This window comes from Eretmochelys imbricata, chromosome 6 (assembly GCF_965152235.1).
Source record: "Eretmochelys imbricata isolate rEreImb1 chromosome 6, rEreImb1.hap1, whole genome shotgun sequence".
Classification (NCBI taxonomy): Eukaryota; Metazoa; Chordata; order Testudines; family Cheloniidae; genus Eretmochelys; species Eretmochelys imbricata.
Window position 1 is genome coordinate 102,752,301 of NC_135577.1, and position 132,251 is coordinate 102,884,551.

The 132,251-nt window shown below is 44.2% G+C and overlaps 2 protein-coding genes across 3 annotated transcripts in view; both read right to left on the reverse strand.

The window, feature by feature from the left end:
* Nucleotides 1-13,187, reverse strand: part of TC2N (tandem C2 domains, nuclear) — a 22,680-nt gene extending 9,493 nt beyond the window's left edge. For both annotated transcript variants that reach the window (XM_077820403.1, XM_077820402.1), the window contains exons 1-7: nucleotides 13,121-13,187; nucleotides 12,266-12,496; nucleotides 8,193-8,360; nucleotides 4,588-4,679; nucleotides 3,285-3,360; nucleotides 1,499-1,599; nucleotides 116-232 (exon numbers count right to left, since the gene is read on the reverse strand). In XM_077820403.1, coding sequence (XP_077676529.1) covers nucleotides 116-232; nucleotides 1,499-1,599; nucleotides 3,285-3,360; nucleotides 4,588-4,679; nucleotides 8,193-8,360; nucleotides 12,266-12,496; nucleotides 13,121-13,187 — 852 coding nt within the window. The remainder of the gene's footprint in view (nucleotides 1-115; nucleotides 233-1,498; nucleotides 1,600-3,284; nucleotides 3,361-4,587; nucleotides 4,680-8,192; nucleotides 8,361-12,265; nucleotides 12,497-13,120) is intronic.
* A 48,503-nt stretch (nucleotides 13,188-61,690) lies between these two features.
* On the reverse strand, nucleotides 61,691-121,453 carry FBLN5 (fibulin 5). Its single transcript, XM_077820405.1, has 11 exons — nucleotides 121,428-121,453; nucleotides 119,186-119,240; nucleotides 116,250-116,301; nucleotides 114,885-115,115; nucleotides 84,534-84,656; nucleotides 78,123-78,239; nucleotides 76,632-76,751; nucleotides 74,016-74,138; nucleotides 67,354-67,480; nucleotides 64,917-65,112; nucleotides 61,691-61,852 (listed from the first exon to the last, which is right to left on the reverse strand). Exons 1-11 carry the CDS (start codon nucleotides 121,451-121,453, stop codon nucleotides 61,691-61,693), a joined length of 1,332 nt encoding a protein of 443 aa, XP_077676531.1.
* Nucleotides 121,454-132,251: the final 10,798 nt, after the last annotated feature.

The window sequence follows — 132,251 nt, forward strand, 5'->3', positions numbered from 1 at the left end:
AACAATTCTTATGGAAAACATGGTGCAAAGAAAATGAATGAAGTAGAAACAGGATCAAAATAATTTACATTTGCTGGGAAAAAAAAAATATTGATGTTTTTCTGCCACCACTTACATTGGAACCTTCTTTGGCTGAAGATTTGAACTGCACTGGCTTAGGCAGCATCAGAATTCCTTTGACAGAAATATAAGGATTTTCTCCACAACTAGAAGGCCAGCTCAGATCTTTGCACTACAGCATTGAAAACAAAGTCACTTTAGACAGCAAAAGCCCCTTGCTTTAGGCTAACACAGAAGCACACATTCTTGTTTACTGTATGGCGTAAGGAAAAAGCTTCAGGATATATTTTTAAGGTAAATCAGAGCAAGTGTGATGTCCATGTTGCTTTAGAGTTTAATTTTTGAAGTATTTGATAATCAATTTCTGCAGCAAGGTAGAATAGCTATCCAGGAAACTTTAGTGAATTAATGATATGACATTACAATAGTAATCAGTCAGGAAAATGCCCTTAAGGCAGTGTGTATTGTTCCATGCAAAGTTGCAGGGTCCCTGGCTATTCAAAATTCCACTACCATAACATCATTCACAGTTCATGGAATTGTATAAACACTTGCTGCACATGCAAATAGAAAAGCCACAAGAAGTTACATCCCATAATATACCGGTGTTGTAGTTTTGCCACTGAAGTATTGGCAGAATTAAACATTGCTTCACTGCATCTTATTTCAAGAGCAAAGCAATCACATAGGGCCTGATTCTGCCACTCTTGCACAGTACCTTACTCCACAAGCAGTCATACTATCCAGAATGACAAACCATGGCTAAGGCTACGTTTTAGATACAGGGATTTTTAGTAAAAGTCATGGGACAGGTCATGGGCAGTAAACAAAAATTCATGGCCCATGATCTGTCCATGACTTGTTATATACCTCTGACTAAATCTTGGGGGGTGGGGGCAGGGATGCCATGGGTGCTCGGGATGGGGGCAGCCCATAGCCCGGGACCCCCTGCTGGTGCTGGGGTGGGGTAGACAGGCTCTCTACCCGGCTCCTTGCAGCTCCTCAGAAGCGGCAACGTGTCCCTCCCTCAGCTCCTAGCTCTGTGCCCTGCTCCCACCCCAAGCGCTGGCTCAGCAGCTCCCATTGGCTGGGAAATGGAGTCACACCAGCCACTGCAGAAGTCACGGATGTCTGGGAAAGTCATGGAATCTGACTTCCATGACCTCCGTGACAAACTCACGGCCTTTACCATGGCAGAAAGAAATTCATTAGTGATTAAAACAGTAAGAATCCAGGAGGAGATGACATCTTGAAAGAAGCAAGGAAAGGTGTATCACATTTAGGCCAAACTGAGGGTATATTTTGATATTTCAGTTCTGAGATAGTTTTACAGAAGCAAAAGAGTCCAATCTAGCTGGGAGAACGGATGCCACAGATTACTAAGTACAATAAAGTCTCCATTTGAGTCAGTTATACAAGCCCAGCAATATTCTCTTACATGCAAGATTGTGATCCAGATCTGTTCTGCAGAAGGAATATAACACAGTTTCACATTCATTCTTCCAAAGTCTCGTTCGTCACCTGATAAAGTAATGGTATCTGGGGAAAAAGCCAACCAATCTTTTTAAAAGCCTTGCAGTATCTTCCAGCCCATTCTGAAAAGCAGGGATGCTGTTCAGTTTTGTGACCCGCATATTTTAAAACTCTCAAACTGAGTTTGAAATATCTCAGCACAGATTTTAAGGCCAGGAGGGACCAACAGATCTTCAATTTGACCCCTTGTATATTACAGGGCATTAAATGTCACCCATTTGCCCTGTATTCAGCCTAATAATGTATATTTGATTAAAACATATCCTCCAGAAATGCAACTAGTATTGATTTGAAGCCATCAAGAGACAGAGACTCCACCACTTATCTTGGTAGTCTGTTCCAGTGGTTAATCATCTTCACTGTTAATTCTGTGCCTTATTTCTAATTTGAATTGGTCTGGCTTCTGCTTTCAGCCATTTGTTCTTGTTATGCCTTTTTCTGCTCGACTAAAGAGACATTTACTAGCTGGTATTTTCTCCCCATGAATGTACTTTATACATAAAGGCTAAGATTTTGTCTCACATATTTTTAGTGAAAAAGTCATGGACAGGTCACGGGTAATAAAGACAAATTCATGGGAGCCCATGACCTGTTGGTGACTTTTACTAAAAATATCTGCGAAAAAATGGGGAGGGAGAAGGTTCCTGCACCCATCGCTACTGAGGCTCCCCACTGCCTGTGGTGGCCAGGGAGCTGCAGGGGAGTCACCCCAGCTGACAGCTCCAGCCCTACCACCCCAAGACTGCAGTCATGGAGGTCTCTGGAAGTAACGGATTCTGTGACTTCCGCAACCTCTGTGACAAAATTGCAGCCTTACTTATACACTGTAATTAAGTCACCTCTCAATCTTTTACATAAACTAAACAAATTGGGCTCTAAGTATCTTACTACAAAGGCATTTTCTCCAATCCTCAAATCATTTCTGTGGCTCTTTTCTGCACCCTCTCCAGGTTTTCACCATCCTTTTTAAAAATGTTTACACCAGAACTGTATAGAGTATTCCACTATCAGTTTCAACAATAATAGTGGTATTGGATTGCGAGTTTCTCCATTAGAAGAGGAGGAGAAAGGACCAGAGCTATTACCATGATACTTCCCTTTCCCCCTACCCTCAACAGAGTTGACTAATATCCTAATTAACCGGCGAGATAACTCAGGGTGGGATTTTCCAGAGCACTAAAACTTGTGCTCCTATCGGTAGATCTATACTGTAGATCACAGGGTGCGACTACAGCTTGAGCTGACATACCCGAGTTAGCTTTAATCTAGCTAGCTCAGATCCTGGAGCAGTGAAGCTGTGGCAACACATGCTTCAGCAGGGGCTGTACAAGCACGCCTGGACCTCTGGGTGATTACTCACAGGGCTAGCCCATGCTGAAGCTTGTGCTGCCACAGCTTTGCCAATTTAGCTAGCTTTAATCACACACAGTGCAATTACAGCATCTCCATACCTTGGATCACTAAGGTGCTCTTAAAAATCCCATGTTCAATCTCTTTCAATAGGAAAGTTGCAGATGGAGGACTGAGTAAAGTAGGCATCTTACACTTCAAGTTACAAACTACCCACCAATTGTTTTGCTCCTCGATACCACTCCATAAAAATCACTGTCTGCAGTAATACAGTAATATTTTAGATATCACTGTGTAAAGGAAACTATTCCATTGCTGGTTACAAAACAAACAATTATTACCCAGGCTCCTGTTACTGCCTTGCGAATCCTTCTTCGAGGAGGTACTACTGGGTACACTGGAGACTGAATCATATCTCTGCAAAGAAAATGCCTCTTTAGTGGTGAGTGTGACAAAGAGCCCAGCAAGTTCTGATCATAAAAGATGGGACACACTGATAACTGGGAGGATGTAAATTGAAGTTCTCTCATTCGTTACTAACCCCTTGAAGCTGGTAGTGCGGAATTCCTTGGAGGTGGGATTTAAACATAAAATGCATTCACAGTTGGCATTGATTTTTTTCCCCTACTGATGCATGAAGGTTTTTTCCCCATTCGCATAAATGGGAATTAGTAAGATCTTTATTTCCTGCTGCACCAATGGAAAACTAACTCCTTACATCACCCCACTGTCCAGTTTTATACTTGTGCAAGACAGGGAACCACAGCTGCTTATACCTAGAATCATAGAATATCAGGGTTGGAAGGGACCTCAGGAGGTAATCTAGTCCAACCCCCTGCTCAAAGCAGGACCAATCCCCAACTAAATCATCCCAGCCTGACCTTAAAAACCTCTAAGGAAGGAGAATCCACCACCTCCCTATGTAACGCATTCCAGTGCTTCACCACCCTCCTAGCGAAAAAGTTTTTCGTAATATCCAACCTAAATCTCCCCTACTGCAACTTGAGACCATTGCTTCTTGTTCTGTCATCTGCCACCACTGAGAACAGCCTAGATTTATCTCTTTGGAACCCCATTTAAGGTAGTTGAAAGCCGCTCTCAAATCCCCCCTCATTCTTCTCTTCTGCAGAAGAAATAATTCCAGTTCCCTCAGCTTCTCCTCAAATCATGTGCTCCAGCCCCCTAATCATTTTTGTTGCCCTCCGCTGGACTCTTTCCAATTTTTCCACATTCTTCTTGTAGCATGGGGCCCAAAACTGGACACAGTACTCCAGATGAGGCCTCACCAATGCCGAATAGAGGGGAATGATCATATCCCTCGATCTGCTGGCAATGCTCCTACTTATACAGCCCAAAATGCTGTTTGCCTTCTTGGCAACAAGGGCACGCCGTTGACTCATATCCAGCTTCTCGTCTGATAACCAACTGACTCAAGTTTCCCCAACTATACTGTGGGGAGAGAAGGGAGGGATTAGGAAAAAACCTAGTGAAATTATTTACTATTTTGAACTTTTTCCTCAAGCTCTTCTACTGCACATCAAAATGGCCCTTAAAATGTTTACTCTTGAACTGTGATGGTATCAGGCACAGGTACACAAAAGAAAATGAGTGCTGCGTATAGCCTAAGTTATTAAAAGAACTCACCTGGATGACACGATGGGGTGGATTTGTGAGATCAAACAGGGAATGGCTTAAACCAGGTGATCCAGGAAGTGTGCTACTCCTTAAATCACAAACTGAAACAGAAAGGGACAAACATATTCACTTTGAACAGCAGGAATAACATTAACATTTTTATTGGCAGGAAAAGAAAAGAGGAGAAAGTAGTTCTTAGTAAATGCCAGATTCAAAGCCAAGTTAATCAGATGTTTGTCCATCCCTAAACTTGCTTCTTTCACCCAGTCTTGAGCCAAACAATTACGGGTTTGAAAACACTCGTAACAATTTAGGTGCATGTGGATGTTCTGCATAGTAGAGCGCGCACACTCCAGAGCCAATCCCAAATCACTGCAATTTTTAATATATTAACTACAGGGTTACACATTGTAACTGCAAAGGGCATGAAAAATAACTTTCATAGTGATATTAATTACAGCATAAAATACACTTTGCTACAAAACAAAGTCTAGGTTAGTGACAGCTCATGCCTGGAGCGGGAAAAAAAAACGTGTCTGTGGCTTTTGCTGAACAAGTTAATATAACCCTTAAGAGATAGTTCATTAAAAGTGCCTAGGGGGTGGGAGGAATCATGAAAAATTGCAATGATGTTTCCATTTTGAAAAGTTAAGACCCAGCTCCCTTTCATTTTTAAAGATCAGCATTTTTACCAAAAAGGGGTACTGAAAATGGAGTTTTGACTGAAAGAGTCAGTGATTTATGAATTTTGTTTTGGGGAGGAAAAAAGAGCCCATTGCTGGATGAGAAAGCTTTTCATTTGAAAAAACGATGCCCAGCTCTATTTATAACTTAAGAATAAATCACTAAGAAAGAGACATAAGGAAATGAGAATTTCCAGAAGTTTTTTCAGCTTTTATTTTACTATTAAATTCAAGAAGCCATTAGGTGCTCTGCAAATCCAGTCAGGCTACATGCACAAGTGTCATAGTTCACACTGTAAGCAATAAGGAAGTGCAAGAGTTAAGGTTTCAGCAGCAAAGTTGACTCTGCTGCATTGCACACATCCTGCAAATTTTAAAAGATCACACAGCAATATACAGAACTACATATATAACCAGAAAAAGGGAAATGATAGATGCCTTAGAAATACCTATGTGCCAAATACCAAACTGACTTCCCCTTCTGCCTCCTTATTTCTTCATGCACTTCTCTCTTCTCCTTAATGGCAGGAAGTAGCATTGCTTATGGAATGCCTTAGCAAAGAGATGGGTCTTATCTTTAGATCTGGTCACGGTTGGGGTTCAGGCTGACCTCATTAGTTAAGGTTTTCCACAACAAGGGTCTCATCACCAAGAATGCTTTGTCTTCTGCACCCAGGAGTCTTATCTTATCCTTGGCTGTGCTTGCTGCAGTGTCCCTGTAGATCATAATTGTGTTGCTGGGTCACAGATGGGAAACTGGTCTCAACTGTCCAGTTCCTAGTGCGTTTTGTAGATTAGAACTAGGACTATAAAGTCAGTCTGGAGGCCATACTGGCACAGAGAACCAGTGACGTAATTTATCATCAACCTTTCTCGCTAAATGGGCAGACTGCTTCATAGTGCAGTTTTCATGTTGCATCTACATTTAACTTCAGGTAGATCAAGTTGCAATAGTTTAACTGGGAGGTGACAAAAAAGAAGTGTATTATATCACAATAGCAAGGTCCTCATTTGAGAGGAAGAGCAGAGTCTCCTGGCTAGCTGGAGATGGTTGAAGACAGTACTCATCACTGTTGGCATCCTTTTTTGTCCAGAAGCCATGCAGAGAGGCTGTGCACCAGCCAAATACCCCAACATTGATAACAGAAAATACACCTTAACATGCGTGAGTTACTGTCACTGTTTTTCAGAAGCTTTTCAACTCCATCCCAATATCAGTGTTCAAGAGGCCTGCAAATACCTCTAACTCCACCAGGTTGACTAATCTCCGATTTTAAACCTACTAGAAGGCCACTTGTCACGCTGCACTGGTTTCCTTACTGCTTGGTCTGTATTTTCCAATATTTCAAGAGATTTCCATTATTCACAGTTCAAAAGGAGGAAGCAATGAAAATCTGGATGTTGTCGATTTCAGTTGCCTCCTCACTACCTCCGAATGGAAATAATCAGTTTTGCTTAGTATGAGCTGTCATGACAGAGTAATGCTCTTCCTGAGAGGGAGAAAGAGAAGCAAAAAGGAAAAAAATAGTTCTGACTTGGCTTGAAGGAGGGAGGGGAAAGCAATAACAGTATTCGGATACATTTTAGTGAAGATCTGTCAGTCTGGGATCACTTCCAAATTATCTTTCTTTGTTTCAAAGAGAGAGACAGGACTTCTGGTCTGTTTATAAAATTTTACACAGAAATACTGTGTTACAGAAACAAGCAAGCCCTTGAAACACAGTTTTGATGTAATGGAAGCAAATGAGCTGAGGCAAGCCCATAACTTGATTCAATAAAAAGTGAAAATATAATTTACTGAAATATAATCCATATGCAAAACCGAGAGGGAAACTATTGGGAAACTGTTATCCAGCTGTTTACTCTTCTAGCTAAAGAAAAGGATTACAAATCAGTTGGACGTTTTGAAGATGGCATATTTACAGTATATTTCTTGGACAGATGGTTGACATCTTTCAGATGAATAGACTGACAAAAGAGTGGCTTTTTCCAAAACCAAAAATGTTCACAAACAATTGGTAACCACAATTTAAAATTTCGTGAAATTTCATTTTATAAAAAACAAAATTTTGATTAACCCATTTTTTAAAACTGTTTATTTTGAACCCTATGAAGTGAAAAATTTCAAAAATAATTTTTCCCTTCTACACTTTTTAAATAAGCTCTAGTTTTAAGTTCACAAGCATGCAACACAGTGGCACTTCTAGGTGCTGCAGCACAGCAGGCTTAGGAGAGTGCCAGCTAGATTTTGAAAGAGGTGGCAGAAACCTTGCAAGGGAAAAATGTATATAAAGTCATTAATACTGCAGTTCTCCTGTTACATCTACATATAACTTCAGGTAGATTGTGTTGAAATAGTTTAATTGGGAGGCGACAAAGTGTGATATCACAATAGCAAGGTCCTCATTTGAGAAGAAGAGCAGAGAGTCTCCTGGTTAGCTGGAAATGGTTAAAGACAGTACTCATCACTGTTGGCATCTTTTTATTGGGACAACTTCTGTTAGTGAAAAAAGATAAGTTTTCAGGCTTACATAGAGCTCTTCTTCAGCTCTGTGTAAGCTCAAAAGCTTGTCTCTTTCACCAACAGAAGTTGCTCCAATAATAAATAGTCTCAACTCTTTCACTTAAGTGTCTCGTGAACAATAGTACTTGCTCTCAGGTTTATTAATATTAAAAATCAAGTGTCAAATATTTTCTTAGTGTGTACCAAAGATTGTATATGAGGTGTTTTAGGCCATGAAGAGGCAAGAAGCAGAGTAGTTGGGAACAAGAAGGAGGAACCAGTACTGGATGACCAGCTAGTTCTGGGACCAACAGATCACGGTTTGAGAATTGCTGTATTCAGACATACCTTCCATATTCCCAATGTGCGCGCTCTCCTGCATTTAAACCTTCTGGTCAGAAAGGAGAGAGAACAGGATGAGTTCTTACCCGATCCGTATAATCTCACATCTGATTTTTCTGGGAAGCGCCTAGTCATATCCGGTGAAATATGCTGCTGCCTATAGAATGGATTATACACCACATCACCATGGGGTCCTTGCTGGTATATATTGGAAATTTCTGCTTTCCTGTCACCAACAAAAGCTCTGGCAGATCCTGTGAAACACAACATAAACCACATGTAAGAGTCTTAGCAGTTAATGAACATATTGCCATGGTTCATGAAGCAAGCAACATGTCTTTCAGGCAAAGGATACTTTGCTACCTGCTTAGGAAAAACTAACAGGTTATGTCAGATTTCAGCACTCTTAGGAATTACTGGCACAAATTTGAAACTGTACATTGAGAAGTCATGCACACACACCCCTTGGAGTTCCTTAATATAAACCTAACCTGATTTATACATAGATAGTTCCAAAGACTGAGAGCAAGTCAAACATTCAAAGGAAACTGGGTCATGTGTGCAGAGAACCTGTGCTTCCACGTTGGTTCTAACCCAGTGGGGTGTCCCACTTTGCTATAGTAGCCCCAGAACCTTCAGGAGGGTCTAGGAAGGAGAGAGAATATAGCCTGTGGCTTTGTATACTCTTTGCTTAATTTCCATAGGATACCTATCAGTACAGAGAAGTAAAACGGACTTGCCCAAGATCACTCGCTTGTTGGCTGAATCAGGAATAGACCATAGAATGCCTGTCTCCCAGCTGCAAGCTGAGTCCATTAGACCTACTTTTCTTTCCTCTCCTTCTAATGAGTTCAGGCAACATATTAAGGTCTTGGTAAACAGAACAGTAAAAAAAGATTGACATCATTTCATTTTATTTATCAAAGCCCCCCATCCATTCCTCTAGGTGGTGGTGTCAGAATGAATAAAAAACAGAGAATAAACTAAAAGAATCATATGTAACAAAGAGATGATCATTCAGGAATTCAAGTGTGATGGAAGCAGTAACACAAGAAAGTTAAGTTAGTTCAGAGCATTCAGCCATTTAGATGAATATTAACATATGCGGTCAGAAACTGATATTTCCTTTCGCTAGCTTAGCTTCTCATGTAAGACCATGAGAAACAAACTGTTGCAAGCCTTGCAAAGAAAATTTGCCAAAGCATAATAGAAAATGGTGTTGCATTAAAAGCAGAGTTTGGACTGTTATGGCTGTTTACCAAGAGTCTGAAAATCAGGTAGAATCAGAGAATATCAAGGTTGGAAGGGTCCTCAGGAGGTCATCTAGTCCAACCCCCTGCTCAAAGCAGGGTTAATCCTCAACTAAATCAAATGGTACTCTAATGGTTCTCTTTAACATGCTAGTGCTTTAGTTAGTATTACATTATAGTGAAGAAGGAATTGTAGCACATTTCTCTAAATTCAATAAATCTTCCAAAAAAAGTAGTTTGCCTTTAACACAAATAGCTTTCACAACTCTTAAAAGCTATTTGTCCTTTCCAAATATAAATATACAGTTTTACTGCTAAAAATTAACATAATCGTTTCAGAAAGACACAGCTTCTTATTTGCTGTAAGAATTATACTTAAGCTTAAATTAAATGCTTACTCATGAGGCATATTTGTGAAGAGACACTTTTCTTATCATGAGCTCTCCAGAAAACAATGATCCAAGACTCCAATGAACAAAAGTACCGCTTAATAAACCACTTTTTAAAACCGGGCAGAACAGCAAGCGGGTGGCAAGCAGGAAGTCACATGATAGTAGCATGATGTATAGTAAAAAGTCTAAATGTCTATACTTTTGCAAAAGCACTATGCTTACAAAATAAGGAATTTAGGACAACCCCATGCAGTATCTTTGGGGACCACTGTATTAAATTTATGAATGGTTTATGTAGGATTGTGTTCTACTCCAATGGTGAGCAAACTTTCCCTTATCGTTAACAGAATCTGTCCATGGCACGCCTCCATTACCGCACAGCCAAGGCTTCCTCAGCAGCCAGGCTGCACTCCTAGGGCAGGACCAATATCTGCCCCTTCTCCCTCGGGTTTCCAGAGTGGGGGCGGGGGGGGGGGGAAGGTGCATGTGACGGTCTCTGGGGGTGGAGCCAGCGCTGGGCACGGAGGCTGACAGGAGCAGAAATCGGTGCAGCCCACGGATCCACAGGCTAGGTGGCCCCCTGCAGTCAGTCAGGGTGGAGATGGCACTCCCTCCCTGTCTCTGGTGGGGGATGGTTCAGGCCCTGCCACATGGGTCTGGCACGAGCTGCTTGGTGCCGCCACTGGCCCCCCCGGATGTTCCTTCATGCCCCACAGTTTGCGCACCACTGTTCTACTTCATGGGGGAGGGTTAGCACAGCTCCTCCAAGTTCCCGGGGCGAGGGCGTGATTAAGGTAAGTTGCCAAGACTGAACAGTACCAGAGAGGTACTCCCCGACATGTGGTTTACATATATTCACTCAAACTGGGTTCTCCAGCAACTAGGAGATAAGAATTGTGCTTTTGGTATAAAAAGCTGAATTTTAACAGACTTTCTGATCCAGCAAATGGATGTGAGCTTTCTTCCAATTCTGATGAAAGGTTGGAAGGCCATTCACCTACTGAACTCTCCACATGGAAGATGGGTGATTCCTGGCACGTTTAGTAGGTATATAGGACATTTTATGGTTTTCTCTGTGCGCTTTTGTCATTAAAATAAATGTGCTTGCTTTGGAGAGCTGTGTGGTAACTTGTAAATGCTGGCACACACTGATCATTGCTTGGAGAGAAAGCCACTGAGTCACTACTGCTGCCGGTGAGAGTCTCAGCACCCCATTCCTTACATGGGAAGTTTGGCTGGTGTGGATGTCTTCAGCCTTTTCTGGTCTCCAAGACCTTACAGAACTGCCTTTTCACACTGCTTTTTTGCAGGTAACTCGTTTTCCTCCAGGTGTCCTTCTCTACTCTGAGTGAAACTTGAGACTTGGGGGCTTTGTTGATTGATGTCAACTTTGAACATTTCTCATCTTGCAGAATGAGTGGGTTCCATACTGTGAAAGTCTTCCTCAAAGCAGCTCTTGTGGAGGGCAAGAGAGCAGTGACTGAGGAAAAAGACAGGAGACTGGGCTTCTGGAGAAATTCTTAATCTCAGAATCTGCCATGAATATTTACAGAAGGGGCATTCAGCATCTTTGGTTTCCCCAAGATGTAACAATGGCTGAACAGCAGTTTCTGGGACCTATATATTAACTATTACCTAATTTCTAGATGCATGGATTTTTACTAAGAATATGAAAAAAGCCAAAATAAAACACCAAATCCTCATTTTGCTATAGTGCCAGGATAAAATTAGTTTAAACATTAGAAACAGAGTGTCTAAAACCAGAATTCCTGGACCAACCTTCAAATTTTGGTTAGGCAGGGAGGTTGGGAAGCATTGGAATCCAAACCAGCATCTGGAGCAGAGGTGGACAAACTATGGCCCATGGGCAACATCCAGCCCACGGGAGTGTCCTGCCCGGCCCCTGAGCTCCCGGTCCTGGAGGCTAGCCCCTGGCCCCTCCCCAGCTGTCCCCCCTTCCCCACAGCCTCAGCTTGCCATGACGTCAGCACTCTGGCCTGCTGCTCCTCCTGGGTGGCGTGGCTGGCTCTGGCGGCGGGGAGTGGGGGGTAGATAAGGAGCAGGGGGTCCCGGGGGACAGTCAGGGGACAAGGAGCAGGGCGGTTGGATAGGTGTGGGAGTGGATAGGGGTCGGGGCAATCAGGGGACTGGGAGCAGAGGGGGTTGGATAGGGGGTGCAGTCCCGGGGGCAGTTAGGGGTGAGGGATCCCAGGAGGGGGCGATCAGGGGACAAGGAGCAGGTGGGGTTGGATATGTTGGGGGCTCAGAGGGGGGGCAGGAAGGGGGCAGATAGGGGCCAGGCTATTCAGGGAGGCACAGCCTTCCCTACCCGGCCCTCCATACAGTTTCACAACCCCGATGTGGCCCTCGGGCCAAAAAGTTTGCCCACCCCGATCTAGAGACTGGTCCGATTTACATCGCTTGGGCAAAGACCTAATTAAAGTATCTAATGAAATGCTGCCATTTTTCTGCTGGGTTTTTTTGGCGCTATTTCACCATTATGATTTTTAAATTTACCTTGAATTCCCCCAACGTGTGACGAACTGCCAAGGTTCTTGGGTTGTATGTAAGCTAGTTTAAGCTGAGGGAGCACAAATGGGACCTCCCTGCCATCCGATGGCAGTTTCGCAAGGAGATAATCCTCGGAACAGCCAACTTGACGCTTCACTGACACAGAAGACAATGGAGGTTTCTCCACAATGCTTTGCCTGTTTTTGGCTGCAGCTTCAGATTCCTTCTCCATGGAAACTGTTAAAAAAAATAAAGTGCATTCAGTCTGAAGAGATTTTTGTGTTTAACAGGATCAAGGATTCACAGGGTTTCCTTACGGTCATTGCATATAGGAGCAGCACTGGAAAGTTTACTGATTCTGGAAGCATTTGTACTGGCCCAAAATGTGTTGCCACCCAGACTTTATTGTAATAAGCACCTTGCTTTCACTTCAGCTCTTACAAGACTTCACCACACAGTGTATCATGATCCAGCAGGAAAAGTGATTAATACACTATACCAATTGAAAGCTGTGATTACAAGCTTGCAGAAAGTAAAGCACTGCATTCTAGCCTGTTATTTGAGAGGTAAGACCTTTACATGACCCTTGGTGTAACAATGGTTTTGGTTTTTGCTAGTATTCCAGGGCCAAATACAACATGCTGCAGACTTCGTACAACTGTCTTTTTTCCGTCCCTGATTAATAATGTTAATCAGCATATGCTAATGTTCAAATCGAGGCTATAGTTTGGATGCTGTAAAATAATTCAAGTTAATCCAAAAGAAGTGGATGATTTAGCATTTTATCCCCAGGAAGTATTAATGAAGCTTCAATTTCAAAACTATTAACAGGCATGTTTATTATTATGGTGTGGAACTCACAGTCATTCTTTTCCTTCTCCATGTAGAAACACCCTTTGCAGCAGTTCTTTAGGCATTCTTTTGCCATAGCTTCTAATATTTCAAACTTAAGTGAAACACAAACAAGGCTCCAGTGCAGAAGTCAACCCTGAAAACATACACAACATGAGAGTAGCAGAAATTAAAATGCAACACCATTATTTTATAAATACTGTCACATCACATCCCGAAGCCAACACCATTGACTTAAATGGGAGCAAGAGCAGCACCATTAGGTTTATCTTATTTTAACTAGTTTCTCTTATACATAAAGCATGGAGGTGGAGAAAAATATCATAAGATTTGGTGTTTCTAAGGCTGGGACACTGACGATAAACAAAATGGTTCTTTTCAAGAGTGCTAATTCTCTCCTCACACTCATATCAGCCACTAAGCTCCACAGAGTTTATTAGCATTAGTCAAGTCAGTTACAAGATGTTTCTTTTTATTCAACTTCCTTTGTTCACATAGTCCTTTCATTGTCTAATATTTTCACACAACTTTACATTACTCAGTGTAAATTCCATGCTTTACATATTAACATGCGATATTTATGCATGATACCAAAATTAGTTTTTCCATGGAACTACTGCTTTCTCAGGTTGTTTATGTATTGAATGGAAGACCCATTTCATATACAACTGTGTCCTTCACACATACAGAAGAGTGGAAATTGCTGACAGCTTCTAGGAAACTAAGTGGAGAGGAATAAAAGCAAACCTATAACAGTCGGTTAACATTAAAAGTACTTTATGACAGTAATAAATGGCCTCTTATTTAAATGTCCTTTTACTTATATGCTTATAATCTCTTTTCAGAGAGACAAACAGCTGCACTGCCTCCTGTCGAACAGTCTAGCTGCCTTATTATTTACACACATCTCAAATGTGAGGTACTTTACAGAACATAGTGAAGAGACAATCCCCTCCCTTTGGAGCTACAAGATGAGGCCAAACAGAACGTGGAGACAAGCAGAAGGGGTGGGAAAGACAACAAAGAGAAAAGATGGGAGTTAACCAACCATAAGTCTGCTTTTTGTACTTCTTAGTCACAGGAAATTATGCTGAACGTTTTCATGCTCCAGTATAGACTACTCCCATGTGTTCTTTGAACAGTTTGGTCTTTTTCTGTATGCAAAGAGAGACAGCTAGGGAGCACCACACACTTTAATCAAATGGTTTTATTGCTAAATGTTAATTCTATTAACAAATACTGTTTCTATTGGATACCACCAAATATTCCAATAAATTCCTTTTGGAGCCATTGTAAATTTGTACACATTTCATCTAAGTAAAAAACACAAGCGTTTTGCCATATGTGACTTTTCTTTCAACTGTACCTATCAGTGGGAAATAAGCAATCAGTAGGTACATAATTATACTAATGGCAAGTATAGAATATATTCCGCAAACACAAGGCCCCTCTTTGGTATGGAATAGTTATAATGCACTGTACCTTGTGTTTTAATTTGTTAGCCATGATCATGCATAACCCACATGTGGCTTCACTTAGAAGGCTGTGAATTACATGAGTTCAAGATGGCAATATAAGTGAAAAGTAAATGGAAATGTCTTCTCTCTAGATAAAGGTTTGTCATTATTATAATTGCTGCATAAAAGTTCCAGAATGGTCTATTGCAATGGATATTGCTTCACCAGCTCTCTCTCTCTCTCTCTCAACTGGGAGCTGTGGTGGTGAACTGACTAAAGGGAAATACGTGTCACACATAGCCCTCTTGCTTTTAGTTTCAGGTGTTTGAAACCCTAGTAAGTCACAAAAGCGAATGTTCCACCAGCATGGCAAGAGCCTATGGTAATTTTCATTTACTTTAACTTCTCTGAAGGGTTGTGGTTATTTTCAGGAAAGAAGCTGGGGACCACAACTTCATCTAATATGGTTTCTTATCTATTTCCCTTCATGCTCAAGATCTCACTGTGGGCCAAGGAGATAAAACACCAGTAGTCCAGTGATTATATAGTCAAATATGGTAACTATTATTGGCTCAGAAGCAGCCTGAATATGGGACATGTTTTGCTGAAAGAATGCTACCCAGGAAACTGGAGAACATTCTGCTCTTTTGGAAAAGTTGTTATGGGATCTCTAACTTTCAGCAATAGGCAGGACCTTGGTTTAATATCCCATTCTAAAGAGGACACTTCTCATTGAGGAAGTGATATATACTGTAGGAAGTGGCCTCAGAATCATTAATGAGCTCATTTTATCATGTGGGGATTTGAATCTACAATCTCCAGAGGTGAGAACACTACCAATGGATTACACCAATAGATTTTCTGCACATCAGTTAAAAATATGTACAGTATAAGAATTTAACTGCTTGTCTGGTTGATGAAGGGAAGCAAGATGCTATATAATGTCAAATCTACTGGACTGCCCCTACCCCTCAGGCCCATATTACCTCTTGGCTAAGCATTGTGGAATTAGAGGTTTACTTTACTGATTTTCCTTCCCAGTTTTTATTAGTACAGAACTGGAGCCTATATGCTTTTCTCTTTTTCACAGTGTTTAAACGGGGCTTGTAACAGCTGCTAAGTTTGCTCTAACATCTGTAACAATGGTACCTAAGAGTTGATGAGAGTTTGCTTGGGCATAACATTCTCTATCTCAGAATGACCAGGTTGAATTTATCGCCACCACTAGCACAGAGACCACAAATCTTTTGGAACTTCCCAGGCTTCCAAGGGCAGGAAAACTAATTTTCCACATATGTACCAGAAATGGTTCAGTACATGGGCCATCTTGATTATCACTACAAAAGTTTTTTCCCCCTCCTGCTGACAATAGCTCATGTTAATTAATTAGCCTCTTAGAGTTGGTAGGGCAACTTCCACCTTTTCGTGTGTGTGTGTGTGTGTGTGTGTGTGTGTCTTCTTACTATATGTTCCATTCTATGCATCTGATGAAGCAGGCTGTAGCCCACGAAAGCTTATGCTCAAATAAATTTGTTAGTCTCTAAGATGCCACAAGTCCTCCTGTTCTTTTAGTTCAGTACATGACAGCTAGAACAGATCTAGTAACTCATACTCCTAACATACTGAACAGGACTCACTGTGATACAGAAATAGTTACGCCCCATTTTCTACCTCAATGACAAATTACCTCCTTTTCATCACCGTGCTGAGTCCTTTGCTTGGGAAGAAGGACGTAAGCATTGTTTTAATGGACTTTATAATAACAGTAGTAGTATCTTATTTCTGCATCCTAGGCAGATTTTTGTTTTTAAATAATAAAAGCAGGCCACTTTCTGTTAAAATTAAAACAAACTGTACTTTATCATTTGATTAATGAAAACAAGAGGTCAAGTCCAGTGTGGGACCAGCCATACATTTCTATACTGTTAAGTATGTACAAGAGTAATTCATCATCTACTGTACAGAAACAAACATGCTCAGATAATGCTATTTACACATTAATGTTTTACTGGCATAGAAATATCAATGGCAAGCTGCAGAGTATATAGACACGTACGTAGCAGTGTCTACGTCACAGCATTAGTTTAATTAGACTTTTTTAAAAAGAAAGTTTCCAGAGCAAATGGGTAACTAAAAGCCATGTTTGGGCTAGCATTTTTTGTGTTAAAGAACATAATGGTTTCAAAGCAGGTGGCATGTTTTGGATGCAGTTTTGAAGCCTCTGCTTGTGCCACAAGCACATTACAGAAGCATGTTGAAGGCTTGCTGTGGGACTGATCATCTAAAACATGGGTTTTACTTACGTTGCTTAGCATGTCTGATATGGTTCCTACATGATAAAGTGGATGCTCTAAAAACTACTTTTTAAAGCTAACCATGAACAAAATACCCTGAATATAGTGAAAGGCTTTAGTCTCAAATTCAGATGTTACAGCCCCTTGTTTCCACTTTAGAAACTGAGTAGCAGTTAAATTATTCAGAATAATTTATCTACCAGTCCCCAGTGCACTTAGCTTCTCACTCCTACATTTTCAAGGAGCCATATAGGATTAGCCACACAACTGCTACTGATTTTATGCATCTAGTAGTAGTGAAGTTATGTAGGATAGAGATTTGTTTAACAGGTTCCAGCATTGCCAACTCCCACAATTTTATCAGGACTCTAGCAATTCTGGCATGTTTTTAACTTATCTCATGAAAACCTGATCAAAAGCTGCCAACTCATGGATCTTCTCTTATTCAAAATTGCAAGTATCTTATGTTACTGCCCATGGGGCTGAGGACAGCAAGATGGCAGACACTTCCCTACAGTCTGTGTGCACATGGAAGCGAGGCTGCCCGAGAAAGTTGGTTGAGACCTCCCACTGTTTCCAGTGAGATTGAAGCCATGTCCACAGGCAAAATGGCTGCCACTGCAGGGTTCACAGGGCTAGACAAGACACCGGGGCTGTGAGCAGTGGAGACTCTGAAAGGAAAATGGGGAGAATGGAGGGAGCTGATCATGGAATTGCAGGGGAATGGTGGGAGCAGAGAATAGTGAAGGCAATCTGATGGGAGCTCTCCCAGCCTGGTGGTAGACAATGTTGCTAACTCATGAATTGATTGCAAGTCACAGTATTTTGGCACCTGCAGGAAGAGTTATCATTATGGTGTGAGTAGCTCTTTCTATCTCACAATTTTCAGGGCTGGGCATGCGGGCAGAGCTATGTGTGTGAATCCTGGGGCTGAGGGCACAGACCTGTCCTGCCACTGAGCCCTACTTTCAGGTATGGTCCTAGAACAGAGAGAGGGGCCTGGCGCAGTAGAACGGGGGAAGGGTGGTGCTGGTGGATCCTGGATGGAGAAGTCCCAGACAGTAATAAGAAATGGATGTCTGTTCCCCTCTCATAGGGTTGAGGGCAGGAGTCACCATCTGAGCAGCTAGGGAGAGGTGTATATTTGTGTTTGTACTAAAGGTTAACTTTTCAACCTGAAATTGTCTCACACGCAGGGGCAGAGGAATAGAGAGAAGTCAAAAGACTAAAAAACAAAACAAAAAAAAAAAAAAACACACATGGATTTGTTTGTTTCAATTTTAGAGGGTTCCGATTCATGATTTGGTTCTCTTAAGATTGGCAATACTGAAGTTCTGTTGTATACATGGATTATTTAAAAAAATCCTGTAGGGGACTCGTATAGGACCGTCCTTATAGGTTCCAATAGTTATCAAGTACTGCATGATTTAGGTGCTGGCTCTAGGAAGGAAGGATGGATTCTGTAAACCAGAACCCTTTGCTCAGACATCTAGTTACGAATTTTCAGTTCAGTGCCTCACTACTGTACTCACATATGAATGAGGGCCAATCTATATTCAGCCTCAATTAAAACAAATACTTATAAAATAGCAAAACTCTATGTTAAGCACACGAGAGATTGATGTCCCACTGCACCGAAGAAAATCTGTGTCAGCCTCAGGAATCCTGTGCTTCTTTATCTTCCAGTCACTGAGCTTGGGGCCCCATTTTGATCTATACATACATACATAGTCCATGCTGTGAAGAGCTTACAGTGTAAAAATAGACAAGACAAAGAGTTATTATCCCCAATTTACAGATGAAGAACAGAGAAATTAAGTGACTTGCCCAAGGTCACACAGGAAGACTGTAGAAGAGCAGAAACTGAACCCAGCTCTGAGTGCCAGTCCAGTGCTTTATCCACAAAGTCCAATCTTTCCTCGCACCACATCTCAATATGAATTTGGCTCTAGTAAGCCCCGATCATCCAACGGTTGGATAATCAAATATAGCTCAGTGATAGTCCTCTAACAAAAACATAAGTGAAAGGGAAAGTCCAATTATTCCCCTAATAACATGGAAGACAAGATGAAAGAATATAGTTTAAAAAAAACGCCCACACACAATCCAGAGAATTAAATCACTGCTATTTTAATGTATTTAGACCAGAGAAGATTACCTTAATGATTTTCAGGTTTCTCAGACAGAAATTTTGAATGAGTTAAATCAGATAAACTGGATATCAAAGACTTTACTGCCAGATGCTTTCAGAATAATTGCAAGACATGAGACAAATGTTTGGACAGAGATGCAAATCTTTTCAACAACTCATTAAATAAACTAAACAGGATCGGAAATAGCTGAACATAGTATAAATATTCAAGGCTGGAAGTGGTCTCAAAGAAATGTCAGATGTGTTATTGTCCCATGATGCAAATATATGGTTTAAAAAAATTAGAGCTAGAATAGCTTGTTTATTTAATACCGCCACTGCTTCTTTGGAGGTGGACAGGTGTTTTTAAATGAAGATAAAAGTTAAGCATTCTGATACTTGACAGATCTGCCATACTGCAGTTTGCCAAAGGATTACATTTAGAAGACATGCCAAAACAGTTATGAGATTTATTTCTAGCCTGAAATACATACAACTCATTCCCAGACCTCCGTTCCACAAGTACATTACAGCACCACTGCAAATAGCAACGTGTCCTGACAAAATAGGGAGTATTCAGCAAAATAACTAGGAAGAGGAATGGCCAGTACCGATTAGCCTTTGGGGGCTAATGCTCAGCTGACATAGGTAGTCATAGCTCCACTGACTTCATCGGCGCTGGGAGCCTTTACACCAGCTGACCATCAGCCCCTTGAACAGTGCCACTTTGGACTTCACCACTTCCGCACCAGGTACTGATCACTCAAGCCTGTTTTTTCCTGTTGGCTGGATCTCAATCCTAGGAGACCCTGTCCACTTTAAGCCTTGTAAATCCTGCAGAGAGCATAGCTGTAACACCACACATCACTGGAGGTCTAACAAAACACACTACAGCAAAAGCTGCTTCCACTGCAGGCTGGAAAGGCTCTCTCAGACACTCAGTGCATGTCTTAACAGGACCAACTGGTTGCAGCCAAATGTCGGGTGGGTTATTGGGAGTAGTTGCGTAAGTGATGCTGGGCTGGGGAGACTGTGATTTGAAAGGGGAGGCTCCTAGATTAAAATATCGAGAAACTGGAGGAACAGCGCAAATGGTTTTGAGAAGTTTGCCTTCAGACAAAGGTATTTTGTGACAGTAGCAGCAAGGTAAGCACACACATTCATTGTTCACCACATCTAAGCACCAAAGTGAGTGTGTGGTTAAAAAACAAAGTCTTGCTTTTTCAGTTCTGTAGCTAGGTCTGGCTGGTTCAGACCATACAGGTAGAATATGCGGTCACTTAGGGAAGCTCTAAACTTGACTTTTAATTGTGTACAAACAATTGTTAATAGGCCAGACAAATATTTGTTCCTAGCTGAGTTTAACCCTAGGCAGCAGCAGGTTGTTTGAGTAGGAATAGACACTTGTGTCCTGTCTAAGTTACCATTACTCAATTCTAGTGAATGCAAGTTAAACAACTAAAAATTTAAGTGTATAGACTACTGAATTCTGCTGGTAGAAGTTACTGGGTATGTAACTACAGCCTGGTAGGGAGGGATGCTGGCAGGTTTGCCTGGAGTAGCAGAACCCCTACAGCCAGTAATGCTTATAGCAAGCTAGCGGTTAAGTATCTACTCACCAAGGACCCTATTCTTCCCTACATAGATATAACTTAAGAGCGTGGAAATCTTGGGAGTTTGCATACAGAGTCTCTTTCCAATTCTTATGTCTTTTGGGAAAATGCAGGGAGGGCATTTGTACCCATCCCCAGAAGGAGATAGGAGATGTAGCCCCTCAAACCAATGGATCTTGGAAGAGACACCAAAAGGGTTACAGTAGAAATAGAAAAGTTCCAGAGAAGGGCAATGAAAATTATTACGGGCAGAAAGCCTCTTCCTCAGATGGAAGTCTATGTGACAAAGTATTACATAATGAACAGACAGAGTAAATCTGGCTTTGCTATTAAGCCTCTCATAATACAAGAAACAAGATGACACCCCATAAAAGAAAAAATTTCCAATATATATACATACACACACAAAGCTATGATGGAGTCTCACAAAACAGTACTGAGGCAAAGAGCATAGCAGGGCTTAAAAAATTCCCATTTAAATATGAGTAATAAAAATATAATTACACAGGGTAAGATAAAATGGCATGCTGCAAACAAACCACTAACTGCCTGGGGCTAGGAAGAAATGTCCCACTTGCTTAGGTTATTGTGTAATGGTCCAGTGTGGGGGCTTTATACCTTCATGTAAAGCATTTGGTACTGGCAATGGTCAGAGACAGGATACAGAACTAGATGGAATATTGGTCTGCAGCAGCATGGCAATTTCTATGTTCCTCAATGCCTCTCTTGTATCGAGGATACCCGGACATTGGAAATGAATGCCCTTGACTGTGAGATGTAGATCTGATCTACTAGATCAGATTCACTGCTGGGGCTCTACTATCCCACTGCAGGATATGAGTAACATTGCCTGAAGTCAGCAGGAGTTACTTACATCCTGCAATGAGGAAAACTGGGGCCCCTGGCTACCTCAGCCTTTGATCTTCTGGAAGTGCTGCTTTGGTGCTTGCTGAGCAGCTGCCGTAGGGGGACCAGACAGTAAATATGAAAAAAATCGGGACGGGGTGGTGGTGGGGGGGGGTGGGGGTAATAGGAGCCTATATAAGAAAAAGATGCAAAAATCGGGACTGTCCCTATAAAAATCGGGACATCTGGTCACCCGAAGCTGCCAGGACATAGACAGTTACATATTTGTATCTGAAACTTAAGTGCCAGCCACTGTGATGAGTCAACCAGAGCCATCTCACAACCTCAGGGTCAGAGGAGGAAGGAGGCTGAACCATAGAAACAGAGGGAACATTCTGATTTGATTTAGTTTTCAAGACTGGCAGGGGCAAGAAGAAATTGATGCAGGGCTGGAGGGTCCATATTACTCCCAGTGCTTTTTCTTTTGAGCCTGACAAGTGTCAGGCTCCTTCTGGGGCCTGACCGCAAAGAAGATATTTTCTCCTTCTGTGCATGCAAGCAGTTGGATTTCCCAGGTTGTGCAGCAGGACATAGCTTTGATAGTCTTCAGCATTCCCACCATTCTGTTTCTCTTCTTAATCAGCATACATCCCACCCGTCATGTTTCCACTGGCGAGTCCTCTGCTTGAAACTTGCAAAAGAAAAACAAAACAAAAAAAAAACCAACACTTTCCTCCGAGCACTAGACTTTCCTCTCCAGAACGCTTCCCAATCATAATAGAATCATGGATTTTAATGCCAAAGGGACCACTCCAATCATCTAGTCTGACCCTCTATATAATACAAGTCAGAGAATTTCATCCAGTTATTCCTGCATCAAGTGCAGTATATGACTGAACTGGGGCAAATCTTTCAGCAAGATGGAGTTTTTATATCAAGACTGGACAACAGAATCAACCATTGGAACATAGAATCAAAGGATGTGGTAAATTATCTTCACTGTTGAACATTTTCAGTTTCAAATTTTTCCCCATCTTTAAACTTCCAGCCATTGGATCTTTTATGTCTTTGCCCACTAGATTAACAGAAATCTTATCTATCAGATATCTTCTCCCCACATAGGCACTTATAGACCAAATAACCTCCTAGCCTTCTCTCTGATAAATAGATTGAGCTCCTTAGGTCTCCCACGTAAGTTTAAACCTACAATTGGGTGAATAAACTGATTTTTTTGGTTTGCTAGCAGTGCCCTATTTAAAAAAATATATATATTTGGTTCAACCCAAAACAAATCCAAAAATTGCAATAAAAAAGGTGAATCGAACACTCACCTGGGCTGTAGAAGACCTGTGTTCAACCTTCTGCCTGATGTGGAGAAGGGATTACTCGCCACTTTGTAGGAGAGTACGCTAGCCATAGGGCTAGGGGATATTCTGGCAGAGAGCTCCCTCCAACTCTCCCATTGACGCTGTTCCACGGTGTGTAAATAAAGAGTCATTGGAGCATTTACTTGAACGTGGGTTTCCCCACATCCTAGGTGACCGTCCTAACCACCAGGCTAGAGAGTCATTTTTACACTCATTCCCTAGCCCAGTGACCCCATTGCCATTATGAATGATCTCTAATCTCCCCCATCCCTCCATTACCAGCCTCATACAGAGCCTTCAGATTGGGCTGACTGCTATGCTCACCAGGGGAGGACAGCCACAGCTAAAATTAAACTTTAAAAAGTATTCATGACCAACAGGTTTGTCCTGCATTTTGTTGCTAGCATTCAGGATGTGTCTAGGAAGTACTGCTATTATTACCAACTTTAGCAGGTTGCCAGCCAAGGTGGAGGAAGAGTATCAGCTCAGGAAGCAGTCTTTAGCTGGGGTATAATACATAAGTAAGCTCTGTGTTGCTATTCTGCCACAGAGCTAGTAATAGGCAACTAAAAATCACAGGCCAGATACAGATACTACAGTTCCCTGTACTGCAGAAACGATTTCAGGTTTTCTAGCATCCCATTTCTTAACAGTCCAACCCAGAGGCCCCATTTAAAATGTCCACATCATTCCAGATGGATAATGTCACACAACAGTTCGTTCAGCAATGCAACAAAAGCAGAAATGTTCTTAAAGAAAGTTTTCTGTGCAATCCTTGAATGGGAGACTCTTGATGACCCTACTCTGAGCAAATCTGTAGTGCAGTGGTTCTCAACCTTTCCAGACACCTGTTACCCCTTCTAGGAGTCAGATTTGTCTTGCATACCTCCAAGTTTCACCTCACTTAAAAACTACTTCCTTACAAAATCAGACATAAAAATACAAAAGCTTCACAGACCACTTGCTCAAAAATTGCTTGCTTTCTCCTTTTTACCATATTATAAAATAAATCAATTGGAATATAAATATTGTACTTACATTTCAGTGTATAGTACATAGAGCAGTATAAACAAGTAATTGTATGAAATTTTAGTTTGTACTGACTTCGCTAATGCTTTTTATGTAGCCTGTTGTAAAAGTAGGCAAATATCTAGATGAGTTGATGTACCCCCTGGAAGACCTTTGCGTACTCCCGTGGGTACACGCACCCGTTTGAGAACCACTGGTCTAAGGCACTACATACAAGAAGATGTTACATTGGATTAATTCACTGTTCCTAGAGTGAACAAATTAACTATACTGAACTGAACTTCCACTGCTTTGTTATGCTGGTTTAAAGTACTTCCCTTATGAATCACTGTGTATGTAATGCCGACAGACCCCAGTTGTCAGTGGGCAGGATTGAACCGGGGACCGCTGGAGCTTAGTGCATGAGCCTCTACTGCATGAGCTAAAAGCCAACTGCCTGTTAGCTAAGGTTATAGAACAGACTCATTTTCTCTCTCTTTAAGTGATCTCACTGCCACTAGATGGGACAGAACACCACACCCAGAAGGTGTGTCGGTTACGTGTACACAGCTATATGCTTGTTCAAACTAACTATGAAGTATTCTGGGCAGATATCCCATGGTACAACGTTCTGCCACTCAGCTGCGTACAGTGATAGTCTCGCAGTGCATTGTGGGATGCCTACTAGAACTTACAGGAATTCTGGGACGTAGTGTCAAACAGGAATTCTGGGACGTAATGTCAAACAAACTCCCATCATTCCTCTCCTGGTATCTGTATTTTGCCAGTGCCATTTTCACATTGCTGTCAGGCAGCATGGAAGATGTGCACTGTGATCAGGATGATGCATGTGTATTGTCAGACAGCCATGTGATACTGATGTAGGGAGCTGTTACTCAAACTTTTTCAGCAGAGTTATTAACAAAACCAAACAAACAAACAAACAAAAAAAAACACATTTACAAGTTTCATAGGTAACAGATAACATTGCTTGAGTTTAAAAAAATAACCAAGAACATAGCTCAAACACAAAACCAATGGAGCTGTGGCATGCTCAAAGTGTAGTGTGCTCACACGCTCCTGTGAACTATTTTCTCCGGGGGCAGTGGTGGATTGCAGTGGGAAAAGCCTGAAATTTAGTTGCTTGAAAGGGTGATCCCAGTGTGGTATGTTCCCCATAGTTTGCAGGACAGTACTAGGATCAGGCGCTGTGCTTGATCTTTGTAACAGAAGGCGCTGCATTGCAGCTACTGCCTCTGCACTGGCTGCATCACATCATTTTCCAGGGCCACACTCCCCCTTTTGAGCCTCTGAGTGTACTCCAAGAAGTGATTCCCTCCACATTTCTGGCCTTCCCAGCCCTCTGTTGGGCTGCAGTCATTCATCCTTTGACCACTGCCTCTTGCCTTCTTCTCCTGCTGAGGTTTGTCCTGCTCTCAGCAGGTGATAAGTCCCCTGTATGTGCAAGCTGGGGCATTGCAGGTGCTGAGGGAAGTCAGAAAAAGCCCAAGTATTTATCTTCCCAATCCTAGTTGCTGTGCCAACACTGATAAAGGGCTGCTTTCCCCACCATTTTGGGAAGCCATTCCCATCTCCTCTTCCCATGCTGGGGTTTGCTTTGGGACGATATGATGTTTTCCAAGTTTCCTCCGCCTTGTACAGCGCTGTAAAAAAAACATTGGGTGGGTGGAGGCAGGGTAGTAGTTATATGTGCACCTCTGCAGGCTGTCATATGTCCCTCTGAGACAAACTCCCCAGGAGACACAGAAGGGTCTTATTCAAAAAGGCAATGGGCAAACCAGGAAGCTGCCCTGCTATTGGCTAGGAGGGTGATGCTCCAGTTGCAGCAGGACTGGAAGGAGGGAAAAAAACACTAGCTATATACAGGTGTCCCAGAAGAGGTACATTGCCTTCGGTCTTAGGAATGTATATAGCCCCTATCACAATAGTATCAAATGCCTCAACACCCCTGTGGAGATAGAGGATTACTCTTATTCCCATTTCGCAGATGGGGAACTGAGACACAGAGAAGCTAAGTGACTAGGCCAAGGTCGCATGGGAAGTCTGTGGTGGGGCAGGGAACTCAAATTAGTGTGTCTCAAATCCTTAGGGCCCTAACTATTGGACCATCCAATCTCTCTATCCTTCCATGTAATTTGTGTGCACCAAGAGAGCACTGTCCACGTCTTAAATTCTCTTTATGACGCTCTCCCCTCAGCATAAGATGCACTGCAAAATAAATAAAACTGCAGTAATTCTTCTGAACCCAAGAGTTCCAGATAGCCAGGAATGAATGCCTTGTGGCTTAAAAATGTATTCTGAAATATCTTTGAAGGCTGGTTGGGGGAAATTTCTCAAAATCTCAAGTTAACTAAAAGCTGAGTTAAACAGCATTTATAGAACTTTGAGTCAAGCTACTTTTTCTACTGCCATTTCTCTGACTGTATCTGCCATGCAAAGCATTTGATTTTTAATCACCACAGTGCTGACATCTTGAGTGGTGAGAGGGGGTCCACAACAGCAAGCAGCTCAGGAAGGGGGCTTGCAGGTGGCAAAAGCGTGGCCAGTGGTTGTGGGATTTGATAGTGTTGATTCTCTGGTGTAGATGCCATTTTGAGCATAGTTGGGGTGGGGGTTAAAATGCAAAGCGGCTGGAGAGAGCCTCCTAGCTCCATCGAACATGGTGGAGGACAGCTGGTACCCAGAAAAGATTGTTTTGTAATACAGCCCATAATATTGACTGCTACAGCTCCTCTTTTCAGAATTTTCAGGCTGGCTGCTGGTAGAGCTATGTTCCACTGCATGGGGTTCCTGTGTAACCTCTGAATCTGCTGGGTCATACAGTTCTTGCCTGCCCAGAAAAAAAAAAAAAAAAAAACCAAACCAAAACAAAACCCCTCCTACTTGGATCCCCTGGATTTTAGGGCAGTCAAAAGCACCTTCTGTGGATTTTGGTTGCTTTCTGGAAAGTGTTCCATCGCATCATTTTTGTGTGGTGGCAGTGGCATCCCTTCAAAAAATGCAGTCCAGGTACGAACGTTATGGGCAGGAGTGGGAGCATTACTAGAGGTCCTGTTCTGGTCCTTTGCCTTGAGCCAGTGCTCCTGGGCTTTGAGTCAGCACTGGCCCCACCTCCAGGAACATCCCCTCATCTTCATTTGCTCAGAAAGCAGCTGGCAGATGTCTGCATTCTGGTGACTTCTCCAGATGGGACGGAGCATGCAGCTCTCCAAAGTTGGCAGTTAATTCCAAGAGCTTTGCAAAGGTCTACATGGAAGCAGAGGCGGGGGAGCACAGCTGCTATATGAGTGGATGTGTGAACTCACCACTATCTGGTATCCATAAGGGGCACACCTAGCTAAGTGCTAAGGTAACCCATACACCTCCTGGGTGTGGTGTTCTCAGTGCCACAAGATGGGACAGATGAGAGAGAGAAAAAGGAGAGAAATAAAATGAGTCTGCTCTACAGCCTTAGCTAACAGCCAGGTGGCTCTCAGCTTATGTAGTAGAGGCTCATGCACTAAGCTCCAGAGGTCCCCCCATTCGATCCTGCCTGCCGATGACTGGGGTCTGGTGGCATTACACTAACATTTAAACAGAGAGATGACACCCAATTAAGAAGACCCTGGAGCAGTGGAAGGTACATGGGCAGGCTGATTCAGGTGTGATGCAGGGCAGTGTGGGATAGCATTGGGAAGACTGACAGCAGTGGAATAGTTAGGAAAGGGACCACATGTACCTTAAAGTGAATAAACTCAATGCGAACGTAGTTACTCCTATTCCAAGAGGGATTATTTGCTGCAGCCTAAGACGCCAAAGAATTTTTTTTTTTTTTTTTAAAGAAGAGTTGTGTTGGACACAAGGCACTGTGAAGCAAACAAACTACAGCTACTCTGATGTAACATCCATGTGCAGACAAGCCCCAAAGGAAGCTGGTTTGTTGATAACAGAAATATGGCTCACTGTGGTTCCAATACTCATTTCACTGGCTCCTGTGCTGAGGGGGGGATAGAGGTATGGCTGAATTACCATAGAGGCCTGCGAATGGGGCTTTGCCTTCAGCAGAATAGCCAACACCTCCCGACTGCCGTGCTTGGCCAACAGTAACTTGTTCAGATGTCTCCACCCTTCCAAAGAAGATCTACATACACGTCTCCCTCCAGGCACTCTGCAGGATGAACACTTGTGTAATCTAGCTTCAGCAACTGCATCATCAGGCAGAGAGCTCAGATACTGAGGAAGGCAGACAAAACACCTCACCAGCCCACCCCAGAAGTGAAAGTAAGCCAGTACGGCATACCGGTAAGAGCTGGTGCGCTGTACCGGGACCAGCTTTCCCAGACGGCAATTTAAAGCCCTGGGGTAGCAGCAGTGGGGCTGCAGTGGGGATTTAAAGGGCTCAGGGCTCTGGCAGCCACCACCACAGCGGAGCCCCAGGCCCTTTAAAGCTCTGCCAGAGCTCAGAGCCCTGGGGTAGCGGTGGCAGCCGGGAGCCCCCAGGGCTCCTCAGTGATTTAAAGGGCCTGGGGCTCCACTACAGTAGCAGCAGCTGGAGCCCTGAGCCCTTTAAATTGCCGCCGAGCCCCGGGGTTCCTAGCCGCCTCTGCAGCTGGTAGCTCAGGGATGATTTAAAGGGCCCCAGGCTCCCAGCCGCCACTACCGCAGCTGAAGCCCTGGCCCTTTAAAATCAAGATTTAAAGGGCCCAGGGATTTAAGGCCCTGCCTCTTCTGGTTAAGGCCACACCCCCTGCTCAGGACTCTGGCATACCGGTAAATCCTCTAACTTACTTTCACCCCTGGCCCACCCCAAACCAATACATCTGTGCACAGAGCCCAGGAACAGACCACCAACATAGAAGTAAGGCACAAAGTAAAACTGCAATTGCTGCTGGCTACTTCCCTGAAGAAAAATAAAGTTGAGCAGGTGTGCGTTTGAACCTTTGCAGCTGTAGGAACAATTGCCTCTGCTCTAAAGACACCCCTTGGAGAAAGGGGAAGTAAACTTTGGCAGGAGAACACAATGGGCAGTTGTTTCTGTGACATGGCCCCAAATGACAACTCTGCTTTGACCCACACACCCCTTCCCTGCACCTCAATAATCACAAGAAAGGAGACAACCTTCCCCTGATGCTGGGCCAGTGTGCTTTGGAAAGACAAAAATTAATTGAAAAAAAGTGAAAGAGCATCTTAAACTAAGACATTTTTAAAAAGCTCCTTGGAGAAAAATATTGCAGCAACAGGAGTCTCCAATGAGTTGAGCAGCTGTTTGCTGATGTCCAAATCACTTTTTTTTAGTTAGCATTCTAGTCTTGCACCTGCAGTTCTTAAATGCAGTCATCATCCAAGTCCTAGTAAGCAGATGATTAATATAGCTTAAAAAGGGCCAAAAGCATAATATCCATAAATCTCAGCCAATTCTTCACATGCAAGATTAGCTCAAATATAAAGGAAAGGACATTATAAAGTGGTCCCATGATAAAGCTTAAAACCTATTTTTTTAAATGTACTGAAATGCACACACCCCGGCCATGGCCTGTAATAGCTGTTAGAGGTACTATATCCATGTGCCTAACACAGCATTAGGTAAGTACCACTGCAATTATTGTATTGATAACAATGTTCCTGAGAGCTGGAGATATGTTCACTGATTCGGACAAGAAAGGACAGTAAAATAAGTTGTGGAGGTGGTTAATGCAAATGAGTGAAGCCATTATGTTGGATTGCATGATCATTTGGATTCAGATGGGGGCTGGCAATGAAAGAAGACTCTAAGCCCTGGTCTACACTAGGACTTTAGGTCGAATTTAGCAGCGTTAAATCGATGTAAACCTGCACCCGTCCACACGATGAAGCCCTTTATTTCGACTTAAAGGGCTCTTAAAATCGATTTCCTTACTCCACCCCTGACAAGTGGATTAGCGTTTAAATCGGCCTTGCCGGCTCGAATTTGGGGTACTGTGGACACAATTCGACTGTATTGGCCTCCGGGAGCTATCCCAGAGTGCTCCATTGTGACCGCTCTGGACAGCGCTCTCAACTCAGATGCACTGGCCAGGTAGACAGGAAAAGAACCGCGAACTTTTGAATCTCATTTCCTGTTTGGCCAGTGTGGCAAGCTGCAGGTGACCATGCAGAGCTCATCAGCAGAGGTGACCATGATGGAGTCCCAGAATCGCAAAAGAGCTCCAGCATGGACCGAACGGGAGGTACGGGATGTGATCGCTGTTTGGGGAGAGGAATCCGTGCTATCAGAACTCCGTTCCAGTTTTCGAAATGCCAAAACCTTTGTCAAAATCTCCCAGGGCATGAAGGACAGAGGCCATAACAGGGACCCGAAGCAGTGCCGCGTGAAACTTAAGGAGCTGAGGCAAGCCTACCAGAAAACCAGAGAGGCGAACGGCCGCTCCGGGTCAGAGCCCCAAACATGCCGCTTTTATGATGAGCTGCATGCCATTTTAGGGGGTTCAGCCACCACTACCCCAGCCATGTTGTTATTTGACTCCTTCAATGGAGATGGAGGCAACACTGAAGCAGGTTGAGGAGGAGGAGAAGATTGAAGATGATGATGATAGCTCACAGCAAGCAAGCGGAGAAACCGGTTTTCTCGACAGCCAGGAACTGTTTCTCACCCTGGACCTGGAGCCAGTACCCCCTGAACCCACCCAAGGCTGCTTCCTGGACCCAGCAGGCGGAGAAGGGACCTCTGGTGAGTGTACCTTTTAAAATACTATACATGGTTTAAAATTAAGCATGTGAAAGGATTACTTTGCCCTGGCATTCGCGGCTCTCCTGGATGTACTCCCAAAGCCTTTGCAAAAGGTTTCTGGGGAGGGCAGCCTTATTGCGTCCTTCATGGTAGGACACTTTACCACTCCAGGCCAGTAACACGTACTCGGGAATCATTGTACAACAAAGCATTGCAGTGTATGTTTGCTGGCATTCAAACAACATCCGTTCTTTATCTCTCTGTGTTATCTCAGGAGAGTGAGATATAATTCATGGTCACCTGGTTGAAATAGAGTGCCTTTCTTCAGGGGACACTCAGAGGAGCCCGTTCCTGCTGGGCTGTTTGCCTGTGTTTAAATAGAAATGTTCCCCGCTGTTAGTCACGGGGAGGGGGGAGGGTTGAGGGGGTAGCCACGCGGTGGGGGGAGGCAAAATGCGACCTTGTAACGAAAGCACATGTGCTATGTATGTAATGTTAACAGCAAGGTTTACCCTGAAAGAGTGTAGCCACTGTTTTATAAAAATGTGTCTTTTTAAATACCTCTGTCCCTTTTTTTTTCCTCCACCAGCTGCATGTGTTTCAATGATCACAGGATCTTCTCCTTCCCAGAGGCTAGTGAAGATCAGAAAGAAAAAAAAAAAAAACGCATTCGAGATGAAATGTTCTCCGAGCTCATGCTGTCCTCCCGCACTGACAAAGCGCAGACGAATGCGTGGAGGCAAATAATGTCAGAGTGCAGGAAAGCACAAAATGACCAGGAGGAGAGGTGGTGGGCTGAAGAGAGGGCTGAAGCTCAAATGTGGCGGCAGCGTGATGAGGAGGCGGCAGGATTCAATGCTGAGGCTGCTGGAGGACCAAACCAGTATGCTCCAGTGTATGGTTGAGCTGCAGCAAAGGCAGCTGGAGCACAGACTGCCACTACAGCCCCTGTGTAACCAGCCGCCCTCCTCCGCAAGTTCCATAGCCTCCACACCCAGACACCCAAGAACGCGGTGGGGGGGCCACCGGCCAACCAGCCACTCTGCCACAGAGGATTGCCCCAAAAAAAAAGAAGGCTGGCATTCAATAAATTTTAAAGTTGTAAACTTTTAAAGTGCTGCGTGGCATTTTCCTTCCCTCCTCCACCACCCCTCCTGGGCTACCTTGGTAGTCATCCCCCTATTTGTGTGATGAATGAATAAAGAAATGCATGAATGTGAAGCAACAATGACTTTATTGCCTCTGCAAGCGGTGATCGAAGGGAGGAGGGGAGGGTGGTTAGCTTACAGGGAAGTAGAGTGAACCAAGGGGCGGGGGTGTTCATCAAGGAGAAACAAACAGAACTTTCACACCATAGCCTGGCCAGTCATGAAACTGGTTTTCAAAGCTTCTCTGATGCGTACCGCGCCCTCCTGTGCTCTTCTAACCGCCCTGGTGTCTGGCTGCGCATAACCAGCAGCCAGACGATTTGCCTCAACCTCCCACCCCGCCATAAAAGTCTCCCCCTTACTCTCACAGATATTGTGGAGCACACAGCAAGCAGTAATAACAGTGGGAATATTGGTTTCGCTGAGGTCTAAGCAAGTCAGTAAACTGCGCCAGCGCGCCTTTAAACGTCCAAATGCACATTCTACCACCATTCTGCACTTGCTCAGCCTACAGTTGAACAGCTCCTGACTACTGTCCAGGCTGCCTGTGTACGGCTTCATGAGCTATGGCATTAAGGGGTAGGCTGGGTCCCCAAGGATACATATAGGCATTTCAACATCCCCAACAGTTATTTTCTGGTCTGGGAATAAAGTCCCTTCCTGCAGCTTTTGAAACAGACCAGAGTTCCTGAAGATGCGAGCGTCATGTACCTTTCCCGGCCATCCCACGTTGATGTTGGTGAAACGTCCCTTGTGATCCACCAGAGCTTGCAGCACTATTGAAAAGTACCCCTTGCGGTTTATGTACTTGGCGGCTTGGTGCTCTGGTGCCAAGATAGGGATATAGGTTCCATCTATGGCCCCACCACAGTTAGGGAATCCCATTACAGCAAAGCCATCCACTATGACCTGCACATTTCCCAGGGTCACTACCCTTGATATCAGCAGATCTTTGATTGCGTGGGCTACTTGCATCACAGCAGCCCCAACAGTAGATTTGCCCACTCCAAATTGATTCCCGACTGACCGGTAGCTGTCTGGCGTTGCAAGCTTCCACAGGGCTATCGCCACTCACTTCTCAACTGTGAGGGCTGCTCTCATCTTGGTATTCATGCGCTTCAGGGCAGGGGAAAGCAAGTCACAAAGTTCCATGAAAGTGCCCTTACGCATGCAAAAGTTTCATAGCCACTGGGAATTGTCCCAGACCTGCAACACTATGCGGTCCCACCAGTCTGTGCTTGTTTCCCGAGCCCAGAATTGGCGTTCCACAGCATGAACCTGCCCCATTAGCACCATGATGCATGCATTGGCAGGGCCCATGCTTTCAGAGAAATCTGTGTCCCTGTCCTGATCACTCACATGACCGCGCTGACATCGCCTCCTTGCCCGGTATCGCTTTGCCAGGTTCTGGTGCTGCATATACTGCTGGATAATGCGTGTGGTGTTGAATGTGCTCCTAATTGCCAAAGTGAGCTGAGCAGCCTCCATGCTTGTCTTGGTATGGCGTCCGCACAGAAAAAAAGGCGCGGAACGATTGTCTGCCGTTGCTCTGACGGAGGGAGGGGCGACTGATGACATGGCTTACAGGGTTGGCTTCATGGAGCTAAAAATCAACAAAGGGGGTGGCTTTACATCAAGGAGTATTTCAGGCAGGATTTCACGGAGGGTTCCAATAAGAAATGGTGCACTTAAGTTATTGTTCTTATTGGAACACGGAGGTTAGCCTGGCCTCTGATTGATACATGGCTAGATTTACCTCGCTGCACCTTCTCTGTGAGTGACTACAGTGTGACCTAGAATGAGTCCCCTAGACAGGGGGTGGGGAAGCAAATGAGTACAAAACAAATCTGGTCTATTTCTTGTTTTGATCCACTCCATCTATCTTTTACATCTTTGGCTGGCAGCAGACGGTGCAGAAGGACTGCATGCCATCCACATCTCATGGCTGCTCGGCAGAAGATGGTACAGTACGACTGCTAGCCATCCTCATCTCTTACCTGCCTGGCAGAAGATGGTACAATACGACTGCTAGCCATCCTCATCTCTTGCCTGCCCGGCAGAAGATGGTACAATACGACTGCTAGCAATCTGTATCGCCTGTCTGCTCACCATAAGACGGTTCAATAGGACTGACTGCAGGACTAAAGAGAATGACCTGGTCAAGTCACTCCAAATTTAGTCCCTGCGCCCACGTCTGCCCAAGCGCTCCCGGCCGACGTGGCCAGGAGCACGTCGGACACGAAGATGACGGCTACCAGTCGTATTGCACTGTCTGCTGCCACAAGGCAAGGGGTTGCTGCTACGTGTAGCAATGCCGTACCGCGTCTGCCAGCACCCAGGAGACATATGGTGACGGTTACCTGAGCGGGCTCCATGCTTGCCGTGGTATGGCGTCTGCACAGGTAACTCAGGAAAAAAGGCGTGAAACGATTGTCTGCCCTTGCTTTCACGGAGGGAGAGAGGGAGGAAAGGGGGGCCTGACAATATGTACCCAGAACCACCCGCGACAATGTTTTAGCCCCATCAGGCATTGGGATCTCAACCCAGAATTCCAATGGGCAGCGGAGACTGCGGGAACTGTGGGATAGCTACCCACAATGCAACGCTCTCGAAGTCGACTCTAGCCTCGGTACTGTGGAAGCACTCCGCCGAGTTAATACACTTAATGCACTTAGAGCATTTTCTGTGGGGAGACACACTCGAATATATAAAACCGATTTCTAAAAAACGACTTCTATAAATTCGACCTTATTCCGTAGTGTAGACATACCCTGAGAATGAAACTTCTGCAAGAAGAACGTGACTTTTAGTGAAAATGTGGCAGTAGTTCCAACATGAAAGACTTCATCCATTCTAACCCAGAAGAATATTGAATTTATCCTAGTCATCAACAGTTACTTTATAATCTAGTTTAAGTATAAGAGGTTTACTTTATCTAACATGTTCTAAAATTTATTGTGATTCCAAGATGTTTTTGCACCCAGAAGTCTCTCTCCTCTTTCTTACATGAGATGGAAGAAGAGTAGCGAGAGAACAGAACTATCAGGTATTCTGCTATGCCTTTGATACTTGAAGAACTGAAGTCATTTGTAAGTATTCACAAACACTATAACCGGGAGAGAATACCATAGGCAGAAGAGATCTTATCACTTCGGTGTCTTAGGCTAGATTGAGGGCTCAACTTTGAAAATGTGTCCCTTAGTGACTTGCTCAAAGAAACACACTAAGCAGAGCATTGAATAGAATCCAGATCTCTTGAGCGCCAAGACTATGTAAGACACACTTAAGATATTTTTGGTGTATGGACAGACAGCTCATGAAAATGAACTCCTCGCTAGAGCTGGTCAAATATTTTCAATTTTCACTAGAGTACAGAATTTCAGAACAAAAGCAAGGGTGCAATCCAGAGAGAAGATAAGCATCAGCATTTATAGTGAGGGTGGGTTTAGGGTTTTAAATAGTAATAATAATAATAATAAAGCACTGACAAGGTAACACCTAGCTAAGATGACTGTCAGACAAACACACATACTAAGCAGAAGAGATGTGACCTAGCTAATTCTGTATGTTCTGATGTGCTAACATAGCTAGGAGACATTATGCAATACTGATAGGTTCAAACCAAACCCAGGATCTAACTCTCTTCCTAGTTTAGGCTCCAATCCTACATATATTTATGCTCACGTTTAACTATATTCACATGACGACAAAGTGGGTATTCACCCATGAAAGCTTATGCTCCAGTACGCCTGTTAGTCTATAAGGTGCCACAGGACTCTGCCGCTATATTCACATGAGTAAGTCTTGGAAGTTCAATGGAACTACTCCTATGAGTAAAGTTAAGAATGTGCTTAACTATTTGCAGGATCAGGACCTCTGGGAAATCCATAAGCAGATTCTTATTCAGAATCCACACACACACACTTACTTTGAAGCCACTGCCTCTCATATTTACATAAAATGTATTCAGAGTTCATTATGTATCCCCAATCGCTGATTGTTCTCTCTAAGGGTCCCAATGAAAATCTTAGATGTGTGTTTGCTATCCAAGTAAAATATATTTAGAACATTTTAACCGTAACACCTCCCCATTATCATTAACAATTCTCTCACCATCTAGATGGCTGGAGGAAGAGGGGGATCATCCATTGATGCAACCATCAGGCTACCAGGGAAACCGAGTAGTATTATTCACTGGGAGGATAACAGGATTTAACACAAAGCTCTCTTTGAAGTCAGTGAGAGTTTGACCCTTGACTTCAAAAGGAACAGGTCCCAAATTCTGTGTTTGGGGAGTTAGGGATTTGTCTGAGGAAGATTAGAGTGAGGATATTTACCAGATTTAAGGCATCTGAAGAAATATACTAGCTTGCTCTAAATACAGTTAGCTAGGTTGCAAAATTAAATAAAAGCCTAAAGAAAGAAGGGAATGAGTAGTTTTGCTAATGGTCAGACAAGACCCACTGATTAACTGAAATAAACAGTGCCATCGCAATTAAGCAAAGTCCAAGTTAAAAGCGTATTATTGTCAGTTTAACCCAGAGTGCAGGAATGAACATCTTTGAACACAAACTACTTCTACTATTGGTTGCTAGATTTGCTAGTGAGGAAAGGCCAGGGCCTAGTTCTCCTCCTCTCATTGTTACAACTCCGTTGACTTCAGTGGAGTTACTGCCAATTTACACCAGTATAAATTAAAGGAGATTCAGTGCCACAATATTTTCCCTTTCATTCTTAACTAGTGAAATGTGTTGCCTTCAGTATGGCAGCATGCCTAATGCTTAAAGAAAGTTATAAGATGAGCTTAATTACAACCAGTCTTTATTCTTACAGTGCTACTTTAATGACGAGTGTATCTGAACACACCCAGTAACCCAAACACACAGAATGCATTAACAAAAGTACAGCCTGGCTTTAGAACAGGATGTTTTGAAGCCACTTCTAATTCACAAATGATACTTGGAGTTTAATAGACCAGAGTTAAGAGACAAAGCATATTATAACTTAGAATATGTTGATTTGAGGTGTAATAAAAACAAAAGCCCCAATCTTGCAAGCTGTTGCACATAGATGGATCCCTTCAGAGTCCCACTGACTCAATTTGACTTCCCACTCAAGTCAATGGAAATTGGGGGTGCTCAACCCCGCTCATGAGCAGATCGTTAGCCATTACTAATGTCTACAACTGATACTTTGCCAGCTGAAATTACACAGAACTCTCTTTATCCCATTAGCAAAAGTGACAAAGATTCAGTGAAGTTATAAAAACTAATGCCCTGATCTAGCAAACACTTATGCATGTCTTTAACTTTACACACATGAACAGTCTCATACATAAAGTTAAGCATACACAACAGTTTGCAGGATCAGTGCATTAGTTTGTTTTGCTTGCACAGGAGCCTTGTATATATCAGCATGGAATGATAATCTGCACTCTAATACTTTACATTTTGTATGTGCATCAGGTTTATATACATATATGTCAATTCACACCCCAATCAGCTCTTAATATTTACATTTTTAAATACCAACAAACCAAATGGCTACAGTTAAAGGCCCTAATCAGAATTTCTTCAACACCTTCTCCTAACTCTGTTCCTAGTCACTCTTAAGTAACACTTGTTGCAATAGCCAGGCACAGCATGAATTACAGAGCATGTTGCTGTGGCAGTGTGGGTTTACAATAATGCAGTTCTTGTGAAACCTGTAGAGCTAAACTTTAGTCTTCAGATTAGTGGTTACCTAAGGGGGGACATCAACTCAACTGTTTCTAGAGCCCACCACTTACTTGTGGGGATTGTCTAACACTCCTTTAAAATAAGTGCTTTATCGGTTATGTAGCTGCATTGCCAACTCGCTCCTGCAATTTGCCAAAGAGAGCGGGCTGGCTGCATCTGGCAAAGAGAAGGCACCGTCACAATATAAGGCCGTGGAAACTTTCCCCTAATGTTAGAGTGCAACAATGCAAGACATGGGGTTGAGGTTGGCAGGGGCCTGTGGGTTTCTTTATTAGGCCTTTGAAGGACAGAGCAACTTCATTCACTAACACCGAGTAGTTTGTTTGAAAGGGAGCACATGTTCAGAAGACCTCTGCCCGGGTTTTCAGAGTGGGTAAGTAACCAAGCACATCCTGCTGCTAGCCCCTTACAGAGGGGTCATGTTTCAGTTAGGGGCTTCCGCTGCGCTTTTTAGCTACGTTTAGTGCAACAGGAAAACCCTTTAACCCGTTGTCGCAGCCCCTTGAGAGTTAAAAGGGCCGGCGAGGCTGGGACAGGCGGAGCGCGGGAGAGCCCAGAACTTTGGCGCCTCCTCAAACAGACCAGCAAGATCCCCCGCGTCAGGCGGGTCTGCACCGAAGATCCCAAAGAGAGGGGCTGCCCCGCAGGGAAACCCCCGGGCGCCAGCTGCTGGGGTTCCAGTTCTGACCCCCCGCCGATACCGCTGACGGTCCCGGGGACTGGGCTGCTTACCTCGGCAGTCTCCCCCTGGGCAGGGCGGCTCCTCATCCTCCTCCCGGCGGGCGGCGGGGCTAGGCAGAGGCTGGGGGCTGACTACTGTGCGAGACTCGCCGCCAACTTCTCCCCTCCTCACAGGGGCCGGGGCTTGGCAAAACCGCTGCGGAGCTTCCTCTGGGCGGGCAGGGCACTTGGCAGCTGGGTGCCGGGCTCCCTCGCCATGCTGCAGAGCGGACGGCGCTTGCACCTGCCCTCCCCAGCGCCGCTCCCCCCCAGTCTCCCCGGCACGCCGCTGGCTCGAGCCCTCGCCGCCTAGTGTCTCTCCCTCACTGCCCCTGCGCACAGCTGGCTCGAGCCCTCAGTGCCCAGCATTTCTCCCCCAGCCTCCTCTGCACAGCTGGCTCCTACCCCGGCACCCCGCTCCTGGACCTTGCCCCAGCTACCTGCAGGCTCAGTGCGGTTCCCTCCCAGCTTCAGCCTCTCCCCGACCCTCCTGTACACAGCTGGCTCTGAAGCTTTTATTGCCAGGGCTTCCCCCGCCTGCTCCCGTATCACGGCTGGGGCTGGGCTCAGCCGCTCCCCGCCTGTCTACCCCTGAAAGCGATCCTGGTGGCGCAGCTCTCTGCCTTCTTCGCTTGTCTCCCCGAGGCACTGGCTTCCTTACCTGCCCAGGGCTTTCCATTACACCGGCGGCAGCAGCCTTTCCCCTGGGTCCTAACGCTTCACAAGTCCAGGCTGCCAACGAGGGAGTTTTCAAGCTTCCAGTCCCGGCCCGCTGTAAAGCTCCGGTGTCCTCCCTCGGTGGAGCGGTTCCCCTTGGCGAGTGATTGATCGCTCTTGTTAGGAGAGGAGGGAGCTGGTTCTCCTGGTAAATTCAATTCCCGTCTGCGAGGCGGACCCCGCAGCTCCTCACAGGTGTGGCTGCTCATGGGATTTCTCATAGGGCCAAAACTCAGGACCCATTTCATTAAATTGGCTTCCCCCGTCACTGTGGCACATAGGTGCCCATCCTGTTTCTCACTGAAGTCAATGGCAACATTCCCAATGAACGAACTGGGACTGGGATTAGGCCCTTATTATCAGGATTGGGCCCACATACTATGGTGAGGAGTGCAATAAAACCTTTATAGAAGAGAATATTTAGGGCGGAGTGAATTATTATTTATATTGTTATAATGCCCAGAGGCCCCAGTCAGGAAACAGCTCCCCATTGTGCTAGGCCCTGTACTGTAAAGCTCCCCCTAGTCTATAAAATACTTCACAATCTATACAGTGAAGCAGTAACTCAGAATTTTCCCCAGGAACATTTGCTCATTTCCAGACTCAGTCCCTTGTTGAATGTTTTGTGAGATTCCAAAATGTTTAGGTAGGTTCAGTGTTTATGTAGGTCCCCTCTTTCCCCCACTTCCCCTTCCTCCCTTCTAGTTCTGGCAAGATTCAAAACCAGAAATGACAAAATCCCTTGAGAGAGGCTCTACGTGTGGAATTTTCAGCTGTAGAAATGGAAAATAGAGACACCCGGCACTCAGGATTTCCAGTGCAATTCTGCAGAATCTAGGAGCTTGGAAAGTTCAAAAAAATCTCCAAATTTTGAGTGATCATACTAAATGCACCTGACGTATAGCGCTTTTGAGGTTCCCCCCAGTCCTAGAATATTTAAAATTCATATTGTCACAGATCTGATACCAACTATGAATATCATCTCTGTCACCATGCTATGTGCATGGCCACATGAAATTTCAGAGCCTCAGCTCTTCCTACTCCAAAAGCCTAGGCTCTTAATCTCTGTCACCAGCATAGAGCCTACTGCCAGATGGCTGAGCAACCCTTGTTCTCTCCAGCAGAGGGCATGCTAGCTAATATGCTACAATATTTTAAAGTCATAAAAGTAATTTGCTACTGTTTCTAAAACATCTGTTTGTCTGAAGCTTACTTTAAATAAATCTTTCAAGGCATCACTTTAAATTAATTGAGTTGAACAATATATATTTTACTGTTCATGACAACTAACAGTTGATTTCATAGACTCCAAGGCCTGAAGGGCCCACTGTAATCATCTAGTCTGACCTCCTGTATAACACAGGCCAGAGAACTTCCCAAAATAATTTCCAGAGCAGATCTTTTAGAAAAACATCCAGTCTAGATTTGAAAATAGTCAGTGATGAAGACTCCACCATGACCCTTAATAAGTGGTTATAATGGTTGTTTACTCTGATTGTTAACATTTTTTGTTCCTTTTTTCCAGTCAGAATTTCTGTAGCTTCAACTTCAACTTCCAGCCATTGGCTCACATTATACCTTTGTGTGCTAGATTGAAGAGCCTATTATTAGATAGTTGTCCTCATGTAGGTACTTATTGTCATCGACGATCCCTCAGGGTCAGGGATGATCTCTTTCACAGGTTTTATTTTTCATGGGTCCTTTGGTGACTGAAGAGTCTGATTCTTGAGCCACAGACTCGTTGGCAGTCATTACAGGTGGTGTTGAAAGATAGGGTTGAGCCACAATTGCTGCATGACAGTTGCCTTTCTTTTCTAGCATATTTCTGCGACCAGGGCAAGGCAATTTTCCTCAAAAGTGGACATTCCCTCTCTGACAAGTCTTTGCCAGTTATCCCTATCCTGGGCTGCTGTCTCCCAGGGTGCGGTGTTGATGCCACATCTCTTGATTTGCATTACAGTGCAAATAAGTGATGGTCAAATAAACACTACCCTATACCGGAAACCTACTGACCACTATACTTACCTACATGTCTCCAGCTTCCATCCAGGACACATCACATGATCCATTGTCTACAGCCAAGCCCTAAGCTACAACCGAATTTGTTCCAATCCCTCAGACAGAGACAAACACCTACAAGATCTTTATCAAGCATTCTTAAAACTACAGTACCAACTTGGGGAAGTGAGGAAATAGATTGACAGAGCGAGACAGGTACCCAGAAATCACTTACGACAGGACAGGCCCAACAAGGAAAATAACAGACCACCACTGGCCATCACATACAACCCCCAGCTAAAACCTCTCCAGCACATTATCAACAATCTACAACCTATCCTGGAAAACAATCCCGTACTCTCACAGACCTTGGGAGGCAGGCCAGTCCTCGCTTACAGACAGCCCCTCAACCTGAAGCAAATACTCACCAGCAACTACACACCACACCACAGAAACACTAACCCAGTAACCAATCCCTGTAGCAAACCTTGTTGCCTACTCTGTCCCCATATCTACTCTAGCGACATCATCAGAGGACCCAACCACATCAGCTGCACCATCAGAGGCTCATTCACCAGCACATCTACTAATGTTATATATGCCATCATGTGCCAGCAGTGCCCCTCTGCCATGTACATTGGCCAAACCAGACAGTCCCTACGTAAAAGAATAAATGGACACAAATCAGACATCGAAATGATAACATACAAAAGCCAGTAGGAGAACACTTCAATCTTCCTGAACATTCTATAAAAGATTTAAAAGTAGCTATACTTGAACAAAACAAACTTCAGAAACAGACTTCAAAGAGAAACAGCAGAACTAAAATTCATTTGCAAATTTAACACCTTTAATTTGGGTCTGAATAGGGACTGGGAGTGGCTGGCTCATTACAAAAGCAGCTTTGCCTCTCCTGGAATTGACACCTCCTCATCTATTATTAGGAGTGGACTACATCCACCCTGATCGAATTGGCCCCATCAGCACTGGTTCTCCACTTGTGAGGTAACTCCCTTCTCTTCATGTGTCAGTATAATAATGCCTGGATCTATAATTTTTACTCCATGCATCCGAAGAAGTGGGTTCTAGCCCATGAAAGCTTATGCCCAAATAAATCTGTCAGTCTTTAAGGTGCCACCGGACTCCTTGTTGTTTTTGTGGATACAGACTATCATGGCTACCCCCTAATACTTGACACCTCTTGATGTTTACCTTGAAGGTGTCTTTAAAGCATTTCTTTTGGCCTCCTCATTTCTTTTTTCCTTTAGTGAGTTGGGCATACAGCAGTTGTTTTGGTAAGCGTACATCAGGCATGTGCACACAGTGCCCGCTCCACCTCAGCTGGTGCTGGATAATCAGGGCCTCAACACTGAAGATGTTGGCATCTGGGAGGTCACTGACATTTGTGTAATGATCCTCCCACTTGATGTTGCGGATCTTCAGAAAAAAATGCTGGTGCTGGCATTCCAGGTTTTTCGGGTGTTTTCTGTAGGTCACCCAAGTTTCACAGCTGTAGAGAAGAGTTGGGATTACCACCGCTTTATAAACTAAAAGTTTAGTACAAATTCTGATGAAGTGATTGTTGAACACCCTGTGAGACAGTCTTCTAAAGGCAAGGCTGGCACAGTGAATTCTGTTTATATCTGCCCTCTGTGAGAGATAGCTGCCAAGATAGGCAAAGTATTCTACATTTTTCAGATCTTCTTTGTCGATATAGATTTTCCCTGCTGGGTCTGATGATTGACTGGGAATTGGCTTGTGGAGAACTTTTGTTTTGCTGATGTTCAGAGCTAGCCCTAGGCATTTGTAAGCTCCAGAGAAGCCATTAAGGGCTGTTTGAAGATCCTCCTTTGAGTGTGCAACTACAGCACAATCATCTGCGTACTGGAGTACTTGTACTTATACACTGTGGTCAAGTCACCTCTGAACTTTCTTTGTTACGATCAATAGATTGAGGTCCTTGAATCTATCACTGTAAGCCATGTTTTCTAATCCTTTAATAATTCTCAAGTGTCTTCTCTGAGCCATCTCCAATTTATCAACATCCTTATTGAACTGACGACACCAGAACTGGACACTGTATTCCAGCAGTGGTCACAGCAATACCAAATACTGAGGTAAAATAACTTCTCTACTTACTCAAGATTTCCTCTGTTTATGCAGGTTGGCATTAGCCCTTTTGGCTACATCATCTCACTAGAATCTCATGTTCATGTCTGCCATGAGTCCCAAATCTCTGAGACACTGCTTCCTAGGATAGCATCTCCCATTCTGTAAGTATGACCTACATTCTTTGTATACATTTATATTTAGCCATATTAAAACACAGTGTCTGAAGGGCTAATGTGTCTGAAATATTTCAGCTCCAGGAGATAATTAAGTTCTTGTACTGATGATCAGTGTTAAACCAACTACACTCAGCTGACAACCATCAGCATCTATTCCTTGTCCAGCTTTCAGGATTTAAAACTAGGGATCTGCAGGGACACACAGCAAAGGGTGCCTTTTCCACCCCAGTGCAACCTTTGCAGTTGAACAGACACCTGGCTTGCCTTCTCTGCTCATTGAGAGTTTAAACCTTTTCTCCCCCAGACATAGGTTGTGGGTCACACCCTTCATTATATAGAGCTGTCATAATTCAACCAGGGGCTATTACATTTGAGCTTCCTTTTTTCAAGTATATATTTAATTTAATACTTTCCTGACATTTCTCATTGAGAACTCTAGTTACTATTTGTAATGGCAGCCAGATATTCAATACTGCAATGCTTCTGGAACACAAATCTAATACACTATTCAGCTGTACTGATGTGTTGTAAATGGCAGGGTTGTCTCTGAGGTAGCTGGGCCTTCTTCAAGCCCTCAAATTGGCATTGGCCAGGAACTGGATGGGATGTGGAGGGCGGGGCATGTGGGACAGTAATGTGATTTGTTCTCAAGGCTGGACACTGGGTTCTGTGTAAGCTGGAGTTTCCATCTTGGCTCCATCTTCAGCCCTAGAGAATGACAAATGTATGGGTCACTGGGGGAGATAATCATCTGAGAGGAACAGGTGCAGTTTCTTGGCAAGAAGGAGGTGGAAGAAGGCATTTCTTGCCATTGTTTCTGCCTGGGCATCCAGGATTAGTGATGAAACCAGGAAGATCATGAAATGTCATACCATCTTGATTAATAGAGGATAGGCTGATGGAGCGGTCAGTGCCATAGTTCTGGCACTGCTTAACAGTATCATTTAAGTCTTCTTTGGATTCAGTACAACCCAGCTGCTCTTCATCTGGGTACTGACCTTGTGCAGGCTTTGTGATGCCATTGTCATATCTACTGACAAGGAGATAGAACTAGATACCATCAGCATATTGTGGACAACAAAGTCCATGACATCGCAGGACCTTTTCAAGGCATCTTAAGTCTATGAGAATGTGCCAGGCAGTGGGTCTCTGACTTTAAGACCTAGTACACTACGTCTAAGAATCACAGTGGGGTCCTAGTCCACCTCTAGGGCTCCTAGGCACTATAGTAATACAAACAGTCAATAATAGTGGGCATACCACCTTTATCATTTTAATCAGTATAGTTAAAATAGTTTCTCATTCTGATATTATATTATAAACCAAATTATGCACCACATGACTGTGCGACCTGTTCTACAATTTGCAACCACTATGCAAGGGGAAAGGAGAACCAAGTAGGAGGTTGTCGTCTACAGCTCACAGGAGGAAAGTTTTGAAACCTGAGATGTCTTTGTCGTTGTCTTTATTTCAGTGCAGATCATAGTACAGTTGGACTCTGTTCAATAGTAAGGTTACAATTGTTCCCCATATTTCAATGCTTAGGAAAAAAACAGGAAAGACCTGTTCCAGGAAAGATTATATCATTGAAAACTGCCCATAAGAACACCTGACCCTGCTATACTTTTATTTTTTTTAAATAATTTCCATGGCATCACATTAACAAACATAAAAGCCCATGAACTCTGGTATCTGAAGCAAATGTTGTTTAACATCTGGCATCTGCCACATATTCCTCCTGTGGGATGGATTGTTTGTGCAGAGCTTTATTGAATAATATTAAGAATGAATTACAAAATATTAGTGTAACCTAATAAAAAGTTATTTTATTTTTTAAGCCAGGGACATGACATAGCTCTCACAGAGCTACTTTACTTAACCTGAATCAACGTTATGTTAAGGAACAATAGCTATAAACAAACAAGTCTTTGTGTTTTTAAGTAGTGCAGTCACAATTAGCTTGGTAATAGCAGCCCCGATTCAGGAGAGCACTTAAGTACATTCATAATCAAGGCTTAAAAAGAACCATACTCTCGCTAACATATGAACCTTTCAAGGAATACAAATGCTGGAGGTTGCTACTGAAGGAGGAAAAGAAAAGGAGAAGCTAAAGAAATAAATGCACAATATTCTCAAAGAGGAAGCAGCCTCTATTCAAGGTGGAAGCCTACCAAGAGTTTTACTACAGCCATGCCATGTTGCAGTATGGGGCCAGATCCTCAGCTGGTGTAAATCAGGATCAGCGGTGGATTACCATATGGGCCCGTGCCCAGGGGCTCTGGACAATTGGAGGGTCCCCTCTGCAAGCCAGAACTCTACCCCCCACCCCCCGGTCCTCCTCTCCCTCCTACTGGGGCCCCACCGGCTGCTCCTCCTTTCCCCCCTTAAGGCCCCGACCAAGCCGGACCAGGTGAGCACTGAGCATATTCCTCCTGTGCGAATCTGCCCCACCCCCCCAAGTCCCTCCCTCCCATGTGGAGCTGCCCTCCTGAGCCACTCTCCTTCCCCCTCCCTCCTGCACAGAGCTGTCTCCCCTTCCCCCATTTTACACATGGGTACAGTGGAACACACAGAGGTTAAGTAAATTGCCTACAGTCAAGCACAAAGTGAATCAAGTATCACTGCTAGTTAGAGAACTCAAGTGTCCTGACTCCCAGTCTTCAACACTTACCAATAGATATTGTTTTAATAAAAAACCTCATGTCTCAGCTATTACAATGTTTGGCACTTTGGCAGAGTTCTCTGGCATAATGCTGTACAGTGTGTACACTCACCTGAAAGTACAGGCTCCAGAACTATTGCCACAAGTATCAGCAGGGTTATTAATTCAAAACCAAACCATTTATTGACAAGATGACATCTTTAAGATAGCCACATTTTAGTGCATTGAACTGTTTATTTTCATTCATATTTATTTCTATGTAGCCCGGGCAGCTGTCAGGAGCCCCAGACCCTCCATTTGTCCGGGGTGAGGAGCTGGGGTGCCCAAAAGCAGCCCCCAGCCTGTGTCCCTGCCCTCCAGGGCCCACTGTCCAGGACAGGTGAGGTTCTGGGGCTCCCCACAGCAGCCCAGGCTCCCTGGGCAGCTCTTACCATGCCCTGACTTCTGGCCAGGCCAGGAGGCAGGGCCATGGGGCAAGGGGAGGAGGTGGGGCCCCATGAGGTGTGTGCATGGGGACCCCCAATGTTCTTTGTGCCCAATAAATCTTAATCTGCTTCTGATTAGGATAGCTCCATTTTAAGTCCATTTCCAATTTCAATAGAGCTATGCTGATTTTTATCAGCTGAGGATCCAGTCCATGACTGTGTCATCTCTTATAGGTTATGCAGGACTGGAGCTGGGCAATATTTAGCTGAGAGCCCTATCCAAACCCTCAAGGAAAATCCAGAGTGGTGTAAGAAGTGGTGGTACTGATTCGGTAGGCAGTCCTCTTACCATTGAGTCAATATTAAACCAATAATCCATTCTTCATCAACAAATTAACATTTATAGTACAACAGCACCTAGAATTCTCAGTCAAGCGAGGGATCCATTGAACTAGGTGCTGTATGTGACAGGTATGGCAAAATCCTGGACAAACTATATGTAATTAAATTCAACTTAATTCAAAAGAGTTTAAGTATTTTAGGAGTTCACTATATTAAAAATGCAAATATTTATGTATTATTGTGGAATTAAATGTAGCATCTCTATGCCTTGCTGGGGAATAACACAGTGTGTATAGGAACGGAACTGTGTAGCCTGGTAATACCCTGGTTAGGAGGGAGAGAGAGAGGTATCTCCACCCAAGATAGCTGACAGAAGACTGAGGGTGGGTGTCCTTGCTGGACCATAAAAGACAAATACAGCTGTAGTTGCCCTGAATTATGACACCATACTGACATATAACAAAACAGTCCCTGCCCCAAAAAGCTTACAATCAAGTATACAAGAAATAACATGTAGATGAGCCAAAACAGGGGGGCATGTGGGGTGAGAGGACAGGGTAAGAAAAATCACTGAGTATTGTAGCACAGATTACCTGTGTGTGCAATTCTTAGGCAACAGGAAACAGCAATCAGTAGATATTCTACTTTCTGTACAAAACTGCTGTTGATATCACCAGGACTTCCATGCCAGGAATGAGGATAAACTATAGCCCATAGTGGAATGTATCCTCACCTTGATGGACAGGGTTTTACAACTCCCATTAAGCTGAATGCATAAATCCATGCTCCATGAGATGAGTGTGTATATATTTACCCAGATCACATCAGAGACTAAACAGAGCAGGATGTGTTCCATTCATGTGTAACTTGATCTCATAACTTGAGCTGCATTATCAATTATATTCCAAACCAGTGTTAGCATAAACACTAAAAGCTGCAAATTGCAAAGCATTTATTCTTGAAAGTATTTGATTGACAGATTTCAGAGTAACAGCCGTGTTAGTCTGTTTTTGCAAAAAGAAAAGGAGTACTTGTGGTACCTTAGAGACTAACCAATTTATTTGAGCATGATCTTTCGTGAGCTACAGTTCACTTCATCGGATGCATACCGTGGAAACTGCAGTAGACATTATATACACACAGAGACCATGAAACAATACCCCCTCCCACCCCACTGTCCGGCTGATAATAGCTTATCTAAAGTGATCATCAAGTTGGGCCATTTCCAGCACAAATCCAGGATTTGTGCAGGAAATGGCCCACCTTGATTATCATACACATTGTGAAGAGAGTGGTCACTTTTGATGGGCTATTACTAGCAGGAGAGTGAGTTTGTGTGGGGGGGGCGGAGGGTGAGAAAACCTGGATTTGTGCTGGAAATGGCCAACTTTGAGTCAGGCTTTTAAAGCCATATTCAGGCACCTGAATGGAAGTGACTTGCTTTCCACACAAGCCCCTATTCTATGGCAGTGCTTGTGAGCTGCAGATGCTCAGCAGGTTTAATAATCAGGCTATTTCTATTTAGATGCCACCATAGGGCTGCCAGAGCCTGATTATAGGCTCCCAGTTGAAAAATTTTGGCCATGGACCATAGAACAGTGCTAACAACATTTAGCATGGGTAGATTTATTGGGACATTTGGTTCTGCTCACATGTTTCTAACCAATATTCTTGCCCTGGAGCTCCTTTCCCCTTCCCATCAACTACTGTATCATGCTCTGTCAACATCACTTGATTCAGAGTTTGCAGTGCCGTGACTTCAGTGCACTGGTGACATTGTTAAAGAGCAACATAGCTGTCAATTTGCATTTGAAACTGCTAAAGATCCTTATCAGCGCCGTGAATAGCTTGTAAGTCAACATATTCCCAATGAATGTCAAATTGACATGGCACGCATTACTGCAGTCAGCCGGAGGAGTTATTTGGTGAGAGGAAGGAAAAGCAACACTATGACCCAGCGTCATTTAGCCCCTAGACAAAGGAAATACAGTCAATGACTCAACTGCCTTTGGAATTTACTGTAATAAACAATGGGAGAACATTCCACTTGAAAGAAAACAAATTAGAAATAATTAAACCTGTCATGCAGAAAAACTGGAAATACTTTCTTGTATTAGAGCCATAAGCCATGTAGCACATGTGAGGATGAAAACTAACAACTGGTTATTGATTTAACGATCAGGAAGTCCCCCTGGAACTTATGGCCACCAGACTGAGTTGTCTGATTTAGATCATATTAAGTTATTTGTTACAAAGGCTAGTTCACCGTGCAAAGCTAAGGGTGAAATTCTGACCTCATCAGCTACATGTGCACTCTATACCTTCCCTCAAAGGCAAAGAGCCAGATTGTTGGGACAGCATGGAGTGAAACTACCCCAGGGCCCAGGAAAGTGCATCACCTCCCCACCAGGCAGCAGCAGCATGCCACATGTGAGAAGGTGCAGCATGCACGCCCCCTTACAGCTGGCTAGCTATGCTTGCCATGTGTTGGGATAGGGCCTGGCTAAGGCCCCATGGGAGCTAGCTGGAAGTGGTGCCTGCATTCAGAAGAGTGGAGGGGAGTATAAGTGATCCTGTACTTCCATGGGCAGTTTGAGGAGGAGGAAGGCCCCTTGTGCCCATCTCTCTCCCTGCACACCTGCTGAAGCGTTAATCTGTCTTAACATGAGCCTTAACAGACACAAAAATCAGTCGGAGAATAAGCTGAGACACATGCACACAAAAGCTAGTTGCAGTCTAGATGGATGTTCAAACTGTGAATCTGTGCAACAACATTAATGTCTTCTAGTTTCTTAAGGATGAAATTTTAATTATCCATGACATTCACTAATCATGGCTTATTATCTAGTACCACATGGCATATTTAAAGGAACACTGATATATAGCTATAATACTATATATTTTGTAACAGCACTTATGCCTGATAGATGTAATGATATCAAACTCACTCAATTTCCTTTGTAAAGAGGTTCCCTCAGAATGAATGCGTTAAATGGAATCAAAACCACCACTTAGAAAATGTATCACATTCAGATAGTCACAACATAGTTTAATTCAATTATAGTTTTATTGGAAATGTATTTTTATTAAAAAAGCTGTAAGAACAGTCCCACAAGTGGCAAAACAGTACACAAATTACTCTTTTTCAGATACAAATGAAGTAAGGGTTTGTACGTTAAAGTGTCACGAGCAACAGTGAAGCCATCTATTTTAAATTACAGTTATCTCTTTTGTTACAACCTAGGGTTACAAAACATAGCATGTGTTTAGAAATCTGGAAAGCCTGCATGTAAGGTTTAGGGAAATGACAGTTTAAACAGAAGCAGAAGTTTAATGGAACAGCTGCTGAGCTAGGCAGTGAATCTGTCCCTCCAGCTCTCACTAATTACATGAGAAACGGTTATACCTTTGCTATTTTGGAAGCCCTGGATGCGTTTTAGTATTAATTGTTAGATGATAGGTTGAAGCAGCAGTAGGATAAGCAAGAGACTTGGAACGCCTTAAACAAAAGTAATTGAACATTTTCCTGCCCTTTTAAGGCCTGAACAGAGCTTCCTTCTGCCAAAGTTCCTAAAGGGACAGGGAAAAGGTGTTCAGGCTGAGGTGGCAAGAAGCCAATCCCCATTATTCTTTCAGGATTTTGCCTTCTTCCTTCTCATCTAGCCTCTCCTGAAAGCTTATATACCCACCAGTCAGGCAATCGGCTCCTTTGTGTTCTTGTGGTGAGCACATGCACTTAATCCCTTTTAGAATAAGACAAGGGTGATTGGATGTTTGGGGTGGTGATCCCCTGCTTTCCAGAATCAGTGTGGGATCTCTTCCTCCTAGAAAGAAAAGGAGTACTTGTGGCACCTTAGAGACTAACCAATTTATTTGAGCATAAGCTTTCGTGAGCTACAGCTCACTTCATCGGATGCATACTGTGGAAACTGCAGAAGACATTATATACACAGAGACCATGAAACAATACCTCCTCCCACCCCACTCTCCTGCTGGTAATAGCTTATCTAAAGTGATCACTCTCCTTACAATGTGTATGATAATCAAGCTGGGCCATTTCCAGCACAAATCCAGGTTTTCTCACCCTCCGCCCCCGCCGCCCACAAACTCACTCTCCTGCTGGTAATAGCCCATCCAAAGTGACCACTCTCTTTACAATGTGTATGATAATCAAGGTGGGCCATTTCCAGCATAAATCCAAGTTTAACCAGAACGTCTGGAGGGGGGGGGTAGGAAAAAACAAGGGGAAATAGGCTACCTTGCATGAGCTATTACCAGCAGGAGAGTGAGTTTGTATGTGTATGGGGTGGGGAGTGAGAAAACCTGGATTTGTGCTGGAAATGGCCCACTTGATTTTCATACACATTGTAAGGAGAGTGGTCACTTTGGATAAGCTATTACCAGCAGGAGAGTGAGTTTGTGTGTGTGGTTTTTGAAAAAGGAGGGGGGGTGAGAAAACCTGGATTTGTGCTGGAAATGGCCCACCTTGATTATCATACACATTGTAAAGAGAGTGGTCACTTTGGATGGGCTATTACCAGCAGGAGAGTGAGTTTGTGGGGGGGGCGGAGGGTGAGAAAACCTGGATTTGTGCTGGAAATGGCCCAACTTGATTATCATACACATTGTAAGGAGAGTGATCACTTTAGATAAGCTATTACCAGCAGGAGAGTGGGGTGGGAGGAGGTATTGTTTCATGGTCTCTGTGTATATAATGTCTTCTGCAGTTTCCACAGTATGCATCCGATGAAGTGAGCTGTAGCTCATGAAAGCTTATGCTCAAATAAATTGGTTAGTCTCTAAGGTGCCACAAGTACTCCTTTTCTTTTTGCGAATACAGACTAACACGGCTGTTACTCTGAAACCTTCCTCCTAGAGCTATATACAGCACCCACACATTATTCTAAAGAGATTGTCTGTCTCTCTTTGGGTGTTTATCTATGGCAGCTGCTGTGATGCTATAGATGCGGATTTGAAGGTGACGACCCCTTATTTTCATAACTCCCTGATTTAATTACAGTTTTGGCCCATCATAGTCTTCTAATCTTAGCCGATGGGTCTGATTCTTCATTGTCCTGCACCTTGTGTAGTCACTTAAACTGGTACAAAGTGCTACCAAATTAGAGTGGTAAAAATTGATACCCACTGTGTGCCAGAATAACTGATTGCACAAGGTGCAGGGCAATGGCGACTCAGGCCTGATCAGTCCTTCTGACAATGATGAAGGGGGAGATTTTTGGAAAATGCGCACCCTTCTCTTTGATGTTGCCAATCCCGCCCCCACCCCTTCAAGGTTGGAATAATACCAGATTGTCAGGTCTAAAGGAGGTGGTTTTAGAAAATCAGTTACAGCAGGGTGAAAACCCTGAATCCCCTTTTTTGGCAATATTTATCCTGTCACCATATTGGTCATTTTGGCTGCATTCATGCCCATTTTGTGTTCAGTTCCCATAAACATTCTATCAAATGAGCTTTCTGGCTGGAATGCTTCTATAAAACAGCCAATTTGAAGTGAACATTAGAGAATCTGAACTTATTGGAGCTAGAAACTTGAATCACATTTAGCCAATCAGGGAACACAAACAATGCTAGATGAGCCGTGTCTCCAGTTAAAACTAATATGATGCAACTATAATTGCACACTTTGAATACTGAACGCTCACAATGCGTGCTCATGAACAATCTCTAGACAAAGGCTCCAGTCTTGCAAAGACTTATGCACAATGCTAGACTTTACACACTGAGCAGTCCCATTGAATTCACTGAGATTACTTATAGGGTGGAAAGGTAATTCAATGAATGATTTCTCTGAATGATTCTTGGGCCTGCAAAGATATGCACGTGTCCTTCACTTTATGCACTGTGAATAGTCGCACTGAGGTCTCTTCCAACCCTAATCTTCTATGATTGAGGTGAAAGGGACTTTTCCCAATGTGTCACTTTAAGCATGGGCTTGAGTCCTTGCAGAACTGGCACGCATTCACAGCAATATTTCAGTGAATAATCTGAAATATGAGAAAATCTCAAAATGCCTGAGGACATTTCCCAAACAGAAAGAGAAGCTGCAATTGTACAGCTGTTTATATTATTTACTAGAAATGAATCATTCAGCCCTAGTGTGAAAATCCTATATATCTGGATACATTTATAACTGACATTGGGACTCAAACCTTAAACTAAAACGGGGCAAAATCCAGGCCAGATGTAAGGCAGGTGGCAACTCCACTGACTTCAACGCAGTTGTGCTCACATTGCACAACGTATGAATTGGTCTAGTTGTTGTTTTCACAAACTGGGAGAACATCCAAAATGTGAAGTATCCAAATATGTATGACATGACAGTCATGTTCATGCTTTTTTAGGAAGCACTGAGACTCCCAAACCATCATGAGACAGTCAAAATTTCAAGAGAGAAGCAACTTGCTAGAACCACAAAGTGTTACCTTGGAAGCCAATTTTCTTTATCCTCTTCATAAAATTACATCCTGTAACCAGGTTGCTGATTGGGCAATCAATTCAAAGCTAACACTTTCCCCATGAGAGACAGGATCTGCAGCTTTACCTCACAGTAACTGCAGGGAGGACCAACCAGCTGGCAGGGCAGTGTCATGCCTGTGGTTCCAGAGGAAACATAAGAAAGAATGTTGAGAGCTTGCTGTACAAACCGTGGGTTGGGCAGCAGTGGCGGGTTTAGCCTGGGCTTTGCTGCACTCATAGAAACCCTGAAACCAAGGGTGGGAGTCAGGTAAAAACATACGTCTCCTACTCCAGTAGGGCGGGGTGGCAGTGCATGGGTCTGCCCCATGCTCACCCTGCAGCAGCAGCTCCTGTCCCACAGGTCTGGGCCTGGCTCCCCACTCCAGCCATTGTGACCTGGCGCATGGGTTGCAGAGGGAGAGAGTGTGAGGTAACTTACAGTTATGGATACATCAAAGCATGGAAAGAAATGAAAGCCTCCCAAAGGAGACTATTTAATGCCATCAGGATATATAGTTGCTAGGGGTGTCTTATGAAATGCAGCATTTTCTAGAGATCCCATTTTTACCCAGCCTGACTCTAATAATTATTTTTATGCATTCATATTGACTTGTTTGCATCAAGGTGGATCTAAATTGGGCCAAATCCATCCCTGATGTGACTCCTGTGATGTCAATGGAGTTCACACTAGGGATTAAGTTGGCCCATGGATATCCATGATACAAATAGACATCAAAATTCTAACTGGTACATCCTAGGAATAGATATAACTTCCCCCTCCCTCCCCCCCCAGTAATATGTGCATTACTAGATGGAAATGTAAAATTATCAATAATAATGCAAAAAGGCAGAAGTGTTCAATAAATATTTCTGTTCTGTATTTGTGGGAAAACTCATATCATACGATAACACACTTTCCATTCCACCAGTATCTCAGGAGGATGTAAAACAGCAGACAGACATTTTAAAATCAGCAGGTCCAGATAACTTGCACTCAAGAGCTTTTAAGAAGAGCTGTCTGAGGAGCTCGCTGGACCATTAATGTTGATTTTCAATAAATCTTCTGGAACTTCCCTGGTGTTCCAAGACTGGAAGAAAGCTAATGTGCCAATATTTAAAAAAGGTAAGCAGGATGACCCAGTAATTACAAGACTGACAGTATGACATTCATCCCAGGCAAGATAATGGAGCAGCTGATACAGGACTCCATTAATAAGGATTTAAAGGAGGGTAATATAATTAATGCCAATCAACACAGGTTTATGGAAAACAGATCCCAATCAAACTAACTTGATCTTTTTGTGATGAGATTACAAGTTTGGTTGAAGAAAGTAAGTGTTTATGTAATTTGACTTGGTACCTCATGATATTTTGATTAAAAAACTAGATGGATACAAAATTAACATGGCATGCATTAAATGGCTTAAAAACTGGCTAACTGAAAGCTCTCAAAATGTAATTGTATATGAGGAATCATCATCAAACAGGGTTTCTGGGGCGATTCTGCAGGGATTGACTCTTGAGCCTACCCTGGTTAACATTTTTATCAATGACCTGGAAGAAATCATCATATTATCACTGATCAAATTTGCATATAACACAAAAATTGGGGGGTGGTAAATAAGAAAGAGGACAGGTCTCTGATATAGAGCATCCTGGATTTCTTGGTAAATTGGGCTCAAGCAAACAACGTATTTTAATATGGCTAAATATAAATGTATACAAAGAATGTAGGCCACTCTTATAGGATGGGGGATTCTCTCCTAGTAAGCAGTGACTCTGAAGGAGATTTGGGGCTCATGGTGGACAGTCAGCTGAATGTGAGCTCCCAGTGAAATGCTGTAGCCAAAAGTACTAATGTGATCCTGGAATGCATAAACAGGGGAAATCTTGAGTAAGAAGAGAGTTTACTTTACCTCAGCAGTTGGCACTGGGGTGACTGCTTCTGGAATACCGTCTCCAGTCTGGTGTCCACAAATCAGGAAGGATGTTGATAAATTGGAGGGGGTTCAGAGAAGAACCATAAGAATGATTAAGGGATTAGAGAACATATCTTATAGTGATTGAACAATTTGAATCTATCTATTTAGCTTAACAAAGAGAAGATAAAGACTGATCAAATCAAAGTACCTACATGGGAAACAAATATTTGATCGTGGACTTTTCAATCTAGCAGAGAAAGGTATAACACATTCCGATGCTGGAACCTGAAGTTATACAAATTCAGAAGGAAATAAGGTGCACATTTTTAACAGTGAAGGCAATTATCCACTAGAACAATCTACCATGGATTATGATGGATTCTCCATCACTGGCAATTTTAAAATCTAGATAAGATGTTTTCTAAAAGATCTGCAGTAGGAATTATTTTGGGGGAGTTCTCTGGTCTTTGTTATACAAGAGATCAGACTAGATGATGTCAATGGCCACTTCTGGCCTTTGGGTCTATGAGTATTCTGGTCAAGACCCATAGTGCAGCCTATTCATACAAAAAGTAGGAATAATTTACATAGGGATGAGGTGAGAAGAGAAGCAATTGCTGGATTAGGGGTATCCACATATAAACACTGGGGCAGGGGTGCCTACGGCGGGCTGTCGCTGGGGGTAGGTCACTCAGGCTGCAGAGCAAACTCCCTATGGAGAGGGTGAGATGTCCAAGCCCCTACCTCCACCCTGCTACCCCACTCAGCCCCAGCAGGAGGGCAGAGTATCCAAGCATGAACTCTCCAGGACCCCTGTGTACCACATCATAATGACCTGTGAAATTGCAGAGGGGCCCAAGTTAGGGCTAGCCAGTATCTGCCCCAAGCTCCTACAGCTGGCCATAGGTTTGATGGCACACGGTTCTATGCAGAGCAAGCCACAATTTGACTCACAATATACAGCAGCAACATGTGGAGTAATCAAGCTATTTATGTGTACCCATTTGGGATGATCAAACACTGCTCAGTCATCTCTCTTCACCTTGCACTCTTTAGTTATGGCTATTTCCAAATGTATATATACACACCATATCATATCCAATTTTAGCCATTGTAAATTCTCTCTCAATTCATGCAGAAATGTGTAGAGAGAGAGAGAGAGACACACACACACACACACAAATTACAGGAAGATCCTCCGTTGGTGTAATTTGTCATAGCTCTATTGAAGTCAATGGAGCTATGCCAATTTATACTAGCTGAGGATCTGCCCATGCAGTAGGCAGACTTATTCGCCTTTGTACAACATTCTGCACTTAACTGTAGCAAGAATGAATCATGAGGCAGAATTAAACAACATACAAGCAAGATTCATTTCTTTTCCATGTTGCTGAGCTGTGAATTTCTTTCAGAAGGTTTTTAACACTGATAGATACTACAGAGACAAGTGCAACAGGAAATCCTAGAGACAGACTAGATTTGGGAATCATTGAACAGTGATACTGTTCCATCTATTTTTAGCTAGAGAAGACTGGATTTATTGATTGCGCTGATGCTAATGATGCGCCTAAGATATAATGAAAGGTAAAGTGAGACCCAAGCTACGCTTGGGAGCAGGACCCAGGACTACATCTGAACAGAGGGACAAATCTTTCAAGAGAGGGCCAGAGAAGGCTAAAGTGGAATGTAGACTCCCATGTTGAGAACTAACAATCCTGACTTATGCATGAGCTAAAGTCCTGAGAGATGCTGAAATCTCAACTCTTCTCAACCTTGGGTGTTCAGACCCTCTAGGGACAAGTTACTGTGTGACAAACCAGGGTGTGAATCTACAGCCCACCAGCTTACACAGTAACATCCTGCATGGACTTTGCTACAGCACACTTGAAAGTCCTGGAGTATGGCTTGGCTGACTATACTTTGAAGTAGTAGCACATCAAGCCACACTCCAGGAATTTCAGATCAACGTCCACACAGGATGTTACTGTGCAGCAAGCTGTTTTACTGTAGAATCACACTCTGGCTTACTGTGCAGTAACTTGCTGTGTAGACAAACCCCGAGAATTTGGTTTAATCTAAGTTAGAGGACTGATAAGTAGATCAGTGTCAATTTTATTCAGTTAAAAATCCATGAATGGAAGCCTGGCCTGTGATTGTGTATCCCCTTGTAGGGGGATGGTCTAGAAATACTTAGTCCTGCCATGAGTTCAGGGGACTAGACTTCATGACCTCTCAAGGTCTCTTCCAATCCTATGATTCTACAGCAGGAAGCAGAATAGGAAGTATGCCCAAACAAACCCTCATTTAAAAAAAAAAAAAAAGGGTTCAGATTGAAAGTATGTTTCAGTGGAGGTCAGTTAATAGAAAATAACATCCCATTTGCTGCATAAAAAGTATACCCCTAAGAAGATCCCCAAGTTGAACAGTCTGGAAATAAACAATTAGAGGATCCAGTCAGTTCCCCACTACCATATCATCCTTCACCACTCAACTGGGTGGGGGGGGAATAGCTCAGTGGTGAGCATTGGCCTGCTAAACCCAGGGTCGTGAGTTCAATCCTTGAGGGGGCCATTTGGGATCTGGGGCAAAAATTGGGGATTGGTCCTGCTTTGAGCAGAGGGTTGGACTAGATGACCTCCTGAGATCCCTTCCAACCCTGAGATTCTATGGCACAATCTTCATTTGTCATCCTACCTGGCTCGCATCACCCCCTGTACCCATTTGTGGGAATAGATTCCCCGCTTGGTTTGTTCTGTAGTGAAGTTACTATTATTTATTTGTATTACAGTATTTTCAGGGTATGTCTACACTCCAATTAGACACCTGTGGCTGGCTCGTTCCAGCTGACTCAGGATCATGGAGCTCGGGCTATTTAATCGCAGTGCAGACGTTCTGGCTCAGGTTGCAGCCCAAACTCTGGGGTCCTCCCACCCCGCAGGATCCAAGAGCCTGAATCTACACCACAGTTGAACAGCCCCTTAGCCCAAGCCAGCTGCATGGGTCGCCCATGGATCTTTAATTGCAGTGTAGCCATACCCCTAAAGGCCCCTACAGAGATTATGTTAGATACTACAAACACATAGCAAGAGAGACTTTCTGCCCCAAAGAATTTACAGTCTAAAGAGACAAGACAGTCACAGGGTGGAAGGGGAAAGAGATGCAAAGTGACTTTCCCAAGGTCACACAGCAGGTGAGTGGCAGAACCAGAAACAGACCACGGGTCTCCTGACTTCCAGTCTAGTGCCATATTCACTAGACCACGTGTGCTGCCAGCTCTATACTGTTGATTAGATCTATTGTTTATTAAATGCGCAGCAAATAGAGACATGTCAGAGTTCAGCATGACGCAGTGGGGGACTAGGAGACTAATTGTATGACTAAGACTAGAATTATGGCTCTGGCTGGTGTTATAGAAAGTTTGGAGCTGGAGGGGGTGGCAGAGCAGGGCTTCTCCCCAGTGTAACAAGCACTCATAGCGATGCCCGCACTTGCTTTAGGCCCAGTTTACTGTTCAAACTGAAGCAAACAAGAAGGTCCTCCCACTGTCCTATGGTTTCACAGCCTCCCATCCCAGGTGTCTTTAGTAATACTGCTTCCTACTACTCCATCCAGCTCCCTGCTCCACCAGTCCTCATTCGGCCAGCTCTGGTGCTCTTCTGGAAAAGCAACTCCAGGATAACCTTCCTGAGTACCTGGCCCCTTGCTCTAAGGATCTACCAGAGACATTAGCACCACTCCTCTACAGTTCCTCATTCCAGGCGTAGCCTGTCATGCCTCCTCTCCCTGCCCTCTGACAGTCTTTTATAGCCACAGGTGTAGCTCTATCCCATTTAATTATCTCAACTGGACACACCTGCTCTGCTGACAGGGCCTCGTTATCTTGCGACACAGGGTCATGTAAAGGTTTGCAGAGCTTGAAAGTTTGCATTTTTAACTATCTGAATCTATATTATGTGAAAACTAACATGTGTAGTCCTTATTTGTGAGAACTGCTATAACCTATGCTTGTGTACTAGTATATTGGAAATGGATCCTTTGAATAGAAAATGTGGGGGCATTAGATGTTGTAATCATTAGTAATTTGTTATTTTGAAGTTCGTATATAGTTTGGCAAGGTTCAGGTTGGCCAGGGTGATAGCAAGTGATAGAAGACTTTATGGCAGAGGGGAAGTGGCTGATTTTCAAGGCTTCCAGACATTTTCAGGTTTTTTTAGACACAAAGTGTTTGTGTTGAAAGTGTGATATTGTTTTATGGGCATTCCTGGGCTCTGCTGAAGCACGCTTTCAACCTTACGTCTCTTTCAACAAATGTTTTGTTATGGAATTCCTCTGGTGTTTTCTTGTGCTTTAATGAATTCCAAAGGCTAGATTAAGTTCGCACAGGGTGGCCCAGAAGAAGAGACCTGCTCCAAGAGATTATATAAGGACCAACAAAGTGGGGTTTCTCTCCAGTGGGTGATATTGGGGGTGGACAGAGCAGGATTCCTTCGTGGGCTAAGGGATTAGTGGAGGGAGAAGGAGAGGAGAGGGTTTTTGCTACATAGAAAACTATAAGCATTAAAGTTTCATAACAGACAGCATTAAGAGTTTAACGTCTTTAATGCAAGACTTTGCCTTTCCCTGTCCTGCTCCCAGATCCCTTGTTTCTCACTTTTTACCTTCCCCTGTCACCTGTCAGTGCTACTCTATCCTGCCCTCCCAACCATATGCCTCCCATCACCTGCCCTCCCCTTTCTTCCAAGCCTGAAGAATATGATGCTTGGACCCCTTTTGAGCCTCAGTCCCTGTTGATACTTCTCTCTATACTCCTTCCCTAGCTCCTCCAGGATGGCTGCCTGACCACATGTCTCCCTGACCTCTGATCTTTTCTTTCTGGCTCAGCACAGCCTGGCAGAAATCAGCAGGGTTGTTATATAATCATATAAAGGATTGTATATGATGGTCTGTAGACACATGAAAACAGTTCTGTCCCAGTGCGTCCCACACTGCAGCTGAGGTAACAGGAAAAGATAAAATTATAAAGAAACAAAATACAGTGTCCTGCTACTTTAAGGCACACTCTGCTCTGTGCAGAGCATTTCTCTGCTCTGGTCCAATGTACCGGGGCTTTCTTCAGGCCGATTAAAAATAAAGAGCAACCTGGTAAACAAAGGGTACTTCTGCTGGGGGAAATAAAAACCAGTCCTGAATTTGCAAAGCCTATTATAAGCAAGATAGTCAGTTTCTCCATTCCTTCATGCAATCCGTGCCTGAGAGCTTCCTGAGCCTGCAGTCCTTCTCTTTACATCACTACACTAATGAAGCTCTAGTATACTGCTTCCCAGACTACCATAACGTGGGAGTACAAACACCTCATTCTGAGCTCTTTCAGATTATAGATCTTTGTATACCCTCTATTAGCCCTCTGAGAAACACTGGGTCACTTGTCTTCAGACAGGCCTGCACAATTTAGCCTTTGTTGGCCAAGCCCATTTGGGAGGTAAGATTAGCCAATGGAGAGGAAAAAACCTGGAAACATTGCAAATAGTCAACAAGAGAGAAACTTACAAAAACCACATCAGGGTGAAATCCTGGCCCATTAAAGTCAATGGCAAAACTCCCCTTGATTCAACTGGGCCACACAACTTTAAAAATTCATTTTCTATTTTTTTCCCCAAAACTTTTCAGAAAAATTCTATTCTGGGAAAAGCTTTGGCATAGGTAATTTCAGGGGGATTATTTTCTTTTGGAGGAAATTCGGTTTGGCAAAATTGAATATTGGGGTTACAATGGGAAATTAGCTTTGGCCATAACCACAGAACTAGCACAAAGCACTTCAAATCTTCGCTAATTATGCACAATCATTAAAGTATGCAAAGCAGGTGAACACTCAGGACCTGATTCTCAGTTATGCTAAGGCCCCTTTATACTGTTCTGGCAGCATAAATTTATGCTCATGCTGCCTTGGTGGTATAAAGGGTAGGGCCTTGGTGAAAATAAGGATCAGGCCCTAATTATTTTAAAATACACAATCCAGTGATAGATCTCTTTGAACTCAATTATGTAGAAATATTTAATACAGTGAGGAACCCACGCAGGTGACACTTTGTTAAAAAGGAGGGCTTATAGATCCAGCAAGCATAGCACAACATGTATTTTAGAAAGAACTTACAATGACTCAACTAAAAAATGTGATCAAAAAGGACAGATGGAACTAAGACAAAGGTAGGGACAACTGAGACAGACAATTTCAGAAACAACTGGCAATGGTAGTTAGTGCTTCTCAGATTCCACTTTTGGACAGGTGAATTTTTTGTTTGTTTGCCTTCCTTTTAAAATGAAAAAAGCAAAATAGCAAAAGCCAGCTTTTTCCTCAGTTTGTTTGGTGCCTTTGCTAAGCAGTATTGCAGTTACAGAGGTGGGGAGGTTCACAGTTTTTGGAGCATGAAATCACACCCTAGAAAAGTTTTTAAAATCAACAACAACAAAAATGGTTCTTAAAACATATAATCACATATAAAATCATACGGGATCTGATGACAATACATGTTCAGGTGTCTGCATCCTGGAAAGGACTGCATATGAAGAGGCTTCTCTCATCAGATGGCATAGGCTGTTGGGGCTGTGGTAACACTGGTTAGGTTTTGAGCTGCTATATTTTTCTGAGGAAAAAGATCTGCAGAAAGGGGCTAATGTCTTTTTGTTGTTGCTTTTAACGTTTAAAGGGAACGTACTGAAGATTTAAAACGGGTACTGTGATACGTATATCCTCAGCCGGATGACAGAGCTCCCTCTGAAGTTGATGACAGTGTTGACTGTGATCATTTCCAAGTCCAATTGAATGGTACGTGGCCCTTTCACAGGACGGGTCATCACTAGAGTAGCACTGATAGGTCCCGTTTGCTGCGTGGAAAACAGAGAGAGAAGCAGGTGAGATTTCCAAAGATGACACATGAAGTTTATGATCTTAGAGTATATCACTTAATGTTTGAGTGTCTAACATCTCAAAATGATGCTTACTTAGCCCTTCCATCCATTTTGCTGAGATGGGCAAATGACATTATTCCTCTTTGACAGATGAAAAGATTTGGGCACAGAGTAGTTAAGTGAACAAAGGTCAGGCAGCAAGTCAATGGTACAGCTGAGAATTAAAGCCAGGTTTCCTGACCCCTAGTTTAGTGTCCTATACATTGTACCTCATTGACTTAGTGAGTACATGGGTGGGACACCTCCAGAGAAAACCCAGGTACTGGTGATTCAATAGGTCTCACTATTTTCTCTAAAGGTACGTACACAGCAATGGAGGTGTGATCATAGTGCAGATTAGCATAACTGTGCTAACTTTAATTTAGCTTATATGGGTAACAATAGTAGTAAAGATGTAGCAGCCTGGGCTTCAGTGGGGCTAGTACAAGCCCATGTACAAGCCCACTGGGGACCGTGGGTACATATTTGGGTTGCTAACCTGTGATGAAGCCTGTGTTGCCTTGTCTCTTCTCTCATAATTACAAGTTAGCTAGATTTACGCTAGCTTTAAACACCCTTCATTTGCTGTGTAGACATACCCTGTCATTACTGAAGCAATGCTCTAGCATAGTGGTAGAGGACACTGTGCTGCTGTGGTTGCTGTATTTTGACTGATGTATAAAACAGAGGTAATTAAAGACCCATGTCACTCACCGTAAATTCTTAAGCAGATAATTACATTCTGCCTGCCTAAATATCTCCCCCAGTCCACTTTCAATTAGAAAAGGCGCTTTGCATTTCCTGTTCTGAACTGTTGTGTATTTACATGCACTGTTGAGAGCTACTGCACTTCACCCCAGAGGTGGCTGCGTTTCAATGGTATAGGAAGTGTCACTTTGTACAGTTTTATCAGTTTGTAAAGCATGTGGGGATCCTTGCAGATGAAAGTTGTTATTGTACATATAAATCTATTGTTATTATCTGGAGAAAAAGCAAGAACATGGATTCAAGAGGTGCTGACATGTTGGGTCAGGTATTCTTTTCCTGTTTCCGTTAATTCTTAAGCTTCATGAAGTTCATTTTGGTTTGATGCAGAGAAAATTTATCCATTTAAAGAGACACTGTGGAGTGGTTTTAAGTACCAATATTTAGACTTTATTTAAAAAGAATATATTACAAAAACTTCATATGTCTAGAAAACTGTTCATGAATATTTTTCCGGTTTCAATGGAAACAGGATTGGTTTTTCATTTGTATAAGTATGTGTTGCAAAATTGGACCCTTCTGAGAGACTCCTTTAAATGTATTATACACAAAGGTGAAAGCAATGCTAGGATTGTGGGTCAGATTTTCAGATGTACTCAGCGCTCATAATAAATTCATCCCTCAAGCACTTCTGAAAATCTGACTCTCATTTAGGTACCTAAATGGGGGTTCTATGCTTGATAATCTAGCCAGAATGGTTGGTTCTCAGCACTTGAAAATCTGGTCCTGTGTTGGTAAATTGAGCAGCAAATCACCATTCAGCAGAACATCACACACACAGCCTGAGACCTGTTTTACTGAGAGACATAATGCTAGCTAGAGTGCTTGGGTTAGCTCCTGCAAGGTTTTGAAAAAGTACCACAAAAATTTGAGCTGACAGTGGGATAGCTCACCAGAGATGGGCAGCATGGTCTTAAGTTTAACAACCCACCTGACTGATGGCACCTTTAACAATACAGCAGTATCTGCCTACCCCACCCTCATCCCCCACATCTGCAACCTCTCGTTTTTATTTTATTTTTTTCAAAACAAAGGAACAGGCACCACCTGCTGGTTATAACCTAGACACTCTGGGAATATTCTGTTACCAGTTAAAGGAAAAGTGCAACATGTCCAATAAAAGAAAGGCCTTGGGTACTTTCTGGGATAAATGAAAGACAGGAATCAGATATGAACAATGGGATTTGTCCGTGAACCCCAGACAACTGACTGATCAGCCCAGATAGGTGAAAAAATCTGGAACAATACAACTTTGCAACAGCAAAATGCTGCTAACAGGATGGAAATGATTATCTCCCGAACTGCCTGGAACCTTAAGACAAAGCTGATGCCATTTTAAAGTTCGGAATCCGACGCTACCATGAAGAATGTGAATTGGGAAATGCCAGAATCTGTTCTAATATTATTTCCTATAATGTTCTGAAAGTGTCATTACATGTATTCCAATGAATGGCACTTGGTTTGATTATCAGAGACAGATTCTGCTTGTGGTTACTACCTAAGCTTCTGAGTCCCACCAAGCATGATGCTCCTTGTTCTAAGAATGTCAGCTGTCCAATACCTATCCAATGGAAAGGGAGGGGTGCGGGAGAGAGAAAGAGGTCAGCTGCAAATTTTGTGGGAAATTTGGACTTTGTATTGAAAATCCAAAACCCTGCAAACTGAATTTTTTTTCAGTTTTTAGCCAAAAACGTTTGTGTTTTGAATGAACATTTTGAGTTTTGGATTTTCAGTTTTCTGATGAAAAAATCGAGAAGTCTTGAAGAAAACAGTCACTCTCTGCACAAACTTTCTTTTAATAGAAAACTCAGTTTTTCAGTTAAAAAAAGAAACTGACAACATTTTAAACCAGCCTCCCTCCTCAGCTATTTCAAGATGTGAGGTCACAGATCTCACTGCGCCCTATTGCCATGTATGGAATAGCACAAGTGGGGCATGCTGGGCCAGTCTGGTGAATTTCCTACACTGCCATTATCGAGGATCTTTCCCTAGGATACGTCACCTTTCTGTAGAACCAGCATCCACAGCCTTTCTGGGTTTGAGCAGCCCACTGTGATTATGGACCAGTACATTACACTACATGGCTATGAATGTAGTATGACAGACACACATCTGCCCCTATGAGAGATCTTGCGCTGAAATTTTAAATAGTATACATTAAAAACTTAGTACAGCTGTCAGAGAAGGATGTGGCAAACTATAAGATACTGGTAGGACTCTATACAGACTTACTCACCCGCATGTAGAATTCTCTGCCCTCATTCCCTGATTTGATTTGGAAGATGTAATAGGCACCAGGGTAGCGAGTTGTTGCTTGCATTTGGAAGATGTCAGAAGGCACGGATCGTCCTGACACCACGTCCATGTCTCTGTATAGGATGGTGAATGGTTGATCTCTGCAACCGGGGTTTTCAGCTGGACACATGCAGCGACTAATGTGGACAGAATTATCATCAGTATTGAGCAAATTCTGCAACATCTAATTCACTACATGTTGCTATGAAAGCAAAAAATAATGGAGTACAAAACTTAACTGGCTTAAAGAACCAATGCAATTTTCATTTCCTTTGCTTGCATTCAGAGCTCCACCCCCATCCTGCCTATATCTCTGCCTTCATCTTCCTCCTGCTCTCCGGGCTCTGCCAAAACTGCTCTTCATACTGCAACTTTTGTCTCCTTTGATCGCTCAAAAATTTGGACTTTCTTTTCTGGCAGCTCTGCAGCTATGGCCTCCCACTGCACGATTGTCCTGGTAGGAATTTAGCCTATGAACTCTTCAGGGTAGGGACCTGCTAATTATTGGCCCAGATCATGGTGCAGAACTATGAACATCAGTTTTCAGAGTAGCAGCCATGTTAGTCTGTATTCGCAAAAAGAAAAGGAGTACTTGTGGCACCTTAGAGACTAACAAATTTATTTGAGCATAAGCTTTTGTGAGCTGTAGCTCACGAAAGCTTATGCTCAAATAAATTTGTTAGTCTCTAAGGTGCCACAAGTACTCCTTTTCTTTTCATGAACATCAGTGGTGCTATATAAATAATTACATTACTTTTTTTTGACAGGCTGTGTGTCTGACACCTTTTGAGTACAGGCCATAGATTAAATACAGTCAAAGAATAAATTTAAAGACTGGCCAGAGCCACAAAGCCCAATTCTTCCTAAGCCTGAGTCTGGAGTTTTGGTTCAGGCACAGCTCTAATTAAATCAGACAGTCCACAATGATGATCTAAATAGCCCCCTCTATTTACTAGACACACCAATCGTAATCCATGAACACCCCATGGATGGTCCAAACTTGAGCAAACTCTTGCACTGACGGCCAATAAAGGTAAATTTTGTTATCAATGTTATGTTCTAATGGTCCCTGCTGGCCTTAAATTCTGTGAACATTAAAAGATCCAGCAACTTGTTTTCCTTTGATCACACTTAATCCCATTGTTCAGGCTGATGACATTACCCTAACTGCTTCCTAGAATCTCTCATGTTCCCTCTATTGAAGTAATGCTAATTTCCTTGACAGTACTTCTAAAGTAAACTCAGAGTCTGCATATATATTTTAGAGCACTTTAAAATATGGCTCTTAAAACCAGAATTTTGACCTTGGGGCAAAACTTCCAAAAGCAGCCCCTGCAGAATGCAGGCAGAGAGCAAGAAACTTGTATAAGCCACATTTGCTGAAAGTGCTCAGATTCTCAATGCATCGGTGTTGCTCAGGTTGTGACCAGAGTATGTCACCTTGAGCCACCCAGTTACTATAACTGGTGATAATAGATTGGCTGGCAACCCTTTGGATGTTAACAGAGCCCTAGTCTTGTTGCACGTCTTTTGTTCTCTTTGGCTTCAGCTACTAACATACCATCTGGAGATTTAAGCTTAATATTGAGTAACTTCCCAAGGGGGCAGCAGGTGCCATACGCCAATTGAAATAAATCCCAAGTGACTGAGATAAAACTGGGGAGAATTTCAGCCATAATTTGAGTCCCAAGTGTGTGCAAAAAAAGTTAGGAGAACCATGTGATTTTGTAAGATGCTGGGGTTTTTAGCAGGGGGATTGTATCTTGGGAACACCGGGCTCAAAGGACCCCACATGTGGACCACTAACAGTACCTAGGACCCCCAGGAGGCAAAGCAAATTTCAAGACAATGTCAGTCAGCAGGTGGATTTTACAACTCTTAGATGAGTCATCTTTTAAACAGTAAGGGACTCAATCTTAACTCTAGCAGAGCTGCCACTCCTCTCTAGTTCAGTGTGTTATGCTTTCAAAGCACTGGACAAACATTAACTAGTGAATCCTCACAATCCCCTGGATTAGATAGGTAAGGAAGTACTATTATTAACAAATAGATTAGGTTTGATCAAGTATGATTAAAGGCAGGTGGCAATGGAGTAACTAACTTTCTTTTGTTGCATTACAACCATTATGGTCTTCTCTGCTGCACTCATTTTGGTGAGGGCTTTTCCAGCTTAACTTCCCACACAACTGAATCTCCTGCCACCTGATGACTTGGCAAGTAATTGCAATTTATCATTTTTATAAAGCTTGCTAATAATAAATGCAACACTAATGTCTGTATAGCACTTTAGATGTACTTTGCTGTCATGTTGCAGAAGTGCAATTTATTTGCCTCAAGCAGATTTACTGCCCTTCCACTTCTATGGGTCTGTTACTCACTTGTCATTGATCTGGATATAAGGATCCTCACACTTTACTGGGTCTAGACATTTGTATCCTCCTTGGATATTGAAACAGGTTTGCTGCGTAGTACAAGTGAAGTTTCTAGTCTCACATTCATTGATATCTGAAACACAAAAATGAGAGGAAGGATAATACAAGGAAAACTCTACAAGATGCCACCCTTGTAAAGTGTGGCCTAGTGGTTGGAGCAATGAACTGGGACTCAGGAGACCTGGCTTTGCCACTGACTTCCTGGATGACCTTGGGCAAGTCACGTCCCCCCTCTGTGCTCAATTTCCCGCATCTGTAAAATGGGGGCTATGACACTGACCTCCTTTATAAAGTACTTCGAGATCTATGGATGAAAACAGCTATATAATAGCTAGATTTCATTTATTATTTGTATTTTATTATAATGAAGCAACCTCCCCTATTAAGAGATTGCATCAAAGTATCACCAAACAAATTACAACTCTGCTCCATCTGTATTATTATTATTATTATCTGTATTAGAAGGCTACCTCTGATAAATAAGGATGGATTACTAACCTTGTAGTAACTTGAGCTCTTGTGCTATTTAGATTGTGCATAGGCCCAGGACCAGAGATTTTTCACTAGCAGAGTCTGGGCCATGTGCGCATCCTTGTGTGCAGCATAAGGGGCGCTGCCAGATCACGGCCATCTTAGTTCCCTCTCCACCATCAGTGCCCAGTAGGAGGAGACCACACAGTGGAGAAGGAGTGTTGGTAGTGCACTGCACAGCTCAAAGCACTCGAGTTACTGCAAGGTAAGTAATCCATCCTTCTTCTTCAAGTGGCTGTCCCTATGTGTAATGCACTTCAGATGATTTACAAACAGTGTCCGTTTCAAAGAGGTGTCTGCTTGGAGTCCTATGACACAGCAGATTGCAGAGCTGTCCTGCCAGGAGAGGCAGTAGAAGCAGCTGCTTGCACCAGTGCATATTGTCTAGCAAAGGTGTGAACAGAACTCCAAGTTTCTACTCTGCACATGTCAGCAATAGGAACGTCTCTAAAGAAAGCTACCGGTGCTGCCTGAGCTCCAGTTGAGTGAGTTCATATGATGCCCTCAAGGGACATATTGTTCAACTTCCCAGAGTAGGTGCTGGGGGAGAAGCAGGGGAGGGGTGGAAAAGGGGAGGCGGGTGGCGGCCCATGGCCCAGCACCCCCACTAAGGCTGGGAGTGCGTGGCCTGGGACCCCTGCTGGTGCTGAGAGGGGGGAGGATGGGTGGTGGCGTGCGGCCCAGGACCCCTGCTGGTCCTGGAGGAGGAGGATTGGCAGGGCTGGCAGGTTCCCTACCTGGTTCCAACCAGCATATCCCTGCAGCTCCTAGGGGAAGGGGCGCCCAGAGGGGCGCCACACGCTGCTTCTGCCACAAGTGCCAGCTCCACAGCTCCCATTGGCTGGAAACCACAGCCAATGGGAGCTGCGAGGGCAGCGGCTGCAGGCGCGGGCAGCACACAGAGCCCCCCTGGACTCTCCGCCTAGGAGCTGCAGGAACATCCTGGTGGGAGCCGGGGAGCCTTCTCCCAGGTAAGCACCACCACCATGCACCCCAACTCCCTGCCCCAGCCCCGAGCCCCCTCCCACACACCCAAACTGCTACTGCAGCCTGAGCCAGCATCAGCTGCTGTATAAGTCACAGAAAGTCATGGAATCCATCACTTCTGTGACCTCTGAGACAGACACACAGCCTTACACATAAGTACTTGTGGCCATATGACCCAACAGTGATGAGCAGGGTTTCTCTGGATGTTCTGGGGCTCAAACAGATCTGCTGTATGAGCCTGGTGATGGAGAGGAAATGGTCATCTGGTAAGTATGTTTGTAACAGCATCCAGCCTGACCCTGATAAACTCTGTCGACTGTGAGGGTTCCAGGGTAGACTTCTCCAGGTTCACTCTGAGGTCCAGCCTCTCAAACAGATGTAGAAGTATGGCAGTTGCTTCTCGTGTTTCCCTGTAAGATCACCCCTTCAGGAGCCAGTCATCTAAGTAAGGGTAAACTGTCATTCCTTGCAGATGAAAGTGAGCTGCTACCAATGAAGGTACCTTGGTGAAAACTCTAGGTTCTATGAAGATCCCAAAGAGGAGATCCCTGGTAGGGGTGTTGACTGGCCACAAATCTCAGGAATCTCCGTTGTGCTGGATGAATGTCTGTATGAATGCAGACATCTTTAAGACCAAGGGCCTGAGAATCAATTGTCTGGATCTAGCACCAGAAAAGGGGATGATAGGATCACCATTCTGAACTTTGGGTGGTGAATGAACTTGTTTGTTCCCTGAGGTCCACAGTGGGTCTCTATCCCCCAGTCTTCTTGGGAATGTGGAAATACCTTGAGTAGACAATCCCTTTCTCCTTGCTGTTGGAGATATTAGTTCTATTGCCTCCATTTAAAGGTGCGACTCTACCTCCTGCAGAAGAATGTGCTTGTGCTTTATGAAAAGGAGGACTTGTGGCACCTTAGAGACTAACAAATTTATTTGAGCATAAGCTTTCGTGAGCTACAGCTCACTTCATTGGATGACATGTCCATGTGCTTGTGAGAATGTGCTTGAAAGAGGACAGGGAGGGCCATCGGGGAGGAAAGAGAACTGAATAGTGTATCCCAAGGAGACAACCTCTAGGACCCATCTGTCCATTGTGATTTCTGTCCAGGCAGATAGTGGGAAAGTCAACCTCCAAAGGGAGGGAAAGATCTGAGAGTTTGTGCAGATCTGGAGGGACAGTTAGTGTCTGGCTTTTGCAGGTCCTGTCAAAATACCAGTCCAGATGGTGGAAGATAGTTGACCTTGGGCACCCTTTCTATGTGTCCCCTGCTGCTTGTGTGATAGCTCATACTCCCACTAGTGATAAAAGGCAGGTGGGGTTGGTCATCTGCACTGTGGCTCACTGGGCTTCTTCTTCACTGCACATGTGTAAATACCCAGCAATCAAAGTGTGGCTCTGGGGTCTTTCAACAAACTGAGAGATTCATCTGTCTTAGCACTGAATAGAGTGTCACACTTAAATGGAAGGTGTTTCGGCATCATCTGAACTTCCTTTGGGATTCCTGAGAAGGGCATGACGGGTGTCTCATCATGGCAGTAGTGGCCATGAATCTCTCCACCATGTCCGCTGCAACTAAGGTATCTGGAGTGCCAATCTTGTTACCAACCCTCCTTCATCAAGTAGAGTCTGGAAGTGGTCTCTAATATCCTGAAGAACCAAAAGCTGGTCAGCTTGTCATAAATAGTAAAATCATATTTGACCATCAGAGCTTGGCAGTTTGAGATTTGGAATTGCAGAGAGGCCAAGGAATGAGACTTTCTGCCAAAGAGGTCAAGCCTCTTCACTTCTTTCTCATGAAGCACTGACTCTGTCGACTATGCTCAGTGGCTGTTGAAACTACCAACAATTTGGGAGGCCAGTGAGAAAATAACTACTGTGACCCTTTTGCAGGCACTAAATACCTCTCCTCAGCCTGCTTGGACACTGGTGGGATTGTCATGGTTGTCTGCCAGAGAGTCCTGGGGGGTTTGAGGATTGCCTCATTAATAGGGAGCACCACTGCTCTGGTCCAGTCTATGCAAAATGTCTAGCAGTTTGTGTGGTGCTTCCTGGACCTCTTCCAGGGGGATGTGAAGTGACAGCCACTCTCTTGAGTAAGTCTTGGAAGGCCTTTGTATAATTGGGGTGCATAGGGGAATCTGTAATCACAGCATCATCTGGGGAAGAGGAGGACAAGGTCACAGGCACAAAATCCTCCTTATGATGCTCTTCATCCTCCTGCTGCTGGAGTTGAGGCTCTTGAGCAGGCTAAGGAAGTTCTTCCTCCGCCCTGGGATCCCTTATCTCCTTGGGTCCTTTATGTCTTAAGGTGGGTATATTGGATTGGATGGTCCCTGAAGAGCCTTGAGACTTAATACCATCACTGCATGACATTGTAGCCCCTCAGTAATGGACGCTGGGGTGCTGGGTACCAGTGAGTATATGGGGGAGAGGGTATCCTCTAGTACAAGAGTAGTGAGATACTGTGGAGACTCCCAATATTTTATCAGGGCTCAATCCTCTGCAGGAGTCCTGAGGGACATAGTCTGGGACAGGTGCCTGCTGTAGTTCTCTTCTGACTTGCTGGATCTGAGGTCAGAATCCTCCAAGGGAGGCTCTTCATGTTGCAGGAGGTGGTCGTGATCTGCCTTTACTCGTTGATGGTATCGGAGACAGTCTGCCTCATCCCCAACTTGTTGGTGGGGATTGGAAAGTGGTACCACAGAGAAAGTGGCATCAGTTGAAGTCTTGGTGCCAGGTGTTGAGGTCTGGAAAGGAGGAGCGACTCCAGTTCTAGGAATAGCAGAAGATTTTCTGGAATCAGAAAGCCAGACAGAGTTGATGGGGATGTCTCCACAGCTCAGGCCACTGAATACGAGGTCACTAAATCCGATGGTACCAATGAGGGTTTTGGTGCTGAAGAAGCAGTCCCCAGTACTGGAAGGTGCTGCAGTTTTGCCCTTTGAAGAAGTCCCAGTCTGTTCCTTCTCAGTACTGTATGGTCCTGCTCTGAAGTACAAATCTCCCAGTGACTTGGAATGGAGCAGGGATTTCTGCCTCTTCTTAGATTTGAATGGGGAATCTTCCCTCTTGTCCTTATGAACGCACTTGCGTCTCCCTTCCCTTCCCTGCTCTCCTGAGCCTCGCTGAGCTGGTGAGGGGTGGAGGTCTTGGAACTGCCCAGGGACCGAGGAAGAGGGGCCAATCCTACCTTCTTCAAGTTGGTGTACAGGGGCATTCCGCTCACTTTCATGTACTCCTCAAAGAGAAACTTTTGGAGCTGAAACTCCCTGGACTGCTTTTTCCTACTCAGAAATGACCTGCAGAATACTGGAAGGGACATTGGCTTCCCCCAGGAAGTACAGACGATAACGCAATAGTCGGTGACCAGGAAGGGGTTGGAGCATATATTGCAATTTTTGAAACCAGAGATTCTTGGCATACTCCCCACAACCATTGGGTGGGTGGGTGTGGGTGTGTATACAGCAATGACTTCCCACCATTGGAAAGGATTTCCAAAAATAGGGAACCAGACCCCTAAATCTATTGCTTAACTATACTATAAAACTATCTAACTATGAAAATTCCCACAACTTTGAAAACTATTTACAGAGAGAATCTGAAGAAGTCAGCATGAACACTGATGCTCCCTCCTAGCCCACGTGCAGTAAAAAGGAACTTAAAGGTAACAAACTAAGAGATAAGAGGGTGGCTGTCTAGCAGCCCCTCTCATCTCTTTGGGATGGCACACAAGGAAAGTGGGGATGCATACGTAGACCACACAGCCACTGCTAAAGACAGTTCCCCAGTCACGGGTACAAAGAGCGTATGCCCAACCCGAAGTGCACTACACAGAGGGACAATCACTCTAAGGAGAAACGTTTTTTCATCCATCCCTCTTTTAAGCCAGGTTTCATTATATTATTAATAGTTTATTTCTCAGTTTCTGGCAGAGCCCACACAGTGATAGGCACTGCACAAATATAAAAGGAGTCATGGCCCCTGCCCCAAAGAGCTTGCAATCTAAAAAGTTAAACAGACACAGGGGAGGGAAGGGGAGTATAACATGCCCATATACTGATAATGCAAAGTTTTCTGAAAGAATTGTTGGACATACAATGTCCCCATTTGCCCCTCAACCTTGCTCTTCTTAGCCAGCTAATAAATGAAACATTCAGAATACAGGGCACTGATCCAGTGCCGTTCAGTATGGGGTCAGGTACACTCTGCTATTGGAAGTACCATTTGGGGGGAACGAAGGGTTTGGGCATTAAAAATTTCAAACCACACCTTACTCCATGAATGCTGCTACTGAGACGATTAAAAAAAAATCTCTGTATTGATAAACCCCGCATAACATCTCAACCCTGCAGGATTTATTTTTCAGTGAATGTACAGAGGGTGCACATTAAAGAAAGAGCAGACTGCTCCTATGCTCACAGCCAGCTTAAAACTGGCTGAGAAGCCACAGGCAGAAAGCTGTATCGAAAGGGAGAAGTGAGTCCAGCAGCTATGGTACAACCACTGCTACAGCTTAATGCAGAACATACAGAACAATAAGTGGAGATACAATAAAAAAGAAAATGCCCCAGGCACACAGTCATGGCAGTCAGTTGATCACTTTCTGATCCTATAGTGCAGGACACACCTATAGATGCAGGGACCAGTGCTCTAGGTTTGAGATTAGCTCTACTCAGTAATATACTTTAATGAGTTAACAGCATTTCAAAAGCTCCAGAGTAAAGAAGGGGCTGGCAGTGGACCCAATCCTCATTTCCCCCATTGGAGTCAGTAGGTGTTTTGCCACTGTCTTCAGTGAGAGAAAAACTGGCCCATTAGGTACCTTTCTTTGCAACCCTTACTCACAATAGTGAGCACTTACTCATGCAAATAACCCCATTTATCTTAATAGGATCACTCATGGGAGTAAATACTCACCAGCATAGCTGCACAATACACCCCCTAAGAATATTTCCTATCTTTTGCAATGCCAAAATCAGGCAAACATCTCAAGTCTTGATTCTCAGTGAATCAGCTTAATTTTCCTTCCAGAACTATGAGCTATTTACTGTTTGGTTGGGTTTTAGTTCACGGTTGGAATGTTCTTACCTTGGCAGCTTCTGTTATCATCAAGCAGAACATAGCCAGGGGGGCAGGAGCAGTAGTAAGAACCGGGCTCATTCACACATTGGTGCTGGCAAAGGAACTCTGAGAAGCTGCACTCATCCATGTCTGCAGTTGTAGAATGAAGTTTAGAATGCTTTGTGTTAAAGGAAAAAGGACTTTCCCCTAAACAGAAGTCCGTCCTAACTACAATGCCTGTCACAACAAAAGTTCATAGAGCTATAAGATCATGGTGTTTGCTATTCAGCTCAGTTTAATAAGCCAGATTCAACTTTGATGTCAATCCACTGACTTTACTGAAGTTATACCAGGGTGAATATGGCTCATGGTAGCTAGGAATGAATGTAAATTATTACTTTACTTGAAAAAGGAAAATGATCCAATTTACTATTGTTTACTAAGCCTCACCCATGTCAAGCCAGGCCTACAACTATTAATAAATGATAATGAAACCCACTCTCAGGAGATATACCTGCTCAGTGTGTGTAATCAGTCAGGGTGGCTTACTTGACTGATTGAAATAACCTTCTAGTGTTTCTTACTCTTGTTAGCCCTGCAGAGCCAACACAGCTAAGAGAGAGTTAACTGGATTTTATTCCTTTTTATGCATCATCAAGAGAATTGTTTAAGTTCCAGTCAGTTACTTGTCACGCAGGGTATAGTTTGGCCTGCAGAAGCTTTATTACTGGTGATGATGGAAGGAACTTGACTCTCAGGTCCCCAGATAAAAAATTTTTAAAATTGTTTTAATTTTAAACTGACATCTGTGATCTGGGTCATGACAGACATGGAACTCCAGGGGGCCATTTTTAAATAGCTACTTTTTAGAATAAAGTACCAGGGAAGACCATTCAGCCCCAAGTAGCCCCAAGGCTACTACGCCATTTTAATTCAGGATCATCTCTACTATGCAACTGAATGTTGCAGGTCATGGGGGTGGGGTGGCTTATGATAGGTTTCTCTATATTTTTAAAAATACAACCTGTTTTGTTAATTCTTCTGGAAGACTACGGCAAAACTGGCATTGCCTTCAGGAGTCCAGTTGGACTTCATCGGTGCAATTTTCTAAAGCTCTTTGCTATGCCAAATTCTGCCGTGTCACCAGATTATTTATGCTCCTTAGGGCCCACTCCTGCATGCCTGGTACATTCAAAGGCTCCTGTTGACTTCAGGGAGGGTTTTTGGTGGGCGAGAAACACAGAGTCAGGCCCATAATGACTTGCTGACAGTTCTCTGTGCAGCTATATAGGGGACTAGCTCTCCTCCTGTAGGGAGCTGAGTGCCTCACGTCCCATTGATGGCAGCTGAAGGTGAATGCATTCAGCACATTTTCAGCTCTGGCACCCAGTAGCAGAAGTACACCCTCCGCTAACCTGCATAGACAAGGGGAGGGTTTGGGTGTAGAGCAGAGGCTTTGCAAATAACGGAGTCCGTCTATGTCATCTATTCTGTTTGATACATCAGTGAATCCAACTGAAATGTTACTTCCCAGCTTTTTAATTAAGCTTTCTCTACAGGTGAGGTAGCATTGAATGAGAAGCTGGAGAGTAAAAGGATACATTCCTCTTATTTCCTTATTATCAGAAAACCTGTTTCTAATTGTCCATGTGGTTGGCCATTCACTTACATCTTGCTTCACAGGTAGAACTACATAGGTATGTTTCCATGATCCAGATGTTACAGACCTGACCTAGCTCTAATCTAAGGCACAGAAGGTCTGAATCCCTTTCTTTATAATTAGGCTTGCAAAGAACAATGGCTGAACATACACTGCACGTCATGTTTTTTCTTTCAAACACAGCCCTTTACATCTGTTTAGTGTAAATTAAAAAACAAAGCTTTTCCAGTGAGGTTTTTTCCTTCCAAGAAATATTGGCTGGATTCTCTCATTTAAACAGACTGTGGGGACACACACCAAAGAAGTAAGCCTAACTATTCTTTTTCAATTAAGCAAAATAAAGCAACAAAATGAAAATGAGAGAGGGGAAAAAAACAATGTTGTCACAATTTTCCAATAATACTGCTACATGGTGGATGGATCACTCCTATCTGATTAAATTCAACAGTGCTCATGAGGATGTTTCTTGTTTCTTTAAATCTGTAGCAGGCAGGTGGGGCTGGAAAATGTTTGGGGACGTTCTGCAGTAAAGCAGGGCAAGACGGATAACGTGCTTAAGTACCTGTTGAATTAAGGTAAGCTATTTAGTATATCAGGGCAAGAGTAGATTTTGGAATAATGCTATTTTATTTATGCCAATAAAGTTCCTTGGTGAGTGTTAGAAGAAAGCAACTCTTTTCTGTGGTTCTTTACCATTGTCACAGAACAGTTCTAATGCTTAGTCTATTTCTTTAAAACCATTATGAGAAAAAAAGAAATACCACCATTGATTTTTGTGTGGTTTCTTGCTTTTACCCTCCTGTTTAACTGAAATTAGGAAGAGATGAATTGCTCTACTGGATTGGATAGGTAGATATATCCTACTTCTAACAGTGGACCATACTTGAAACTTCAGAGGAAGGCATATAAAAAAGAATACATTACAAAGAATGATTTAAATACAGTTAACTCCCTCCCCGCACCAAATCACAGAAGACAGTTACCGCTGCAGCTAATTCCATCAGCTTCCAGTTCATAGCCAGGATCACAGCGACAGAGAAAAGAGCCATATGTGTTGACGCAGTTTTGCACACAAGGGTTCTGGGTTGTACATTCATTCACATCTACAGGAAACCAATACTCAGTTTATCAATGACTTCTCCCAAGGCACTGCTTCTAATTAATTACTATTACAATCAAACATTAGAAAGGACTTAATAGTACAGGCATAGCAGTTTCGTCTGGTTCTCTTGCAAAGGTTTGACTCAGTTTGTATTGTTGGTATTTAAGGCTGATGAATTGTAAGGAAAAAAGTGGTTGGAAACACAGGCCATGCTGTATGTAAAGCAATTGGGAACATCTTCCCTAATGCTGTTGCTGAGGCACTTGATAGCATTGAATATGAGATCAGAGAGTCTGATATTTAACAAGTCTGCCAACTCTTGAACCTACCCCTGCTGAAGGAAGAGGGTCACTTACAACTGAGACTTCTCGGGGAAAAAGCTGCTTGATCTGTCTATGATCAGAAAATAACAAGAAAGACTGGAATAAACTATTTACTGCAGATGCTTCCTTGTTTATCTAGTAATTTTAAGATTCTCCGACTGATTTAATCTGAGCAAGACCAGGCCCAAAGCAGCAGGATAAATCTAGGGAATGCTGATGTAATGAGGAAACACTCCTTATAGAATCCTGTGGTTACCATAAAGCAAAGACTTTCCTTTTAGGACACTTGCAACTCCTGGCAAGTCTTTATCCCATTAACACTGGGCCATTCCCTGAGAGCTGCTTTGAAGTATTTTACTGTTCAAGAACAGAAATATAACATTGATCGTGAGATCATAGAGGCTCTGATCCGGTAAGGCACTTAAACACACTGGAGAGGAAGAATGGTCCAATAGGACATTAATCTGGGACTTCGGAGACCTGGATTCAATTTCCTGCTCTGCCACAGACTTCCTGTGCAATTTTGGGCAAGTCACTTCATCTCTCTGAGTCTATTCTCCATATGGAAACTGAAGCTAATGGTACTGTCCTACCTCACAGGGGTGTCGTAAGTATAAATATGGTAATGACTAAAAGGTGCTCAGATACTACCGTGGTGGGAGTCATATGAGTAACTACAGGAACCTTTACCCTGAAAGCTGAAATTCCAGCACGAGGAGACATACCTGCAGGATCGAGCTAGCATGCTAAAAACAGAGTGCGGTTGTGGCAGGTTGCCCTGAGCATGTGCCTAACAGCTTGGACAGAGATGTACCTGGGACGGCTAGCTGCTCACACCGCAGTGGCTACGCTCTATTTTTAGCACACTAGCTCAATCAGAGCTAGCACAGCTGTGTCTCCTCCAGCTCAAAGTGTAGCCATACCCTATAACAGACAGTACAACACATGTGAACTCAGCCGGCTATTCATTTTCTTAAAGTTACACACACGCTTAAGTGCTCTGCTGGGCTGGAGCCAACACTGCAGTAGTTATTGCCTGTATACAGTACCTTGGCATGATCGTCCATCATCATTAAGGGTAAAACCTGGATTGCATGTACAGGAGTAGGAACCAGGTACATTGGCACACAGCTGCTGACAGTAGCCATAGCGACATTCATCTATGTCTAAAAATAAAAAAAGATGCAAAGTACAGACACGATTGTAGTTGTACTTGTCCTACATAGCATTAGATGAACTCATGTAACCGTAGGACTAAAATCTACTCATAACGAGGGGGGAAGGGATTAATATATGATATTCTGACTCCAGATCTCGAACAGCCAAAGTCTGAAGCATTCAGATGGAAGGTTGCTCGAGTCCATCTCTCCCCAAGACAACACAGCAATACATTTTGTTCTAAGTAGCTGAAATGTAACCATGGGAGCTGATTGGTTCCATGGTCAGTTGTAAAAGATTCTGCTCAATGCTACATTATCAAAAAGCCCAGGTCACACACCATCAGTAGCTACTCTTGAATTGTGTCTATTCGCATATAGTACAAAATATTATACTGTATTTTTGTAATGGTTAGGTTGTACTCCCGATCACTTACACACACATATCAGGGCTACTCACATAGTAAGGTGAGCAGGATTTGGCCCCAAAAGCTGCTTTTAGTCTTAGACGTGGCAATCTTTTTATCATCCTGAAAACTATTTTTATGGGTCTGTTTTCACTGGTTTATGAGGAAACATTAAAATATAAGAATTCATAGTGTCGCTAAAATAACTTTTTTGTTGTTGAACTGCAGCATTAACAATCATTGCATTTGACTGTCATGAGCAAGAGACAAGATTGAAAGACACAAGTATAATGTAAATTTGCTCTCTGATGGCACTGGAACCTAATAAACATAATTATAAAAGTTAGGAAGAGTTTTAATCCTTGCTTCAGAGCAGAAATAAAACACCTGATGAATTGTCTCTTTTGTGGCTATTCATTTTCTTTCGGATCAGCTGCCTTCTAATTTATGGGGTTTGTTTTTTGGCTGTCCTCAAAACTTCATATCCTTCCAACAGTGAGTAAAAGTTTATGACCCTGCTTAGATTTTTCTTTATGGGTGATTCAAATAAGCTCTCAGAGCAAATACTGCATTGATATTCAACTTCTATCTCTAGTGACAGCCCAAGCCTTGTAGTGACAGCAGATGGGAAAGATGATCTTGGAAGACGTTCCCTATATGAGTGCTTCCTGTAAACAAGGCCATGGGTGAATAGTTTACTGGAATAGCAACTCATTCTTCTCTCACTCTCTCTCTTTTTTGTTTTTTTTGTTTGAGCTGGAAAGTACTGCTCTGTTTGGAAAAACTATAATTATATAAAAGTCTGTGGTGATCTGGAAAAATAACAACTCAGTTTGATGAAAGCTTAACAGACTTGCACTTGGAGAACCAGACCTGAGCTTCCTCAAAACTGCATCCCTAAGACACTCCGGTGCAATATTAAATGATAACATCCAGCCAGTGAAACACTACAACATACATAGAAAACCAGTCAAACAAACACTTCCTTGAGTGAGGGGATGATTCTTGGCTGAATGTCCAGTGGTGCTGAGAACCTGCAACTTTCATGGAGTTCAGTGGAAATTGCTGGTGCTGACCACCTCTGAAAATCAGACCATATGTTTCCAGCAACTTTTGAAAGCTGCATTTTCTGAATTTGATTTTCTAGGTTGACTCTTGCTCCCCTTACTCACAAGGCTATAACCACAGAGCCTGAGTCTGCTCTCTGCCATACCAGTTCCATGCTGGTGCAACTCCTTTGATGTGAATGGAGTTCCACTGGCATAAGCCAGTCAGACTTGTTGTCTTCCATCTATTTACTAGGGTGAGTAAGGAAAGCAGGATTTGCCCTTTATGGTGTCAGGTATATCAGAAGTGTCTCCAGAAGCTCCAACACATGCGAAAATCAGAATACAGATAGTTTCAGTTTTGCCTCTGTCACACACAAATGTACAAATAGCAGTTCATTGTTTGTCATTTATCATGTACTTTTTGTCATAATGTAGGCATTCTCTGACGTCTTACTTCAAATTGGTTATGTTCCCGGTTTGGATTTTAAAGAAGAAATTTGGTGTTAAAGACTATTTCATCCAACGGAATATTTGAATAGTTTGAATATTGAGGTGATTTTATATTACCACGAAGAATGGACCACACGGGGTAGCTGCTAGCTAGCTATATCCAGTTTATCATGTTTAAGTTTTGGGGTTTGTGTGGCAATTTTGTCAAAGAAATGGCTGAGGAAGCTAAGTTAAACAGGACAAAAGTAATGGAAATATGTTTAAAAGGGGCATTGATTTTCATCTTTAATAGATTTATTTTCTGTTTTAGTCCAATGCCAAGATGACCCACATACTAGTGACAGGTGTGTCATACAAACATCTGCATAGATAGGTTAAGCCCTAATCCTGCAAAGTTTTAGTTGAGTTCTCAACTTTAAGCATGTCAGTACGTCTGTTCTCCTTAGTGGCACCACTCACAGCACTGAAAACGTAGTGCATGCTGTGACAAAGTTCCTGCTCTATCTTGGTGGGTCTTGTGCTTATTGGCGGATTTGCTCGCCTCGGAGCTTCACGCCAACCCTCAGTTTGGCCGTTTTCGTGAACCCACGGTCCAGGTCGACTCCTCCTGTGTCTGACCAGGAGTTGGGAGGTTTGGGGGAAACCGGGCCCACCCTCTACTCCAGGTTCCAGCCCAGGGCCCTGTGGAATGCAGCTGTCTAGAGGGCCTCCTGGAACAGCTGTGCGACAGCTACAACTCCCTGGGCTACTTCCCCATGGCCTCCTCCCAACACCTTCTTTGTCCTCACCATGGGACCTTCCTCCTGGTGTCCGATAATGCTTGTACACCTCAGTCCTCCAACAGTCCACGTTCTCACTCTCAGCTCCTAGTGCCTCTTGCTCAGTGCCAAAATCTTAGCAACCGGTTCCCTCCTCACCCCATGAGGGGGTTGCGCCCCACCCCCGCCCCCTGGGACTCCTGCCTCATCTGCCCCCCTCCCCTGTCCCCTGACTGCCCCCAGAACCGGGCCAGAGGGTCTCGTGGGCCACTGTAGTGGGTTCCCACCCCATCCCTAAGAGCCAGAGGCACCTGCTGGGGCGAGGTGGGGAGTCCCGGCGGTGCTTACCTGGGGCAGCTCCCGGGAAGCATTCAGCAGGTCCCTCTGGCTCCTAGGGGCGGGGGAGCGGCCGCTTCCCCCACTGATCACATTGAAAGTGGCGCCTTAGCCGCCGACTCCCTGGGTGCTCCAGGGCTGGAGCCCCCACAGGGAAAATTTGGTGGGTGCAGAGCACCCACTGGTAGCTCCCCGCCCCGTGCCCGGCCCCAGCTCACCTCAGCTCTGCACTGCCTCCTCCCCTGAATGCACCGTCCTGCTCTGCTTCTCCTCCACCGCCTCCCCCAGCTTCCCGCAAATCAGCTGTTCGCGTGGGAAGCCGAGGAGGGCTGAGACGCAGGCGGCGGCTTCATGCTCAGGCCCAGGGAGGCGGAGGCGGAGCGGAGGTGAGCTGGGGTGGGGAGTGGTTCCCCTGCACGGCGCCCCCCACCCCCAGGTTACCAGCTGTGGCACGGGCGGCTCTCCTCATGCCCCCCTGCCCTAGCTCACCTCCACCTCCCTGGGCCTGAGCGCGAAGCTGCCGCCTGCTTCTCAGCCCTCCCAGGCTTTCTGCACAAACAGCTGAGTCGTGGGAAGCTGGGGGGGGCGGAGAAGCAGAGCGGGGCAGCGCATTCAGGGGAGGAGGCAGAGTGGAGGTGAAGTGAGCTGGAGCCGGGCGGGGAGCTGCTGGTGGGTGCTGAGCACCCTTTTTTTTCCCCCGTGGGTGCTACAGCCCCGGAGCACCCACGGAGTTGACACCTAAGGCACCACTTTTGGCCAGTGGTTAAATTTAGAAGCCCTTTTAGAACTAGTTCTCCCTCGCAGGACAACCGGTTCTAAAAGGGCTTCTAAATTTAACAACCGGTTCTAGTGAACCGGTGCGAACCAGCTCCAGCTCACTACTGCTCTTGCTCCCAGTTCCTCACACACGCACCACAAACTGAAGTGAGCTCCTTTTTAAACCCAGGTGCCCTGATTAGCCTGCCTTAATTGATTCTACCAGCTTCTTGATTGGCTGCAGGTGTTCCAATCAGCCTGTGTGTCTTAATTGTTTCCAGAAGGTTCCTGATTGTTCTGGAACCTTCCCTGTTACCTTACCCAGGGAAAAGGGACCTACTTAACCTGGGGCTAATATATCTGCCTTCTATCACTCTCCCGTAGCCATCTGGCCTGACCCTGTCACAATGCTTAAGTCCTTGCAGGATCAGGACCTACAACTGTAAAATCTCCAAGACAAGGACTTTGTTTTTGCAGGAACCTTTTTCCTGACTGGCCCCTCTTGGCACCACTGTGTAACTACTGTGCTGGCACTTACTGGCTAAATGTTAAATAGCACCACCAACCACAACTTGGTTAGACAGATGTGCTGTTCTTACTAGCAGTGAAGAAATGTACCAACAGAGACTGCCTTCGTAAACTCAACCCAGCCCTCCAAATATGTTTAAATTATCTTTTTTTTTGTCATGTGCCCACTGGAAATGGATTCTCCAGGGCCTGTGGAAAAGTACAGAAAACCGAGAAGACTCTTTCTGACATTTTTGGAAAAATGCAGAGGAGTTTTTTCAGCACAGCTTTTCTTGTTACATCCCTGCATTGCTTTGTAGTGATCTTCCCCACCCTTACTCACAGTTACCTAAATCAACCATTGAGATGTTACTGTCTCTTTAAAATAGCATAAACAGATATTCTTGGGCAACCTCAGCTCAGCAGGGCAGTCACTGTGGGTCTCTAATACTTACACCAAGCATCAAAGTGCTTGAATTCTGACTCAGGGCCAAATCCTGGTTCTTGCACATAGCTCATGTACTTGGGTTGTGCACAGGGGAACTACATGGGGATTGTTACATGACAGGGCATGGTGCAGAACACCCACACAACCCCATGCACAAGAATCCATAATATCACAGATCACTCGCTAGCCCCAACTCCCCACCTCAAGAGGCAGGCTGAGGAGTCACACAGAAAGCATATAGGCTTCCTGAATGGCCTATCTGTGACATCTTCTATCCCAGGAGGCAGAAAGACTCAATTTCCACTGAAAATAGGATTTTCTGTGGCCCTTACTAAACCAGAGAATTTAGCACTCTGTCTTCTGTTTCCCAGGTCTCTAGGAGAATAGGAGTTACAGGAACCTGCACTAGAATTAAAGGCGCAGGGGACTTGCTAACTTCATACCACCCCCAGGTGAGTTACACAGCAGCTTTTAGCAGCAGTTAAAAAAGCAGCCATGCAATCCCTCATTCCAATTGCTAGACAGGAGGAGGAGGAGATGAGAAATAAATTCCAAGGAAAATTCCAAGGACAAATTCCAAGGAAAATGAGCCGGGAAATCCCATTCTCCTTCCAGCTGAGGTGGTATGACACTGAAGTCCCATTCTGGAGAACAGGTGAGCAAACAGCCTGTGCTGAGAGGGGGAAAAAAGCAGGGAGAGAGTGTAACGAGAACATTAAAAACACATTCAGTCATGTCTCTGACTTAGATAACTTGGCCTAAAATTAAAGCCCATGTCAGTGCTGGTGACTACTGATTGAGGGGAGTGGGTGGGGCGTGGGGGAAGTGGTGGAGTTTGCACCTTTGCTGTTGCTGCTGTTTGATAGGGTTTGGTTTTTCACATTGCAGGGCATTGCAGACACTGAGAGATTAATTGACTCTCTGCAGCTGACAGAGAGAAGAGCTCTGAATCTGCTGAAACAGCACTGGTTTCAGACTCACGTGTTTGCTTATGTCCAAGATTTTCCAGTGGGTTCACTGCTCTGTTTCTTGATGTTATTATTACTGAGCTCCTGCTCTCTAGTAATGTAAGCACCTTAGATCAGGATTGTGACCAGGTGAAAAGGACATGTGTTGCTGGTATGTCATATTTTTGTGAACTAGAATATACAAAAGGGGCTGCTTTCATAGTGCAAGTCAGTAACATGGATGCCAGTCATATGGCATTGCCATTTTGTTCCATGTGGGAGTCTTTTGCCAAGAATACTATTGGGACTTAACAAATAAGAAAGATGTTAGCTTTCCACATAGGCCAAGGGTGAGCTCTGTATTTGACAAAGACTCTCAGTGATGTCAGTTCACCTCTGTACCACCATGCACACACCAGAATCCTAAATTGTCCAAAATGATGGAAGGTTTTTAACACAGAAGAAATATGAAAATTATGGAATTTGGAAGACCCATGTTAACAATCCAACTTTAATTATCATCAAAACATTGGGGAGACAGAAAGAGACTATAATCATGACTAAAATGAATTGGATTCATCAAATGGACACTGATTTTCCAGAATCACTCTAGAGAATGTATATCAACACTCCAGAAGAACATACCTAAACACTGGCCTTCTAAGAGCCAATAGCCCTCAGTGCAGGAGCAGGTGTATCCTCCTTCAGTGTTTATGCAGATCTGGGTGGGGTTACACTGGTGTGACTCGGAAGCACATTCATCAATATCTGAAATATAGAAATGTACCAACAAAGCTTTATATAATTATTAAAACAAATGCTGAGTTTATTTTAATTGTATGAACACTTGAAATATATCAGAGATGAATCTAAGAAGAAATCAAAGGAAGTTGGACTAGATGGAGTGATTTCGAACATACTCAGTGTTTGAGGCATTGCATAGAAATTCATAGAAAACTCCAAGTTGCGAGGTGCGGAAGTCAGTGGGGAAGGTACTCTACACCTCTCAGAAGGTACTCAGATCCCTGCAGGATCAATCCCACAAAAGTGATTGTTTCCTAGAGCTGATCAAAAAAGTGGAATTTCCATCCCACAGGAAATTTTCGGTGGCTCCGTTGCGAAGATTAATATCAACCTACCCAAAACAAAACATTTCATTTCAATTTCCCTGATTTCTTGTTGAAAATTTCAGTGAAACCCTATTTTCCAAGAGGAAGAAGAGTTCAGTGTATGCACCAAATCTTCTCTCTCACCAACAGAAGTTGGTCCAATAAAAGGTATAACACTTTACTCACTTGTCTTTCTAATAGGAAAATGTGTCACTCAAAAAACATTAACCAGCCTTATTATTTTCAATGCATTTGGCATTTTATTACCACCTTCTTTGGGGGTTTTTTTGTTTGCAAATAACACTTTGATATTCATATAAACTGGGATACTGTAACCTAATTGATTAAAAAATTGCATCACTGGAGCCCTCAAGTTGCCACCATCACCTTGGTTGCCGGTGTTGTCACATGTTGCTCCCCCATCCATTCACCGCGATGCCGCAACGCTTTGAGAATTCCAGCAGATCATAGAAAACGAATGTCTCCACATCCACTGGGACCTTAACAACATCCCTCACCACCACTTGAAGTCCCAAAGCCCTTTTGGACCCATGTGTTTAACCTTCATCAATGCAATTTCAACTCTGAGGCTTGGAAAGTCAAATGGAGTTCACAAGAAGTTACAAACACTTTGTGAAAGACCCAGTGCAGAAGATCCCTGGCTTTGATTTCCTGTGAAGCTCATAGGCAACCCTAAACTGCATCCGCACAAACCATGGCAGATGCAGATACTTGCTGCACAAATGGAAAATTAAAGTCTCTCCAGTGTGTAACTGTGGTCACCCAGAACAGACCATGGAACATATAACAACTCAATGCCCGATTCACAAATATGAAGGAGGCATCAGTGTGATACCCTCCGCTAATCTTGACACAATTATCTGGTTTACCCATCTGAATGTAAAATTATAGTTGTTGTTCTACATCTACATCAGCCATACAAAGAAGAAGATTGATTAACACTGCCTTTCAGTCATAAGTTCAATTTGAACCCCTCCTTGTCTGTTATCTTTCCCAATGTTTTTGGCATTGCTTTTGGCTCTAGAGATCAGAAATGGAATAGTCAGATGATAAATGGTGACATTCTTTCAGCCAACTTAGATATCTATGTTTTATTGATGATTTTAAAATTATTCTTGATTCCATCATACTGTGTGCTGGCCTTTGTTGAGTTATCATGGCATCATATTGATGCTACTCCCTCAAACCCTCCCTTGATGTTTTGTTAACCCCAACTTTGTTGTGTCATGACTGAAATCTGCGTGTAAGCCGTGGATCACATCTGTGCATCTATCTTGTGAGGCATCTAGTGCACTCTGGATGTTGTAAAAGAACAATAGCAATAGAATTACTGAGCCACGCAGACTCAGTGTATTTAATGTATACTTATATAAATTGTACACTTTCCGCACCCGTCATGTGTTATTTGTCTTTGTATATTGAGAACCCTTGATGGTAGGGATTGTATATTCTTCTGCATGTAGACAGCACATTGTGGGTATCAGCCAAATACAGATAACAGATAATTATGGTAATGTGTTTTTCATCAAAATGCTTTCAGTTTTTTACTTACACTTTTTATTTTAAGAGCAGGAACATGGGACCCTACCAGCCATGACTGCTGTGCCCACAGTAAGTTCTTGGTGGGGCTTGGCCCTGCACCTCACAAAAGGCTGCATTCAGGCCATGCCCTCATTCCATGCTCACAACTTCCAGTGCCATTAATGGCAGAGGCACCGTGTGATCGAAAATGAGGGCAGGAGCAGGATCTCAAGGTATTATGTGGTGCAAATAGTGTTTGAAGAGTATTGACCTTCCTTCACTGTTTTCTCTTCATTCTTTATGCACAGTAGCTCCCCTTCCTCTCTAAACTCAGGTACTTGAAGCGGGTATACGACGTGCCTTCACCTAAAGCAGCGGGCTGCTCTGAGATCAGCTCTGCTTTATGTGTTGGCCTTGTGAGGAGATTGCTAAAGAGTTACATGGAATGAACCTACTTCTAGAAATGAAGGCATCACTGCTGTTGTCTCCACTACCTACTGGGAAGAGTCCTTAGCTTACTTTCAAACCATTGTCTTCCGCCATGGTAGAGAAGATAATTCAACCTCTATTTCCATTTGAAAGCAAAATTTGGACAGCGAGGGCTACCAGCAATGCTTCTGCCACCTTAGGAAAACTGGCCAATTTCCACTTCTACAAGTGTGCAGTCACCCACCCAAATCATTTTGCTGCCCCTTATATTTTGCTACCCATGGGGGTCACCTGATTGACTTGCACAGTAAGACTAGCCTTGCACACAGAAGGCAGGTATGAACTGTATGGGGCAGCAACATAATGGGCCATGGAAATTGTAAGCATAATGGGCAGCTTCTTAGCCCTGGACCAGGCCTTAATGTAAACATTCAATCTTTACGTTCCACCTCACTGGCTGGTTTCCTCCACCAACGATTCACATTTAAAACTTTGAAAGCCCCAGTCAGGGGAATAAAATAAATATTATTGGGCAAGTCGCCTTCTCAGTTCAAATATATAGAGTAATTCCAGTATAATATGTAATGCTCATGTCTGCCAGCATGTATTTACATGGTGTTGGATTGTTAAGTGATGGATGACAGTTATACCCTGGGAAAAATATCTGCCCAGGCATTCAGTAACCTTTGCCTATATCCTTGAAAGAAGATGGGGCAGGGAGATGGCGGGTGCAGAGGGACTGGCAGCATTGCACCAGCTGACATCTGCTTCCTGTTAGCACAGGGGCACATGCAGTGAGAACTCCACATCATCTGTCAGATTGGTGCTCTGATAAAGATGAAATTAAACAGTTAGTAGGAAAAAAGCAAACCAACCGGGGCAAAAACTACCTATAAAACATAGTGACCCATAGACAGGTTGCCCACACTGAATACATTGGACCTAAAATACCTGTAGGAAAAATACATTCAACCACGCCAAGGACATTCTTTGGCATCCTTTGGTACAGTGGAAAAGTAAAAGTAATATAACTGTAGCGCATTCTGTAAAAATCACTTCCTTTTCTGGTTGGAGAGCATGTTATTTCTATCCCATCCTCAATACAAGGGTAAATGGCTAGGTGCGTGCTCCCCGGGCTTTTTCCTGGCATCTCTGCACATCATGATGACTATAGAAGCAATAATATCTAACACTTTGCTAGTGATTTTCCTTTCAAGATACTTTATAAAGTGTGACTTAATTAAAGGGGAGATGGTGAGTTTTGTGGTTAAGCCACTGGACTGGGCCTGGAGGACACGGACTTAATACTCTGCTTTAGTGCAATCCCCTTGTTATCTTGGTCAATTTATTTAGGCCCCATCCTGAAAGGTAATTGGGCATCTAATGTGCATTTATTTCAATGGACGTTAGATGCCTAAATACCTTTGAGGCTCTGGGCCTGAATCTCTCTGGGCTTCACTTCCCATTTGTAAAGTGAAGCTAATAATATTTCCTGTCTCTCACAACTTGTCTCTCTTGTTCGTTTACTGCGAGCTCTTTAGGGCAGGAATTCTCCCCCCACCCCCGTTCAGCACCTGTGCACAATGAGATTTGCTTTTGAATGGCCCCTCTAAGTGATACTGGAATACTGATTATACTGCTAGTCCTCACGGAGCCCTCTTAGAGGGGTCAACATTACTACCCCCATTTTACAAATGGAAAAAGTGAGGCTGAGAAGTTGAAGGATCGCACAGACGGAACTGGGATCAGGACTCAGAAGTTCCGTGCTCTCAGTCCTTTCGCTTAGACCACACTCTCTCTCTCACGTGTCTCAAAAAATGCAGGAGCTGATTTCCTACGATATGGTAAACGGCAATACAAGTGATGCATCAGACTGCAGGATCGAATGGTACATTGAGACTCCACAGCTATTATGCGTCAAGTTCCCCTACAAAAGTTCAATGAAGTTCAAATGCTTTACCAGTGCAACGATTGCTTCTTCTATGCAACACACAGTATTTATATCCCACCCACCTGGAATACCGGAGTCCAAGTCTCTGAGCCAAATCAGGCAGCGCAGGGATTTGAAAACAGGTCTCACATTTCAGGCCAGTACCCTATCCACCAGGATTTGAGTGGGGTGGGTGCCTCTCTGGTTTTTCACAAGAAAGGACTGACCTGGCTTAGGTGCCTGACTCTAGGAGACTGACCAGAGACAGGTGCCTCCCTCCAGCCTGTCACCCAGATCAATGGGAGTTAGGTGTCTAAGTCCCTTTGTGGATCTGGACCTTAAATCCTAACTCAGTCCTCTGCATTTTACTCCTGGATCAGCTTAGGCAGCTCTCTGCTCAATGTGTGCTGGCTCCTGAGAATCCCTTTCTTAGGCACCTAACTCTCCCCATGAATTGTCTAGGGGAGTTTGGGCACATAACTCAGGGCCATGGATTACACTGGGCAGCAAAGTCTCTAAAGAGTTAGGTAATGAGACACTGAGCGTTGCAGTGTCTAAGTCCCCTTTGTGAATCGAGCCCCGGGCTGCTGTGGAGATTAGAAATTAACAACATTATAATATAATGAATGAAATGTTGTATTCACTTCCATTAACTCTCTGGGTTTTTATTAAAAAAAGGAATGCATGCAAACACGTAAAAACATAAAAAAAAGAGTAAATATAAAAAGGAAAACATAGCAATCAAACAAGAAGCTGCTATCATCCCTCCCTAGTGATGCTACTTATCAACAGAATGCATGATGATTATTTTATGGTCTCAGATGCACAAAGAACACAGGATTGGGTCTAAGATCACTTGTAACATCAATATAACAAGACATCACAGCACAGAGAGAAACCCCCCCCAATAAAAGCGTCAGGGAGAATAGGATAATGTCAGTTAAGCATTATAGAAAATCAATGTAGCCCATATTAAATGGATTAAAAACTAGTTAACTGATAGATCTCAAAAGTAATTGTAAATGGTGAATCATCAGCCAGTGGGAGTGTTTCTTGTGGGGCCCTTCACAGCTCTGTTCTCGGCTCAGTGTTACTTAACAATTTTATCAATGATCCAGAAGAAAATATCAAATCACTGGAGAAGGCCAATGACACAAATTGGTGTAGTAGTAATAATGGTCGGGCCAGGTCAGTTATACAGACTGCTTGGTAAGGTGAGCTCATCGGAACCACCCGGGTTAACACAGACATATGCAAGGTCATACATCTAGGAACAAAGAACCCACGTCATTCCCACAAGATGGGAGACCATATCCTGGAATGCAATGACACTGGAAAGAGTAATGGTAGACAACCATCTGAACAAGAGCTCCCAGTAAAATGCTATAGGTAAGAGGGTGAATGTGATCCTTGGATGCTGCTGGGGAATATCAAGTTAGGATTAGCAGGGTGGGATTATCTCCGTATATAATATTAGCGAGGCCATTACTGGAATACTGTGTCCAATTCCGGTATCAATACTTCAAAAAAGAAGTTGAAAAATTGAAAAGGGTTGAGAAAAGAGCAGAGGTGAAAGTAAGCCGGTACGCCCCGGTACGGCGTACCGGTAAGAGCCGGTGCGCCGTACCGGGACCGGCTTTCCCAGGGGGCAATTTAAAGCCCTGGGGTAGTGGCAGCAGTGGCGGGGCTGCAGCGGGGATTTAAAGGGCCCCAGAGCTCCAGCCCCTGCTACCACCCCGGCCCTTTAAATCCCCGCCGTCGCTACCCCAGGGCTCGGGCAGCAGGGCTCAGGCGAGGATTTAAAGGGCCCCAGAGCTCCAACTGCTGCTAACTCTGCAGTGCCCTTTAAATCCCCGCCTGAGCCCTGCTGCCCAAGCCCTGGGGTAGTGGCGGCGGGGATTTAAAGGGCTGGGGTGGTAGCGGGGGCTGGAGCTCCGGGGCCCTTTAAGTCCCCACTGCAGCCGCCACTACCCTAGGGCTCGGGCAGCAGGGCTCAGGCAGGGATTTAAAGGGCTCCGGGGCAGTAGCAGTGGCTGGAGCTTTGGGGCCCTTTAAATCCCTGCCAGAGCCCCACCGCTACTACCCCAGGGCTCAGGCGGGGATTTAAAGGGCGCCAGGGGGGTAGCAGAGGCTGGAGCTCTTGGGCCCTTTATATCCCCACCTGAGCCCTGCTGCCCGAGCCCTGGGGTAGCGGCAGCAGAGATTTAAAGGGCCGGATTTAAAGGGCCTGGGGCTCTGCTGTAGTAGTGGTTGCCAGAGCCCTGGGGCCCTTTAAATCCCCGATGGAGCCCGGCCGCCGCTACCCCAGGGCTCGCGCAGCAGGGCTCAGGCAGGGATTTGAAGGGCTCGGGGCTCCAGCAGCTGCTACACAGCGGAGCCCCAGGCCCTTTAAAGCTCTGCCAGAGCCCCAGGGTAGTGGTGGTAGCCGGGAGCCCCCAGGGCTCCTCAGTGATTTAAAGGGCCCAGGGCTCCGCTGCAGTAGCGGCAGCTGGAGCCCTGGGCCCTTTAAATCGCTCCCGAGCCCCGGGGTTCCCAGCTGCCTCTGCAGTTGGTAGCTCGGGAGTGATTTAAAGGGCCCCGGGCTCCCAGCCACCACTACCGCAGCTGGAGCCCTGGCCCTTTAAATCAAGATTTAAAGGGCCTGGGGATTTAAGGCCCTGCCTATTCCAGGTAAGGCCACGCCTCTTCCGGTTGAGACCACTCCCCCTGCTCAGGACTCTGGCATACCGGTAAGTCCTCTAACTTACTTTCACCCCTGGAAAAGAAGCACAAGAATCATCTGACAGCTGGAAAGCACGCCTTACAGTGAGAGACTTCAGATCGCCACCTATTTCCTTTATCCAAAAGAAAATTAAGAGGAGACTAGATCACAGTCTACAAGTACCTGTACAGGTTTCTGGTAGAAGATGGCTCTTCAATCTGTTAGAAAAAGGCATAGAGAGATCCAATGGCTAGAAGCTGAAGCTAGACAAATTCAGAATAGAAATAAGGTGAAAATTTCTAACACTGAGGCTCATTAACCATCAGAACAACTTAGCTAGGTGGATTCTCCATTGCTTGAAATTTTAAAGTCAAGACAGACTATCTTTGTAATAGATCTGCTATAGCTCAGTCACAAACCATGGGTTTGATGTAGAAATTATTGGTGAGGTTCTACAGCTTGTGCAATGCAGGAGGTCAGACTAGATTATTGTAATGGTCCCTTCTGATTTAAAATTAATGAATCAATTACCATCAATTAATGACTCAATTACCACCGTTATCTACCTAGGTACCCAGGAGCCCCATCACCATAATATCTGAGCTCCACTGGAAGATTCAGAAATAGACATAACAATTACCCTCTCTTTCTTCCTTTTCCAGCCTAGAAAACTTTGAAAATCAGAAAATGCTGATAATATTGTTATTCTGGAAGATGTTAATGGCTGCCCTTAATCCTAGACCTGGTTAAAGCCAATGGATATTCTACACACCCTTCTTTCCGGCAAAAGGGAAGGAGCAACTAAGCCCCTTAATGGAAAGAGGTAGCTGAAGACAATAGAAGCTACTGCCATAGGCAATTCGCTGCATGCGAAATCCTGAGCAGGGTTAAGTCATGTGGTCTGAGGGGATATCCCTGGAACTAGTTACAAACACAGGACCTAAGGAATTATTTTAGCAAGTGTTGTATGTGTGTGAGAAAATTAGAGAGCAGGAGAGGCTGTTATGAGAGCGGCACTGAAATGGAACAGTGATATGGAGAGATTTGGAGAAGATCCCCATTTCGTATCATACAGCAATGGGATAATATCAATGCCCTTTTACTAGCAGTACGTCCCAAGACACTGAAATAATTAATATTGTGGTTGTCTGTGCAACTTTGGATTCCAACTGCAACCTCTTTCAGCTTCCATTGCAGATGCAATAGAAACGCTTGTTCAGTAAATAACTTCACAGCGGCTGCGAGTATTCTATCCAAGCACGCATCTGGCTCCCATCGCTGCAGTATTCAGTACAGACCTAGGAGTCCTGGGGAGATATACTTATAGAAGTGTCATACATTAAAACACAAAATTTACATGGTATTTATTCAGCTGAATAAATACAATTTGCTGCTGCTGAAGATGCTGCTGTTGTTTGTTCTATGGCATTCAGGGAAACAGGACTTTGTGCACATTCTTTGTAAATGAACAAGGCTGTACCCAAGAAACACCTGCTAATGGAAACAGCTTGTTAAGGCCCTGACTATTGCCTAAACTGCTCAGGTCAAAGGGACAACAATATCAACAATTTTTAATGAAAACTTCCAGTTCTGAGAGAGGGCCAATTTTGGAAGAAAAAAATATTTTCACACAAAAAACGATTAGCTCCTCTGCTGATCAGTTTGTTTTAGGGAGAGAAAGCGTGAGTGTGTGTGTGACTGGGTGTGGCCCAGTCATCCGAGTGGGGATGTCTTGTGTAGCGGTGGATGTATGTTATAGAGAAGACAAGTGCAGTCTGACTTTTCCTTCTTCAGTGGTTCTCAAACTTTTGTACTGGTGACCCCTTTCACATAGCAAACCTCTGACTGCAACCCCCCTTATACATTAAACACACATTTTTATATATTTAACACCATTATAAATGCTGGAGGCAAAGCAGGGTTTGGGATGGAGGCTGACAGCTCGTGACCCCCCATGTAATAAACTTGCAACCCCCTGAGAAGTCCCAACCCCCAGTTTGAGAACTCCTGTCTAGATGTTTTGGTTCAGGGCTGTCTTATTTTCTTCTCTTCCCTGCCCGCTCCCTACCATTAAACCAACATAGCCACGGTAGCTTACCCAGGTTCTAGGGAAGCATCTTCCAGTGATCTTGCAACAAGTTGAGGAACTGCAGGTTCCCAGCATCATTTCCCACCTCCCTAACTAATGGAGCTGGTTTGGTAATTTAAAACACTGGCAGCTCACTTTTAGAACGATAAATAGAATGAATGTCTTCTTATTGTTTATAGGAATAATCGCAAGCCAGGACTAAACAGCCGAGCTCTGGGACATGGGTATTGGTTCCAAGATTATTTGGAACAAAGCTCTTTCCCTAAATGTCTCCACCATTCCTTTTTTGGACACTGAGAAAATAATTTCCTTGGTAGTAGATTTTTACACAGTGAAATCACATGTTTTCTCAGAAGGTTTTTTTCTCATGATAATTACATTTGATAAGAAAGGGGAAAATAACAATGCCACATTCCTAAAGTGCAGACTGAAGCCAACTTCAAACTGCTGCTGTGTGGGGTCAGTGCTATTTTCCAAGGACAGCCAGCCCAGCTGAGATTGGAAACTATCCAAGACCAACTCCCTATACACCTGTTTAATTGCAAATTTCAGTGTCTGAGAACTGGCCCTTGACTGTTGAACTCATTTTAGCTCTGCATCCCATTTACATTATAGCAACAGTTGATTGCTAGGGCTAAAGCAGTTTTATATATAGATGGTCAGTCTGAGTTTGGTCACTGAATATTGGTAATCATTCATGTGTAGCACTGCTCCTACTGGCTAATATAAGAACTGCTTGACTGTGTGTCATAGGCTCAATATCTCTGACAGCTAATGGAGAGTCTCCTTTAGCTAGCACCCTTTCAGCTCTGAAGAAATAATGATGATAATAAGCAGTAGCTCAATGGGTAGGAGGCTGTGCTTTCACAGTGGCGTTCTAGCCCTGCGGCTGGTGTTACGTATATTACAATGGTGCTTGGAGGTCCCAACCAGGATGGGGCCCATTGTGTACAAATGCACAACGAGCGGCAGTCCTTGCCCACCAAAAAAGCTCACACTTGTGCAGTTCTGTGTCACCACAGATTTGTTATAACAAGGTAGGAAATTATTTGAAACCCAGGTTATCCGGGAAGATTTTTGTCTAAATACGAGAGTATGTAATAAACTGGCTAGAGTGCAGGCATGCCATTAGTCTGGAGTAGATGGAATCTGAATACCGTCTCTCTGTGTTACAGGGATTGGACTTTAGCTCAAGTGCTAGTGGCCTAGTTTTGGAGCACAAGAATCTTACTTATTTCCCTGCTCTCCCTGTGAAGTTCTGAGTAGCCACAATGTGACAGAACAGTAGGGAGCAGGATGTCCTGTGGGGGTGGGGACCATTTATTATAATATTCAGTGTACCAATCCCATTAAATGAATTAGCAGAAATTTTGCATCCCCATATTTTCATCTTCATCACCAACAAATTGTATTTATCCAGCTGAATAAATACATCAATTTTGTGTCATAATGTATGACACTTACATAAGAATATCACTACAGGACTCCAAGGTCCGTACTGAATACTTCAGCGATGGGAGCCAGATGCGTGCTTGGATAGAATACTCCCAGCTGCTGTGAAGTTATTTACTGAACGACAGTTTCTATTGCATCAGCAATGGTAGCCGAAAGAGGTTGCAGCTGGAATCCAAAATTGCACAGACAACCACAATATTAATTATTTCAGTGTCTTGGGACATACTGCTAGCAAAAGGGCATTGATATTATCCCATTGCTGTATGGTAAGAAATGTGGGTCTGGATACAAAGAAAAACCAACCCATATAGAAAAGTCCTATAGAACTCTATAGAAAAATGTTAGCTTTTCTATAGCTTTTAATTATAGCTTTACTATTGAATTCTATAGGATGGTTTTCAAAGAACCTATGGAAACCTCTGTTAAATATATAGGCTGTTAGAGTAACATGTATAAAACCCTTTTATATTTCCATAGAATCCTACTGACTTAATCACCTATTGAAATCTATAAGACTTTTCCATTAGGGACTAGGACATGAGGAAACTGGGGGGGGGGGGAAGGGGGGAGGAGGGAATGGAACAGAATTGCTATTACTGCTCTCAAGCTCAGGGAGCCTGGAGGAATCACTAGCACAAACCGCTCAGCCAGCTGATTTAGCCAATTGGTGGTCAGTTTACATTTCCTGTAAGGAGTGAACTTCTTGACCGTACTTTTAACTGAATCATTAAGAGCTCCTTTTCCAAGAGTTCCTTTGGCAGACGAAAGATGATAGAGGCTGTTGATAGATCACAATAGCCAGTGAAAAGGGAAGTAAACATGTTTTTAAGTATAGTTTATCAGAAGAAGCCAACCCAAAGGAGACATTAAACAGAAATTAAGGTACTAAAGAAAACAGATGTGTGCAAATATCCAGTTGCAACTAATGATCATGGTATATTTCACCCTGGTGGACCCTGCCACTGAAATGCAGCCACTTCTGGGATGAAATGTGCCAGCTGTTTTAAACATTGTGCAGGAATAGTACCTAGCCATTTAGCTGGATATTGAATGAGTGAGTCCATTAAAAATGCAAGAGAAATTTCAGGTATGCAGCATGTAATTACCCACATTAGAAATTCATTCTGGATGTTGAGGCTACTGTCCCAGAAAGTGCCATGGGGTCTTTAATGTTCACAAGAGATCAGGACCTCAGGTACAGATGCAAACTACAGGGGCCACTGTAATGCTGGAAGTTCTCTCTAACACAGTGGTCCTCAAATTGTGGGGTCACTCCCTCCAGGGAGCACAAAGGAATGTTTGGGGGGGCATGGTAGGGTACAGGCCAGCCTCCACAGGGGGCAGGGAGGAAGCGCCATCCAGACCCACTGTGCTCCCAAGCTCTGCTCTGGTTCCACCCACACCCCCAGTCTTAGCCTTGGCCTCTGGACGCAGCTGTGCTCCCGGACATGGGTCCCACTCCCGGCCAAGGCCACAGCCCGACATCTGAAGCCCAGCTCCAGCTCTGTTCCCAGTCCTGGCTCTGGCCCCGGCCCCCGCTTCTGGGGGTGGGGCATGGACAGATTCCATTACAGGTAAGGGGTGGGGGCACGACAGAAAAAGTTTTAGGACCACAGCTCTAACATCATGCTGAAAATTGGCTGTGTGATACCTAATCATGAACTTACTTCTCCCAATACTTTGGGGTTTTAGCTGGAGATATCCCATTCAAGGATTGAGTAGATCCAAAGTTGTGTAGTTATGAGATGTAAAGGGGTCCCAGCCCAAGGTGCTTTGGCTGTAGATAGCTTCACCACCCCCCTGCTCTGTGCAAGCTACCTTCATCTACGCTGAAGGTTGCAATGTTTTGTCTTCCTTTGGCAATCTGATACCTCTTGCCCTGAACCCAGCTGACAAAACCTCCATCCATCAGTGAGCATTTCGCAGTGTTCTGATGAGTTCTGAAAGGAATAAATAGCAGGCAAGTCTTTCAGGAAAGAAGGAAAATAATATAGTAGCACCCACTACGTTTGCAGGGAGGGAGGTGAGACATCTTACTTCTGGCTGGGAAGCAGCAGTTCAAATTGTCTGCAGTGCTAGCCAGTTGTAGGTGGCCTAGTGATCAGATTCTTCTGGATTGAAGTTTGATCTTCAGCCTCCACCACTAATGCTCCAGGCCTGCAGGCACTGGGAGTTTTACAGGAACGGTGCCCTCATTCTTGGAAAGAGTGAGCCTTGCATATCCCTCTGCAGCAGCGCCCCCTGCCAGCTGCTTTAGGAGCAGTCTTGATGGGCTCCTAAAAGAAGGTTGTCCACTCCTGCTTGGTTGGAAGATTCTGATGCTTGGGCTTGTGGAAGTTAAGGACTTATCAGGGGAGAACATTATTTTTCAAATTTCATTTGATTTTGAGTTTGGCCATGTGCCGACAGGCTTTACAACAATACTAAAAGCACCACAAACCAAGGTAATTCTTGTCTAAACATTGTGGCCTTTTGGTTCATTTGTAAGCAAAGAACTGGTACTGGACAGAAGCCAACGGAGGAAGAAAAATCCTTGAGAATTATTCTCTGAAAATACTGGCTTCAGGCTCAGACAGCTGTGTCCTCATTACTGTTAATTGAAAAGAGCTATGCATGTTGAGCAACATTCTCCTCTAACTATGCACACAACAAGAACCTATTGATTTGTTTCTGCAATGGTGATAGTCGGAAAATACCTACAATCCCAACTCAGATAAGAACTGGTTTAAGATCAGATTTAGCACGTATTGGTTTAAAGTCACTGAGCCACATGTGCTTGGAATTCCTAGCCACAGTCTACCAAAAAGTGCTGCTGGCCAAACAGGATCTAAACCTTCCCAAATAAATGAAAACTGAATGTATATGGAGTTTTTAAGCTTGTTTTAGTTTGTTGCAATGAGGATGTGCAGAGCTGATTATACCCTGCTTCCCCAATCTCAGAATAGGGTTAGGGTGGAAAAGAGACATTTCGTTTCAGTTGTTTTCCCCCCTCTTCTGAACTCTCTTTAAACGGGTAAATTCAGACAAAAACCCTCAAGACTTTTGGACTGGCAAGAACTGGGAGATGCTCCAAGCCTCCAGCGGCAAAGAGAGGGTACATATTGCACCAACTTCCATGGCTGCTTCCTTCTTACCCAAGAGCCAGCCAGGTACAACACAGTGGTGCTAAGGAGGCTGCCAAGTTTTGCATGGTAACGGAGCTCCTGCCAGGGGTGCTGAAACAATTTTTGTAGTGGGGGTGCTGAGAGCTGTTGAACCAAACTGTAAACCCTGTACATGAGGAAAACCATGTGAAGCCAGGGGGTGCGGCCGCACTCCTCACCCCTCTATAGTTCTAGCACCTATGGCTCCTGTCAGTGCAAAGAGGTAGGGGACAGGGTTCAAAGTGCAGCAAATGAAATGACCGCCTAATGAAGCTTCACTTAGGTCAGTTTAGACCAGCTTAATATCCCACAACACAAATGACTCAAAAAAGAGAGTCAGATCCTCTTCCCCTGTTCTGGTTCAGGTGTAAAATGAATCTGTTGAACATGAGGGCCTGGTGATCCTCTCGCTCAGTATAAATCAGAAATTACTTCACTGAAGACGACATAGCTCTGCTGCTGGTAAGCCAGCATAAGCAAAAGGAGACTCAAGCCCTTCATTTCTGGTTATTGTTAATACTTCACTTTCCTGTGTCACCATCTATCTGGCAACAGTTTAGAAACAGGAAGTGACAGTGAAGTAGGAAAGTGCATTCTCCATTTTACAGATCAGGAATCTGAGGCACATATGGGTTAAGTGATTTGCCCAAGGTCACACAGGAAGTCTGTGTCAGAGACGGAGAGAATCCAACTCTCCAGACTCCCCTTACTGTTCTTTAAACACTGCACCAATACATTGACTTTTCACCTTCGGAAACTTGAGGTCAAAGCTGATCAATTGCAAAGCTTTATTCCTAGCAAACTAAAAAAAAAAAAAAAGGTAATTTTGATTCATCTACTCATCCAAGCCTGAGTACATTTATTTTTATTTTAAAAATTCCTTTACATTTGCATGCAGATTAGGTGCCATCTTTGTGACCAATGTGGCTCCTCGGTATCACATACTTTGGGCAGCTCCTATGTAATTTATTGTTAAAGGTAAATATTTAGCAGGATTGGGGCCCCATTATGCTGTGTTCTGTAAAAATAATGATCAAGAACAAGTTCAATGGGCAAAATACAAGACAGAAACCTGAGCATTCAAGTGCTGACCTATCAAGCCACTCAAGCATGTGAATAACTTTAATAGAGGTGATTGAAAAGTGGGAAATTTTTTTCCCCCAAGAATGTTTATGAAAAGTGCCCCAAATTTAGAAATTTCCAACCAGCTCTAAATATTCAGCACACAAATGAGTCAATGAGGCTACTCACGTGCTTAAATGTGTTAATGTATTTTGCTAGATTGGGGCCTCATGTCCTAATTCTACAACTTCTCCTTGTACATTAAAAATTGGTACTTCAACCCAATTCTTTTTACATAAGTAGGTGATGGGGTGCTTAGAACACAGAAAACCTTACACAACGCAAGTGTAAGAAATTACTATGGCAGACATTTGTTTCCATTCTGATGTGGAACAAAAAGTCAATATACCAACATTTTTTGCGGAACCAAGAGTCTGAAAAATGTTGATTCTGGAACGTCCACGTTCTATTTCAGATCAGTTCAACATTTATCTCTACAATTTGTAGTTCGGTGGCCTCTAGCCCACATTCTCTTCTATTGGCTGGGCTCCCCAGCTGGACTACATCTCCCATGATGCAGTTCAGCCGGAGGGGCAGCATGGTGCATCATAGGATATATAGTTCAGCCAGGGAGCCTGGCCCCTGTGGGAGTATGGGAGCATAAGGCACATGACTGCAGCTAAGACGACTCAGGTTAATGTCAAACTGACCCAAGCCAAAATGTTTCAATTAGACAAGAGGAAATGTTTTGACTCAAGCTGACCTGAAACAAAACATTTAGATTTTCCTGCAGAAAATTTCAATTCTGCAGAAAATACATTTTCAGTTAAAAGGACTTGACAGACAATTCCTGACCAGCTCAAGTTTGGAGGTACTTGTTGACTAGACCATTTAGTGTTATTTCTGGAGCAAACTATTTTTCTGGCTCTCCCCCAGGCAGGCTGGAATTCCATACTCGCACATGTTCCATCATTATATGGGCCTGCCGTTGTCAAAACCAAACTGCATTTTCCCTTTGTCTTAGCATTTTGTTTATTAACCTCTTAGAGCTACAAGGGCTTTTGTCATAGTTATTCATGTAAAAAAGCCACCACATGCTGGGAATGCAACATCTTCAGTACAAAACAGTTCCTAGTAATTCCTTTAACACAGACACATTTCAATATTTTTAGTTCATCTTCAGTTATACTGTGCAGATAACACTAACCTCAAAGTCCAACTACACTTCAGAGGAATAAATGGATCAATGACAGACCTGAGAAATCTTATTTTATTTTAATGTTTTAACCGACTGTGTCTGTTATTGGTTTGGGTGATAGATGGGGAAATTGTCTATACCGGGTTTCTAATTCAACCAATGGAAATGTAGGTATGTGCATGTTTACATTTGTTTACCTGTAACTGTCCCTTTGAATCACAAATAAATGGCTGTAAAATACCTTTTCTTTTTGCGTGTGGGATTGATTAGTTGGAATCGTTTGTTTTATGCAGAGAACACTCTGTAGATGAAAGCTATTATCCATTCAAATAGATTGATTATGCATGTACACAGAGTATACTGTGAAACTTTTGACACTATACAAAAATCAGTTATAAGGGATCGTGAAAGATCCGTTACTCTAACGAATCCGTCCTATTCAGCAGCAATACTTAGGGATGGTCCACACTACTGAGTTAACTCAGCTTAACTACATCACTCAGGTCTGTGAAAAATGTCACACCCTGTATGATGTAGTTAATCTGACCTAAACACTGCTAGGTCAACACAGAGGTTCTCAAACTTATTTGATTGTGCCCCCCTCCTTTGTGTCTGTAGTGGTTTTTTGATAACATGATAGCTAAGACACAATGGCTGACATGTTTTGAAACCTTAGCTCCACTGAAATCAATGGCAAAACTTCCATTGCACTTCAATGGGGCCAGGATTTCACCCCTAGTGTAGACAGGGCAGTTTGCCAATTTAACACCTTTTAGCTGATTTAAGAGAACCCTACGTTTCAGAACCTTTGTCCTAGTGTGGACAAACTCTCTGTACCTCAATTCATCCCTTCATAGAAAGAGAAAACACAACCTTCTTCATCCCACAGGAGTTGTGAGGCATATTTGGTAAATATTTATAAAGCACTTTGAGATGAAAAGTGCTAAGTGTTGGCATCATTGTATTTTGTCTTTCATTCAAAGATCTCAAAGAGCTTCCACACGTGAGCCTGAGATTTTAGTGAAAAGAAAAGGAGTACTTGTGGCACCTTAGAGACTAACCAATTTATTCGAGCATAAGCTTTCATGAGCTACAGCTCACTTCATTGGATGTAGCTCATGAAAGCTTATGCTCAAATAAATTGGTTAGTCTCTAAGGTGCCACAAGTACTCCTTTTCTTTTTGCGAATACAGACTAACACGGCTATTACTCTGAAACCTGATATTTTAGTAAATCTCAGTTCGCGGATGTTCCATGATAACTTCAGGACATTTCAATTTCATATCATCTCCAGAACTAAAATGCATTTCACATGTTCTGCTTGGCCATTGGTGGGGGATCTTTGAAACTGGGCACAGACTGGTTGGCAGCTATTTAAATTTACAAGGTTTTCTACAGTCCACTTATATGTTTATATGTCAAAGTTGTCTGGCTTCAAATTTAGCCTGAGACTTTCAGAATTGCCATGGGGATTTGGACATCCAATCCCCATCCATTTTAATGGAAACTGGGCATCAAACTCCTTAGGTTTTCCACCCTAAAAATCTGTATTATGTTTTAAAATTACTCCTGACAACACTTTAACAATAACACTGCACATATAGCACCTTCCTTCTGAGAAGCTCAAAGCCCTTTGAAAATATAAATGGGCCAATTTCTGAAGTCTTTACTCAGACAAAAAATTCATTTACTTTAACAAGAGTTTTACTTGATAAGCACAGAGTATGAATGGAATAATTGTTTTGGTATTTAGCTTCACAAAACTACACCACCAAATGCAAGGACTGCAATTGGCTACTGGGTTAAAGTCCCAGCTGCAATGCTCAGTGATCCACGAGCTGGGTTTATTGTTGGGCTCATCCCCCATGCATAAATTAGCATAGCCTCGAAGCTGCTCTAAGATGGGAATCTTTGCAGCTGGGCATAAGGGGATGTTACAACAGCTGGGGATTGCCAGAGACTGCAGTGCTCCAAGAACACCTCATTCCCTCTGACCTAGCTCCTACACTAGAGGCTGTGAGGAGTGGACATTGGGATTCCTCTTACACAAGAATACTCCTTAGTTAGCCACTTAGGCCAGCTTTAACAGTGGCAGAAATCTGATTTAGAGTGGACTATAATCTGGCCCAATAAGTATATAAGTTCTTTAAATGTGGAGGCTATAAAACCTGATCGTGCGCGATGAACCTTTTCTCCAGTCTCAGATTTAAAAAAGTAATTAAAAAAACATCGTCCCTATGCTTCTCCATTACCATCAGTGGTTGGAAGTACTTTCTGTTCTGTGATGTGAAACCTCCGTGCATGCAATATAATTTTTTGCTGCCATGTGATATTGTAACTTGCTGTGCATCCCAAGGCTCCTCTTCACCTAACTGCCTTCCAGAGGCGGCAGAAGCTTGCTTTCAATGGGGGTGGGTGGGAAAAAGGGCTGAGATGCATATTTAGGGTATAGGCCCTGGGAGGGAGCAGAGGGTAGCAGTGGAGGTAGTGGAGGGAGGAAGATAGGGCATTGGGGAATCTGGGGGACCTCAGATAACTCCCCACAAAGCCCCACCTCCCTATTATTTGTGCCCAGCGCCTGCTCCCCACAGGGGGCTCTGCTGTCTCAACTGCCTGCTTCCCAACCCTCAATGTCACCCGGCTTTGGGTCCTTCCTCGGCTCCCAGCAGCTCCCTCCCCAGTCCTGGCTGCAGTGTCTCCGGCTTCATCCACACTGACCCACAACTGAGCACCTCTGCCTGTGCCCAGCCCACTTAGATGATGTTCTGCAGCAACAGGGAGGGGGAGGAGCTGCCTGGCCCAAGACCAACTCCTCCCACTGGGCACTGGCACCAAGGCCCCACTCACCCCAATTCCTATTTGCTCCATCCCCAGCCCAACACACAGGCAGGGGCAGCAACATAGTTCAGCCCCCAAAATATTTCCAAATGGAGGTGCTAGGCCCTACCTCCAGCCCTGGTTCTGCCCTTCTGCTGCCTCCTACTGTCCCTTCCATTAAATAGGTGTCGTTTTGGATTCTCCTTCCCTCCCCTACATATATTTGTCCAGGTTGAATTTCCTTTTGTTAATTTCTTGCCCATAGGAAGGAAAGTGTAACACCTCTTTATAGGTATGTCTGCGCTGCATTTTAAAACCCAAGGCAGCAAGTCTTAGAGCCCAGGGCTACAGACTCAGGTTTGCCAAGCTTGTACTATGGCACTGAAACCAGCTGTGTAGATGTCTGGGCTCATGCTGGAGCTGGGACTCGGAAGCCAAGGGATGGGGAGGGAGCTTCAGAGCCCCAGCTCCAGTCCAAGCCACAACATCTACACAGCTGTAAACCCGAGCTCCGAGACTCACTGCTGCAGGTTCCAATACACCGTGTAGATGTACCCTAAGTCTCTCTGGGTTATTCCCCTGCCCACAGTGTAGTTCACAAAACCTTCCCATTTAGCGTGATCTGCAGATACAGGACCTGAGCCAGTGCCAAGGGAAAGACTCCCCTTGACTTAAGCACTGACCAATGCTGCAGCTACCCCAGGAAATAAAAAACAGCAGCAGTACATGTCGTGACTGAGGCTGTAGGAACTTTCAGCGAAGTGGAGGCTATCGGCTGTGTGCCTTTAGCAGATCCAAAGACTCACAAATGTACACACGCTGTAGAAGACGACCGCCAGCCATTCAAATGCCATATTTACAGCGATGTGCTGTTCGATCAATGACTAATAGGATTCCCTCTGGAGTGTGGAGCCAGCTGCAAATAATCCCAGCAACAGTGATACACAGCAATATTAGACTGGAGGAATATGACCACGGGCTGAGGATGTCCAATAAAACCATTCTGAAATCAGTGAACACTCTTTTCCACATAATTAATGAAGATATTAAATAAGATCAGACTTGATAATGGTCCCTGCAGCACCCCACTAGAAACCTCTCTCTACTCAGGTCATTGCCAAGTATCATTATCCTTTGTTTATAGCCCTTCAGCAAGCTTTCAACCCATGTGTCAGAGTTTATGTTCAAGCTAATACTAATTTGAATTAGTATTTCATAATACTGTATCAAATGCTTTACCTAATTCATCTATGGTGTAACTCCATTGGCTTCAGTGGAATTATAGCAGGGATGAATTTGGCCTGTTTTATATTAAATTATCTATCCCTCTTCTCCAGTACCATAGGCCCTATCTGTCTATCTGAGGTACTGATATGGTCCTCCTCACAACAGGATCTGAGTGCCTTACAATCTTTATTGTATTTAACCTCACAACACCTGTGTGAGGTAGGGAACTCTTATCCCCATTATACAGATGGGGGAACTGAGGCATGGGCCAAGATTGTCAGAAATGGCTAGTGATTTGGGGGTGCCTAAATTGGGACACCTTCCAAAGGCCTGATTTTTCAGAAGTTCTGAGCACCTGCCCTCCGAAAATCTGGCCCCTTTAAGGTGTTAGTGTTGAATATCTGAAAATCTTGGTCTAAGTGACATGCCCAAGGTAACACAGGAAGTCTATGGCAGAGCAGGGATTTGACTCTGTCTCTCCTAGGCTAATGCCCTAACCACTGGACAGTCCTTCCTCCATGTGCCATTGTGCTCCCTTACATGACAGGAAACCTACAACCATAGATCATGGCTGTGGGAACGAGATACCAATTAGAGGCTTGTTGGGGCAAGACTGAGTAGGGACTTCTGGGTTTGACCCTTTGTTCCTGCTAGGCAGCCCCTTCAGCCCACAGCTGGAATACTAATCGGTATTCTACTGAACAGAGCTGGGACAGTGTAGACCTCATGCATGTGCTAGTAAATTTATTTTCTTTAAAACTTTCTCACATCTCTTAAGTAATAAAGTGGGAAACCAGCGAACTGGTGGATGAAAAGGTTAGAGCATATTAGCCTCCACGCAACATAAGGCAGCTCTTATTTTTCTGCATTGCAGCTTCCTCATGGCCTCTTGAGTCCTAGGGACAAAACACAAGAGCAACGCCAGCACGTTTACTCTGCCTATACAGTCTGGCACGGCACATGGCTGAGCTGGCAGATTTACATTTGTGAAAGAGCCATTTCATATTTCTATATATTTTGGCCAAACATCTCGATTGTGACATATAAACTCTGGCCAATTTCAGCCTAGAGCCAAATGGAGAGAAACGAAGCTGACCCAAGAAATATAAGCCAGGAGCCAAGAACAACAATGACTTTCATGTCATGAAGAATCCTGCCATCTCTAGGCACTACAGACACACAGCGTTATGCAGGGCTGAGCACTGCATTGATACTACAATGAAAATGAATAAGGCTTTCAGTATGTTTCAGACTGAAGTAACCCATGTTATGCTGCTGGAGAGGAGAGAGAGAGAGATTTGTTCAGGAAACATGGAAGCCCTCAGGTCTCAATGGAATGTTATGCATGGACTATTGGCCAGAGTCAAGTTAGAAAATGGAGAGAGGAACAAGTCCCAGACTTGATGGATTGGAGAAGAAAGACTCAGGCAGATCTTCCAAGATCAAGTCATGACTTCAAGAAAAAGAAATGCTGTAATTGGTTGGCCAGAATGACCTGTTCATTCTTTTACTTTAAGAGCTAGCCCATAAAGCAGCGTTCATTTAATCCACTCCCAGAGCAGACAGAATTAATCGGCACATTCTGACTTTAACTGACTTGGCCCTATTGAAATCTCTGGAAGTGAGAGAAAAGTAAGAGATACTGAAGGCAAACAGCCTTGCAGTCGCACATATTAAATTAGGGATTCACAAAGAGTATAAGGAATCGATTAGAGATTAACAATGTGGGTCAAATCCTGCCCTGACTGACGCAGTGCTCAGCATGTCCTCTGCTGCAGGAAAAGACATGGTGGGCTTGGGCATCAAAATGCTACTCCTCTCAATTGAAGCTGGTGTAACCTCCCACTGGCCAATTGCAGCATACAAGCTGCTCAGTTGGGAGTCTAAAGATAGGTGACCCCTGACTCACAGATCATGCTCACTTGAGGCCATGGCATGCAAGCCAACATACTAGCCAGCACTGTGCAGAGGTTATCCCTTGCACACTGTCCAGCACTGTGGAAAGGATCTGATCTGCAGCTTGCCTGGGGCAGGGGAAATAGGTTCCCTGAGATGTCCGCACCTGATATGTCAATGCATCATACAGCAAGGTGACTCTGGAGCTTGCAAGGGGAGAACAGGGAGTAACGAAGAAAAACAGATTCTGATGAGATTGAGAGTTCCCAGTTATGGGGATGTGAACCTGGCTGTGACAGGATCCCTGTTTACATAGGGAAGTGCACATGCCCAACTGCCCCATATGTGCTTACAAAGCTGGGCCTGCCCAGCCTGAGTGCAGGGTCCCTTGTTGTATGCTGTGGAGTGACACCTCCCCTTTCAACCAGGGTCCCACACTCTCCTTGGTTTCATTTTGTCCTGCTCCTCAGCAGGTTCAGAAAGCAGCTCTAGCGCCCACAACCAGGTCCCCACCAACATGCTAAAAAACCCCCCAAAACTTTTAGTCACCCACCCAATAAGCAGCTAAAAAAACTGCTATAAACAGATGCAACTCAGCAATCACAAGGAGTAGCTCCAATTAACCTAAAGAAGGGCCCCGTTGTGATAACTGGGCCAACCAATTTACCTGAATTGTGACCTCAATTGTAAAAAATATACGGAAGGTCAAAAGATGTGACAATAACCTAGAGTAACACATGTTGATGGAACATAAGTCAAGCTGCTTTCAATAATGAATGTTATAAACCGATGAAAGAGAACCAGACAGAGACTAAATTAGTCAAAACCAAAAAGGCCACATTGACATGATTCAAGGGCTGTGTTGAAATCATGCTTGGTAAAAAAAGATGTGGAACTGGAAATTAATGGCCCAGAATTGGTGTGTCAGATATTAGGCCTAACTGTAGGACAAAATAGTGAGTAGTTGGGCTATTTCTCCCATCACTTCCTTTCTGGGTCCTTAAAGAAAGACTTGGGGAAAAAACGAAGGAAGAACAAACAGGGGCTACTGAAGAAAGTATCACCATCTTGGCTGCCACCTCCACCATCTCCCCGAACCCCAGGCCTTTGTCACTCTAATCCTGAGAGATGCCCTCACCAGACTGGGCCAGACAGAGGGACCCAGATGACACCACCACCTCAACTGCCTCCAGCTGAATCCCAACCATCTCCTGGGACAAAATGGGATCAGACTTTAACAGCAACAGCAACATATGCTGCAGAAGGAGAACAGCCCAGAACTTGGGGCTGCTTCAGCTCTGTATCCGGGCGGGGACACAGTGGCTTAGGCCCATGAATTGATTAAACTAACTCAGACTCACTGGGACAAATTTGGCTCCAAGATCCTGAAATCCTATTGAAGCCAACGGGAATCACACCCATATCTGAGAGTAGACTTTGGCCCTCTGACATCAAGATTCTCTTTAGCTGAAATGAGTTAATTTATGCTTCTGCTGCTGGTGTGTTATTTTAGCGTCTCTCCCCACATCATCACACATCAGTACAATTAGTCAGTGATGTTAGAAAGGCACTGAGATGCAGGATGATATACTCTTGGGGGGAGGGATAGCTCAGTGGTTTGAGCATTGGCCTGCTAAACCCAGGATTGTGAGTTCAATCCTTGAGGGGGGCCATTTAGGGATCTGGGGCAAAAGCAGATTGGTCCTGCTTTGAGCAGGGGGTTGGACTAGATGACCTCCTGAGGTCCCTTCCAACCCTGATATTCTATGACTCTATGTTTACTATTACACTTCACCATCCCCAGACGGCCAGCTCTTTTTTTGCAGCATGTTCCAGAGATGCCAGTTTTCTTAGTTACATGAAGCTTTCTTGGCTCACTCAATATATTTCTTGGTTCTATATAAGGAGTTACTTCTTTCTATATAAGGAGTAACCTTCACACACACACACACACACACACACACACACACAGAGTGCTCCCCTGTGCTTTAACCACTAGACCATGCTCCTTCTGCACAGGGATTTATGGGGATGAAAATCTTAACCCCAGAGGGCTCAGTTTATGCCAGCACACACAGATGCTTGAACCATGGACTGATTCACACCATTGGGAGGCAGCTTTCACATAATTTCTTTCCCTTACAGGTTCCACTAGGGTCGGTGGGGGAGGGGAAGGAGGGGAATTAGCTGATGGGCAGGACTTCATAGACACCTTGCTGGTGCAGGATACTCAGGAGAAACACTGAATTATGCCCTTTCTCAAATAACACCCTCTCCCAGGCCACCCGCTCTTGCAACTGTGCTGGTGTAATGGCTGTCATCATTGCCAGCACTGAGGCTTGAACCAGAGCCCCACTGAGCTAAAACCACAGCTCTCTTGCTTCTGTCTGCTTTCCTTGATTCTTTCTCCTCTTCCACTCCTGGCTCCTCCCATTCGACAGATGTGTTAATGGGATAAAAAGTAAAAACAAAAGCCCATCCCTTTCAATTCTTTCTACAATGCCCCGAAGGATCTATACTTCAGGCATGTTTTAAAAATCATTGTAAATCAGGAAATGGTGGGGTGGAGTGAAGGGAAATTGGAAAGAACTCTCAGTTTATGAATGTATAATGCAAGAACATGGGCTCTAATTCCAATCCAGTCTTGCCAACAGTTCCTGGACTGAGTTCTTCTAACAAAAGGGGCATTATGATAGTTAAGCAGTCTACAATTTGAAAGGAAAAGAGTCAGAAATTATATAAATTAAAAGGGACACTGTCAGGTTAGAGCTCGTGGGTGAGATTGCTGTTTACACCAGTGCAAATAAAGTGCAGAGTGGGTGTAAATCATTCCCATTCTAAGTAGCAGGTTACACACACTTTTTACTGGTGTAATGAACACTGCATTTGCCAACCCCAAGGCCTGGTCTACACTTAGAATTTAGGTTGACAGAGCTACATCACTCAGAGGTATGAAAAATCCACACCCCTAAGCAACATAGCTGTGCTGACCTAACCACAGTGTAGATGTAGGTAGATGGACAGAAGAACGTCATCAGTCGGGGAGGTATTGTTCCTACACCGATGGAAAAACCCTTTCCATTGGTTTTGTCTGTGTGTACACACTATGGGGCTATGCTGGTATAATCACTGTAAAGTAGACATGCCCCAAGTGTTCAGAACCATGAGTCGGTCCCCAAAGAATCAGGAGGTTTAAAAATTACCACCACCACCACACTCTGGTATCGTTTTCTGTGCCAGGTGGTTTTTGAAACTTCAGGTGGCAATGGGTACTATTTTCCAGCTTTTCTCTACAACTATAAGGGCTAGAAACTTAACTTTTTTTAAATGAAAGCGGAGTATTTCTACACAACATCACCATTCCAGCAGCTGGGGCACACATAATGACTATACCAGATGAGGACAGATTCTCTGTTGCCCTGCTTGTCTTTCTAGAAAACAAATATCCTTCCCTGTGGTGCTAACAGCAGCTCTTAAGTGCTCTCAGTGTTAATAACCTAAGTTTTCATTTATTGTCTGTAAGCTGTCTGTTTCCCTTTGGGACAGGGTGCAGAAGCCCCATACCTAGACCAGCAGGGAAAGGGTTAACCCCTTCTGCCCTGTAAGTGGCAATAGCCGTTTCTTTCAAGTGCATGCAGGGTTCTTGTAGCTGTGTTAGTCCCTGGATATTAGGGACACAGGGTAGGTGATTGTCTCCGTCTTTTATTGAACCATCGTCTGTTGGTGAGAGAGAGACATTTTCAAAAGACTCTCAGGAGGGGAGGCAGAAGCAGTACATACTATAAGAGGGGCTGCTTTTCACCCAGTGCAAGAGGATCTACAGGGAGGCTCTCTGGCTGCAGGATTGTGGGCGAGGACTGCGTTAGGACTGAGGAGAGCCAAGCAGTGGCAGGACTGGGGAAGGAATCTGTTCACCTTGCTCCTGTGACTCTGGCCAGAAAGGATGAGGCCTGGAGGGCTAGAAAGGGATGGATTCTTTGTGAACTCTTCCTGACCAGGCGACGAACTACTTATGTTTATCTTTAGCTATGTTGGAATAAATCAGCCCCTCGGAGGGGGAATATTATTTGAACCACCTGGGGTGTGCATTCCTTAGAGAGTCAAGGCAAATGGAGGGTTGGCTGGCCAACCAGTTACCAGGAGGGGATAGACAGACCCACTCACAATGTTCTTGCATTTCTCTCAGCTCGGATAGTGAAAACAGGTTTGTCAGGGAATGGTTCATTCATTAAAAAGAATGTTTGCACTGGAATTTAAAAAAAGAAAAGTAAAGATTTCTATTGCATTAGTTTGGCAAAAGGGTATCTTATAAATCCTAAATGTGATCTGAGAGAGTTTCTATAGCCTACGCTCCATAGAACAGGTGGGCGCTAGGCTACCTCCGCTCCCATTGAATTCAAAGGCCAAAAGTCCCATGGACCTCAATAGAAGTAGTTTGGCTGGTAGTGAGAACGTTTGAAAACTTCATTGTAAAAGGCTGTCCGAGGTTTTTATGGGGCTAGAACGTTGACATGTGGGGAAGGGCGGGGGCAGCTTGAAGGGTCATTGACACTGGCAGTTGTTTTTATGGCTCAGGCATCCCTTTGGTTCAGCATTTCTTGTGTATGCCTGGTGAAATTCACCCCTATGCAGAGGGTCAGAACAAGGCCAATCCATTACTTAAACCCTGAGCGCAAGGGTGAACTTTTCCTCCATAAAATACAGTGTTCTGGCTGTAGAAGAAATACTAAAATGGGCCCTACGGTTACAGCAGAGGAACTTACAGATGCTACAGCAAAGCGTGACAATTTTCTATACTGTCTGCTTAGGTGCCTACCGTTCCCATCTCAGGGAAGTGAAACACAAATTGTCTCTAGAGCATTTCACTAAATAAACACACAGTTTAAAACAAAGTCGAACCCAGTGGAGACCCAATGGCTGTGGCCAGGTCTTGTTTTCTTTCTTTAAGCTTTATTCTTTGTCCTCTTACACAAACACTATTATCTGCCTCAGTTCAAACCTGATGGGGAGGTTCAGAAAATGCTTCCAGCTCATTGTGATTCTGATGGGCCACTCTCCATCTTTTCCCAGCTATTACCTGGTCGGTGGTTGCATTCAGCACAGTCTCCCCTAGCAATTAATTGCTGTAGTCACAACTCCAGGTGGCTCTACTGGAATGGTGCGGATTGAAAGAAGCATTGGCCTTCATAGTTCTAAAAGCCCCTACAGGAACCATTATGTGCATGGGCTTGCAAGTCCCACTCGGAAGGTTTAATAATCCTACCCACTTTGATTTTTAGGGATGGGTGTGAACATAGCAGAAAGGACGGCCCAAAATTTCAGAGTGGGAAGTGAGATCCTTTTTTGTGCCCTCCAATTCCAGCACTTACTTTTAATTTTAACTGTTGCACTTACTGGCCCATCTACATCAAAGATAGGAAAATACAAAACATTCCCAGAAGTCTCCAAACTGACATACATCATAAATGATGTGAATTGATTCAGTAGGGTCAGTCGGACTAGTTAATACTATACTTAACTCACAACACCTGTCATCTAAGGATTTCAAAACAGTTTGCAAAATATTAATGAATTAAACTTCACAACATCAATTATTATTACAGCTGGTTGGAAAATGGGTTTTCCCCCCATGAAAAATTTAATTTTTTGGCAAAAATTCAAATACAAAAAAATTTCTGCAAAAATCCAGAAATATTTTGTCTGAAAACCAAAATGTATTGATTCAGAAATGCTTCCCTTATGAGAATTGTCATTTGGATGCCTGAAGTTCCCATTCTTGGATTCACCAAGGGCAAGTCATGCCTGACTAAATCTAATTGCCTTCTATGACAAGATAACTGGCTCTGTGGATGAGGGGAAAGCGGTGGACGTGTTGTTCTTTGACTTTAGCAAAGCTTTTGACACGGTCTCCCACAGTATTCTTGTCAGCAAGTTAAAGAAGTATGGGCTGGATGAATGGACTATAAGGTGGATAGAAAGCTGGCTAGATTGTCGGGCTCAACGGGTAGTGATCAATGGCTCCATGTCTAGTTGGCAGCCGGTATCAAGTGGAGTGCCCCAAGGGTCGGTCCTGGGGCCGGTTTTGTTCAATATCTTCATAAATGATCTGGAGGATGGTGTGGATTGCACCCTCAGCAAGTTTGCAGATGACACTAACCTGGGAGGAGAGTTAGATATGCTGGAGGGTAGGGATAGGATACAGAGGGACCTAGACAAATTAGAGGATTGGGCCAAAAGAAATCTGATGAGGTTCAACAAGGATGAGTGCAGAATCCTGCACTTAGGACGGAAGAATCCCATGTACCGCTACAGACTAGGGACCGAATGGCTCGGCAGCAGTTCTGCAGAAAAGGACCTAGGGGTCACAGTGGATGAGAAGCTGGATATGAGTCAACAGTGTGCCCTTGTTGCCAAGAAGGCCAATGGCATTTTGGGATGTATATGTAGGGGCATTGCCAGCAGATCGAGGGACGTGATCGTTCCCCTCTATTCGACACTGGTGAGGCCTCATCTGGAGTACTGTGTCCAGTTTTGGGCCTCACACTACAAGAAGGATGTGGAAAAATTGGAGAGAGTCCAGCGGAGGGCAACAAAAATGATTCGGGGACTGAAACACATGACTTATGAGGAGAGGCTGAGGGAACTGGGATTATTTAGTCTGCGGAAGAGAAGAATGAGGGGAGATTTGATAGCTGCTTTCAACTTAGGTTGGATATTAGGAAAAACTTTTTCACTAGGAGGGTGGTGAAACACTGGAATGCATTACCTAGGGAGGTGGTGGAATCTCCTTCCTTAGAGGCTTTTAAGGTCAGGGGTGACAAAGCCCTGGCTGGGATGATTTAGTTGGGGATTGGTCCTGCTTTGAGCAGGGGGGTGGACTAGATGACCTCCTAAGGTCCCTTCCAACCCTGATATTCTATAATTCTATGATTCTTCTCTATTGGCTGGTCAGACTACATTTCCCATCATGGATTTCCCCTCTTAGAGAGAGGAGGCAGTGCATCATGGGAGTCCCTGGCTGTGGTGAATCTAGGGGTTCAGTTATATCTCCCATGAGAAGAACAGGGGCATGAGGAAATTGAACTACGACTCCTACGAGGCATTGCAGCAGCATATCCAAATACAAATATTTCAGGATTTGGGCATTCAGTTTTTCAATGAAAAAAATATTCTTCTGTGGAAAGCAGACATTTTCATGAAAAAAATCATTTTGTTGAAAACCCAAATTTTCTAACAGTTTTGACGGAAAATTTTCAACTTCTTGTCTCCATTTTACATGTGGGATAACTGAGGTGCAGCAGAAGATAGTGGTTGCACATTGAGTCAATGACAGAGGCTGAACCCATAACTCCTGCACTACAGAACACTTGGAGCCTGAGTGTGATCTCACTGATACCAGTTTATCACCAAAGTAACTCTGCTGATTAGCGGCATTATGTCTGATACACCTATGTCAGTTTAGAATTTGGCTTGCAAGCTGTACTCTTAAAGCTAGAAAAAACAAACAAACAAAAATGGTTGTGATTCTTTCTCACTTAAACTGATGTAAATCAGGAGTAATTCCATGGATAGCAAGCATCATAGCTAGGTAAAAGTAGTGTGTGTGGGGTCAGAATCAAGCCCAAAAGATGCACCTCTAGAAAAGCTACAAAACAGAGAAAACAGTAAGAATAGTTATTTATTATTTGTGTTACAGGATCCACATTCTATTGGGGCAGGGACTGTTTCTTACTGTATGTTTGTACAGTGTTTAGTACCGTGGGGCCCACTTTTAGTTGAGGCCTTTAGGCATTAAAGTTATCCTAGTACTAATACTAGTTTTAGGCACTATACATACATATAGTAAGAGACAGTCCCTGTCCCAAAGAGCTTACAGTCTAAACAGACAAGGCAGACAAATGGTGGGGGAAAGGAAGTCTTATTATACCGATTCTACAGATGGGGATCTAAGGCCCAGAGGTTAGGAGACTTGCCCAAGGTCACACAGGAAGTCTGTGGCAGAGCTTGGAATTGAACCCAGAGCTCCCGAATCCCACTCCAGTTCTTTAAACACAGACCCTCCTTTCTCTCAAGGACAGACTCATGATAGTGGAAATACATATATTGTATGCACCAATAAATCACCTAACAGAGCCATCTTTCAAATCACCAGGATGGATTTTCATTTTTAAAGAAAATATGCAGACTGGAGAAAATACCTTTGCTTGCCCTGAACTAAGACCATACAAGAAGCATAACATATGTCCTTCTATGAGAAATGCTATAGTTCAAACACAAGTTATCAGGCTTCAAGCAAGAATTAGTGTGTGACATTGGCCTCAGTTATGCAGCAGGTTAGATTAGATTATCACAGCAATCCTTTCTAGCCTTAAAATATATAAAGTGTTCTGCTACTTACCAACACATTGGTTGTTTTCATCCATTTGGTAGCCAAACCGACACATCAGAGGTCTTGTAGCAGTGGGGTAGTTGGGAGCTGGTGGTGGTGGATAAATGTTTGAATAAGGATTCAGATATGGTGATCTATAAACTGGATTTGTTCGGGGAATGCATAAATAGCCACCATTCTGATTAACACACACCATATCTCCTCTACAGGCCTCAGAAATAGTCCGACATTCATCAATATCTGGAAGGATGTAGTAACAGAATGGCAATTAGATCAGCAATTTCCACAATTGGTCCTTAATGTGACACATGCACAGAACAGCACATATGATATGGTTTACTTGGGATTTTGCTGAATATGTGATACATGGCTTGTGCTAGGAAAAGCTTCCTTTGTGGAGTCTCACTTTGAAGTCAGCCCACATCATAACAGGAAACAGCACATATTTTCAACCTAGCATGTGTTCTACTTGTTCTACTTTACAATCAGGAAACAAACCACACTTTTCTTTTCTATAGACACTCCGTTTAAACACTGATTACACATTGCAAGAGCGTCCTACAGCCTGTTTCTCCTAATGGATCTGTCCAAGCCACAACATTCAGATCCAGATTTCAAAACACTGATGGTTTGGTTTGCCCAGCTGTGAAACTTGGATCCTGATCTGGGACTCCGCAGTGCCTCCCACACACAAAGTTTGAGATGTTCAAATCTGGGGATTTGATTCAGGTCTCTTTTTTGTTCTCACTGGGATTTTTTTTGTCTTGACCTTAGAAAGATGCAGAGAAATTATTAGGATCTGAGTATTTCCTTGGCTGGGAGGATGGAACTGCTAGGCAGCTTAGACAGGGCATCTCCATTTTTATGTTAATGTTTTTCTCTTACTATTTGTTAGCTTATAGAAGGTGCTATACTGACTGCCCCAGAGACTGAAGTCCTCTGTTCATCCACAGAAAAGATGGTGCACGGGCAAAGTGCAAGCTTCCCTGCACTGCCCCAAAGTGCACCTTAATTCTGAACTAGAGGGAGAGAGGAACTCTCCATGGCCTCCAGGCTGAAGCTGCCAAAAGTAGCAAGTAGTGGGTATTTATGATGCTGAACCCCTGTTCTCTGGCAACTAGACTGATCTCCCAAACTCTCGTTAACACAGCCATGAGAAAAGCTCTGCACTCAGTCTGAACAGTGACATTTTCATATTGAACGAATGATGAGAGTGAACAATTTCCAAAGGCTTGTGCATAATTGATATATATTTGCCAGACACTGAGAGCATCTCCTTCAGCCAAAATACACAGATAGTAGCACATGATTAATTTAACAAAGCCAGTGGGTCTGAACCCCAGTGTAAATGAATTGATTCAGTCAAAATCCTACCTAAGCATTGCCCAGAGGCACGGTCCAGGTCAAACCCGTTAGTGCATTGCTGCTAAAACAAGAAAAGAAAGGACACTCAGTGATTGTGAAATGGGATGATGACCCCCCCCCAAAAAAATCACATGATCATCTGGATTATTATTATAGTGTGATGTGTTCAGCATTGTACAGTATGCAAAAAATGAACAGAATCCCTTCGCCAAAGGACTGTGTCATGGCTCTCACATGGGAAGTCAGTAGGCTTTGAACTCCGAACTTTCAGCAGCACAGCACAGACCTCTTGCTTTAGCTCATGCAATAATTCTCTAAGCGGGTAGCAGTTGCAGGCGGTCATTCTCTAATGGAGAAACCAAAACTTAGTCTGCCAGTGGCTTAGTAGATAGGCCACTGGACTGGGACTTAGGAGAGCTGGGTTCAGTTTCTGGCTGTGCCACCAATCTGAGTGACCTTAGGCAAGTTGGTGTTGGTCCTGCTTTGAGAAGGGGGTTGGACTAGATGACCTCCTGAGGTCTCTTCCAACGGTAATATTCCATGATTCTATAAGTCACCTCCCCCTCGGTTTCTCAGTCTGTCAAATGGAAATAATGATACTGACCACCTGTTTTGTCAAGCACTTTAAGATCTATGGATGAAAAGTGCTTTATAAGATCTAGGAATTATTATTATATGTCTTGTTAGCACTTGTCTTGATGAGGAGAAAAGGTGTGTTGTTAAAAGTTGTTAGCCAACTCTAGTGTCGACAAGGCAATATATACTTTTAAACACATGCTAAGCTGGTTGAGTTGGAACCTAGGGTATAACTCTACCACCTTAGCACACACCTAGACTCGTTGCTAATATCACACCTTTAAATCCTACTGTAGACAAATTCTTAGCGGAAGCTTTTTTTCCAAGGGTGCAAGCTTTACAGCAGTCCCCTCACCCCCCCACACAGACCTTGAGCTGGGCTTGAACAGAGGTCTCTAGTATGCCAGCAGAGCCCTCTCCATATCAGCTACAGAAGTAACTCCTGTAGGGCCTCCTCCAAAGGCCAGAGAAGTCAGTTTAAAGGCAGCTATTGACTTCAATGGGTTTTGGATCAGTCCATCAGCTGGTAACAGTGGATCAGCCAGTAGAGGGGAGCATGACAGCCAATCTGTCAGTAGGTTACACTGACAGTGTAAGAAACAGGGACATCGAAAACAGGATGCACTGGAAGAACCAGAGAGCACAGGATGCACTGGAAGAACCAGGAGTACTTAGTGATGTTTTTCTTCTGGGCATCAAGGGAGAAGTGAGTTTTCTAAAAGTGTTTGAAATCAGTAGAAAATGTTGCCTTGGTGAGCTGGGAAGGGAAAGTGTCATGCATATTTGGTAGCAATGTAAACTGCAGGTGGGAGTGATAGAGTGGAATGAACAAGGCACTGAGACAGGCATTTTTAAGGGGGTTAAGGGGACAAGGAAGAAAATACATGAATGGTCATGTATCTACCCCTCCATCCACCCACAAGAACACTCCAGGCCATCACCTACAGTTACAGATCATGTGGTGGGGAATTCTGCCGGCACTTACTTTGACATTCTGAGATGTTTTAGCATCATCTGGAGGAAGCCAAAAGGTATTCTGATGGAGAGTCTATTTTCAGTCTGCCATGTAAAGAACATACATACTCTGTGTGCTTCGAACCTGTTCACCTAGCTACAGTGACATGCTTCACATCTTTTGGCTGTTGTCTATGTTGACTAGAGCTGGACGGGAAGTTTTAGATGAAAAATCTTTTAATCAAAAAAGGCCAATTAGTTAAAACAAACTGTGGGAATTAGGTTGGTTTCAACAAATGTCTTGTTTTGAAAAAAAAACTAAAAAAAAGTTTGACATTTTCAAAATGAAAGAGTTCCATTTTTCAGCTGGAAATGACTTTGTTTTGAACTTTAATTTATAGCAAAAAAAAAGTTTAAAAAAATTTAAAATGTCCAAATCAGAATGAAACATTTCAAAATTATAAAAAGAAAAAAAATTTCAATTGACTCAATCCAATTTTTTAAAATTTTATTTTCAGTTTGTAAAAATGTTTGATATTTCCACTTTTCATCCCAACTCAGGATGGGAAAAAAATTCAAAATCTCCAAAATTCTCACAGGATGGGAAAACTGTTTTTTGCCAGCTCTAATATTGGCAAAATATCAATATTAACAAGCCACATGCAGTCAACTGTCAATCTGACAGAGAAAAAAACCAACTAAATTTCAAACCCTTCTGTAAAAGGTATTTGGAAACACAGCCCTGAACAATATAGGACTATTACCTTCAAATCAGAGTCTAACATCTCTTTGATTCCCCGCCTAATTTACAGTGAATTTAATGCCCAGGAACATGAAGGACTAATAAAATTTGCTTGAGCCAGGCTTAATTCAGGCAGGAACTGTGTAAACTTCTTTATGCATCCCTACTAATGTAATATCCCTCAATCCTGAGCTCCAATGCTCCTGATATTCCCAGGAATTAGAATGAAGACTAGGATGACATCACCAGGCTCCCAAACCCATGGGTGAAAGGCCTAGGGCTGGACCCTGGAAGCTTTCCCCACACAGAATTCCCATTCAAATCAATGGGTGTTCCAAACATGGAGGGTTGTCCCTGGCAGAAGTCAGGACTCAAAGCTCCTTTGTGGGTACTTTTGCGCATTCATTTTCAAGGACCACTTAGTTCAGAGGCAGTGTCTGGTTTTCTTTGAGGCCTGTCTTTCTCCAAGAATTTCCTGCTGAGTTGACAGTCCACATTAGACTCCAGGATTCTGCTGGCTCCCATTCCTCCACGCTGAACCCTAGACCACATAGCTTCCTGTTCATCTAAGCCCCAGACCACAGATTTCCTATTCACCTGCTATCCAAGTAAGCCTCATGCTATGAAATGCTTTAGTGTAAGAAAGTATATGTTTTCGGTCTGCTCATCTCACCTGTGCTTTCCCAGGGTGTGTAAGGCAGGTGGCCAGCATGAAAACAGTCAGTATCCTGTAATATGCATAGAAAATAAGGTGTAAACATTTTGATGCACATGTTCATTTCACATATTTAGATATGAGGCCAAATTAATCTCTGGTGTAACTCCAGTGCACCCCCCCAGAGCCTTACTATAGATGAATTTGGCTGATGACATGTAACATTAAGTATATGGCCCAGATTAAGAACTCCATGAAGTCAGTGTTCTTACCCTGAACTTACATCAGTGAGATCAGAATCAGGCCCTAAATATCTGTAGCCTAATCCATGTCCTTTATTATAGGCTATACACAAGTCTTTCAAAGGGTAGGTTTATAATAGTCAGTGATAAAATTTTATCCCTCTGTGAATCTCAAAACCCTTCACAAGCATTAATTTAGTCTACAACATCTTTAGGAGTTAGGTAAGTATTATACACAATTTGCAGATGGATAAACTGAAGCACAAACCCCACTGAACAAGTCATTAGAGGGCTAGACCACGCTTCATCCCCAAGAAAGTACTCCAAATCAACCGATTTCCTAGGGTCAGATTCTGCCTCTTTACTCACACTGAGTATTATCTTGCTCTGCAAGTAGACACATTGTGCCAGATCAGCAGCTGATATAAACCAGTGTCTTCCGTGAAACCGTGCTGATTTACAGCAGCTGAGAGTCTGGCCAATGTATTTCCAAAGGACTTTTTGTAAAGCAAGTTACTTCTTGGTGACAGAATCTGGCCCTTAGTTATTAAATATTTGGCTATAGCTTGAGCCCTGATCTACAGGACTGGAAGTATGCTCTGACCATATAAATACCCTGGCCAAATCAAAGTGTTGGATATTAACTAGAGCCAGATTTAAATTTGGAAAGAACAATCAGAAATTTATTTTATTTTGTGTACTTTAATTTCAATGTTTTCCAGTTTCTTATACAAAGGTCCTTTTCAATACATTTTAGAGCCATGTCTTGTTTACACTGGAGACTATTACTGAATGTCTATAGCGAATACAGTATATTTAAAAAAACAACATGGGAAGCAGGAAAATTTTAGGTGGCCTCAGTTCTGCTACCTAAAGGAGCAGCCAACTTTCCCCGCAGGCTCTTTTAGCTCTGTCTGTGATTCGTAGAGCAAGTCAAGGTACTGAACGTGACCTAATAGATACATCAGACAAGACTACTCACAGACTGACAGGCACATTTTAAAACATCAGTATGTTTTAGTTGAGGAATAAGCACCGAAAAGTACACACAACCCCTAACATGGTTGTTCATGGTGCTGTGTAATGGGCAAATGTTACTTGTTTGGCAAATTTTGTAGGGACACAAACAGGCAAATTCTGTAAAGACTTTCCTCCCTAGAAATGGAGGTAATGCATTTAAGGCACTGTATCATCCATTTAGGACCGCATCTCTTTTATGGATCCCTTAAATCCTTTTGAGGGATAGAGCACATTTTCTCAAGCATGCACTGTGTACATTACTGCACATTAATTTTGTATATAGAAAGAGGAACAACAGAAGGAAATGAAAAGGTTTATCACTCTATGTTAAAAGTTCCTAATAGGGCTACTCTTTGTTGTACAGCAAAAATTCATATCTACTTACTGACAGTATCCACAGCTATATACATCCTTCAGTTTCAAGAATGAAGAGCCACTAGGTTCTTCTGAGTTATGGGGAAGGTGATAGAATACAGAGAATTTCCTGATGGTGGGTTTGGGCTGCAATCATACTTCAATTTACTTTACACTATCAGATCCCTCATCCCCCTGAGAATTATTAACAGGCATATAACACAACCCGAAAACATTGCTTTAAGCTGGTCCCGTTGGTTTAGTCAGCAGACAAAATGTTATAAAACAGCAATTAACTTCTGCAACCATGGCTAGTGAAGTTTAAATCAATTACTGTGAATCATATCTGCAGAGAAAGCAGCTGTGATTTTAGCCAGAAGACCCTTCACTGTAGCAATCCAGCATTCCCACAAGAGACAGATTTCTAAATGCAGAATATAGCACAGATCAAGACGGAAATTGCTAGGGACAGCACAGCTTTTATAACAAACAAAAAGAGCTTTACCCGATCTCTGATCATTAAGATCCTGTCTCTTTGCAAATGGCTTTAGTGAGTGAACTGGCACAGGGACTTGTAGCCACAGACGTTTTCCATGAGTAGGTTTCCATTCAGTGAGTAAAAAAGTTTGATGCACAGTACCTACCTCTTTACTTCTTGCATGTCCAACATTGGTTAGGAAAGATGGGGAAAAAAAAAGTCTGTACTGCTGAATAACTAAAAAATGTGTCTGAACATCGGCGTTTTGCTAGCACTTGAGTTCCTCAGTCATTTGTATTCCAAAGAATGAAATACCAAATAATAGACAGGGCAGGGAGAGGTCTGCTCCTCCTCAGACACTGGAGAGAATACAGCAAAAGCACCTGGTTTTGCTTAGTTCTCTTCTGTAATTCAGCATTAAACCAATTGGAGGAGGAATGTTAAAAATGAACACTTCATTTTCTAAGTATGTTAAACAATGCAAATGGGGGCCTCAGTCTGGGGACAGCTGGTTTAGATTACAGAGCTCACCAACTGGCTAGACTCCTCACAACAATCTTGAGGAGCCTGCCAGGATAAAAGACTCACAGCTTTAAGGAAAGCCTCTCCTACTGCAAACTTTACAAGTAAACGTGCCTCGTGCAGAGGCAGCATTGTTATTGGATAGAATCCCTTATCAAGGGGCTGGAAAAGGGACTGTTTTCTTTTCGTTCAGAGCAAAAACCTGGGGCCCTGTCGCTGGTGTCTCAGCTTGGATGATGAATATGCAGCACTACAATACTTCATGCCAATGGCGTACTGATGAAAGCTCTGGCCCTCCTGGAGCTGAATGACTTGAATTCATGGCAATTGCAATTAAAGGGGCTATAGAATTTTGATTTATTTCAAAACAAGAGAAAACAAATTAGACAGTCAAGGGGAAGTAACTGCACTGTCTGAAATTTTGGCCATTTTCAAGGTGACACCAAACTTAAGGCTTCAGTTTGTAAAATGTAAGATTTCTCAGGGAACCCAAACACTTTCCTTCTGTCTGCTTTAAGGCTGCAGCTTTGATTGAAGAGGGAGGAGGAGAAATACTTTGTCAGGTGTTGTGTGACTTTGCCACAGACTTTTAGTATGTCAAGCGGAACATATATAAGAATGTAAGAACGGTCATCCTGGGTTAGACCAATGGTCCATCTAGCCCAGTATCCTGCTTTCTGACAGTGGCCAGTGCCAGATGATTCAGAGGCAATGAAGCGAACAGGACAATATCAAGTGACCAGTCCTCTGTCATCCAGTCCCAGCTTCTGGCAGTCAGAGGTTTAGCCACACCCAGAGCATGGGTTTACATCCCTGACCATCTTGGCAAATAGCCATTGATGGATTTATCCTCCATGAATTCTAATTATTTCTTGAACCCATTTATTCTTTTGGCCTTCACAACATCCCCTGGCAACAAATTCCACATATCGACTGTGCATTGTGTGCAGAAGTACTTCCTTTTGTTTGTTTTAAACTTGCTACCTGTTAATTTCATTGGGTGACCCTTGATCCTCGTGTTATGTGAAGGAGTAAATAACACCTCCTTATTCACTTTCTCCACACCATTCCTGATTTTATAGCCCTCTATGACATACCTTCTTAGTCATCTCTTTTCTAAACTGAACAGTCCCAGTCTTTTTAATCTCCCCTTATATGGAAGCTGTTCCATACTCCTAATAATTTTTGTTGCCCTTCTCTGCACCTTTCCAATTCTAATGTATCTTTTTAGAGATGGGACGACCAGAACTGCACACAGTATTCAAGGTGTGGGTGTACCACGGATGTATATAGTGGCATTGTGATATTTTCTGTCTTATTATCTGTCCCTCTCCTAATGGTTTCTAATATTCTGTTAGCTTTTTTGCCTGCTGCTGCACACAAGCAGATGTTTTCAGAGAACTAGCCACAACTCCAAGATCTCTTTCTTGAGTGGTAACAGCTAATTTAGAACCCATCATTTTTTCCAATATGCATTACTTTGCATTGATCAATACTGAATTTCATCTGCAATTTTGTGAGAACCTGTTGTAATTCTTTTAAATCAGCTTTGGACTTAACTATCTTGAGTAATTTAGCATCATCTGCAAAACTTCGCCACCTCACTCTTTACCCCCTTTTCCAGATCATTTATGAACACATTAGCAGGGTCCCCCAGGGATCTGTATTGGGACCTATGCTGTTCATTTACCTCTCTCCACTGTGAAAAAAGACAATTACCTTTTCTGTAACTGGTGTTCTTCGACATGTGTTGCTCATGTCCATTCCATATTAGGTGTGTGTGCTCACCATATGTACTGGTGCCAGAAGTTTTTCCCTCAGCAGTATCTGTAGGGGGCCAGCTCTGGCACCCACGGGAGTGGCGCCCACATGGCGTAGTAAAAGGGGCTCTGCCAGCTCCCCCCACCCTCAGTTCCTTCTTGCCGGAAACTCCGACAGTGGGGAAGGAGGGCAGGTCATGGAATGGACATAAGCAACACATCTTGAAGAACACTAGTTATGGAAAAGGTAATTGTCTTTTTTCACAGTGGAGAGAGGTGCTTGCTCTTGTCCATTCCATACTAGGCGACTCCAAAGCAGTACCCCTGGAGGTGGGTAAGAGTTCACGGACGTGTAGATTGCAACACAGCTCTGCTGAACCCAGCGTCATCCCTGGCCTGCTGAGTGATGGCATAATGAGTGGTAAACGCATGGCCTGAGGACCATGTTGCAGCTCTGCAGATGTCCTGGATAGGGATGTGCACCAGGAAGGCCGCCAAAGATGCCTCAGCTCTCGTCTGACAATCGGCGGTGGCAGAATCCCCGCCAGGTCGTAAAAGGTTCTTATACATGAGGTGATCCAATTGGAAATCCTCTGTGAGGACACCAGGTGACCCTTCATCCTATCCACTGTAGTGATGAAGAGTTGAGTCGATTTACGGAAAGGCTTGATATGTTCTAATTAAAAAGTCAAGGCCCTCTGGATGTCCAGGGCGTGAAGACGCCTCTCTTCACTAGTCTTGTGCGGTTTGGGACAGAACACTGGGAAGATGATGTCCTGGTTCATATGGAAGATGGAGACCACCTTTGGCAGGAAGGCCGGGCGGGGCCACAACTGAACCTTATCTTTGTAGAAGATATGTACGGCAGTTCTGAGGTCAAGGCTTTAATTTCCAAGACCTGTCTCGCTGACATCACTGCCACCAGGAATGTGACCTTCCATGACAGCTGGGAAAGGGAGCAGGACCCCAGCAGTTCAAAGAGTGGGCAAGTGAGCTAGAGAGGACCAAATTAAGATACCACTGCAGGACAGGAGCCCACACCTGTGGGAAGAGTCTCTCCAGTTCTCTCAAGAATCTGACCATCATGTCATGGGAGAACACAGTCTGTCCTTGGTTTGGTGGGTGAAAAGCAGAGATGGCCACAAGATGCACTCTAATGGAAGAGTGTGCCACGAGTGTAGCACCGGTTCCTCAAATGGAGCAGGTAGTCCAGGACAGCCTGTATGGAGGGACACAAGGGAGAGATGCCCCATTTGGATGCCCAGCGGGAAAACCTCGTCCACTTGGCCAGGTAAGTCAGTCTAGTTGAGGGCTTCCTATTTTCCTGGAGGACCTGTTGGACTCCTTCTGAACAGGTCCAATCCTCCAGGTTCAGCCACGCAGCATCCATGGTGAGAGATGGAGGGACCCGAGGTTGGGGTGTAAGAGCCGACCATGGTCCTGCAACAGCAGGTCCAGTTGGTTGGGCAGGGGCCAGGGAGGGGCTGCTGACAGGCTCATGAGCGTGCCGAACCAATGCTGGCAAGGCCATGCCAGGGTGATCATGGTAACCTGTGCCTCATCTCGATCCTTGCCAGGGCCCTGCTGATGAGTGCAATCGGAGGGAACGCATACATCAGGCTCCCTGACCATGACAGGAGGAAGGCATCAGAGAGGAGTCTCGGACCATGTTGAGAACAAAACCGGTGGCATTTCCTATTCTGTCTGGTAGCAAACAGGTCCACTTGGGGAGTTCCCCATCTTTGGGAGATCATGTAGGCTACCACTGTATGGAGCAACCACTCATAGTGAGAGGAGAAGTTACTGCTGAGCTGGTCTGCTATGTATTCCTGACGCTGGGAAGGTGACAAGCTTCCTGGTGAATTTTGTCGCTGATGCAGAAGTCCCACAGATGGAGCGCCTCCTGAAAGACAGCCAACAAGCTCACTCCCCCTTGCCTGTCGATGTAGAACATCAAGGCCATGTTGTCGTCAGGACTCGTGCCACCTTGTTCAACAGGTGAGGCAAGAAGACTCTGCATGCCAGCCGGATTGCTTGGAACTCTTTGACATTTATGTGTAACCGCGACTCCTCCAGGGACCACATTCCCTGTGTCTGGAGGTTGCTGAGATGTGCACCCAGCCGAGGTCCAAGGCATCTGACACCAACTCGATGGAGTGAGGAGGGTTGTTGAACGGAAACCCTTCTAGGATTGTCCTGCAGTCGGTCCACCATCTCAGCGAGGTAAGTATCGCCAGGGGAATGGCAATAATCTCCAGGGGGTCTTGGGACTGAGAATAGACTGTCACCAGCCATTGAGGCAGGGGCCACATTTGGAGCCTGGAATGGCGAACCACGTAAGTGCACGCTGCCATGTGGCCCAGCAGGCGCAGGCAGACCCTGGCTTTAATCAGAGGGAATGCTGAGAGTTCTGTGATGAGGTTCGCCATTGTGTGGAACCTTTCCAGCAGCAGGAACGCTCGCTCTGGTGAAGATACAGTCAAGGACTGCTCCAGTGAACTCTATCCTCTGCACTGGCACTAACGTAGACTTTTTGTCATTCACCAGTAGGTCCAGAGAGTGGCACGTGGCTTGAAGCACTGCGACATCCCTTCGGACTTGAGACCTGGAACCACCCTTGACAAGCCAGGCACCAAAGTCCTGGTAGATCTGGATACCCCGGCGCCTGAGGTAAGCCACCACCACTGACGTGCACTTGGTAAATACTCTCAGTGCTGTCATCAGGCTGAACGAGAAGACCGTAAACTGGTAGTGGTGGGGCCCCACCGTAAACTGGAGGAAGCATCTGTGTCCTCAAAAGATTGCTATGTGGAAGTATGCGTCCTTCAAGTTGAAGGTGGCATACCAGTCTCCTGGATCTAGGGAGGGAATAATAGAAGCCAGAGAGACCATGCAGAACTTTAGCTGCTGTAGGTACTTGTTGAGGTCTCGCAGGTCCAGGATGGGCTGTAGACTACCCTTGGCCTTTGGGATTAAAAGGTACCAGGAATAGAACCCCTTGTTCCTGTACTTAGAGGAACTTCTTCCACTGCACCCAGCTGTAGCAACCCTTTTACCTCCTGCATGAGGAGACTCATGTGAGAGGGGTCCCTGAAGAGGGACAGGGAAGGTGGGTAGGAAGGGGGGGTACAAAGGAACTGGAGGGTATAACCCCATTCCACTGTGCTGAGGACCCAGCGGTCTGAAGTTATAGTGGTCCACGCTAGGAGGAAAGGGGAAAGGCAGTTGGAGAACACTGGGAAAGATGGATCCGGGAAATAGTCTGGTAGGTTGCCCTCGGGCGCACCTTCAAAATGACTGTTTGGCCCCTTACTTATTATGGGTCGAGCCCGACTGGGCCGAGGATGGAGGCAGGTGGCTCATTTATGGGGCTGGTCCTCCCAAGGCTGGCTCTGAACTGTTTCTTGGAAGCCTCAGGGAGCGACCCTTCGAACTTGGCCATGGCTTACCACGTATTAAAATCATATTGGCCAAGGAGGCCTTGATGGGGTTGGCCACTCTCAGCTGAAGGCTGGAAGACGAATAAACCTTACATCCAAAGAAATCCAGCCTCCTCAAGTCTTCATTTTGGTGGTGGCCCTGGGTTGTCCTTGTCTCTCCTTGTGGTTAACCACCTCAATCACAAGGGAATTAGGGGCTGGGTGGGAGTATAAGTACTCATGCCCTTTGGTTGGCACGAAGTATTTGCCTTTGGCCCTTTTAGAGTTAGGGGCCAGGAAAGAGGCGGTTTGCCACAGGGCATTAGTGATTTTGGAAACCCCTTCACAAAGGGTTAGCGCCACCCTGGCAGGAGCCGAGGAACAGAGGACATCAAAACAGGGAGTCCAAAGGCTCTTCCAATTCCTCTGCTTGAAGCCCCAGGTTAGAAGCGAGTTCCTGGTGCACTTTGGCATCATCCTGAGGAACTGGATGAGGGGGCCCCGTAATAGCCTTGTCCGGCAATGACGAGAACAATGCTGGTGCCACAGGAACCTCCATGTCCTTTAGTGGTCCAGCAGCTTGCTCCCCTGGGTCCTCCTGGACCTGTGGGGGAGAGCAATACATCAGTGCACAGACAATCCAGGAAGTTTTGGAAAATGTAGGGGACAATTTCCTGGTGCAAGTGCTGGAGGAACCAACTAGGGGCAGAGCTCTTCTTGACCTGCTACTCACAAACCGGGAAGAATTAGTAGGGGAAGCAAAAGTGGATGGGAACCTGGGAGGCAGTGACCATGAGATGGTCAAGTTCAGGATCCTGACACAAGGAAAAAAGGAAAACAGCAGAATACGGACCCTGGACTTCAGAAAAGCAGACTTTGATTCCCTCAGGGAACTGATGGGCAAGATCCCCTGGGAGAATAACATGAGGGGGAAAGGAGTCCAGGAGAGCTGGCTGTATTTTAAAGAATCTTTATGGAGGTTCCAGGGACAAACCATCCCAATGTGTCGAAAGAATAGTAAATATGGCAGGCGACCAGCTTGGCTTAACAGTGAAATCCTAGCTGATCTTAAATACAAAAAAGAAGCTTACAAGAAGTGGAAGATTGGACAAATGACCAGGGATGAGTATAAAAATATTGCTTGGGCATGCAGGAGTGAAATCAGGAAGGCCAAATCACACCTGGAGTTGCAGCTAGCAAGAGATGTTAAGAGTAACAAGAAGGGTTTCTTCAGGTATGTTAGCAACAAGAAGAAAGTCAAGGAAAGTGTGGGTCCCTTACTGAATGAGGGAGGCAACCTAGGGACAGAGGATGTGGAAAAAGCTAATGTACTCAATGCTTTTTTTGCCTCTGTCTTCACGAACAAGGTAAGCTCCCAGACTACTGCACTGGGCAGCACAGCATGGGGAGCTAGTGACCAGCCCTCTGTGGAGAAAGAAGTGGTTCGGGACTATTTAGAAAAGCTGGACGTGCACAAGTCCATGGGGCCAGATGCGTTGCATCCGAGAGTGCTAAAGGAGTTGGCGGATATGATTGCAGAGCCATTGGCCATTATCTTTAAAAACTCATGGCGATTGGGGGAAGTCCCAGATGACTGGAAAAAGGCTAAAGTAGTGCCCATCTTTAAAAAAGGGAAGGAGGAGGATCCTGGGAACTACAGGCCAGTCAGCCTCACCTCTGTCCCTGGAAAAATCATGGAGCAGATCCTCAAGGAATCAATTCTGAAGCACTTAGATGAGAGGGAAGTGATCAGGAACAGTCAGCATGGATTCACCAAGGGCAAGTCATGCCTGACTAATCTAATTGCCTTCTGTGACGAGATAACGGGCTCTGTGGATGAAGGGAAAGCAGTGGACTTGTTGTTCCTTGACTTTAGCAAAGCTTTTGACACGGTCTCCCACAGTATTCTTGCCAGCAAGTTAAAGAAGTATGGGCTGGATGAATGGACTATAAGGTGGATAGAAAGCTGGCTAGATTGTCGGGCTCAACGGGTAGTGATCAATGGCTCCATGTCTAGTTGGCAGCCGGTATCAAGTGGAGTGCCCCAAGGGTCGGTCCTGGGGCCGGTTTTGTTCAATATCTTCATAAATGATCTGAAGGATGGTGTGGATTGCACCCTCAGCAAGTTTACAGATGACAGTAAACTGGGAGGAGAGGTAGATACGCTGGAGGGTAGGGATAGGATACAGAGGGACCTAGACAAATTGGAGGATTGGGCCAAAAGAAATCTGATGAGGTTCAACAAGGACAAGTGCAGAGTCCTGCACTTAGGACGGAAGAATCCCATGCACTGCTACAGACTAGGGACCGAATGGCTCAGCAACAGTTCTGCGGAAAAGGACCTAGGGGTGACAGTGGACGAGAAGCTGGATATGAGTCAACAGTGTGCCCTTGTTTCCAAGAAGGCCAATGGCATTTTGGGATGTATAAGTAGGGCATTGCCAGCAGATCGAGGGACGTGATCGTTCTCCTCTATTTGACACTGGTGAGGCCTCATCTGGAGTACTGTGTCCAGTTTTGGGCCCCACACTACAAGAAGGCTGTGGAGAAATTGGAAAACATCCAGCGGAGGGCAACAAAAATGATTAGGGGACTGGAACACATGACTTATGAGGAGAGGCTGAGGGAACTGGGGATGTTTAGTCTACGGAAGAGAAGAATGAGGGGGGATTTGATAGCTGCTTTCAACTACCTGAAAGGGGGTTCCAAAGAGGATGGCTCTAGACTGTTCTCAGTGGTAGCAGATGACAGAACAAAGAGTAATGGTCTCAAGTTGCAGTGGGGGAGATTTAGGTGGGATATTAGGAAAAACTTTTTCACTAGGAGGGTGGTGAAACACTGGAATGCGTTATCTAGGGAGGTGGTGAAATCTCCTTCCTTAGAAGTTTTTAAGGTCAGGCTTGACAAAGCCCTGGCTGGGATGATTTAATTGGGGATTGGTCCTGCTTTGAGCAGGGGTTGGACTAGATGACCTCCTGAGGTCCCTTCCAACCCTGATATTCTATGATTCTATGATACTCCCCAAAGTCTCCAGCACCAGAGAGGGATGGGATACCGAGGCCACTGGCCTCTCTGAGGTGCCTGACACCCATCAGACAGCCTGGGAAGGTTGGTGAACCCCCAAGGGTTCCATGGTGCCAGCCCCAGGACAGGTTTTGGTGCCGATAATGTAGATGGCACCACTGGTACTGGGGCTTGTCCCCCGGGCAGGGAACCTCGCTCCAAGCTGGAGCTACCAGCCGAGTGGTCGGTACTGGGTGACCAGGATCGGGCTGAGCGGTGGCTCTTGTCCAACTGGTGATGGTCACTGTGTCCTGAAGTTGACCTGTCGGAGTGAGACTGTCTTGGTTGGGCTCTTGGGGACCGACGGCATTTGGTGGATCTGCATCGGATACCTGACAATCCACACCTCACTCTACTTGACTGGTACCGGGACATCAAATGGGACCTGGAGCTACTATGGGCCGGCTGCTGGGAGGATCGTCTGGAGTAGGGCGACCGCCTTCTTGGCGACAGGGAATGACAGCCCAGCAATCGGTGGTCTCTGGTGTCCAATCGGGGTTCCGGGTGGCGCGTGCCTCAGAGGGTCTGCCCCAATCTACCAGTGAGGTATGCCTCGAGTCCCTCGATCAGTGCTCCTGGTGTGGGGACCAAAGAGGGCTCCACTGAGCCTGCCTGCCCAGTCCTGAGGCATGATGGCTTCAGGCAGGCAAATGCTGGCGGGACTTCCCTCTCAATGGGGATTAGTACCTCTGAGGTGGGAATACACACATAGGCCCCAACATGGTTTTCCCCGTGACGGGGGTACCGCAGGAGCCAGCGTGAGCAGCGCTGGGAGCATCAGGATCTCTTGAGCCACTCGAAGAGCTTAGAGCATTGACGGCACCTGAAGCTGGCTAGGGCCTGCACCACTATCTGGGGTTGCAGGCAAAGCATGGGATGGGCTGCACCACTCGACTTGAGGTGGGGCCTGACTTCCTGAATTTGAGCTACCCATTTCACCCCCAGCCCTCTCCTGTCTCTTACGGGAGATAGGAGATCTTCCCCTCCCGGTCTTTTTCGGCTTCTTCCCTGGATCTGTAGTGGGGGACCGGTGCTGGCTTGTGGACAGCACTGGTGGAGCACTGCGCACAGAAGGTGTGGTGCTCAGTGCGGAGTCAGACCGCTGCTCCAGTGCCGGAGAGCCGACTCCATTAGGAGTGCTTTCAGATGAATATCGCACTCCTTCATCCTAGGTTTAAAGGACTTGCAGATACAGCACTTGCCCTTATGTGCCCTATGCCTAGGCACCTGGTATGTGGATCGCTGACGGGCACAGGCTGTTTGCAGCGATCGCATGGCTTAAAGTCTGGGGACTGGGACATGCCCTGTCCCCCAGCTGAGTCCCATTTGGGACTAATGAACAGTTGAGAACTACTACTAAGGGTAACTAAGAAACTACTAACTATATTACAGGTTTTTAAAGTTCACAAGAACAGAAAACAAAACAACACTAGCCAAAAGCAGCAGATGTTCCATCACCAGCACTGGCAGCAAGAAGGAACTGAGGGTGGGGGGAGCCAGTGGTACCTCTTATATCATGCCATGCGGGCGCCACTCCAGGGGGCCCCAGAGCTGGTCCCCTACGGATACTGCTGAAGGAAAAACTTCTGGCACTGGTGCATGTGGTGAGCACACACCTAATATGGAATAGACATAAGCAAGCAATCAAAGAAGAACTAACTTTTTATTCCTACCCTTTATTTCCTATGTTTTAACCACTTACTGATCCATGAGAGGACCTTTCGTCTTATCCCATGGTTGGCTACTTTGCTTACAAGCCTTTCATGTGGAACCTTGTCCCAGGGTTTCTGAAAGTCCAAGTACACCATAGCAATTGGATCAGCCTTGCCCACATGCTTGTTGACATCCTCAAAGAATTCTAATAGATAGGTGAGGCATGATTTCCCTTTACAAAAGCTGTGTTGACTCTTCCCCAACATACCGGGTTCATTTCTGTGTCTGATAATTCTCTTCTTTACTGTTATTTCAACCAATCTGCGTGGTACTGAATTTTGGCTTACTAGTCTGTAATTGCCAGGATCACCTCTGGATCCGTTTAAAAAAAAATTGGCATTACATTAGCTATCCTCCAGTCATCTGGTACAGAGGCTGATTTAAGCAATTGCAGAACTATTAACTGTGGTATATAAGCTATTTCATAGCTGAGTTCCTTCAGAACTCTTCGGTGAATACCGACCATTTGGTCCTGATGTCTTATTACTGTTTATTAGTCTGTTCCAAGACCTC

Coding starts and splice junctions, on each gene's coding strand:
- FBLN5 (XM_077820405.1), bottom strand. CDS start 121,453: ATGTTGGACATGCAAGAAGTAAAGAG. Junction 119,241..121,427: donor GACATGCAAGAAGTAAAGAG/GTAGGTACTGTG, acceptor TGCATATTACAG/GATACTGACTGTTTTCATGC. Junction 65,113..67,353: donor TATATCCAGATCAATGACAA/GTGAGTAACAGA, acceptor TGTCCACATTAG/TCGCTGCATGTGTCCAGCTG.